Here is a 144179-nt window from a genome sequence, read left to right as displayed (position 1 = left end):
CACACATCTGATTAAAGAGGAAATGGAAATGTACCTCTCCCCATTCAGCAAAACAAACAACACATCTCAGTCTCACAAATAAAGAAGTTTCAAGTGACAGAAGAATAAAACTACATTGAAGGTCCTGAACTGACAACATGATATAGACTTTAGGTACCTACTTTTGCCAGGCACTGGAAGAAAGGCAAGATGTAGACGTAGTTCTTGAGTGATGTGGAGTTAGTTGTCCAGTGATATGAATTTCAGGCATTTGAGCTTCTCTGGACAAGATGAATGGAGTAGCAAAAGCATGAAAGACTCTCTCTACATGGAGTTTTCAAGAAAAGCAGCATGCCCGTGCACATAGAAATGTGCACAAGGAAATCACAAACCACAAGGAGCTGCCACAAAGGCCATGGAAGGGTAGAGCATGGAATAAATAAATGCAGAGAAATGTTGGGAACAAGCTTCACATAATATGAGAATACCCCAGGAAAATGTAGAAAAGAAACAAATGCAATACTGTACAGCACATACTACCGGCAAGAAACAAAACAACAGCAACAACAACAACCCTGCTAGTAAGGAGTGTGACCAACCCCATGCCCAGAGGAGATTCTGGGACTTCAGCAGCTGCCTGCAAGTTGTACAGAGAGCTCCTCAACTTTTATCAGTCACTTTAATTTGGGTGGTCCTTTTGGTGACAGGACTGTTTTGAGTCATACCTGCTCCTGTAAGAAACCCTTGTTTGTAATCACAATGAAAACTGTGGGGTTTACAAAGTTGACTCTGGGGCAAATATTACTCTGGTTTATTGTGTTTTCTCCCTATGAAGTGAATAGAGATACAGTTCAGCCATAGAGGAAGATGGAAATAATGGAATTCACAACAATATAACAGAAGTGTCAGTCATTATATGAAGTGGGACAAAAAACAAAAAAAGGCACAGAAAGACAACTATGAAGCCACTGATGTATGGGATGAAATTACCCGATTTCATGTGTGTTTAGAGTAGAATGGAGGTTTCCCAGAATTTGGAAAAGGCAAAAGAAATAAAAGTGGGGGAGAGTTGATCAATTGGTAATACTTTGAAATTAGAAAGAACTAAGAAATTCTGGTGTGGCACTGAACCCTACTTTGATGAGGCATTACAAGCGAGCATAATGTATCTCAGAAAGGAAGAAGAGGCGTACACATGGTTCTGTCACAATGATAAAGATTTGAGGCAGATATAGATAACCTGGGTTTAAAGTATATGTGTGCATCAAACCTTTGTGTGATCAGTATACACATGAATCAAACCTTTGTGTGATCAGTGGACACATGAATCAAACCTTTGTGTGATCAGTGTATGTGTGCACCAAACCTTTGTATGATCTTAATATTTGTAGTCATTATGCTTTGTTGCATGGGTTACATTTAACTTGGCCTTTCTGGAAAATCATAACCCAACATAATTCAGTGAGAATGGGCAAAGGATGATAGACATCCACACCTGGATCCCTAGCCCTGGGAAGTAGAGACAGGTAAACCGAAACTCAGAGGCAGGCTCGGATACTTGGTGAGTTTCAGGTCACCTATGCTATAGGTGACGGTTTGGTCTTAGAAAACAGAAATCTAAAAGTGAAAAGATAAGAACAGAGAGAAAAAAAACAGGAAAGGACAAAGTGTATAAAAAGGTCAGTGTTAATTAAAAAGTTGTCTTAACTGTCAAAACACCAACTTTTCACTTAGGGTTTACATTGCTAATTATAATCACAAGATCATATTTTACCCTTCAATTAAGAAAAATTAAAAATTTTGATTATTCCCTCTATTGGTGTAAATAAATAAAAAGGATAATTCCAGCCTATTATTGTAGAAGTATTGTTTGATGTGAACCAGTGGAAAGCAAAGGAATAATTGCTATAAAAGTTAAAAATACCTTTGCTATTGACTTGCCAAGTTCACATCTTAGAATAATTTTTTTTGGACAAAACATACTTTGAAGAAAATTGTAATTATAGCCACAACATCTTTTCAGTAACTGTTCAAGACTGAAAGAAACACTTCTTTAATTGGGAAGTTGGTTTTTACAAATTATAGAAAATCTACATAATAAACTACTGTGCAGTTAGTAAGTAAAAAGTGAATGGCAAAGAAGTGGATGTGCTAGCGAGGAATGACTAAAAAGTTACACAAACACAAGAGAGATGAAGAGTACCACAGAGTTTTAAATAGTTAGAGACATGGTGATGAGTAGATATTGGTCAGAAAGTTCGGACTATCCATGATAAAATTCATTGACCATATGAAGCTCAAGAAGAAGGAAGACCAAAGTATGGGTGCTTCAGTTGTTCTTAGAAAGGAGAACAAAATACTCTGAAGGTAGAGGGTGGGAGGGATTTGGGATGAAGAAAGGAGTGGGAGGAAAAGGGGGGTAGGGTCAGCTATGGGGTAAGACAGGGATGATATACAGAGCGTCAGGAAATTGAACAGAGTGAGCAGCAATGAGGGTGGGGAACTGGAGATAGCCAACAGAAATTTTCAGATGCCAGGAAAGCAAGAGGCACCCAGGACCCAATGAGGATGAGATTAGATAATATGCCCAACAAAGAGGAGAGAGAACCTGTAGAGATCATATCTATTGGTTAGTCAAGGCCCTCATTTGGGCAATTGGGACACCCACTCATCTCCAAATTTATAACCCAGAATTGTTCCCATCTAAAGGAAATACAGGGACAAAGGGTGGATCAGAGACTAAAGGAAAGACCATCCAGAAACTGCCCCAACTGGAGATTCATCTCATATACAGACACCAAATCCAGATACTATTGTGGATGCCAAGAATAACTTGCTCACAGGAGCTTTATATAGCTGTTTCCTGAAAGACTCTGCTAGAGCCTGACAAATACAGATGGGGATGCTCTTAGCCAATCATTGGCCTGGGTATGGGAACCCCAATAGAGGAGTAAAATTTACATGTTAACTAATTCACTGAAAATTGTGCATAAATATTTTATTTTATGAAGACTTCAAATCTATCCTCTTTCAGAGCAAGCCAATTATCAGTGTGATCCAAGAATATAATTCAACAATGAGGAAGGCTATTACTAGATTGTGAAAATATGTAGCAATTTCTCTGGAAGAAGATTTTTGAACATAATAGTATATTATAAATGATGAACTTAAAAAAGTTAGACACTATTGATTACAGCTGAATAGTTCAGTTTATGTAATATAAGAGTTTTTATTAATAGCCTGCTAGGTTTGCATCAAACACATGACCTTGGCTTACTTCCCAGAACTCCATATTTTGGAAAAATTTTAATTGATAAATGTGTTCTGAACAATCAATATTTTAAGTAAACAGTAAATACTTAAATAGTAATCATCTTTATAAATTAATTAGGCTAGCCGTTCTTTAAAAATACCTATATAAATCAATAGTTTAAAATAACTTTTAATTGAACTTTACACAAGTCTGGATATTTGTGCATTTAAACAGGTTTTTTGTATAGTTTCAGTTAATTCATTAAGTTATATTAGCTTATGCATATCTTGTAAGGACAACGTTATCAAATATACTCTAATGAATGTAAATAAGAACTCATTTCAAACAAAAATCTTTGATTTTTTTATAAATTTAGGATCTCTTTCAAGATGCTCCCTGGACACGTTGACATTTATGGCATCGACAGATGTGTCACTGTTGTTTAATGCTGTCTTCTGTCTCACCTTCCTTTGGAGGAGAATCTCACCACACCCTCTGTTCTGTTTAAGGTTTCCAACCAGAATCTTCTGAAACTTATAATTTTATATAGAAATTAATTTTTAAAACTCTGTTATTTTCTTTCATTAAACAATGACAGGTTTAGCACATTGTTACTTTTTCTGCCTAACTACCCATCAGCCTTTGCTCTGTTGTTCTTTCCTTTCTGAACTCCTTATAACCTTTTAATATGCAAGTCAGTCAGCATGCCCTGTGACTCTCAGATGCCACTGCATTTTTTTTTTCAGTATAAAGATTCAAATCAATTTTTATTTAGGAAAATACTGCTGAAAGAATACAACTTTAAAAAATTCTCAAATGTTCTCTTATTTCCTTTTTTCTTAGAATCTCAGGTTGATGATAAGTTTTTTCTTCTTTGGGGAAGATGATAATTACCACTCTGTCTGTAAGGTGCATAATGACTTCTTCATCTCTGGCATGTCCGTCCTGCTGACTCTGTTCAGTCCTTTATGTCCACCTGACTTCCTTATGTCCCTTCAGATAATTCATTCCTCTTTTCATGTGCCCTCTTTCCTTTTCAAACTTAATTCCACACACTCATTTCCATTATCACATTTCTAAGACACATGTCATATGCTACACTTTTCCTAGGAAGAAAGCAAACACACACACACACACACACACACACACACACACACACACACACACAGGAACATACACACAGATACAGACACACATATACACACTCCTACACACATACATCCATATATACATACATATATATTCATATATGCATACACGTACACATACACAGATACACACATCACACATACATACACACATGCACTCATACACATACAGAGAGAGACATACACATACATATACATCACACACACATATACACACACATACACACAAATACCACACAAACACACACACACACACAAACACACACACACACACAGGCATGCATGTACCTATACATGCATACATATTAACATTACCTAGGTGTTAGAAAGATTGTTCAGTGGTTGAGAGGACTTGCTATGTTCCTAAAGGATTTTGGGTTGATTGACAGCAACCACGTGGTGCCTAATAAGTGACAGATATAATCCCATGCAGTCTTCGGCTCTCTGCATGTGGGCAGACATGTGTGCAGACAAAATGCCTCCATCTATAAAATAAGTAATCTGTTTTAAAGAAAATTAATGAATTCTTTCTGATGGAAATTGAAAATGATTATTTAGATTGCTACTTAAACAATCGTTCTTTTCTCATTCGATCTTCTGCAGATACAATCTCAAAATTCTTAGTTTTATTGCACAATGAATTATGTATTTATTCACTTGTTGGCATGGTACATATTGTTTTGATTGGAACTTTCACAGAGTAAAATCTTCCAGGAATATTCCCTGTCATCATATTTTTTTCACAAAGAGATTTTTTAGTGTTATTTGTTTTTCCTGTGACATTTCAGTCAGCTTCACCCCTCATAAATAAAAACAGGCTTGTTTGCATTTTCATGTGACTCATTAAATTTATTCATAAACTAAAGGATAATTTCTTTCTTTCTGATATTGATTACTAATTACATCCTTTTATAGTTCTTTATAAATGTAGTCCTTAAATGTTTCTTGTTAATATATTTGTATAGTAATGCAAGTTTGTATTTAAATTTTTATTTTTAACAATTACCTATGAGACTATTATATTAAATTATCAATTTGTTCTTATCAAGCACAAAATCACATAACTTAAATGTAATAATAATTTACCTCCTTCCACTAAATTTTCACCTTGAAATTAAATTGGAATCTTTAATGATTTTCTTTTCAAATATCAAATGTTAATCTTACTGCTCAAGACAAAGACTACTACTATAGGTTAAAACCAAATTTGAGTCAAGCTTCAAATTAATACTGACTGAGCTAATGGACTCTCATCTCTGGGTTTTCAGAAAACGGCTCTTGTCACATTTTTCAGGGGCTTACAAAGGCAAAACCTATAATTCACTGCTTTTTTTTCTCACAAAGTCCAATCAGGAGCAAGCACACATCCTGGCACACTTCCTGTCTGCTTACCCCCACCCCACATGTGATAAATTACATCTGGTGCAGATAGGTTAAACAGATATAAACCAAACAGAACCTTATTCTTCACTGCAAACAGAATTCTTAACCTGCAAGGTACATTTTTCCTGTTGGTACTTAGAGTACCAACTTGAATTGTATTCTGACTCAAATCCTTGACTCTGCATTGTGTGCCTGTTTATGTTCAGATCCAATAACTATCAGTTTTATGGTACCGGGAAAAAAGGCATCATCTTGTCAAGTCATTGATGCAAGAGCCGAGAGTAATAAAAGAAACAGATGAACCAAGTATTCTGGGATGACTGATAACGTAGTAACTATCTAGGAGGATCCTGGGAATGAGACTAGGGATCAGTTATTTCATTTCATATTTTTTTTCCCTTTTGAAAACAGCCAGATTATCTCTAATCACCTCTAATGGTTTATATAGAAACAATGTTCTCTTAAAGCTATATAATGACTTCTCTGCTTTACATTGAGCATATCTGAAGCGCCTTTACGTCTATGCTTAGAAGATAAAGCAAGGGATTTGAGCTTATGACTGATAATAGCCATTTGTGCTTGACCAGCATATCAGAACTCCACTGATCATAAAGCTCTGAACTAAATCTTAGTGTAACAGTAGCATAAAAGAAGAATTCTGATACATCTGCCATTGTCACATGACTTAAATGACTTTTTTATAACTTTACAACATATATATATATATATATATATATATATATATATATATATATATACACATTTGTAAACAAACACACACATCTTAGTTTTCTGTGACTCAAAACTTTTCTTCAGTTTTTATATCCTCAGTGCTTTATAGACCTTAGGACACTTTCTCAGACCCACAGAACTTAGAGACTTTCAGATCCCAGGACATTTTTCTTACATCCTCAGAACTTGCAGAGTTCAACCACTTTTTTTCCCATCTAAGTATTTACCAGAGTCACAAATAGTTATTTCTGAGAACAGTCATTGTAGATTGTGTTCTGTTAGAGGAAACTTAATTCTGAAACCTGTTACCTTTTTAATATGAAGCCTGTTAGAAAGGCAAACCTGCCTATCTCTTCCAGCATAAGACATAGGAGCTCTAGAAATAGCAAGGCCTATTTTACATATAAAATGAGCAAACATGGTGACTGCTGCCTTGGGAAAGACCCCATTTGTCTGCTGCCACCAAGCTGACAAAACCCTCACTACGAGAAAACTGAGGTGGAAAAATTATAGCAGAAAGTGTAATTCAAGTTGCCTATGTATTAATCATAGATCAATTATGAGAGAGCCACCTAGAAGGTCATTCCAAGCTTCTGTGGGATTCATGCCACTGTGGGAGAGATATCAGAAAAGCCATACACAGATATCTTTGGGTGCCATACACAGATAAGAGCTTTCCTATTGAGGAGAAATGGGGCAGGGTGGTAGGGGGTACCTCACTTTATCTAGGCAAAGGCATCTGCTTTTTTTTTTTTTTTTTTTTTTTTTTTTTTTTTTTTTTTGAGACTTCAGCATCACTGCCAGGAGCTGTGAGTCTCACAGTAGCTTTTTTCATTAGACATTTCAAATGCCATATTCATCAGATCTCTGACAAATTGAGGATTATTATCTATCAAGTATATCTGAGCTAAACAAACTTTTCTTGTTCTTAGTTACTTTTAAGTTTAATATTAAAAATACAGGGAGAGGCTAAATAATTTTTTTCTGGAATTAATTAAACTAGTACTTAGCAGAACTAAAAGTATAGTTCTAACACATTAAACAACTTGATCATTTATAAGAAAACTGACCTGTTAAATGCCATGTCTTAATTATCTCTAATTGTTTACACTAAGTTAATAGTTTATAGGAGTAGGAATTTATAGATTTATCCCTGTAAGTATGGGCTTTAAAAAATAACAGTTTCTGAATTGATTCTCTTTTAGTATCAAAATAAAACTTTAACTCATAAATACAGCCCACAAAGAGACCGCGAACTTTCCCTGATATTTTTATAGCTACCATTACAGAATATAACAGTTTCTTATATGACTCACTTTATCAAAGTAGTTTAAGTGTAACAAAGTTAGTAAAGACAAGCAGTCTAGACATACATACTTAACTGTGAATAGACTTACATGGGGAGAGACATTCTGTAAGCCAGGGCTTCTCACTCTTCCTAATGCTTCAACCCTTCAAATCAGTTCCTCGTGTTGTAGTGACACCCAGCCATAAACCACCCTCATGTCTATTTCACACCTGCAGTTTTGTCAGTATTGTGAATTACAAAGCAAACATCCGGCATGCAGATGGTCCTAGGCTACTCTGCTAAAAAGGTCTTTCAGCCCCTAGAGGATTTTGACCCATAGGTTGACAAGCTGCTTCAAGCTGTTTGCCAGACTGCTTAGGTCATTGTCTTCCTACATCATAAGACAGCAGCATTCCAATTTCAAGTGTAGTAGTTCATGCTCATAGCCCTGGCCCTAACTTTTAACCCTATTTATTTTTAGAAAATGTATTAATAAAACATTTTATAAATGTCAATGTCCAATAAAGGAGTTAGGGAAAGGACTGGAGGAACTGAAGGAATTTGCAACCCTATAGGAAGAGCAACAGTATCAGCTAAGCAGACCTCCTAGAGCTCCCAGGAACTGTACCATCAACCAGAGAATACACATGCAGGAACCCATGATCCCGGGTGCATATGTAGCAGAGGATGGCCTTATATGGCATCGATGGGAGGGAAGGTCCTTGATCCTGTGAAGGCTCAATGCCCCAGTGTAGGGGAATGCCTGGGCAGTAAGGTGGGAGTGGGTGGGTGGAGGAGCACCCTCATGGAAACAGGAGGAGGGGGATGAAATAGGGTGTTTTCAGAAGGAAAACTGGGAAAGAGGATAACATTTAAAAATACAAATAATAAAATATCCAACAGAAAAGAATAAAAATCAGAACCTTAAGTGTCATGTGGACATTATGAACATTTCATGTAACTACATGAATGACATCAAACAAGAAAAGAGGAAAAATAAATATAATGCAATTATTTTCATAAATGAAAAAGTCAATACCAATGAGTACATGGCTATTAGTCAGAAATAATTAAGAACCGTCTGAAAGATAGACATAGAACACTTAAAAGGCATCACATAATCAGAGACAATTCTGTTAATGATTATAGAATCTATTGGGTAAACAAAAACAAAAAAGAAAAAAATGTATGTCTCTGTCTAACTAAAAGAATCATTACCTCTGCAAACATTTATAGCATAGCTAAGAATTTGCTACTTAATCTATATGATGTTCACATTTACCTCAGCCCCACATCAAACATTTTATTAAAGAAAAAGTTTCAATAAAAGGTTGTTTTAAAAATTTTCTAGAATTAATTATTATTAGAGTAATAGATTACATGATAGTTTTGCAGAATATTAAGGAAAATATAGAGGAGATAAATTTTATTGATTCATGAAGAAATAGGTAAAGTTTCAGGCAAAAGCATGAGCTTGGAGTTACCTTCATTTTGAAAATAATTATTTATGAAGTAGAATTATTTCTTTTACAGATACATATGAAGATAGTTTATGCCCTTATGCATATAATGATACCAAATTTACCACTTGGCATTTTCTTGAAAAAAACTGACTCTGAGACATAGTGCTGGAAAATATAGTAATGTAGTTCTTCATTTAATTTTTAATAGAATTGAAACAAAACTTAGAAGCAACATTTCAATCTTATTTAGCAAGCCTTCTTTCACTTTTGTATGGTACTAAAGAGCAGAGTACTTGTCATCTCTGTACATAGAATAATATTAAAAATTGAAGAGAATAAGCTATGATGGGTTCTGTTTATGTTTAACAGGAGCATGAAAGACCTACATAGAATCAGAGGAGAAATGGTAAGTTGCCTTGAGTATACACAACGGCATGTTCATAACAGAAATATGAACAAAGGACTATACCAAGGGGGAATATGTTATTTTTTACAGATAATCTCAGAGCTGTTCTAAACTACAATCAAAAAGAGATAAATCATAGAACTACACACCAGAACCTTTGGGATACATTGAAAATTGGCCTAAGATGAAAGACTATAGCTGTAAGTGTTCAGATCAAAGAATCAGAGAGATGGCTCATAAATAACCTAGCAATGCATCTCAAAACTATAGGAAAACAAGGCAGAAATTAAACTTAAATGCAGCTGGTGGCAAAAAAATAATATAACTATTGGGACAGCAATTAATGAAATCAAGACTAAAAGAACAATAAATAGAATTATTAATCTAATATCTGATTATTTTGAAAAAAACCTATAAGGCTATTAAACTCTTAGACAAACAAAACAAATGAAGAAAAATGGCTATTTAGTAAAATCAGTGATGACAGAGACGATGCCTCTCTCTTTAGACTTACTCATCTTATTGCGCAGGCTTAGCCTGAGCAATAAAATAAAATGTATGAAAGACAAAGGTTGAAACAAAAAAAGTTAAACCATGTCTACTTGTTGGGAACATGATTCTACACTTAAACGACACAGGGACCTATTAGAAAACATTTGAACCTCATAAGCACATTTAGAGAGGTAGAGGATATAGAATGAGCGTACTAAATCCATAGTGTCTACATGTCAATCATGAACTTGCTGATGAGGAAGTTAATAAAAAGATGTTATTCACAACAGGTTTGGAAATCTCTGGGAATAAAGCAAACGCAAGGTATTAAAGACTTGTACAAGGAAAGCATTAAGACACTGAAATGGAAATTCCACAAGGAAGTGGCAGATAGAACATTTACTTGGTATCACAAAATAGCTACACTCGCAAAAGTAATCTACCACTTCAATGTGAATTACAGAGAAGTTTTCACAGAACTAGAAAGCATCCGAATATTCATCTGAAAATATTTGAGCATGGATAGCCAAAGCAATCCTAAGAAGAAAAATCATGGCAAGGTGCATCACATTACCTGACTTCAGACATTATTATCCCCCCATAGTAACAAGGATAGCATACTACTGGCACAAAAAAAAAAATAGACTTGTAGACCAATGAAATAAAATAGATGGTTGAGAAATATACCCACACATGGACACATAGAGTTCAACAAGGAAATTTAAAAACACACTGAAAAATATGAGACCTTAATAAATGGTGTTGGCAAAATTGGATTCCCACTTGCAAAAGAAGGAAATTAGATTTATGTAGCTCAGGCTGCATACAACTCAATTCAAAAATGGATCAAATACTTTAATTTAAAACCCCAGACATTGAAATATCTGGCGAAAGGCAGAGAAAATGTTCCAGGGTTTACTATAGACAAGACATTTCTGAATAAATCCTAATGGTACAGCAAGTATCTGAAATGATTTACAGGAAGACCACATCAAATTCAAAGATTTTGTACATTAAAGTAAACTTTCCACCAAGTGGGCAGCCTACAGAATAAGAGAAATCTTTGCCAGCTGTGCTTCAGAAAAAAACTTACAACCTAGCATATATTTTTAACTTGCAAAATATAATGAACATCCACAGAAATCTGCTAACAAATAATTGGACTAGTGATCCAAACAGGCAGATCTTAAAGAAAACAATCCAAATGACCAATTAGTATTCGTAATTATCTAGGAAATGCAAATTAAAACTGCTTTGAAATTTCATATCACTCAATTCAAAGAGCCTATCTTCAAGTAAACAAATGGTTTCATAATGTTGGTCAGAATGTAGGGAAGAGAAACACTCATGTAGAATTGTTGGGAGTTTAAACTAGTAAAGTCACTGTTAAAGTCTATCTGGAAGGTCATCACACAACTATAAATAGAATTATTATATAATACAGAAATATCACTCCTGGGCGTTTCTCCAAAGGACTCTATACTGTAACATAGAGATGTAGACATGTCTGCTTGTTATTTTACTTATAATAGAAAAAATATCAAGTCACTCCATTTGTCCATTTAAAGATGAACAGAAAATGAAAATGTGATATCTACACTCAGTGGAATATTATTAAACATAAAAAATAAAATTTTGAAATATTTAAGAACTGATAGTATCATATGTGCGGTAGTCATGTTCTAAAAGACACATGCTGAATGTTCTCTCTCATAAGCACACTCTTCTAACTCTTGTGTATTAGAGGGAATGGGGATAAGGAGATTAGAAGAGGGACCATGAGAGGAGAGAAAGGAGGCTTGAAGGGGGAAAGGATGTTTGCTGGTAAGTTTTAAAGTTTTCCCACAAGACTCTAGCTTGGATTACCACACATATTATGATACCAAAAGGTACCTAATAGACCAGTCCTCAACCTAAACTTATAGAGGCATTGTCTTATTTGAGGTTCCCTCCTCTCAGATGAATGGAGCTTGTGTCAAATTGGTATAAAATGTTCCAGCACAGGAGGCTTGTGAAAGGACTTTGGAACTTAGGGGTAGAAAAACCAACACTGTGTAGAAACTTTGTGAGTTATAATAACTTCTAAGAGCTAAGCAGGAGAAAGAGGCCTAGCTTATGATATTTCAGAGGAATGTAAAGATGCTTACATGGCTGTTTATGTGATATTTTAAGGGAAGGGTTTGTGGTTGTTCATCTGGCATTGAAGAAGCAGCCTTAATTAACAAGGGGTCAGCCTCACTGAAGAGAAAGCTTTGCTTCGCTGGGCAATTGATGGTGGTTGGCGAGATATGAGTGCTGGTTGGGAAAACACCAGCATCATTGTCTGACCTCTTTCCTCTCTCATATCCTCTTTAGTCAGCTATTTTATGTCAAGATGGAGAGACCTGGCTGTGAGGCAGGACATGCCTATAATTCTAACACTGAGAGGTTGACACAGGGTGATTATGACCAGCTTCAGTTACAAAACATAGCAAATTTGAGGACAGACATGATACTTTTTCAGATGTAAAAAAATAAAAACAAAAAAGGGGCAAATGATGACATTTGAATTAGTAAATTTGAGTGAGTAGTTTGACTCGTATATCTTAAAGCTTTTACAAGTGGACAAAGAACTATTTAAAGGGTTTTAGAGATTTAAAAAAACAAAATATAATTAGTTAAAATATATTTATATTCCAAGTATATAACACAGAACCTTGCAAAGTCTATTGATTAGAATTTAAAAAAAGAATTGCAGTCTAGAGAAATCATGGCATATACTCTAAAAATCAACATACATAAAGCCAAAGAAATTACTATTATAATAGCAATTAATTACTAAAACAACACACTGACCAGTAATTCCTTAAAATTGACTTGAAGAATAACAATTAAAATATAATCTCACATATTTTGAGTGGTCATTCAAGAATTTTTTTCCCATGAAAAATTAAAAACTAAACAAGGACTGGCTTTCTTCCAAGGCCAGGGTTAAAGGACTTGGAGCAAATTAAAGATGTTTGAAGGAAGTCAGTAAATCCTACACTGACAAAAAGCACCACAGCTGTTGAGGGTGCTTCTGCGGCATAACCATGTGTAGTAGAAAAATCTTCAGAGTGTTGAAATGTGAAGGTAGGATTGACTAAGTGAAAACAAAATTTCTGGACTAACTGCTGTATAAATACTGAACAGCAGGGGGCGAAGTTACATTTATCATGTCTTTGCAGGATGCTTGGCTTGATACAGAATCCCGAATCAAAGAAGTTCTACCTACTGGTTGGACTGCTATATATGCTTTTTTTTTTTTTTTTACCAAGATTACACTAGACTTTTATTTTATTTTATTTTTTTAAACGACTTTATTTTACAAAACAAAGATATTTTAAACATTTTTTGCTTAAAATTATACATTTTTGTCAGTACTGTTTTTTCAGACATTAAAATAATTTTTACATAAAACCATGTGAATATATTTTTTAGTCAGTACTTGATTTTTTTCAAGGGCTTGAAAGTATGCATTGAAAACCTAATAGTTACAAAAAGCGTAAAGTACATGCAAAACAAAACGCAACATGGAAATAGTCAAAGTCTTCTTGTTTTGTAAATATATGTATATTTTTTGTTTTCTTTATTTCTTGGACTTCATACAGTCTGTGAGTTGTTTCTGGGGCAGTGCAAGCCTCTGGGGTTAGCATCCCACTATCAGTGACTGCATATTATGTCTGTTCTTTTGTGACTGGGTTATCTCACTCAGGATGATATTCTCTAGATGCAGCCATTTTCTTAAGAATTTGGTTAAGTCATTGTTTCTGGTGGCTGAGTAGTATTCCATTTAAAACCATAATTACATCTGGAAATGTAAAAAAATAAAATAAAAAACTGTGGCCCTCATGATGGCACAAAAAGCACCCTAAACCACTGTGCCACTATGTCAGCCCTATCGCTGGTCTCTTTAAGGAGGCACTAATGTCAGGACCTCAAACCAAAAATTGGACAAAATAATACAAGCATCCAACTTACTAAATTAAGACTCTTTGCACCCTTTATCTTCCTTCGCACCAAACCTCCCTGAAACTAAGCAAGCAACCATTGGCTTCTGTAGCCTATTATAAAAACTCAGTTGCACTTAAAATAAAGTCCAAAATATGATAAAGTCAGATCCCAAACATTATAAAGAATAAACATCATGAAAAATTACATTCATAATGCCTTTTAACTTTACATGAGAATAAATGCAGAGTTTAGGTTTTGGGATTTTCATAACTTCTTCTTACATGTTTTCCCCATCAGAACTTAAAGCTAAATGCAATTTACAATTTTTTTACTGCTTTTTAAACTTTTAAAATATATTGATTTGAAAAAACAGTGGTGTAGTCTTAGAAAAACAAAACAAAAACAAGAGAAAATCATGATGTGGTACATTATACTTGTTTATTCCTAAAAAGAAATAAAATTTGTAAAAGCAGTTGGAAATATGTGAAAATGTCTGTCAGTTCAAATTTTTTGTAGCTGAAATGCAAGTATATTTATATACATACATATATGTATACATACATACATACATACATACATAATCCACACAGGTATAAATCAAGTTTCATGGAGTCAGAATCTTCATAAAGGCTGTTTTGTTTGAAGAGTAATCAGAAATATATTCACTGAAAAAATTATGTGTTCTTATATTTGTAGAAATGGTGTGCAGCTTGACCTAATATTTACATACAAAGTTTGTTGCAAGCCCCACATCTTTAACCCAGGCCCTGAACCAGGACTACAGTTCTGGAGACTACTGCAGAAGCCTGGACCAGGCTACTGCAGCCTCACAGACCTTGATCCCCAAGTTTTTCAGATACTTTACTCACCAGAGAACTAATACTTATTCTTCTTTCTGAGGAAAATACATTTTCATTCTTGAATTATTCATGAAATTCATGAAAGCTTCTATCTCTCTGGGAGCATAGATCCAAAAGGCTGGCACCCTTCACAACTCCTCTGCTATCCTCTTCTTTGAATTATGACCATCTGCGGGCTGGTCATTTGGGTAGATTTCCAGAAGGCCTTGTAAAGTCCAGCCCTTAACTTCTTTCATTCTATCCCAAGGATCCAATTTTGTGATCATCTTAACACATAATATTTTTTGCCAAAATTGGCAATTGATCCAAAGCTTCAAAACAGAGATCTGGAAAATCCAGTATCCTTTACCTGTCTGACTGTTTCCATTTATTCTCAGCTCATCTAATCTATAAAGACCATTCTTGCTTTCCCACAATACCCAAGTTCTGTTCCCATCTTATAGTCATGGATAAAGATTTTCCTCTTCTTGCAAATCCAAAGAACTTTATCCACACTTGTATTCTTTTAAGGTTTTAGTCCTCAGGATGGGTTTTTAATGAAGGCCTTCCCAAAACTATACACACTAAAGTTCCCACAAAATGTGTGCCCATAAGCCTCTTTTATAATATGTGTTGATTTCTAACATACCTGAAATTGGTTTATATTATGTGCATAGTGTGTTCTGAGGCATAAACACAAGCTTGCTGGCTATAAGCTAGATTGCTTATTTGTTGGTACATTAGGTATGACTTACATTTTGCTTACTATACAGTAGATGTACAAAAATATTTTTAATGTGGACAACATTTATTCAAATGCATAAGTTAACATTCTCATGGGTTGTTCAGTGAATATGACTTCTATTTATAAAAAAAAATTGTAGATAGTTATATCATTATTTTTGGTTGTTCTAAGACTTAGTAATGTGTCATCAGCAATAGTGTTTCTTGCAGGATCCCCCAACTATTTTATATACATACAATCCAATTTGTATCAACAAATGCAAATCACCTCAGAATATATAGAACTCTGTGTTCTGGCATGTAAAGAAAATGTTCTTGGATAACATTTGAGCAGGCTATGGTAGCTACATATATCATGTTCATTTTGACTACAGTGTGAAAGCAGAATTTTGCTTTGCTAAAGCAACAGGTAGAATAAGGAGAAACATAGAATAAAAGAACATGATTTCTTTACATTAGACAATGCATCACAGCATAAACAGGAATTTAGGCACAGAAAGAGGTCAGTTTCATTTAGAAGAATAAGGATGAACAACGGTTGAAACAGTAAATCCCACAATTAATAAATAATGAAATACAAATTAAACAACCAGAGAAGGATCAAAGAATGTCTAAATCCAGTCATAATCATATTGGCAAAGAAGTGAAAGTGTGGTTGTGTGACAGAAACAGACTCGGGTTTGAGATTCTGAAGACAAAGAAGACTCTTCTTGTGAAGATTAAAGAAGTTGTTGGAGCTTACAGATGTTGGTTCTGCCCCTAAGAAGCCTTGGTATCAGACTTGATATGGCAAGGCGTTGAGGTCTTCATCAGTCTCTTCTTTCTGAAGTTATTCACCTCCTCACCATTGTGCTCAACCCAATTTCAGCTGTTCAACACTTCTCTGCAAAGCACTTTGATGACTTAGTGCTGAGCTCAACTCATCTCCTGCCTCTCCTTTGCCCCTCCATGTATAAATAGAGAAAATTTGCTTTGGTCTACCACATGTTCAATTACCTCTTCAAGTCTCAGTATGTAAAAAAATTATTCAAATGTGGCCAATGAGATAACAATATGATAACCACTTTCATACACACATATCTCCTGAATTGATTAAATTTTAATGAAAATTATTGTTTACTGAAGTTTTAGATTATTATGCTGCTCTTCTTAAGAGCTGAGTCAATATATTGGAGTAAAACTTTATTTGTAAAAAGTCTTTGAATTTCTTTTTCCGATGTACTTTTTAAAGTATCTCATTATCTTGAAATATTGCTTTGTAATCCTTTGTAATATTATTTATGTGCTGAGTACAAGAACAGAAAAAAGACATCTCAGCCTGGGACTTTAGAAAGTACTCAAATTTTGGGCATCAGTGTTAAACCAAACTCATGAAGGATTTATGTAGATAGCTTTCACAGATATATTTGATCTTTTTTAGAAGCATATGGAAATGCATATTTAATTTGTCAGCATTTTGCAAATCACACCCCTTCAGAATAATTTGCAGAGTATAAATGCCTCCATATGCTAACTTGGGTTTGTCTATTATGGCAGGAATAAAGAAAGAAAGAGCCACACGTTATTTTGGTGGCAGGAGGGCACTTTGAACTATGGAGGAGCGTTTATGAGTGCAATACCCCTTACTCAAATAGCTCAGGATTAAGAAGTCTCAATTTACAATCTGTTTTTCAATCACATTGAATGGACTCTGGTGAAATCTTACTAGGACTACAAACCCCTCATTGTGAAAAAAAGAAAAATGTGTCACATGCTTTTTTTTTCCTGCTTAAATTGCTGTTTTAAGTCTTTTGACACACCAACCAAAGCTGATAAAAGCAGAAAATTATATGTAAACCAAACTATTTCTTTATAGTCTTAATAGTGGCAGGTAAAAGTGTAGTTTCCACCCAAGCAAATTATTTCTTCTGACAAAACAAACAGGCAAAATGAAACTAGACCCTGTGGGTCAGCCGTTTGCTTCCAGAACTATATTCAGTGGGTGTTGAACATACCAGAATGTGCTGGTCCTGTGAGTGATGAGGCAATTTCCCAAGCTGCCCCCAGCACAGCAGACTTCTACCCTAGATCTTCTGGCAATCGTACAGAGCTGGGGAATACATGTGACTTCCCAATAATGCTGTCTAAATTTTTAAGAAAAATAACCCTGAAGATTTCAAAGGTCACTTTCTCTACAGAGCTTGACATAATTAACACAGGAGCTGAAGATCTTTGACAAGTTTTACTTTTTAAGTCTGAAAGGTTCATTGACCTGTGTGGTGCCTTCTGAGACCCTAGATTTGCAGATGTAGAGGATAAAATAAAATCTGAAGCTTCAAAGGACTTCATCATTCCCAAATTAATGATTATGTCATCATTACCAGTGAAGACTAATGTGTTAGCAAGAAGGGCCATAAGGATCGTACAATGTCAATAATTACTATTTGGCTTCCTTTAACAGCTGGCATTATTTATTTCTTGAGTAGAAAGAAATCAAGATGATTAACCAAATTTATTTTTAATTGTGATCACACCTCAGTACAAATAAGTTATTTTTATGGTAACACCTTAAATTTACCATATGGGAAAGTTTTTTGAAAATTTCACACAATAAAACCTGATGGGGCTGTGGAGAAGGATAAGTGAGTAAACTTGCTGCACAAGAATACTAAACTAAGTTCAGAACGTGAACACACACATAAAAATCTGATAGGTTGGTAAGTAGAAGACAATGGCTAGTACTGGAGACCTAGCTCGCTAGTGCTGGTGAAGTCATGGTTATTGCAGGAGAATCTGCAACTACAACTTCACTAAACTCACAGAATCTCTCACAGAAATCTGTCATCACAGCCATATATCAGTGTAGGTCTCACTCCTCTTCAAGGAAACCTCCTTTTGCAACAGGTGGAGACCAGGACAGAAAAATACAACTGTTCAAAATGAAATATTATGGACCTCAATCACAATGGACACATCTATAGAAACTGATCCTAGAACTAAATCTTAGAGGAAACATTGTGGGAAATGGAATGGAAATATTATAAGAGCCAGAAGATCGGTGGGGTTGCTGAGAGTATTACCACAAGCTACAGCTACAAAATCTCATCAGGATCCTTATCCAAAGATGACCTGAATGAAGACAACACCAGTGGACTTGACAAAGTGGATTGGGGAAAGCCCACAGGTCTTAACCTTACAAAAATCACTATAGGCAACCGAATAATAACTCATGGGAGAAGTGGTCTTCTTCTCACTTGCACACTAGTTGGTTGTCCAGTGTCAAATATTCAGCACTAAAACATGTATACAAATAACATTGTATGAACTGAACAGGCTATATTTAAGAATGTATATGTATATGTATATGTATGTGTATGTGTATGTGTACATATACACATACATATTCATACATACATGCATATATATGAAAAACAGTCATCAAATAAAAATGCTATTTGAAGGAAATTGGGAAGGAGTATATGGGAGGGTTTTTTTTTGTCAGTACTTTTTTCAGATTTTAAAATAATTTTTACATAAAACTGTATGAATATATTTTTTAGTCAGTACTTGATTTTTTAAAGGTTTGATAGTATGCATTGAAAACTTAATAGTTACAATGAGCATAAAGTACATGTAAAACAAAATGTAACATGGAAATAGTCAAAGTTTTCTTGTTGTATAGAGATTTTTTTGTTTTGTTTTGTTTTCTTTTCTTTATTTCTTGGACTTCATACAGTCTGTGAGTTGTTGGGAGGGTTTTGAGAGAGGAAAAGGAAAGAAGAATTCTATAATTTTATTATTTCAGTAATAATAACAATAACAAAAATGAAGGTGACAAATCCCAGATCATGAACAACTATGCATGTAAACATTAAAAAAGAAGTCTGATATAGCCATGGGCCTGTAACCCGAGTCTTGATGGAAGAAGACAGGTAGATATCACTGGAGTCTCACTGGCCAACTAGTGTAGCCAAATCAGTGAACTCTAGGCTGAATAATAAATAGTCTTTACACAGCCCGATAGTAATGTCCTATCACTGAAGATCCACTTTTATCATCGAATACAGAGAACTCAAGCTTATGCCCAACTTATAAACTTCATCCTTACTGTCCAGTATTCATAGTGTTGGAGGATGCTCTGTTTGCTCCCAGAGAAGAAAATAAAACTCTGTCTCAGCTACAAGTGTTACGACCTACCAAAGTGACCCGTCTAGAAAACATACTTGTCTGATAGTGGCACAAATGCTCTGGTGGTAACCAATCACTTCTGATTGCCTATAAAGCCCAATCTATAAGTTATAATTTGTGTCTGATACTGTTAAATGGTCAAGAACCTGAGAGAAGGTGGGTCATGGTCCCTATTAGTAAACCTGATGCCATTATTCTGATAAAGGAACACATCAATGAGGTGGTTCCTAATGACACTGCTGTACCTACAGATCAGAGCATCACTGAACGCTCCTCAGAAGCTCCTTGCAATGGGTGAAAACTGGTGCAGATGAGCACACATGGACAATGTGCAGAGGATGAGGGACTAGAACACTCAGCCTTACTTGGGACGGCATTATCAAATCCTTCCCTGAACAATCAGGGATCTGTGTGGGAGAGGAGCGTGAAAGACTGTAAAGTTCAGAGTTGGTGGACAATGCCAAGGGAGCAGTGTCATCCAGACACAATAGAACTGATGAAATGTAAACTCACAAAGACAGTTGCAGATTGCACAAATTTGCACAGAGTAAAAAATCACACACAAATTTCAGCAGCAACTGAGAAGGGGAAGTAGACACACACTGCTATACCTAACCAAGAATCTATTTACCATTGATACATTCGGAGAAAGGGAAAATCAGTTTTCTTCACTGGAGTGTCACTGGGTATATGAGCCACACACCCATGCAAGCCAGATGCTCAGAAATAGTCAACAGAAAATGAAATCTATTTTATTTTTTGTGATTTTATTTTTTGGTCTTATTGGTTTTGTGGTTTTATTTATGCATTTTTTCTGTGTATGTGAGAGAGAGGGGGGGGGGGAGGGAGGAAGGGAGGTGGGGACACAAAGGGATGGGTAGATAATAAGGTTGGAAGCAACTTGGAGGAGTTGGAGAAGGGAAAGAAATAAAAAAATAAGGTGAAGAATGACAGCAGATACTGACTAATCTCTGCTTCTTTGGGGAGATCTCAGTCATCCCCTCTCTCCTGTCCCCCCCCCATCACACAGATACAAAGGGACACACGTACTTACATGGGACACACACAAACACCTTGCCAATTGATAAGAATACTAATTTTGCAAGGTTTAATCTTAAACCTTAGTAATTAATAAATGAAAACAGAGCTGTATATCATGATTGCATAAATGGATATCCTGAAAGAGACTTGTTTGCTTTCAGACTCCATATACTTACAACTTTAGGCCCAAGTCTGAATACAGATGTAACTAACTAGCTCAGTGTGGCTTCAAGGCTGAGAGCTTATAATAATCCCGATTTTACTATTGATAATAATTTAGAAAATCTTACAGAATGGGGATAAAGGACAATCTGATGATACTGAGGCAGGTTTAAAATGTTCAGCCAATAACATTTCCATGAAATTACCAGGGAAAGGAATAAAAAAGGTTTCCTTGAAATAACCTTAAGAAATGTCATTTAAGCAATTCCTTCTTCCTTTTATACCTCCTATGGATGGAATTTGTGGAGTGAATTTCTCTTACAGACAACAATTTCAGGTTTCAAAGTAAAAGAATAAAGGTAATCACTTAGTTAATATTGCATTCTATTTGACAGAGAAATCGCAGCTGTAAGTTCTTCTCCTGACGTGAGCTTACACCAAAAAACCCTGAGCATTTTCCCTTCCATGATAAAATCAGTCGGTAATTACAAATTGTCTTGGGATACAGATTATACCTTACTATTGTCTGTCATTTACATCAATTATTGCTTAAGTGGCACTTTCCCAAATGAACTGCAACACTTTATAAGTTTACATTAGAATTTTTATTTTCTTGAGGTCCCTTCACAGTAGTGCAGACCTAGATCACAGTAGAATCACAAGGTCAGCACCAGCCTAGACCATAGAAAAAGGACATTTTCTATTTATAAAGAAGGTTTTTTTTGTTTTTATTGTTTTTGCTTTTTTTTTGTTTGTTTGTTTGTTTTTGTTTTGCAGCAGTTTCTTGATCAATACAATTCCCATTAAAAATCCAACAAAATTCTTCATATATCTTGAAAGGACAATTTTCAGCTTCATAAGGAAACACACACACACACAACAAACCTAGCATAGATAAAAATAAAAAATCCCAACTAATGAAAGAACCACAAGAGGTATCACCACCCCTGATTTCAAGTTGTGCAACAAATATTTAACAATAAAAGAAGCATTGGATTAGCATAAAAACAGACACATCAATCAATGTAATTGAAGATTCAGGTATGCAGACACTTGATTTTGTTTTTAATAAAGAAGCTAGAAATGCACACTGGGAAAGAAAGACAGCATCTTCAGTACCTGGAACCGGTCAGACTGGATAGCTGCATGCAAAAGAATCCGATTGGATATGTACTTATCTCCTTGTTCAAAACTCGACTACAAATGGCTTTAACTCTCTGGCTGGAGCCAGATACACTGAACTCATGAGAAGAGAAAGTAGGAGAATATCTTTGAAGTCACTGGCACACCAGATGCTTTTCTGAAGAAAACATTGTTAGGACTGTCACTGAGATCAACAACTAATAAAGGGGACCTCATCAATCTTCAATATTTCTTGTTTTAGATAAAGGTGCAGCCTGCAGAATGGAGAAAGATTTTCACCAACTATACATCCAATAGTGATAGTGAGTTAATATCCAAAATAAATGAAGAACTTACAAACTAGATATAAAAAAAAACAACCAAACAAACAATCCAATTAAAGATTGGTGTACAGACCTAAATAGAGAATTCTCAATACAGGAAGCATAAATGGCTGGGAACCACTTAAAGAAAATTTTAATATCTTTAGTCTTCAGAGAAATGCAACTCAAAAATACTTTGAGACTTCATCTTACACCCGTCAGAATGGCTAAGATCAATAAACAAGTGACAGCTTATGCTTGCAATGATGTGGGAAAAAAGAAAGCACTCAAGCTATCCTAGGTAGATCAAGGGAAGGAACTGGGTGGGGTGAGGAAGGGGAGGGGAGTCAGATGCGGATCAAGTATTCCTACTTTGGTATCAATCCTCTCATCCTTCATTGCTAGCTTTTCTCCATCTCCTCCTACTAGAAGAGCAGGATAGAGAGAACAGAAATGGGTCAGTGGTAATCTTTGGGAAGTGCCAGAGACCTTGGATGGGGGCCAGCCTGAGGGTGTTTTGGGGGGCCACTCTAGCTGAGACTCTTAGCAGTGCAGTATATGAATCCTGATGTGATCATTTTCTGTAGAAAGACAGGTCTTTCATTGGAAGATGGGGTTAGCAGCTACCCACAAAAATGCCCTGCCTACAAGATATGCAGAAAAAAAGTTAAAGCAGAGAAAAACAGAGGGAATATCCATCCAGTGACTTGTCCCATGGGTAAGACCCAATCCCTGAACTATAAATGATACTCTGTTATGCTTGAAGACAGAAGGCAAACATAAATATCCTCTGAGAGTCTCCACCCAGCAACCAATGGAAAGAGAAGCAGAGACTCACAGCCAACATTAGATGAAACTTGGGGGTCATGGGAAAGAATTTGGGGAAGGAGTAAGAAACCCTAAAAGGAACGAGACTCCACAGGAAGATCAACAGAGTCAACTAACCTTGGGGACTCCCAGAGACTGAACCACCAACCAAAGAGTGAGCACAGGCTGGACCTAGGCCTCGTAACACATATTTAGTAGATGTGCAACTTGGTTTTCATCCAGGTTTCCCAACTGGAGTGGGGCCTGCCTTCCTGAGGATACTGTTCCCCTAATGGGCCACCTTGTCTGGCCTCAGTGGGAGAGGATTCACTTAGTTCTGCAGTGACTCTATGTGTCAGTGTGGGGAGAGGAATACTTGGGGGAAAGGGGAAAGGTAGAGATGAAGATGAGTGATATTAGAGGGAGAGTCTTCCTTCTCAAAAGAGAAGGGAGAAAAATAATGGGGGTAGAATCTGCATGAGGGTGTACTGGAATGAGAGGGGGGCTGATATTGGGATATAAAGTTAATAAACAAATACTTTATTAAAAAGAAAAGAAAAAAAAGCACTTATCCATTGTGGGTGGGAAAGCACAGTGACTTTTGAAATCAGTGTGATAGTTGTTCTGGAAGATGAGAGTCTATACACCTCAAAATTCACCTATACTACTCTTTGGCATATCTCCCCCAAAATGCTATATACCACCACAAAGACACTTGTTCGACCATGTTAATTGTAGCTTTATTCACAAAAGTCAAAAAAAAAAAAAAAAAAAAAAAAAAAAGAAGAAGGAAACAACCCAGATGTCCCTCAGTAGAAAAATAGATAAAGAAAATGTAGTATACATACACAATGAGATAGTATTCAGCTGGAAAAATAAATGAAATTATTAAACGCACAGGTAAATGGATGATGAAATTTGGTTCTTCTCCTTCTGTGTGTTTTTTTTTTTTTTTTTTTGCACCATTCTACTGTATTCATTTTTGTTTTATCTTGTTGTATTTTATTTAATTATAATTTGATTTATTTTGTTGGTATTCCTTAGAAAACTATTTGTTTTCTAATTAGTCATAGAAAAGGGTTAGATCCAGACTGGAGTGGAAACAGAAAGGGAGTTGGGAGGGAGCAGACTGAGAAGAAATGAAAATCAGGATATATTCTATGGGAAAAATCTATTTTTAATGAGGAAAAAAGGCTTTGTGCATAAAAATATTTATGAGTTATATTTATGTATCAGTTTGACACACTAACTATTACTCAGCTCACATGACAAGGCATGGAGAACTCAGGTGGCTATTCAGTAGTAGAATATTTATAGGGAGGCTTGCCATATCTAATCATTAATTTAGAAATATGAATTTACACATAACCTATATACTCACAACATATATATTTATGTAAGGATACCTAGAATTCCTCATCATTCAAAAACAGAGAAATGCCCTCTGAAATAAACTTTATTTATAATGGAGAAAGTAGCTTACTGAAGCATTACATTAAAACATTAAGTCTAAAGAGTAGAAACATGGCTCAGCAGTTAAGGGCACTGGCTGCTCTTGCAGAGGACTGATCTTCAGTTCCCAGCACCCATAAGGTAGCTCACAACCATCTATAGTTCCAGTTCCAAACGGCCTGACACTCTTTCCTTGCCTCCACAGAGTACCGGGTACTCTATGCTGCAAAGGCAAACACTCATACACATAAAGAAAATTAAAGATTCCCAAAGTGATTTAATGACAAAAATGATAGGCTGAAAAAATAAAAGATTTACATTTATAATCTGCTAAGTTAAATTAAATGATAACGCTTGAAATTATTGGTTTGCTGCTTATTTTTATGTGTAATGGTGGTTTTCAAGCATGTGTGTGTGTGTGTGTGTGTGTGTGTGTGTGTGTGTCATATGTATCCCTGGTGACATCAGGCCAGAATACACAGACAAATTGCAGTATAGACAAATGTGGAGCCCTGTGTGTGTTTTAGGATTCTAATCCTGATCCTCTGAACCAGTAGCCAGTTCACTTTCACTGAAAAGTTATTTCTCCAGCCATAAAACACATTTTTTTTTAAAAGAACAAATAATGCATCTATTGGTTATTTTGGATTTTTATTTGTTATTTTGGCAAAATACAATCCTATTCATTTAAGGGGCAACTTTTCCACAAAATCTTAGAGATCTTTTTAACAGTTTATTTTTTCTCTAAAATTTTTCACATTTCAGCTACTTGATTTAAAATTATTGTCAGATTTCTTCAACTATCTATGCTAATATTTCTAACTATGGGATATCCTTGCCCTTCATTATGAATCAACAGGTTTCCAACTTTACTTCCACTGTGAACTCTCTGGAAATATCTTACTTTATAATAAGTGCTCTTTATGCTCCTGCTATATCAACTGTTACTTATGAGACTACACAAAGTGATTTATAGAATGTAATACCAACTTAGTTGATGAAGGAGTTTGAAGTAGGAACTAATTTTATAAGTGGATGATTGACCCATAAATATTTTTTCTGGTAGGAAAATTTTTGTAATTTAGATAATGTGAAACTCTCACAATTTGAAACTTGATGAAAATAATGACTATCAATGAATTTTTCTGGCAAAAATTTTTGATTAAAATTATTACCATAGTTTAACTCTTTCTAGACAAGCACCTTTTTTTTTGTAATCTGTAGAATTCCTATTCTAAAATTATTTATATGGAGGAGAGATGAGATCATTAAGAAACTAAAACAAAGTGTACATTGTAGATACAGCTTGGGACATACCTCTAGATGTATGTGGATACAGGAAAAATTTGCATAAACCTATCTCCACAGATATCAATTGTTTACCTGGATGAAACATGATATAAGCTTCTAATCCTTAATGTCTTTTGATAGGACATTTTTGTGCACATGTTTAGTCTGTATTAGACTTCCATGAGAATTCTTTATGTACATAATAGGGGGCAAAACATCAATAGCCTGTGAAATTGGTTTTAACAGCTCACTAGAGTTAGCCAGAATCTTTTTAACTTGCACACTACTAGTAACAATAAATAGGACAAAAGCCCTTGACAAGTTTTTTTTTTAAATGCCCTCTTTATTTTAAATTTTCAATCAAATGACTCTAAGTAGTTACAAAAAAATGTGTTTGCACAAATTAGAATTAGAAAACTTTTATCAAAATTATCAATAAGCATCATTCTTGGCCACTTAAATGTCCACAAACTATCACCAATCAAAGTAAAAATTTATACAGTGGGGCACTTGAACCTGTTGCTAATAGGAGGCAACAACACTGATTACCGTGATCTCGCTGAATAACGTTAAAATTGTGAACAGAAGTCACCTTTCTGCACATCTAATCCACTGCGCTTTTCAAAGAAGGATATCCAGTTTTATTAAAGCAGGTTGGGGCTGAATACTGAATTACAGCCTGAGAAGTCCTGCAGGAAAAAACCTCACACACTGAAGTTTTTAAATCAAAGGGGCAAACAGGATACTGGGCCACACATGAAGTATAATGACTGACATTTTTAAAGCTAATACAAAGTCAAGGTCATTTGAGTGCTGTTTGTCACATGTGATGTCTCAGCATTTGTAATTTAAAGTACTACTTTCTTATTATATTATATTTGTGTAGAAAGATGTAGTATATATATAAACATTATATATAAATATATATAAAGACACATATGCATGTATATGTATGTGTATGTATGAATGCATGCATGCATGTATGTATGTATGTATGCATTGTATGTATAAAGTTATAACACTTAGAGTTACAATGCTTCCCCTTTAGAACCAGTTAGACCAAGGCTTTGATCAGGGGAATTCAAGAGACCTTCCTAACAATTTAGGCTATAGCTACTGTCCTAAGTTGCCTTCCAGAACTTGAAGGTAAGACCTATTGCTGAAGAAACCACTTCAGACACAGTACCTAAAGGACAGAAGCAGAAATGGACCTAGAAACCTCCTACCCAAGGACTATCTGTCACAGTGGCTAAAAGTGCTATGTACCAAGACCAGGAAGTAACTAGTAGTCCCAGCCACCTGTAAAGCCTATGAACTACAACAATGCCCAGAATAGCAAAGGAACCCAAAAGGCATAATACTGATACTTATGACTTTGGGTGTGACCAGCACCTGTCTCGAGAGGTTTAAGGTCCACTCACTGGCAGGGAGATCCTAATGGGTGCTGTAAGCCTAGCCAACTACTGGCCACTAGTCAGGTCCTGAATCTTAGAGCATAATGAGCAACTGGCACTGCTCTAAACCAATATGATTCCCAATGGCATTTTAGGTATTTATCCTCCTCATACCTCCAGAAAAGAGTAAATCTTCACTTCTCGTGAAAGAAGCATCTCTTCGTGGTAGACCTAGATCATTAAAAATGGAAAGACTAACAAAGACTGGGGAGCCCAACCCCAATTTGACCATCTGAGCAAAGTGTGCACAATGGTAACCCCAGTGACATGCCCATGTCGGTGGTGGAGGGAGATCTCACAAGGTCTCATGTGATAAGGTGCTATAGATAATTAATGGCTGCCGAGAGAGGGAGAATCAGTCTTCTCTTGGGATAAATGCACTGATAGGTTATTCAGTCCTGAGTGGTCAGCCCTAAACAATATGTATAAGCAACCCTAAATGGACCAAGCAAGTTATGTTTATATAAACGTACTCATATATATGTGACAATTACAACTGAAGGTCATGAGGTTGAAAAGAAAAAGAAAGGCCTGGGAAGAGATGGGGGGGTTAAAAGAAAGGGTGACAGTGATGTAAATGTAATATTTACATCTGAAATTCTCAAAAATTTAAATTAAAATATAGTCTCATATTTAAGGGCAGTTGTCAACTTTGGAATTGAGCTGCAGCCCATCATAAGTATCTGCTGAGGGGTTCTCAATATGTAATTTATTCCTAGCTAGTCATAATATATCATAATTCTTAAGTGTGGGTGAGGTTAAAATGTGACATTGCAGCGAGAAACGCTTTTGATGAGCTAGGAAGGTGACATTGCTCCAGTTCTGATCTTTGCAGAGAAGACTGCCCCAGCCCTCTAACAGTCTCCTTATCCACAAAAAACTTAGATATACCTTATGTAATTATCTATAGATAATGTCCAATAAGTGCCTTGTAACAACAGCAACACTGAGTAAAATTCTTGGTATAGATCTGATGAGTCAAATTACACACACACACACACACACACACACACACACACACAAATCCAAAATTATGTAGCAAATACTAACTTTCTAGAATGCACTTCACTTCCTGGGATTCATTGCACACCAGATGGACCACCTATTTCTGCATGGCTGTTCTTCCCACATCAATAATGAACATCTAAAATTTCTCTAAATTTTACCATACACCTGAAATTACCCTACCTTTACTCTCACCCACACTCTGTTCTTTATCTCTTTGAAATCATTTATTATCACACTGTTGCAGCAAGTACCTCTTACTATGGTTGAAAGAGGAATACACACACACACACACACACACACACACACACACACACACACACACACACATGCGTGGACAATTTATCTGAAATAACATCTTTTGACCACTAGATGTCAGCCTTTTCAAGCAACTAAGCTGACTTTGCTAATTGTGTCAGGATAGCCTTTAAATTCTTGCATTTGAATTGACGTTTTTAATATGATAATGAATATTTTAACAAAAAATGACAAAAGCCAACTCTTGCTGCACTTCTATGATTCTGGGGGAAGGTATGGCAATTAGAAGTCTTACTAAACATAATTAAACAACTGAAACCTCAGAACAAATTAATAATACAATTATTAATTGGTAATAAAATTAGCATAGATACTTTGAAATTCAATTTGTATGTGATATCTGCATGATAATTGTATTCACAGAAACAGCATCCTTTCATTTCAATATAGCTTTACTGAGCATTGTGGAACCAGTCTAATTGAGTGTTGTGTTTTGACATTCTCAATCCTCCTCTAACATTTTCCCAGGGATGCTCTTTGATATGCAGAAGCACAAAGAAGAAGAATAAACTGCAAAGCACAACGTGAAACTTCGGCAAAGCACTATATTCCCATCACAAACAAGAACAGGGCGCCGGGCTCTCACCAAGTCTGCAACATCCCTTGCCTATAGAGCTCTAAGTCTCTAACACAAATTAGCACATGATCCAGGGCTTGGAGCAGGGAATTACACCTGGAAGCCGGAAGCCCTGGAGTTAGTCATCCTGACATCACTTTAAGAACAGGAAGAAATGAACAACAAACAGACAAGCCAAAGCCAGTCTTCTGTGAATGCAGCTTGGCTGGTTAAGCCTCATATAAGCCCATCCATATTCCAGGCTGACTAGCTAAAAAGCAGTACATCAGAATATAATCTTTCAGAAACACCAAGCCACAGCCTATACAAATACAAAATAAGCATCAAAACAGGAACTTCCTTTTCAGTATGGTTGACACACATGTCATGAGTGAGGTTCTCAGGAGGCTGAGGTAGAATATTCTGATTTCCAAACATAGTCTGCCTTGAAAATCTAAAAGAGGAAGGAACCAAGGAAGGGGAGGGAGAAAGGGAAGAGGAAGAAGAAAGAGAGAAGTAAAGAGTAGGCGATAAGGTCAGTGAGAGAGAATTTAGGGAATAGTAATTCTGTCAGTCCTTCAGATGTCCATTGAAACTGGTGAGAATGATCTGATGTCCAAGAAGGTCAGAAACCATAAACTCCGGGGTTACCATTTGTGCTTGAGAAAAGATGCCGTCACTTGGGAAAAATGTTACATATTCACTGGGAGTCGCTCCGTACCCATCCAGTAAGGATGAGAGAATGTCTTAATGCCAGTTTTAGAAATGTCACCCACTGTTACTCTTCCTACAGTCTTGAAAATATTTGTGTAACTGTATATGAATTGGCGACATATAATAAAATTAAGTGGCAACATGTAGTGCCTTGGGGTACAATAGATTCTTTTTTTCCTCGGAAAGCTTGTGCCTTTAATAGAGGCTGACATTATTCCTTTAGGGGATGTACATGAAAATGTGGAAATATTGTTGACGTTGCACACCAGAAAGACACTGGGATTTAGGAATTCCACAGAGCAAAGTACAGATGAGCATCCTCAGCCCTTTCTGTTCCTCGTGTGCTGAAAGAGAAATCAAGGGCAACACACCTCTGCTGATAGCTCAGAGTTTAACTCCTAGCATGGCCTATAAATTACTTTCTCCTCTGACCATCTGTCACCAGTTTGCCCTTCAACTTGATATCACACATCAGGTCTTCTAACCCAATTTAAATAACAAGGCATATGAAATGGCTGAGATAGTTATTTGTAACACACAAGTTTAAAAAAAATTAATGTAGAAAACAAGTTAGATGAAATGATAGCAACATCTGTTGTGTTGTATATATGGATGTGTGTAATGTATGTGTGTGTGTTGTATGTGCCTGTATGTTTCAATCACGTGTTTGGTATATGCCATTGTACACATGTAGGGAGTTCAGAGGACAACCTTGGATATCTATCTCCATGTTTGCTTTCTTGCTCACTGTGACATATGCCAGGAGTGCTGGCTGGCCTCTGAACTTCTTTGCACCTACAACTATGCCACAGGCAGGTTGGTGCTACAATGAATTTGAAACCACATCTGGATTTTTATGCATGCTGGGAATACCACTGTTGGTCTTCATGCTTGCACAAGGGCTTTGGCCTCTGAGCCATCTTCCTGGCCTATAAGCATAAGGACCTGTGTTCAGATCTCTAGCATGTATGTGAAAAGATGGTGGGGAGAATGCACAGTGCCATTCCTAGACTTGAAAGGCAGAGACAAGAGTATCATGGGAACTTGTTCTTCATCTAGCCTTGCGGGTCAGTGATCTCCAGGCTCACTGAGAGACCCAGTCTCAAAATATAAGGTGGAAAGCAACAGAGACAGAGACCCAAAATCAACATCTGGTCTTAACACTTAGGGAAATATATATGCATGCAAGCACCAACACACAACACATAACACACACATTCCAACACACACCAAAATAATGACTTAAATATGTTCAGTATTCTCTTAATATGCACTATAAATTCTTCTCTAAAGATTTGGGATATCAAGAACTCTTTAATGCACTGACAGCAATATATTCAAGGGAAAAAGATGCCCGGCTAAATACTTGTCCAAAGAAAAAGCACCTTTTAATTTTAGAAGCTTGAAATCTTGAAGAGACTTCAGACATGATTAAGTAACATACAGAAAATGATCTTACATTTCTAGGATTAATCTGCAGAGAACTGCAGAAATGGGAGGTGATCCAAGGTCTAGTAATTGAGATGTAATTTCTTTAAAGGTTAAATCACTGAGCCAGTGGCTAAGGGATACAGGAAAGTAGCCAATGGTACTGCATCACAGAGCTGCATTCTCTGTGACCTCGTTGAACACACCCCAGAACAAACACGAATAAGATGCAGAATGATAATGTTTCATCTCCATACCAGAAGAAAATAAGACACACAATGAGTTCTCTCATCTAATAAAAGTGCACAAATGTGTTTGTGTATTCCATTTGTATTGACACTTATTCTAATGTAGGAAGAGATGCATGGACCTGCTGGTATTACTTTTACATAACCAACCATTGTTCAGTGTTCAGGTTTATTCAGGTTTCATGTAAAACTGAGTCTTGCAGGACAGAAGATGTTCCTGACAAGCCAGCTTGTGACACCGGCAGCTTTAAAGGCAGATGAAATTTGAGTAACAAGACACAGAGGCCTTTATTAGGCACAGTCTGTTTGTTTTTCATTGATATTAATGAGGAAGGAGAAATGTTCTAATGTATAGCTTTTTCCAATAATATTTTCCTCCTTCCCAACGATAATTGAAGACAGTTCTGGTATGCAAATGAAGATGTGATGAAGTCTCAGACTTCAAAGGGAGTGGAAGGAGAAAGGGAAAGGAGTCGGAAAACAGGGAACTAGAAAAAGAACTGCTCCCTCTTCTCACCCCCAAGGAAGGTTGAGAGTAGGACCACGGGGCTACCCACTCTTAGTTTACCTACCTCAAATAACTTAAAAAAAAAAACCTCAAAACAGGCCCGGTAGGTGTAAACATAGCAGCTATAGCGTCCCTTGTCCCAGGCCTTTACCCTCTCACACCCACACACTTGCCCTATCCCCATCATTCTGAAGAGACTCTACATCCAAGAGGTCTAATAGGCCTGAGGAATTTGAGCGTTCATCTTATTTTGTTCATGCTCCTCTTTCAGTGAATGTCCCTGCATCCCTCTTCCCTACACAGCAAGATCTCCCATGGACAGATGTGAAGTAGTGGAGGGTAAAGTAGATAGGGTAGTGGAGGGGTCCAGCCCTACAGAGCTTTTCTGCCTCATCCATCCCTTAACCTAGCTGAGCCAAAATCACTAGTGTAGAAGATGGAGGTGATGATGAAGAGCTAAATCTGGGGCTGGGATTGCCGAGACACTGCCACTTGCTCTACAATGACTTTGCTTCTCACCCAGTCTCTTGAGAGAATTTTTCATGAAGTTGACCTTTCCACTGACAACTTGTAACTGCTACTGTAGTTCCCACTTCTACGAAGCCAGCTCCTCCTTTGTAGTGAAGGTCCAAAGCCAGCGTGACCTAGAGTAGCAACTTCGCCACCCCTCCTGCCTCCTTTCTCAGGTTTCTTGCAAGAAAGGCCAAGGTACCTGAGACCCCTCTCCATCTCCAACAACCCCAACATGGCCTTGATATTTCTGTACCTTCTGGTTCTTCTGCTTTTCATTCATTTTCCTCCTCAGTTTGGGTTTAGCTATTGTGCCCTGGAATTGGGCAGCCAGTTGTTCGTGTATGCCCTGAAGGGACTCATTGAGTTTTGCCAGACAATGATCTCTCCCCTTCCTCCTCCTACTCTTTCTCCTCTTTCTTTCCTCCTCCTTCCCAGAGGAGGGGCTCCAACTCTACTGCCCTTACTCTAAAGATGAGCTGGACAACTCAGAGGGCAAAGCAATAGGAACTTGATAAAAGTCCAAGGTTTCAATGGTTCATCTGGCACCTTGGAACTGGGAAAGGTAAATACAACCTGTGACTTCTGAACCATGGCCACAGCATTGTGATTTCGGTCAGGAGACAGATTGTACTCACAGCAATTGGCACGTAAGTCTAAGCAGCACACTTAAAAATGTAAATTTCCAGAGGACTTTTGCATTATACCATGGGCTCTCCATGGTTGCAGGAACTCATTTTGCATTGAAGGTTTCTTTTGTTTTTTTCTTTTTCCTTTTTTTTTTTTTTTGGATTACACTTCCTATTCAGCCTATTGAAGTCTTTGGAAAGCAATTTATTTCTGAGAAAGCACAGCGCTATTAATGGAGTGATAAAATAATTATAATTTAATGCAGATCCTGTTCATGAGTAGTTTTAGGAATGTTTAACATCCTAAGAGTACAGATCAATTCATTCAGAAGAGAATAAAAACATGGAGACACTACTCACGCAGGCTTGATGGTATGAGCATGTTTCTCATGGATGAAGGCGCCAGCCAGACCTCCAGCTCCTGAATTTAAATACTGGAAAAGAAGTTACATTTCATGGGTTTACCTGAATACATGAGGAAGACAGTAACACTATTCGTATTTCACTTGTTTTAAATGAACCCATAACTTTTGACCAGTTCAAAATTTGTGATTATTTGAGTTTCTGTAGAAAAACAGAATATTATGGTGGTTGGGAGAGGGAGCACCTTCATGGAAGCAATGGGAGAAGGAGGTGGGATGGACTTTGGGGAAAGAGGATAATATGTGAAATGTAAATACAGAGAATATCTAATAAAAAAGAAAAAATGAAACTGATAAAGAAATTTCAGTTTCAGTGGAATTTGAATTGTAGGACTTGGTAATAGGTTTATTGTTTCAGTGGAATTTGAATTGTAGGACTTGGTAATAGGTTTATTGTTCATAAAATCTCTTTACCTTTTTTTTCTGTGTTTAATAAATATTACATAAAATGTGAAATAATTTAAAGTTAAGGAAAACAGAATATTGTGCCTTACTGTTAAAGAAAAACACATGAAAAACATTACTAAGTTGAAGATATGAGGCTATGTTATTTTCACCAAATTTTACTTAGATAGTTGAGGTAGGAGAGTGGGGCAGAGCGAGGCTCTGCAGAACACTGCACATATCAAAACCTTAGCTGGCCTAACTCCCTCTTGTTGGACCACTAACTCTACCACCACTGCAGGTCCAGACAAGATGCAAGAGTCTGTCATCTAAGTGACCAGTGACTCCTAAAGTGCTAGCACACAGCCATCAAGGGAGATGTAAATGCTCAAAACACATATGTGCAATACTTAAAATTGTATATAGAATTACATTCAACAGACAGATTATGCATGGAATGCTCAAAACAAAAAAAAGACCTTGTAGAGTAGAGCCATTCAACATAGTTTTTTTTTTTTTTTTTTTTTTTTTTTTGCTCTTCAACACTTCTTTCTTTAGAAAATGACCTTTTTTTAAAAAAAAACACAGCTGTTTTGGCTGCTCTTCATGTATCTGTGTTTTCCCACATTGTGTCATGCCCTGTATCACTCCTGTGTAGCAGCTAAACTAAGTTTTAACAGATTTCAAAGCATTTATTCAAATGCTCTATGTCAAATAATTACTGATTGATAAATGTAGAAATAGTGTAACTTAGTTTTCATATCCACAAAAACTAAAGGCATCAATCAATAAGAGTTAAGCTCTAAGTATGGAGTCTTTCTCTATATTTAATTTATTTTTGTAGTAGCCTAGACATTTTAATGAATAAATTTTCTACAGTTGTAGGAATAATAGAAATATGTTATTTTTTATGTTCCTCTATCATATAACCTCGCTAGTTCCTAAAGAAGAAAGTAGGGCATCAACAGAAATAGAATGTAAGTTGTGGACCAAGAGTTTTCTTTAGATTAAAACCAATGTGAAATAGAAGATGTCAGGCATTAATGCCTACCTTGTAGGAGCACCAGCAGGCAAAGTCAACACCCCAGTCATGTAAGTGGAGTTCAACATTTCCAACTGCATGAGCTAGGTCAAAGCCAACAAAACAGCCCTTGGGAAGAACATACAAGGTTTCAATTTGTTTATTGACTAGGAACAGTAAGTACAAATGTCTCAAGCCTTATTGCAACATGTTGAACAGAAGCATGTCCCTCTCTGATGCCCCAGCTCACAGCATTTGACCCATAACTTTCTCAACCCTGTGGGCAGCCCTCTAGACAAAAGCCATCTTCATAAAACCATTTCTTCCACTGCACTGACATTTTCACATGCCATGCAAAATGAGGATCGGGGTTACATTTCAGGTCCAGCAGGAGAAATTAAGTCAGCACTGCCCAACTGGACTCCCTTGAGTACACTTACTTCAGAGTTCATATGTGAGAAATAGGAAGGGTTTGCTTAAACTCTACCTGTGAATATTATAAGAGTAGTAGCAGCATGTCCCTGTCCCCAGCAGATTCAGAGATTAGTTTACAAGGACACCCAGGCTTCAGAGCCAAAGACCCCTTCCTACCCTCCGCAATAGAGCAGCAGGTAGTGACTAGAAACAGAATGCTCTAAGATCTATACCTTTCGACTCAGTATATCTTTCCTCACCGTCACCCTGTAAGCCTTCCTTTTCTCAGACATCCTTCCCTAGTCCCCTTCCACTTATGCGCACACGTTTCCTGCTTGTCTTGCTTTTGTTCTTCTGTTGTTCAGCTGCTTTGGGGGGTGTTGTTTTATTTTGTTCCATCCAGTTTACTCTATTGTAATCTAATGTCACTTATTCTAGTCTAGTCTGGACTACTCTATTCTTTTATGATGCTCCATTTCATACACTCTTCATTGCACCTATGACTTTTTTTCATGTTCTCGTTCTCAGCATCCATTTCTTTTCATTCTTAATTATAACATTCCATAAATGTAATAATCTCTAAATTCTGCAGATCCTATTTTTCAACTAGGATCTTTCCCACCTAGCTACTTTGCCTGTCTTAATTTCCTTCCTTCCAAGTCAATCTAATACTAAATCTTCTACTTATTTACTGGACTCTGCTCCCCTTTTCAACCATTTTAACTAAAATCTGAGTATACTTTAGTCTATACATAATTGTTTTTTCTGCAGTAGTCCTTCAGGCCTATGTTAGTATGAAAATTACATAATGGTAATGTCAAACATGTCCTCTCATTCTCCCAGTTAATGTCCTGCTGAAGGAATTATACAGAGTTTTTGTCAGTAATCTGGAGCTCCAAATGTTAAAAAATTATTTTCTGAATTAAACAATCTATATACTTCCTTATTGAAATCCACATGAACAGTATAAATCCTCCAACCAAAAGAATATAGTTGACTAAAATTAAGCCAAGTGAAGAAGTCTCCCCAAATGTATCTTTCTCAATGCATTAATAAAAAGAAACATTAACAAACAAGACAACGTAACTCCTTCAAAAATAGTAACTCCTGCAGAAATGGCACCTAGTGTGATTAAGTTAGATGAACTCCTAGACAGACAACTTAAAATTATAATCATAAACTTGTTCAAAGACACAAATAGCCAAACACCATAAGGAAGGGGCTAGATGATATGAAAGAAGAATTCAAAAAAAGAGAAACATTGAAGAAAAACCAATATGATATAAAAGTAAAATAAGATCACAAGTAACTAAATTGAACTTTAACAATGTCTCAGCAATAGAATGGAACAGTAAAAAAATAAAACACTGAGCTTACAAACAAGAAGGAAGGACTAGAGGAATCCAACAAGGAAAACGAGCAAATGATATTAGTGAGAATCCCAAGATGTATGGGCCCCCTCTAAGAAGTCCAGATTACAGGCTGTAGTTATAAGAGAAGAAACTTATCTTAAAAGTATAGGAAACAATTTCTAAAGAGTCAGGATAGGAAAATTGTCAGAGTTCAGAAAAGAGATGCATGTCCAGAATGATAAGGCCTAAAAGAACTTGCGCCAATCATATTCTCATTGGAACATTATATAAATGGGGAAAAGAAAGCAGCCTAAAAGTTGCAAGGGAGAAACACCAAGTCACATCTTAAGGCCATCAGAATACCAGTAGATTCTTCATCTGGAAGTCTAAAGGTTGGAAGGTATTGGAGTGATATATTTTCAGTTCTGAAAGAAAATAACTGCCAATCCAGGGTACTATATACAGCGAAGATAATGGCCATAATTTAAAGAAAAATATTTTTAAAAAATTGTGATTAAAAACAGTCTAAATAAATTTATGGTCACTAAGCCAGCTTTATAGAAAATACTTAAAGACAGCCTACAGATGTAAGAGAAACATAAATCCCTCCACAAGGCTACTGAAAGGAATAAGCCATACTAAGCAATGGAGGGAAGCAAGAAGAAAAAAACCCTACAAAATCGGCAGAATGGCAGCAATCAATACACAGCTTTCAATAGTCCTGAATGTTAATGGCCTCAATTCCCTATTTTGCAAACACAGCCTAATAGATTAGATCAAAAAGTGTGTGTCATATATTTGTTGACTCCAAAACAAATACACTGTGTCACCAAATTACTACCTTAGGATGAAAGAATAGAAATCTATCCGAAGCAAATTGCCCTACAGACACCGTGCTGTTATAATGTCTGGTCTGAAAAATATAATTTAAACCAAACCTACTGAAAAAAAGTTAAAGACAACAACTCCATACTTATTAATGGAGCAATCAACCAGGGGGACACTGCTTGGTTGCAGTATATATGCCCTAAAAACTGGTATACCCAATTTAATAAGATAGGTACTATCAAAGATAAAGCCACAGATTAACACCATCACAATAGTAAATGTGACTTCAATACCCTACTCTCCCTAACTGATAGACCATTTCCCACAAAATTAATTAAATAATAAATAAATAAGGGAATATTTTAATGAAATAAAATCATAGATCAAATGAACTTAACAGACATCTCCATAACATGCTATTTAAACACTGCATTATATACATTATACATCAGGATAAAAATCAAGTTTAATAAATAGAAAGATTTTTAAATAATTCCTTGTATTCCATCTGACTACAATGCAATAGGACTACAGCAGCATGAAAAACTCTAGACCCCACACAAACTTAAGGAAATTAAATAATACACTATTTTACATTGAGTGAGTCCTTTTAGAAATCAAGGGAAAAATAAAACCATTACTAGAATTAAATAAAAATGAGAACACAATGTATCTAAAGTGATGGTAATGAAGTTTGTAGCTCTATGTGCTTAAATAAAGAAATCAAGTGATTTGTAGTTGTTGTTTGCTTTTTTGAAATATTATTTCTTAAAAAGAGAAAGAACATGAAGTTGGGTTGATGGAGGAAATCTGGAAGAGTCTGTGGGAGGGAAATGTGATTAAATATATTTAAAAATAAAAAAGTAAAAATGTAAGTGAAATGAAATAAAGACAAAAGAAAGAAAGGAAGAGAAAATGAAGGAAGAAAGAAAAAAATAAATAAAAGAAATCTCAAATTAGTAAATTAATAGACACGCTAAAAGTTCTGGAAAAATAAAAAGCACCATGTAACGGGGAATAGGAGGAATAGAAGTCATTACAATCAGGGCAGAATTTATGAAGTGAAAAACAAAATAAATAATACAAAGAATTAATAACATGAAGAGGAAGTCCTTTGAAAAGATGAACAGGACTAGCAAGGCCTTAGTCCAAATCAACCAAACAGGAGAAAGTAAAGAACCACGTCAATAAGATTAGCAAGGAAGGAGCCCTTACAGCATTTACCAAGGAAAGTCAAAGCTTACCAGGCTTTATCTTGAAAGACATTGCAGTGAATCAGAAAAATCTAAAGAATTTGGCAACTTTCTGGATGAAAATGAATTTCCAAAAGTAAACCAAGAAGAAATAAAATTTTAAACAGACCGGAAACAAACAACAAGGAGAAAAGAAGAAAGCCCCAAACAAAGAAAAACATCAACCCAGAAACATCAAAAGTTCTCAGTAAGCCAAGTTGTCTTCAGTTGTTCACTTTTTCTAAAGTTGAACACATAAAAACATCAAACACAAAATGAGGAAGAACACCAAATAATGGTTTCTTTCCAAATATTTCCTCTTTCGTTCAATCTGTTTCCCATTTTTCTCCTGAACATTACAAGCTCCTCTCTGCTGGCTAGAGACCTGTGCTTTGGATGAAAACTGCATAGTAATTTTGGCAGACACTCCCTCAGTATCTCTCATCCTGTCCTTTTCTTCCACTGTATCTACGACTTGCCCTGGATATTTAAATGTTGGTTATGTATATGTAATGTGTGGACACTCAAGACACTGGGCAATCAGTGCTAGGCTTGTTTTCTAACTTAGCCAATATAATCCCTTCCATCCCAAGAATAGTTTATCTTTCTGGGCTTCCCTCCCAATTGGTTGTATGTCATGGAGTTTCTGACAGACAGGCCACAGTAAAACATAAAAGTATGTATCAGAGAGAAAAGGCCACATTCTAAAACCAGAAACAAACCAAATGCCTGTAACTGAATCTTCCAGAAAGAAACTGAATGGTTAACCCTGAACCAAATGCTTCAATACAAGTAGAATCCAAATTGAACTGTATCTCAACTATCATCTCAAAACAAACCCGTCAATCACCCATGGATGCAGGGAAAGTCCAGCCTCTGGAAAGAACTCCTGCATCCATCCAATTGGATAACAATGGCAGGAGAGACTCATGATAGTACCTGACATAGGTGCCTGTTACTCCTGCAGTGACTGACAGAACAAAAGAAAGTCACAAATCATGTCACTTTCTCAAGTACTGTCATGGAAATATCAGGTTGTGAGAAAACAGCGAAATCTCTGTTATATGTCCCAGATGCCATCTAATTACATTCTAAGTCTCTGGGCTGGTGAAGCTATTGCTTTTGTTAGAGCATTCCCAAATATTCCACCTGATAGTCACAAGGATGGCAGGTCCCACACAGATGTGAACAATGAATCATTTATTAAAGAGACTAAAGATGGCCTAAGATGTTGTGCCCCAAAACTGCCACATCCAAGCTCTCCACGATCTCTGACGTTCTTCTCAGTTGTATTTGGCTTTGTAAAATTCTTAACACAGTTGTGGCTTTTATTCTTGGAAATTTAGTTCACAAAACAGTGTTTATTATAATCACAACCACACCTATCATTTCAGAAAAGAACGCCTTATCTATAATATGCACCATATTTTGTTGTTTGCTTTCATTTGGAAAGGTGAATCTGTTCCATTTTTTTACCCCAAATTGAAGAACATATATCATATAAGCAAGGAGTTTTCTATAGTAATACACCCTGTGAAATTGAGTGGAAGTTAATACAAATAATCCACAGCAAGAAGACTTAGAGATCATCAGAATCTGGGCTGGCAGACTCATGATTAGGCTTAATAGACGCTTGTTACCAGGCATTGCATAAAACTGAAATTCTATGTGGAAAAAAACTTGTAAAACCTAAATTATTTCTCTAATTATTTTCTAATAATTTTCTAATTCACTCACATTTCTAATTAGAGAAATAATTTTTAACAAGAGAATTTTTCAAACTCACCTTTTTATGCATTTTTAAGAGTTTAACTTTCTTAGAACAACTAAAGGAAAGTCTGTACGTTATTTAATTATAAATTATTCATAAAATATTTACAATGAAGGAGGCACGGAGTTCACGTACCGGATCCTGTTATTAATGCCCTATGGTCACAGCTGAGGCATAATCTCAGAAAAACCACTCCAGGCTCTCATAGTACATTTTATTGCATGCACATTTTTTTATGGATGGCAGAAAACATAAATTATTAAAATGGGGACTGTAACAAGATACAAACTTGTGGTGGTCATAGTGTAATTTTACAGAAAATTCGCTAGATGGCAGAATATTAAAAGAAAGCATAAATGTGAACTCTCACTTATTTCCACTATTTCAAAATGGAATAGATGGCTTGAGAGTCCAAGAAAAGAAAGAAGATGGGAAGGAGGAGGAGGAGGAGGAAGACCCCAAAGCTTTGTTTCCTAGTTCATAATTTTTTTTAATGTCACAATTTTTTAACTTGATTTTGTACCAAAATTTCCCACTGATGGGTGTTGCATAGCATTTTGACACAATTGCATGGAATACAGTTACGCTCGGCCAACACAATACCTTACTTTCTAGCCATCCTTGAATAATTCTAGTCATTTATTTCTCAACTGCAAATCCTTCCAATCTGCCTTTTTCCAGCGAACTTTCTAAACCAGAGATTCAAAGAACGCCCTGCTTTCCTTCTGAAAATCTCTAGTTAAGATCAGAACACATGCTGTAGTGGTTTCTGCTGTGGCTCTTGGGCTTCTGTAAACTGTTTTTTTTTTTTTTTTTTTTTTTTTTTAACCTAGTTGTCCTGGTTCTGAGACCCTGCTACCTCTTTCCTTTAGTTTATACATTCTCCTTGACACACTTTCCCTCAAAGCTCAAGGGCTGCAACCTTTACCCTAAGATTCATGTATAAATGACATTTGAAGGTGGGGGGCTTTGGACAGTAGTTAATATTAGCTGAAAAATTAATGTGCCATGCAGTGGCATTACTGAACCACAAGTTAAATAGAACAGCATTCCTTTATGAATGAATTTTGAATAGACTATACTATTCACTTGTAGCAATAGGAAACAAATGGGCCTGGATGGCTCAGATTATGTTCCAAAGATTGACACCATTCCCAATACATTCCCTCATTGATCTATTCTTATGCAAATCTCCAATCTTGTTGTTCTATACAATGATGAAATATGTAAAAATGTTGGATAAGTAAAGCAAGAGAATAAAATCATACAATGGCAGGTAGATATTATGTCATCTGATGGTGGATTTTCTTTATAAAATTTTTCTTATTCACACTCATAAACTTAACACTGCAATTTTGCTAGACTGGAGACCCCAAAAGAAACTTTACGGAGAGCACAAAATCTTGAGTTGTTATAAGCAAATGGAAAGTGGGAGGCTCTTGTGTGCTACCCAAGGAATGTCTTAGTAGTTCAGATACATGCAAGTCCCAAGTATCAAAGCACAGTCCAATGAGCATCTTCTTGCCAGCTTTGCCACTTCTGGACTCAAAGAACTAACTGGCTTCCACAATGCTTATACTATCTGTCCTTTTTCCAAAGATTTCAGGCTTGTCACCCAAGCAAGTACCCAAGCACTCAGTCTTGGTAGTGAGATCAAAATCTAGGTACCATTTGGGTTTGGTTTAGTATTTGCTATGAGCAAGGTCCCAGCATATGTATATTTTAAGGTGCAGTCCTCAACCTAAAATTATGGACTTGCATCCAGTGTCACTGTGTAATATGATGACATCAACTTGGCACATGAATCCTGAAGCAAGCGTGTGAAGGATAAAAAACGAACCATTATAAAGAATTACTTTTGCCCAGGGCTCAGAGGAGCAATGTTTTGTGTTGTCTTTGGAGCTTGGGCTTCAAACAACTCAAAGCAACATGGAGCAAAAGCTCTCTGTCCATCCCCAAAATGTCACTGAACATGGCCGACCATGTCTTAAAGCAAGTGGCTAAAGGAATAGAGGCCTCTAAAAAGCTCAATGTTGAATTATAATGATTCATTAAGGTTTATTCTGGATACAGTTTTATTATATGTTATTTGAGGGAATCTTTTAAAATGCCATATTTTAGGTAAAAATAGCAGTTCAAAATGCTCTGGATTACTCTCAGGTAAGTAAGAAATACCACATGAGTTTGGTTTTGTAATCCTCTTTAACACAGCACCAAAAATTGTCCTCATCGATGGGGAGGAATGCAGAATAGGGTTAATGCTAACATCTCCATCTCTTCAGGTTTTATAAACAATAGAGAGAATGGATAACTGAAGGGGGTTAAGAATATTCTCAGTTTTGATAATTTTGGAAGTTTGACAATATGTTAAAGTTTTACTATTATTTGGCATTTTTCCTTCTTCACTCAAGAAAGCTCTTAGGCAAAACACAAAACAGGTGTTTACATCCATACTTGGGACTGGTATTTACCAGGTGTGTTTTGTATGCTCATAAGGATTGTAAATTCACAAACGATGTGGACAAATAACCATTGTGCTAAGCCAGCTGAATTCCAACTTAGAGATGTAGCCATCTGGTCTTTGTCAGCACACATAAGGGTAACTCTATCCATGGGTAAAACCAGCCTCTGAATGTTCATTCAAAGGTGCTAGACCAAACACCACTGAATGAGGCAGGTCTATATTCAGTGCCACTAACACTGTAGTAGGCATGTCCCTAGTCTCCTCAGTTCCTTCAAGACTAATTGTGGGCTTGAATTATTATAAGACAGCTTCCAGAATAATGAAGTCTTTGAGATTCCTAAATAGCCTTCTTAACTTGGCTCAAAATTCAGAGAATACTGGGTACTTAATCAGAAAAATATTCTTATACAAAGAAAAACATGTGATGGAAAATTATGTTTTAAAATAAGTAACAAAGCTTCTGTGTTCATTTATATGTATATGAATGCCTGTAAACATGAGACTTGACTTTATAGAGCAATCTAGACATGGAATAGATTAGCAATAACAGATTTCATTGGTGAGTCCGATGTTGGGTTTTGCAGTGTGTTTTACAATTAAAAGCCTGCTAAATTACTAGAGAGGTCAGAGTGGAATAGAGGATACAAGCTAATAAAGTTTATTCTCTCAGAATTAATTTCCAAATTCACTCCCTTGTTGACACAGTCATGAACAGATACCATGTTAAAAACAAAACCAAAAATCAAGATCTGGCTGGGTGAGGTGGCACACGCCATTAATCCAGTGTACTCTGAACACTCTGTAAACTGGAAGTTAGTCTGGCACATATAATGGTTTCTGACAAGAAGTGCTATGCAGTGAAACCCTGTAAATCTCAAAAATAAATAAATAGATAAATAAACAAGTAAACAAATGCAAGCAAGCAGTCTTAAAAGAGGGCCTATCATCCTGCCTTCTCTGTCAATCCTCAGTCAATAATTCATGAAGTCTTTCCTTTTATCCATAACAACGTTACAAAGACTGCCATATGACCTTGCCCTTGTCATTATTTTCTTTCAGCTATCTAGTATGAGCAGATATTTGTATTCCTTTCTATAATAAGCCTCTTTTATATCAAAAGTCAGTAATTCTGTGGGTCACAATTCTTTCCAATCAGTACCTAGGGTCCTCTTCTCTTTTGTAGTATAGGGTGTAACTCTTTCATTTATACAAACAGCTTCATGGGAACAGCAGCTCTTCTGTATTAAAACAGAAGTGAAAACAATTATTCTTAAGGGAAGGGATAAAGTCTTTCTCATGCAACTACAGAAGTTTGGTTTTAGAAGTCAAGTTGCATCACAAAATAACTCAGCGTGCAAGTTCTTCTTTTTTTAGAGAACTCTGCTAGTCAAGGTTGTATTAGACCTTAGGCTTTTGTGTGTGATGCAGAAGATGAAAAGTACAACTAATGTGCATTATAAAAAATAAATCCTCAAATCTTTTATCCCAGCACAGAGCTGCCTGATGATGAATTCTAAATTCTCACACTGAAGGTCAGTAGCCAACTGAAATCGAATGAAGGAATCTGGGATTATATCTCAAATAGTTACCCTGAGATTGAAGTCCGATGATTTAAGAAGAAATATTTTAATGCATAAGTGCATAGTTACTGGGTAACACTTACTCTGCTTGCTAAATTGATTCCACAGTTCCCGTTGTCCCAGATGTATCGATTGATGGTACTTAAGCAATGTATTTGCAGAGAAGACAACAGTTCCTGATAAAGTGAACATTGCTCTGTGACTTGCCAGTCCCAGAGAGCTTAATTTTAAAGATAAGGAATCCAGTAAGAAAGTGTTTTGAATTTAAAAAGAAGAGAGAGAGAGCTTTGGTCTGGAGAAGGGACTTACTGCACTAGAAGCAGCATGTCAGCGGGTATGATGGTGGATGATTAGATTGCTGACACTTGGGAGACTGAAGCAGGGGATGGGAAGTCTGAACCCAACCTAGCAGTGTCCCAGCTCAAAGACTTGTTTTGTTTTTGGTTTGAAATTTAAATGAGATCGGAATGGATGCTTTAACCATTTTATTTTTATACTCTTATTCATGTTGAAGGGTAAGTCTAAAAGTGAAAGTTAAAAATCTTCATAAAGTAGTTAACCTGTGCAAATTAAAGCAACACAGTATGGGTATTTCATTAGAATCAAGCTGCTTTCACACACACACACACACACACACACACACACACATATATATGTATAGTATTATTCTTTCTAACATCAGTACCATGATGTAAAATGACCTGTGGAAAATGTCAAGTTGGCCACCCAGATTAGGTGGAATGATGCTTAGAAAGAGATAGACACAAACCAACCAAATGTTTGGTTTTGGCTGAAATCCCTAGAACACCAAATGTGTATAAGGAAACTTTTCTGAGATGCAGCAGTGGATGAGCTATTATAACTTTGGGGGACTTTCTATATGCTATCTCTTTCATAGGAAGATCACTTCTACATTTTGATATGCACATCTATGTAATCTAAATTACCCTCTAAGATTCACTTTATAGAAGTGGGATTAACATAGTCAGAGACGGCTCGATAGTAAACTGGTAAAGAATAATTAGTACCATGGTTCTGTCCTTAAACAAACAAGAGCTTTAGAATTGAGAATGGAGTCCCTCATCTATGATACTGGCCATGTTTTAAACAAACTAAAATACATTTTTGTCCTCTTCATTTGGGTTTATATTGTGAGACACATAAAATGTGTATTTGTTTATTAGTGTATTTGTTTTTTCTCTGTCAGTATTTAGTAGTCACTGCTTTTATGTCTACACAAACTGCCTAAATGGGTGCTCTAAAGAGAGTAGAGTTCTCCCAGTCAGTCTTCTCCCTAGGTTCTCCTTTAAAACCAATCTTCCCAGAAGTGAAAGGCCAATATACAGATGAAAGAACCAAGTCTCTTGAATGTGTTATGCAACCCAGATCGTGAGAAGTGTTTCAGGACTTCCTGCTGCAAATCTGCAGAGGGCTTTGTAAATCTCATCCACTCCTCTAAAGGCTTGCACAGTTTTAATGAGAAGGAACTCTTTCAGATGCCACACAAAGCACTAAAGAAATGCAAGTGCGTGAATTTCACAAACTGCCACGCAGAGCTGTTGTTAGTGGGGCAGCTGTAGAGATGCAAACAGGACCATATGGAAGTACCATATGTTAAGACCTTCCTACATGAGTTGGAGAATGTATTTCTGAGGGTCTGAGAAGTCATTTCTGAATGCTGGCATTGATGAGAGAATGTTCTTATCTAGACCATTCACTATTTCCTCTCCGTGAAAATTGGAAATAATCTAATACTCCAGGAAAGAGAGGATAAGAAACGATAATTATTTATTTTTATTTTGCCTTTCATACCTGCTGAGATTTCTTTGCCACTGCATGATTAATTTGAATGAATAAAAAGAGATGGTCTGGTAGAAAGAGATATTCCATGCCAGTCATTGAAAACATAGCTCTGGTATCCTCTGTAAGTAGACTCCAAAACCAATCTTCATTATGTGCTCAGGTGGGCAGGGCAAGTGGTTTTACAGAATCAGTTTTTTCATCTGAGACCTGATGACAGGTCACTAGTGATTTTCTGAGAAAATGTACTGAATAGCAAGCACCCAAATTGTAGAATATTACCGGAAGTAGTAGCTGTTACTCTGCTCTCATTTGTAAGGTGCATAATTTCAGAGGCAGTCATTCGTAAAAGTCATCCTTAGGGCAGGGGAGTTCTATAAACTCTTATTCAAATAACTGCTGGACAGTTTTACACCTACTTGAAACTGTATGAGCTCCTGAAGAAAGACACAGAGACCTAGCATTTTTATTACCAAGCTTCAGTCACTGGCTGGGCAGGTTCTGAGCTATTTTAACCTGACTAGGCAATAATACTCAGGCAAATGACCTGTGACTCATCAAATGCTCTTGCTCTGGCTCATTTTGGTCCATGTGAGTCCTCATGGCTTATCTCTCATCAAAATCTCATGGCAAATCCTCTTGGTACCCCCATGTGGTCTCCTACACCTTGTTCTCCTCCTGGTTCTTCTCTCTCCCCTCTCATCTCACTGGGACCATCTGACTGATATTGGAAGTCACACCCCATTTTCTTCTGTCTAGTTAACTGATTGATTCAGTTTTATATTAACCAATCAGAAAGTGATGGAGAAAAATGTTTGCAAGACACTGAGACTGGTGTTGTTTCATAAATGAAACAAAGTCCAGCCTGTACTCAACTCTCTTCTGGAGCAGAAATCAGCAATTGGTTAACACAGAGACAACCTTTACTCAGTGCACAAAAACTATCTTTTAACAGTCGTCTCTTTAGTCTTATTTTTAAAAAGGCTAACACCAAGTTTTTGTGATATCTCAGAAAAAAAAAAAAAAAAAAAAAAAAAAAACCCTTTAGGTAGCATGAGACCCTGGATTCAATTCCCTGCATATGATGTGCTCCACAGCCTAGAAGTGAAAATGAGTGGAAACGAGAGAAGGGGCATCTTTCTAGTAAATTCAGTGACATCTAGTGTGTCTACTTTGAAGGAATAAGGCAAATAGACGTTACTTGAAGAGTAAGACCAATGGACTCAGGAGACGGGAAAAGCAAATTAATTCAGAGCCTCTGCAGCATGCTATAATTTTCAGGTGGAAAATTCTGTCTCACAATTTATATCACTTATACTCCCTAATTACTTATCTCCTCAAACTTTTTCAAGGGTGAGCACTGAATTTTAGTACATATGCACTCAAGACTAGAACTCTACCACTGCCTACACTTTAGTGAGCTCCTTTATTTATGTATTCTCATACATACAAAGCAATCAGTGGCACTATCTTCTTGCACAATTTTAGGCCTGCCTGACATAGATCCTATGCACAAAAAATGAACTTGAGCATTTTAATTTATTTATTTCAGTTGGCTTAAGTGAGAAAATAGCTTAAGGTAATTTTTCATGTTTAATTCAGTTCATTCAATTTTTAATGACCTAACAGAATACCCTGATTTTGAAAGCGATCTCAAAGTTAATGAAAGTATATAGATCAGAATTTTAGGGTAGCTAGACACTATTTGCAGTTTTCCTAAAAAATGATTTATACTTAAAATTCTCTTCCTCATGCAAGACTGTGATCCATCCACTTGCCTGACCAACACTTTTGTTGATTGCACATACATATCTATTCACAGACCTACCGTGAGCATAAAATAAATCACTTCATGGGCAGCACAGTCTGCAGCCTGTGAATTTTGTGGAGTTAGTCATTGATACTCTACTGATGTAAGCCTCCTGCACTTGAGAGTTAAAATAGATGTAGAAATAATTGTAAAGCAGAACAAAAGGAAGCCAGTGATATATTTCTCATACATTCTTCCAGACACAGAGCTACAAAAATTTTCAAGATGAAGGTCAAAAATTTCACACACACAGAATCTCTAAAGCAGTGATTCTTAATCTTTAACACAGTTCTTCATGTTGTTTTGACCCAGAAGTATCAAATTATTGTTACTGCTACTTTGTAACAGCAAGCTTGCTGCTGACATGAATCATAATGTAAATAACTACGTTTTTTTTTTTGATAGTCTCAGGCAATCACTGTGAATCTGTTGTTAGATCCTCAAGGGCAGTCACAACCTACAGATGCCTTAAGGTCAGGGAAGTAACATATGAGTTGGGCCTGTGAGAAGTATTTCATTTTCCCCTTAAGAGTGCCATAGGGTAAGCATGAATATTATGATTGGCAGTGATTCAGCTTCAGCACCAAGAACAGCACAGAGCGAGATATTGAGTGATTCTAAGGTTAGAGCTGTTTCAATGCACAAATGATGATCCAAACTTCTGGTTTCTTCCTGAGATATTTGCAAATAGTAGTTTTATTTGCCATATCATGGCTTGTAGTTGTTGATATGTAACTAAAATTCTAAGACCCACTATGTTTACTAATAGAGAAACTGTAGAGCAGGCTTCTGCCTGTTGATCAGGTAGGGATCGAACTAGGAAATAATAACAAAGAACATTTAACTAAAAAGATTCTGTCACAGGTGCAAAAAAAAAAAACTTTTAATTTTTTTCTTTACTTAATAATGACATCTCTATCTGCAGACATCTCCAGCTTGATGGGAAATCTAGAAACTTTCTCCCAGAAGATAAGTTTTGGGTGATGTCTATACCAATCTTAGTAATGAAATCCCCAACCCACTTTTATTTTTTCTGTTTTTAATTATATACTAAATATGATGATATTGTATTAAAATCTATACAATAATCTTTAAAGAGACCTCTTCTACGTTTCTTTCATCACAGCCGATGATGTTTTAAGCTGCCTCTGGTGGAATGCTTTCATTTCCAAGACTCCTGCTGAGGCAGGAAGGTGACCAATTTTAGGTCATATGACTTCTAACTAAGGCCCTGTCTTAAATACCAAAGCATGTTCTGGGGAGATGGTTAGTGGTTCAGAGTACTTGTTGCTCTTGCAGAGAACAGTGTTTGGTTACATCCACCCATATACTAGCCCCATAAACTCCTGAAAGAACAGCTCCAGAAGATCCAAAGTTTGCCTCTGACCTGTATAGATACTAGACACATATCTGGTTTACATACCTATGTGTAGAAAAGATGCACTCACACATTAAACAAAAAAGCCTCAAATGAAACTAAAGGAATGAAGAAAAATTTATTATAGATAATTTATGGGTCTTTTCCTTTCTTTCTTTCTTCTTTTTTTTTTTCTTTCTTTCTTTCTTTCTTTCTTTTTTTTTTTTTTTTTTTTTTTTTTTGTCACCACCTTCCACCTTCTCTTATGTAGACTACTTATGTATGGGTGAATGAACATTATCCATCTCAACTAACTTTTAACATGACAGTCCTAAACTTGTATATTTTAATAACTCACCTGGAAAATAACTGGAAAGAGAAAACTACATGGGTGACTTTTGTATTTTTTTGGTGTGGTTTGTGTGTGTGTGTGTGTGTGTGTGTGTGTGTGTGTGTGTGTGTGTGTGTGTGTGTGTGCCAGATACAGAATTCCAGGTTTTCATTATTGCAATAGTTAATGAGTTAATATAGATGGGTACGAACATTTTATGTTGGAATTTAAAAAAAAAAATGTTATAACAAAAACAAATCAGTCTTTCCTGATTAGTAACGAGCAAGAAAAATATATTAGGGGAACAAGTCTAAGTCCTAGACAGCTAATTATATAATTTGCATCATCTAAAAAGTAAAAGGAAAAAACAAAACCATAAACAAAATCATCTGACTATAAAATCTCCTTCAGATGGTCCTGGAGTTAGCAGGTAATGAGGTTTAATATCAGAAAAAGTACTTCTCCCTCATGCCTATAATAAGGATGAATGCAACATCACAAATTTTGATTGACAACCAAGGGGCTTGCTTTTCCCAGGTCTATAATCCTAAAAAAAAAAAAAAAAATCTGGTGTCTAGAATATTCTTCCACTGGGAATTAATTACTTTTATCTTATATGTTCCAGTTAATCAAGTCTTCAATAATACAACCAACAAAGATTTCACAGAAACAGCTCTATAACTTTAAATTCCTGGGCACTGATCCTCACCAATTTATTTTGACTTAATAATTTCTAGATCTTAGATGGGCAGAATTATGAGTATAGATAATTTTCTTCATGTAGCACAACAATCTTCCATGCTAAAGGCCAGAGTTAATAGGATTGTCTGTTTAAATTTTTACTTTTATTTCAGTTTTCTCCTTATAAAAGAGAAGACTGATGTTCTTCTAGCAATGATTTTATGTTTAGCTGAAGCATTTTAATTATTTTAAGCATGCATAAACACAGCCACATGTATGTATATGTATATAAATACGCAGTTTCAATGTGCTTTTTCTCGAATTCCCATGATACATTCATGTCTAGAACATACTTCAGGAATTCAGTGTAAAAAACAATCTTCAGTGATTATTTTAAAACCATTTTTATAACAACAGGAAAGAAGATGAGAATGATTACTCAAGAGATCAAAAAATACTCTGAAGTGCCTCACAATGGTGGTCTTCATGTTTTGCGAAGATAATGATGTACTATTTCAGTGTGCCGACTTGTATTCCATTCCAGTCCATTTTCACCCTGGCAGGTTGGGAATATATTTCAAAAATTAAAATAGATCTGCCTCCTTAAATAGCCAAAGCCTTGTAATGGCCTCCGTAGGTCTCCACGGAGTTTGCATGGCTTGTAAGAGGCTGCCTCTGACTCTGCCTCTCCCATGCACTGTCTCATTCTTTCTTTCCTAAAGTTCTAAAATTAAATTATACTGAAACATTTCCTTCTTGCAAATCTATTAATACTTTACACTGCTGAGAATAGTCCTTACTCTATATCCAGCCCTGACAGAAAAGGTCATAGCTAGAACATATCTGCTGTTGTGAGAACCCGCTTCAACTCATCTCCTCAAAGGTCACCCCAGCCCACCGTGCTGTATTAAGTGTTTCTTGTTTGAATTTTATTATTGTAATACCTCATTAAAATATTTACTGATAGACAGAATATATATACCTATGACAGTTTAGTACAGAGATTACAATGGTGAAATTCTAAGATCCTCTCAAGTGAATTATAGCTTAAACTTTCTAGTAAAGGTGGCTAATAATAATTAGTAATGAAATCATAATCTTGAATGTTTGTATAACAGGATAATTCTTTCATATATGCATTCTTTTCGTCATCAGTCAAGTGGGCACATATCTCGCCTGCGGCAGGAGGATCATTAGCATCATCAGACGGGGCTACAAAAACCAGTTCACATACATCTTTCCAATTTGTTATTAATATGTATATACGTGTAACATAATATTAAAATGTGTGTTTGATTATTTAGAAATAACCAGGTCATTTAATGAACATCACAACTCCTCAAGGCAATGCATTATGATAAAATTAAAGAAAATGCAGCTTAAAATGGCACTGCATTGATGGCAATGCAGTATTATAAAAGTGCATCTTATATTCCAAGAGTCAGGAGCTTCTGTCGTACCTCAGAGCCAGAGTAGATGATAAACTTTGAGGTCACTTAAGAGTTAAGACTGCTATCCTACTGTAAATTTTCTCTATCTGTTTAACCAACCTTTAAGAAAAACTTAAATAACAATCCTCATTTGCCTTGGATTTACATTTACAACCTTAACTAATAAACTAGGTGTAATAACAAGTTATGTGCTCTTCCATGCTCCGTACTCAAGATTAATGCGTATATGCTTATATGTGCGTTATGATAACCATTTGCTGAAATTAGAAAATGAAGGATAAAAGCATCATTATACAATTAATATTCACAAAAATTAATGTTGTAAGCTAAGCAGTGTACACATATTGTTTTAAAAACAATATTTGCAATGCTGTGCATTATCTGGGCTGGTTGGGATGAGCTGGAATAGGTGACTTTATCCTTTGTAAAATTCTGCTAAAGATTTCTTCAAAGTATCGCATTTCGTCCTTTTGACAGCAATGCATTATTGGAGATAGTTTATTATTAATGCGTTCACACTGATGTAAGTCTTGATGCTCCACATAAGTGTTATTGGTACAATACTGTAACTGTTCCTAGGAGTTAATGCCAACCATTGTACCCCAGGTTGGTTTGGTAGAATGCCCAACCAGTCATTTATTGGTGTCCTCACAGAAGGTAAAACTTTTCAAAGAAAAATTTGATTTAATGCTGAAGGTAATAGTTCTGGTGACCATTCACATGTGGATGTTGCTTTGGTATAACTGAATTTTTACAAATTGATTTTATGATGTTTCTCTATTTTTCCTTATCATTCAGAATTCAGAATTACGTGTGTGGGGGGTGTATGTGTTACACATGTCTATGTGCATATACAGTAGTCAGAGGGACATGTCATGTGTCCTTTTCTATTTCCTCCACCTTATTTCTAGGAGATAGTGTTGCTCACTGAACCTGTACATGTCATTTTTTTCATATTAAGATGGCTGAAGAGCAAGCCCCAGAAATCCATCTGTCTCTTTCTCCTTATAGTAACTAGGTGGTAGTAGTATCTGTGGCTGTGCCTAGCTTTTTAACACTGGTGCTGGGTATTTGAACTCCGATCCTCAGCTTACTCAGTAAGTGTTGTTATGCAGTGAGCCATCACTACCGACTCCCCTTTCTCTTCTTTTTCCCCGATGTATCTTTCTTGCCCACCCCCATCCACGAGACTTTGTGTTGGTTTGAAGAAATGGGGCCTTATGATGTTGCCTAGGATGGTCCTAAGTTGCTGGCCTCAAATGATTCTTCTATTTCAGCCTCTCAAATGGTAAGTATCACCAGTAGTGATTTTCATGGCTGAGAATTAATTTAAATTTATTAACCCTGATTGGACAATAATTGATATTAAAAGTTAATATTTGAAAGAGCTTATGGTTGGGCCTGACACATAATTCACATGCTAAAATAAAAGAAACTGTTACATAAAAAATAGGTGGTTTGTAGAAATTTTTAAATCCACTACCATCTGCATTTACAACTCAAATATGTGAACATCCACATATGTGTGCTACTGCAAAGTGTAAAAGAGATGAGAGACTAAAGCAAGTCATTTAGTTGTCTACCTGTTAGATAGGGAATGATTTGGTACTATTTTCCAGGAGCCCTGTGTAAGACATTTGATGGGGGACAGAAAGCACCAGAAGTTCACACTGAAACTTTTGAGAAATAAGGAACATTCATCTGTAGTTTAACTCTTTAACCTTCAGTCTTACTTTTCCCCTATTTTTTTATTGAAAGATCATTTACTTAATGTATATGAGCACTATCACAATCTTCAGACACACCAGAGGAGGGCATCAGATTGCGTTACAGATGGTTGTGAGCCACCATGTGGTTGCTGGGAGTCGAACTCAGGACCTCTGGAAGAGCAGTCAGTGCTCTTAATCACTTAACCATCTCTCCAGACCACTCTTCCACTCATAACAAGCTGCCCATATTATTCTGCTTTCATGTGCATGAAAAAGACCTCGCACTGCACATAGAAGGAACACATGAGACAGATAAACGGGACATATCCTCCATTCTTTCTTCTTGTTGCCTTGAATAGCAGTATGTCTAGGGCAACCATGTTATAGTTATGATATAGAAAGTCAGAGAACTGCAGGTCTGTCACTCAGAAGTACTCCATACAGCTCAGCAGTCTCGGGTCACTACTGTTCTTTGGTTAGTAAAGTAAAGTGATGTTTCTGAGGGTTATTTTTCAGTGGTTTTCTGTTCATTACACTTGAAAACCTTAATAGCTGGTTGAGGAAATGCAGACAGATAGAGAGTAGAATGTGAAAGTGTTTGGTTAAAATTTTAATAAGGCCATGTGGCACCATGTGACTGAATTTTAGCACTCAGGAGGAAAAGATTCAAGTCCCTGAGATTCTTTTCTAGCATCAGGATGAAAGAAAAAAAAAAGTAAGGAAGGGGTCTAGAGCTGAGCCCTAAGTCTGGAAGGATGATGTATCACATGATCTTGAGAGGCATGCTTGGTGTCAACACGTTGTGGGCTGATTAGCAATAATTATTGACTTTTCATGGTGTTGCAAGCCAGGACTTTCAGTGATCAGCAATGGCCGAGTTGAGGGGCAGCACTAAAATCACTGGATTTGGTGGAGGTTAAGGCTATGCATCTTATATTGTTACTAATAGAAAATAAGTGTCCACAGAAACAAGTAGCGGAGTATGAAAATCAAAGAAACATGGAAATCGGAGTTCTAAGAAAACGGGTTGTGGGGCAGTGGGCACTGAAAAGTATTCAGGTTCATGTTTGAGCTAAGCCTCGAAACCCTGTTGACCCTCAAGGGATGGTAGGCATTTTGCCTGTTCTTGGACACCAGGCCCCTCCATATAGCTACAGCCCCCACATCCCCCCGTAGAGAGGTTTGTGGCCATCAGTCATCAAGCACCTTAAGCCCTCCCACATGTAGATAATGTATCCCCCAAGCTCTCAGACCAAACCAATAGGAAGTACCTACTGTCAGACCCTGAGCCACCCCAAAACTGTGTATAAGGATCCTATCCACAAGGAATAAAGGTGTGAGAATTACTCTGTTTGAGAGTTTCTGTCATAAGAGCTGTAACACTGCCACTTGGGAAGAGATCTGCGCCAGAAGCTCCCGTGCACCCCTCACTGGCTAGTCAGCCTTCCACTGCATTGGGAGCTTGAGGTGGAAGCAGGTACAGAAATGGGAGGTGGAGTTGGACGAGGCAGTTCCCCATCCCTGCTCCAGTTCTCACTGCTTGGACTGAACCCTTGCACCTGGCTGGGCCAGAGATCTCTGGGGAAAGTCTCCAGTACATAGGCCCACAATGAGTTTGTTCACTAATATAAAACAATTGTCTAGCTTTAAGAATAGATGAAACTCTATCTGTAAACTGATGCTTTCTGAATGTTCATGTCCTTACCTGTGATTTCTTAGCTTCTTGCCTCCCAAGTTTTTTTGTTGTTGTTGTTTTGCCCTTACAAAGCACTTCTGCATCTTATACTCACCAAACAAATGAAAATTTGTTATTATCAGTTGTTCTGATCTGAATGTGAGTTCCTCTTTGATACCTACTGAAAACTTAAGATTCTTCTCTCCTTAAAAATTAATTATACACCCCCTACCACCTAATAGAAATTAGTCGATAATAATAGAAAATGGGAGGAAACCTTTATAAAAAAGAATTTCCCAAAAGATAATACCCAAGGAATATAGCATGTGTTTAAAAGCAAGTATCTGGAAGATTCAGAATTCATGAGTAATCAGGTCACTGAATAGCTGATACCAAATTTGGCAACAGCACTTGTTTTTGGGTGCACAGAGAAACAGATGCTCTCAAACATACTGCTTGGAGTGCACACCAAATTTACATAAGTCCATAGAAAAGTGGATACTGCTGATTATGACTGAGTTCACACACAACTTATGATCCAGGGAGCCTAAGAAACAGATGTACTAGAAAAGTAATGGAGGCTCACCCTAAGTAATTTGTATTAACAGCCTAAGTAACATGCATAGTAACAGGCTTCAAATTTAAAGAAAAGGGGGGGGGGTGGGTATCTACTCTCCTTCAAATATAAAGATTGTGCTGTGTTTCCGGTTAATATTGTATGGGAATGGAAATATAATCAAGCAAGACCTGCTGAATACAGCACAGACAAATGAGTCTTAGAATCTGATAATAAGCCAAATACCAAATGTCTATCTATATGCAAGCTTTGTACTTCCATAGAGTGGCAAAGAGGTCAAAGTGACTTACATTGGTAAGTTAGGAGAATCTTAGAACTGAAGTTCTAACTTCTAAATATTGGTATATTTTGCAAATTTACAAGTTATTAAATAATACTAATTAAGGCCGAATTAAGAATGGGGGCACTGGGTAAGCAATTAAAGCACAAAAGTTCCTCCCTTAAGAATTGGGATTAGTGTGCATATGTGTACGCATGCGCACACATTGACACACATCTAAATATACAAACATAGCATGCTCAGTTTTTATGTATATGATTTTAGGTTTGACCCTTTGGTAAGATGAAGTAGAGAACTCATCCCTGAGGGAGAATATTTCTCCTGCTCTCAGCACTTTTTGGTTGTCTGTAGCCCTTTGTCTATAGTTAGATCCCCTTGAGATTCTCTCCCTCCGAGTTTGCACATCGATTGGAAAGCATGGAGGAAGGGAACACGTGGTGCCCAGCCCCAAGTGATACAAGACAACTCTAACACCCAAGGTGCAGGGCGCTCTGTATGAAAGGGCAAATGACGGTAAGAGCCAGAGCTCTCGGAAATCTGCTGTGAGAAACTGACCAGGAAGATACACCCATAATACCTCAGCAATGGGGGTGCCTAACAAGGCCTGGAGAACTAAACACTCAGGATGAAACTAACTACTAGGTACTGCATAACTCTTTAAGCCATCTCCTTATGGTTTGTGCTGTTGCTGGCATACAAGCAGTTTTCAACTGCCTTTCAAGCTCTGTATCTGCTTTCCTACCACATGACCTTGAAACTTTTTCGTCAGTGTTTTGCAACTGAACTTCGTAATCCAGTCACTGACTCTCCTTGCTCCATTCCCTGTCATGTTCAGCTGCTGCTGTACTTAACTTCTGGAAACCTCCCTCTCTTTCGCTTCACATACTCAGTCCTAACAGTGATTGTTTAAGTCAACCCTCCCTTAGAATTGCCAATTTCTTTCTTGATTGACACCTTTAATTTTCTCCTTGTTTCTTCCTTCAGCTTTGAATTTTCACTGGCCACCCAGGAGAGTTCCATAAGTCTAATTTTAAATTAGCCTAATTTTTCAACTTCAGTTGAGAAGGAGAGCAATTGTACAGCAAGAGTGTAAACATTTGTTCAAGTAAAACTGATGATGGGTAAGTCTAAGTCAACCACATCTCCAGTTCACTCCCGTGACATCCATCCATTTACATTGGAAATGCTCATGAATGTGGCAGGAGAATTCGACTCTACAGACATGTTAAACGAATGACAGCCTGAGGCACACTCAGAGACTGGCTTCAGCTACTTAATCCCTTACCAAGAATTAAACATAGGACTCAGTGAACACATTTATTTTTCTAAGATTTTTACATTCTATTTATATTTTGAATATCTAAGTATTTTCCCTGTGTCTATGTGTCTTAGCTTGGGTTTTACTGCTGTGAACAGACACCACAACCAGGCTAATCCTTATGAGGACAACATTTAGTTGGGGCTGGCTTGCAGGTTTAGAGTTTCAGTCCATTATCACTGATGTGAGAACATGGCAGCATCCAGGCAGGCATGGTGCAGGAGGAGCTGAGAGTTCTACATCTTCATTTGAAGGCTGCTAACAGAGTACTAATTTCAGGCAGCTAGAGGGCAGTCTTAAGCCCACACCCACATCAACACACCTATGTCAACAAGGCCACACCTCCTAATAATGCCACTCCCTGAGCCAAGCATATACAAATTATAACAGTATGTATATGTATTTTATGTATGCCTGGTGCCTCAAAGGCCAAAAGAAGACGTTGGATCCTTGGAATTGGAGTCACAGATGATTGTGAGCTCCCAGCTTGGAAACCAAGCAATAGCATGAAGTGCTCCTAAACATGGGTCCACCTCTCCATCTCCCTTATTTAAACTTGCAGTGGGAAATGAAGTCTGTATCTGAGACATTTCCCATAACTTTCTATTCACTGAGAAGTGGGGAGAGATGGCTGCTTCACAGGAGAATGAGTGGCAGCCAGGACATACATCACATTCTTCACCCCGAGTGCATGAAGGAGATGCTCTTATGATGAACTAGCACTGCTGAGAGAGAAGCTCAGAGAAGTCAAATAACATGCAAAGGACCATATACACAGCAATGATGGAGCCAGTGTGAGAATCTCATGCTTTATGATTGCCAGGCTACTGGTCCTTTTTCTCTACCTTCTGACTCATTTCTATGAAGGTTAATGAGACATGCTTGCCTACTCAGGGAACATGGTTGCTGATTACTTGCAGAACATTTTAAAACACAAGTTTTATTAGCCACCCTTTATGTTGGTGCTTAAGATTTAATATCTAAATTAAGAAGACATTATCTTTATATCTTTTGTAATGCACTGCTTTCATAGTTATCCATCAAATCAGCTGGAAGTCCTCACTGGAAATTCCTAGAGACCACTGAAGACTGTGCAAAATTCCTTTTCATTAGTTCCATTCATTAGCTTCAATAACTGCATATATTAGCTAGATCTCACATATATCGTAATCCTATAACTTATTAATGTTCAGAGTAAAACTCGATTGTCACCTTTTTTAATATAAGCCTTGATTGAATAATCAAACAGAACTGCTACTTAGGATTTTAGATATAACTTATGGCTATTGAACTTTTTTCCCAATTGATTTCTTTTTTATAAGCCAAATTTTTTTAAAAAATTTCTATCAGTCATTTATATACTGATATGAAGAGATATGATATCTTAAATCATTTATATAGAGAGAGATATAATATACAGGTAAAGTAACTTAATGTTGAATTAATAATATGCATGGGGATAAACACTATTGTTATAGGCAGGGTTATAAAGCTAGAAGGTTGTTAGGAATTAAATGCATCCTTAACGTCAGTTAGGTAAAAGTCATCCCACTGGTAATGCTACATAAGTTACTAATAGAGTTTATATTTCCTGTCTAGAAACATCTAGCTTTAAGTGAGAGCTGGTTTACATGTAGAATGAATTACAATATAAGATGTACTGAAGTAGGTTAGAAGTCCTTGCATGTCTTGAAGATCCTTAGTATTTTATCTTCTTTCTGCTCTCTGAGAACCACATCACATGTACAAAACTTGCTTATTCTGGACTGTAGAAATCCACATGAAGATGACATTTTTAGGAATGCGGTTGCATCATTGATGTTATGTAAACATGGGATGAACTATAACAATCATAACAACAGTGACAATCTCTTAAAACTTGAAGACTTGGCCATGTGGTGGCACACACCTTTAAACTCAGCAATTGGAAGGCAGAAGTCGGCAGATGTTTAAGGGAAGAGACCAGCCTGGTCTGGAGAAAAAGCTCCAGGATAGCCAGGGATAGTATACAGATAAGCCCTTTCTTGAAAAACAAACAAACAAGTAAATAGGTTTTGTTATTTTTAAAGAAAGATCCTATGATCATTTAAAGCACACATAAAATGATGCAGGTGGACCACGCTTGGACAGAGTGCTTTCTGGGAATGCACCAAGGAGAGAACAGTGGTCTACCTTTGCATGTCCGGCTTTTGTAATGGCAGGAATGTTGAACAGCTGTCCAGTGTAAAAGTGCACCCCACTGAACAGGATCACTGCAATTGAGTCTCCTTCCTTTTCAATGACTTCCAGTATGTCTTCCATCCTTAAGGTCTCTTCCCCCTAAATCAAATTCAGTACAAGTTACACAGTACAACAGTAATAAGCACTTTACTATACTTCCACAAACACCTTTCCTATATAATGCAATGAGAGGTAATCATGTTCCCCATACTGGAAAATATGGCTGAAGATCAGCACTGGAAAACATTTGGTTATTAAGAAATAAGAAGGAAAACAACAAAGAAATTTCATTTAAGAGCTAGTTCGCACAATTCTACTTGCTTCTTTCTAATTCAGTATTCAATTAATCCTTACTATTTAGAAACTTTTCAACGATTTTCCTATTATCTTTAGCCAAGCAAAAAGAACAAGAAATGACATCACCCAGCAGAGCTGGAAATGCATATTGCACCTATCAAGCTAGTGGTGCTCTTTTCAATGAGAACTCACTTAGGTGCCTTTCAACTGGGTTTTGCCAAGGTGATATTTCAATTAGTTTAAATTTTAATCTTTTCCAAGCTGATGTAAAGGTAGAGAAAAACATGAAGAAAAATGGTCAAAATAAAGTATTAAAACAAAGTCCGACCTCCCTACCAGAACTAGCAATTGAAAATGGTCAATGAAGTGAAAATTGGTCTTGGAAAACTAACCAGTTGTAAGAGATCTATCAACTGGGGCACACCTGCTTATGGGAGCACAGGTGCAATGTTCTTACAACTGTCTACAATCTTCTCTCCTCTCCTAGTAAATAGGACATAGGTTTTGGACCAGTACATGCTTAATTGCCTTAATATAATTTAGAAACCTCTTTAAAACAATCTTATTTAAGTTTTCAAATTCTGTTCTATTGATCAAGATTTTATGTTAGAGGACGTGTGTGTGTATGTGTGTGTGTGTGTGTGTGTGTGTGTGTGTGTGTGTGTGTGTGTGTGAAGCTTCTATTAGAAAAGTCTTGGGACTTATTTACCAAATAGGAAACATTGATATTGAAATATGTTTCATTAGAAATACACTTTTTATACATATAAGGGAAATAACAGTAATTATAAGAAAAATTTTATGTCGGGTCTTGCAATTTAAACCTCATTTAAAATTCTAATGTAGTTTGACAGCTACAACTTAAAAATCAGACTAAAGATAGTATCACAGAAACTAACCATAATTCATTTATCTAAAGAACCATCAATCCGTGAAGATATAAGTTTTCAGGAAGATAAAGCTCTCCTCATGTCGACCTGAAGCTGTTTAGTGATGAGAAAGGCTGTGTAGAATGGACCCAGAGGATAGATTGCTGGACATCTGTAACACTGAACCTTGGGAACTAGTCATTTATATAGCACATGTGAAAACAGTACCTCTTATAGATGTAGAATCTTTTATCATATATTCTGCATGTTGCTTACTAAATGCACTGAATCCCAGATTCTCCAACTTATTGACTTTAGAAAACCTGCTGTATTTTAAGAGCAAGAAATTATTTGATACTTTGCAAAAGAACATGAAAAAGACAATGTCTATACAATTTCACCATGTCCTTAATTTGATTTTAATGGGAGCCATCAGCTCCTACACTGGAAATGTAAAGTGGTACACTCCATTTGCGCTTGTTTTCCACCTGGTTGACCACTCTGGACTCCATTGCTGTAAAAAGAAAAGTTCCTCACCATGCGCTTGTTAAGTGCTTGAAGGTTAAAATAAATGTACTTCCCATTCCTTCTTCACGTAAATCAAAGGATCTAACAGTAACAAATGCATGACTCTCCTATGCTTCCTTGAAAGTCACATCGGAGCCATGACGATAAGAAACTCTTGGGGTAATGAAATGGACAGAAAATAGAAACAGTGAGCATTGCTTTCTTTCTGAGATACCTCTCTTGGCTTTAGCATCCGCATACTTTTCTCCACATCAAGTCCACGAAGTTGAATCTGTGACTCAATAGCATACTGCAAAAGAAAGAAAATCTATTCACTAAATGAATCCCAAAGCAGGACAGTGCATTAAAGAATTTCCTCTGGAAACAAATACAAAATAACAGTGAAACCATGGGACTGTATTAAACCACATCAGAGGTAAGATGAACCTTCGAGAGGTCCTTCTCAATGTGACTGACCAGGAACCAGGCTACTTGTTGAAGAGGCACATATTAAAGGTGACCAGAAGTGGACAAGAGCTTTTAGAACTAAGGTCAGTTTAACAACAAAATTCACCGAAGTTAGGCACAACTGGGCCTTGTAAAGTAAACAAAGAGAGGTGTGTGAGATGCTAAGTTTAAAACCAGCTCACGAAAGGAAAAGTTAGGCAGCAAAGACAGGCAATGTTGAAAACTCTGTGCAGAAGATTAGGTATACATTCAATCAAATAACTAGAAGGAGCTAAAATTTTCTTCAAGATAGTAAGAGTTTAATCTTATTTTTAGCAAAATAAACATTAGTTGGCTTAAGAGAATTACATGCTTTAAAATTACAAGTTGTAGTATAGAATAACCAAAAAGGAAAGGGTCAAGTTTTTTTAAAACTTAAAAAAAAGTGTTATCTGTTTATGGATCTGGGGGAATTATTATTATTATTATTTGAGTGAACCACAAGAAATCTTTTACTCTTTACTGTGTGTAGGGGTTTATATATGGGCATATTTTCTTGTGTGTGTGTTCAAATGCTTATACAGAAACCATTGGTCAATGTCAATGTACTTTTCCTGATCATTCTATGCATAATTTTTGAGTCAAAATCTCCCCTTGAAACTGGACCTTACTGTCAAGATAGACAGACTGTCCTATAACTTACTGGACAAGCATCCCCCTGTCTTTCTTGTCTCCTATGCTGGGAAAAGTATCTTTCTTTGTGAGTGGTAAGTATTACAATATAGGACTGTATGCCTATGAATCAAGCTACTTAGTGACTGGATCTTCTCTCTGCATGTCCATTTTATAATATTTAATGTTTTTCCATAAAAAGAAATCAATAAGCATTTCTAGCATACTATGACAAAGAGCTACAGATACAAGTTCATATGACAATTTAATGTTGCTAAAGGGTTAAGAAGTGGAGATTGTATTGATTTGATTTCAAAAAAAAAAAAAAAAAAACAGCAACAGGAATTAATAAAACATTTATAGCCACTCTTGATTTAAGTAACAATTTGCTCAATATCTTTAAAAAGACTAATAAATCAATGTCCCCATTCAGCCCTTTTCTCATGAACACATGTTTTACTTGAACAAAAGAAATAAATCTACTATCTAGAAAAGAAACACTTCAATCAAAAGCACTCGACAGATCTTTTTTAGTCAGTTTGCTTGGCAATGTCTAGCGAATAAACATTCAAGTCAGGGAAAGGATATATCCCTCTAGGAAGAGTAGAAAGAACATAAATATAATTTGAAGAAATCCTTACATGATCAGAAGGGAAGGCTTTGGCTTCTAGAAGAATTTTGTGCCGCTTTGGTGTAGGCTTAAAGAATGATAGCTACAAGGAAACAGAGTTGTTGAGAAGTATTAGTGCACAATTCACACACTTGCTTCTGTATGGCAGTCTTTCAGGTTACAAACTCCAGTGTTTGAAGACATTCATTAATTAACCATCTTAGATATGGGACAGGGCTACCATTTCAATTAGCCTAGTTTCCAATGAATTATGAAGAGGGCAGAGATATTGGCTCATTACGTTTATCAATGGAAAACAAACTCAGAGGAAACTGTGGAGCAGATAAAACCAAATTCCAAAGCTTTATCTAAATGGTAATTGGAAATGTATGGTCTTAAGCATGTAAAGTTAATTTATCTAGAGTGGGACTGAAGTAGCTTGTTCTCTCCATGTTTTGTTTACACATCTTACATTGCCAATTTGGACCCTCATTGCCTGTTCCTCATCTGGTTGTTTGCTTTATGGCATTTTGGTTCAGGTCCAGATAAATGCTCATTGGCCCTGCCATGAACCCCTATCCACTTTAGAGGCACCAGCTAGAAGTAGGCTACTTATGCACTGGTCATTTGATTTCTCTGTGTAGTCCCTGGACAATAAGCTTGGCTCTGATTCTAATACAGATGACAACACCTGTCAACAGGGTGCTCATTACTGGCCATGGTGATAAATTAATTTTCACATATTCCTTTATTGAGTTCTGTACACCTATAACAAAGATACTGTTGTCCTCATTTTTACAAAGGGAAAAACTAATTCTCAGAGACACTAAATAACTTAGTTGGGAGTTGAAACTAAGGATACATGAACTTTTAGGCCTGATTAAAAAACATACTCTTGAGTGTTTTCATCAGACTATTACATTTACTTCGTCTTTTTTCCCCCACGTATGAGTAAAGCTCAAAGGTATTTAACCTGTGCTATTTTTCCATGGAAGAGACAACTCTTCATGTTTAAAAAGGAGCCAGGAGATCATGGTATAGCATTTCTAGGTGAAAATCAATAATCTCACATGTGTTCTTTGAATAAGTAACCCAACAGAGCCTTATAAATTTGAGGAAGAAACATACAGATTATGCTAATGAGAGAACTCAAAACACAGATGGGAAAGTAACCTTACCAGCAGGAGATGTAAATTAACAGTCAAAGCATTCATTAGAGCTATTTCTTTCTCATGGGCTCCTGTAAAATAATAACCAAAAAATATGTCATACTTGAGGTTTTTCTTGGAGGTTGGAATGTAGTTGGAACATGAGGATGGAGCTCAGCTCTACTCAATCATATCAATGGTTTTAGAGATAAGGGCATATTGATGTCATTATGAAGAAAGGAGGTGTCCCTACCTGACTGATTTACCAAATTATACCTGGACTTACATACATGTAGGCAAAGATAAAGAATTTTATTCTACTTTTTATGTTATGAATAACAAAACTAAAATAATATTCATTTGCATGACCTGCAAACTGAGAATAATTTATCCTATTATCAGTTTGCAAAATTCTCAAAGAGTACTTTTTATGTGTATGTATTTTTTAAATGAAATTAGGATTGATCATATCTTTAAAGTTTGTTGTTTCCAAAGTCAAGTTAAAGTTTATCTGTAGTAACAGAAGTTGGCTCTGTCAAACATATTTCACTGTTATCAGTGAGACTGGTCATAGTTGTCAGGACAAAAGAGCTGAGCGACAAAATACCAGAGCTTAAATAGCTTTATGATTTATTCATATGCAGGAAGAAAAAAACAATACAAATGTGTACCATCTGATAAAAACACATGCAGAATTCACCATTGGACCTGATGGCTAAGGTTTGAGAACAGAAGCTAGGTGGGGAGGTAGAGCCTACCCTTGTGACTTGAGAACTTATAGAAGCTCTCACAACTTTTGTGGCTCAACTTTCCAGATGTTTCTTTAAAAAACAAACAAACAAACCTAGAAGTATTTCCCACCCCCACACTGAGAAAAATCTCTATTATAAATCTGTTAAAGAAATACATAACGTTAAGGAAATATAGTGGTCTTACATTGTTTACTCAAAAGCCTACCTGTGAGTTTTTTTTAGAAACATAGAAGTCAATAAAATATAAGTTTGATAAATTTCAGGGTAAGTTTGTTTGGAGTGAGGTCATCGGAAATGAGTGATTTATTGATGAATTCATATATTAACATAGCCATACAAGGAGAAGCCTGTTTTTTCTTTTGGTCAAAAGCTACTTGTTTTGCTAAAGAGATGTCATTATTTGTGCACAATTTGTGAAGAAGTGGTGGGTGTTAAAAGACATTCATGGTCTCTTTAAAGAGGAGCAGGTCTGAAATCAAGGGGCCAGGAAAACAATTTCCTTCTACATCTCTAGACATAGTAAATGAACACAATAGGCTTACATACATCACATGCAATGAATGACATATGCCTTTTCCTACACAAAAGTACCTTTGACTATGGTATTAAAATGAGTGTTATCAATATTATTCTAGCTTTTTCTTCCTTTTTTTAAATTTTATGAGTATACGGTTACTATCTTCAGATACACCGGAAGAGGGCATCGGATTCCATTATAGATAGTGGTGAGCCACCATGTGGTTGCTGGGAATTGAACTCAAGACCTCTGGAAGAACAGTTGGTGTTCTTAACCTCTGAACCATCTCTCCAGCCCCCTAGCTTTTTCTTTATACTGCAGTGTGAGTTTTTACTGATCCCTCTGAAATAAAACTCTGTCCTATATTGTTAGTGTTGATTATGTAATTGATTCATTGTGATGTACCAATATTTATTGTGAAACCACTTATTAAGATATTTTGATGCAGAAAATAAAAGGAGAAACAGAGAGAATGAAAATGGTATGATAAGAAAGTAGAATTAATGAAGGGCAACATTTAAAAACAAAATATGGCTTTTGCTTGGACATTACATACTTATTAAAAGTACCACATTCTGGGAAGTTATGGTATGTCACATGATATCCAATTCATTTTAGAGGACCTTAAATGTTTCTGGCATGGGCAAGTTTTAATGCTACAGGCACGTGCTGCCCAGATACACTGGTCTGCGTTAATCTCAGGCCATTTCTCCCTCACTTTCGAGGCCATATTCATTCTTGAACCAATTCTTTGTCAGTAGTCTCTCACTAGTTTGAGTGATTATCTATCCTCACACCATTACCCCTACTTTGACTACTGCAAATGAAATTTACCAGAGCACTTCACTGAATGCCATAGTAATGTAGCCCAGTCCAAAGGTAGGGTCCATTTATTTAAGATGCATAGATAAATGCATACCCAGACATGTGCAGAAGGGATGCTAGTAGAATGTTTTAAAACACTAACAGAAATGTTTACTGTGAGTGTAACCAAAGGCACTTAAGAGCACATTAACATCAGAGCCATGCAAACTGAACTGATTTTTCATTTGTTTTCATAGGAAAGTATACCTAATTGACCTCATGGGTTCAAGTTGTACCTCCAGAAACAAAATTGTTCAACAATAGTTCAGTATTATGTAAGAGGTAAATTATTTAAGTTAAATGAAACTCTTTCAAGTAGCCTCTCCTTGTTCCCTTTCTTGTCCTAAGAGCCTTCTTTGAATTAATGAGGAAGCATCATGACCTAAAATTATTCAGAGCACAGCTTTTTTTGAAGTTTCCTGAAAGCTTAAGAACTTGGAAAGCTCTTGCCCTTCAGGGACCGCCTGTGAGTTCCTTTGATAAATGCTATAGCTGGAGTTGCTTCATCTGAGGTGGGTGTTTTCTGCTTGTTTACTCCTTGCATCTAAATACAGGCACTTCATTCTTGTATTGAAGCCTGGCAAGGTAACATTTATGGAACCATTGCCATGAGGCAATACTTTTTAATTTCATAAATGCTTAAATGGTCACACCTGGAAGTCCACAGGGAGCAGAACCAGACTCTGGTGAGGAAGTGCACCGACACCTTGAAATCTGCAACTTGTACTATTTCATACAACATTTTGAGCAAACAGAATCTGTTGTGGGTTTCCTTCATTATATCAGCATAGAAACTGATACTGAACTAGCACTGACCCAAAGTCTCATAAAAAAGAACTTTTGCTCAGAATTACATTCCAAAGCACTGTTTATAAGACAATCTCCATGAGTCAAGTGTGGGAGAGCCAGATTCCTAACGGATTTCCTGCTTTGTCTCTCTCATCCCAATATCATGTCGAAGTTTTGTGAGCTGAGAAGAGCAAGTCCCCAAGGTGTTTACCGTCTGGTAAGAGAGTCTTCTTGGACTGTCTTATCATCTTTTTTTCTACTTCATTAAGCAGATGCAAATGCTACTGTGCATTTGATGTCAGGACTGTAATTAGGCAAATACCCAAGGAATTTCTATAGTTGCAAATTTCTATGGCCCCTAGCGATGGTCAGTGCATGAAGAAGGTTCTGGTATAGTTGAAGCAGATCACCTGGGGATCATTGCCCATCTTATGGCCAACCACAAATACGTCCATATTCCATTTTTATAAGCTCAAACACATGCATCTAGCCCTTGGTGATTTTTATGTATTCAAGGGAAGTAGACTTAATAATAATCCTAATAATATTCTCAAGCACATCTATTTCTAGCATCTTGATAATATGACATTAATTATAAGGGGAAGTTACTCCATGTTCCATGTGTTTTGGAATTGTTGGCTCTGTATAAAATGTTTTATTAATAGTTTTTCTGAATAAATATGCATGTTCACTGTCTCTTTCCCTTCCTGTTGATTCTAGGGGTATCAGTGTGTATGCATAACTGTCAGTGCCCCATTGTAATTCTTTTAAAAGACTCTTGTGCTAAACTAAAGACTATGCTTTCAAGTAACTAGAAGATCCAACAATGACAACAATAAAATATGTCTGTCTTCTCAAGACATATGTAAATAGCTTAACTATTAACGAAAAGTAACTCTCTATACTTCACATTTACTTTATTATTTCATGACATTTAAGTCATATCATCTAGAGCCAATTTATGTTTCTTATGATACAGTGTAAGGAATAGTAATAAAAGCTGTAATAGAGCTGGAAGCATGGAACAGTGAGAGATTGTTTATATATTTATTCAAGGCCCTAGCTTCCATCTGAGGACACACACTCACACACACACACACACACACACACACACGGGGGGGGGGAGGAGAATATGATAATGAGCACCAGAAAAAATAATCTGAAGTTGTTCACAATTTTTGTTCCTTTAAATGTGTGCAATTTTTTTTTTCTTTTTAAGAACCTCTGTAACAAAGGTAAAAAGAAATGCTGTAACTTTTTTGACAAGAATGTGAACAAAACTGAAATAAAAAGTCATTGCTTTGGACAAAACTCCCACACTAAGTTTCCAATAAAGCAGGCCTGAAAACATATTTGTGTTTCAAATTATCTCAGTGAAACCAATTTCTTATCTATCCCTAGAAACCAGGATCTGAGAGATAGCCAGATTTCCAAATAGGTCATGTTTAATTGGCACAGTAATATATCCTCAGATAAATGTCACCTATCTCCTTTTTCTATCCTCTTTTTTATTTTTATTGTTGTTGTCTTGTTGTTTTTTTTTTAATTATTTTTACTTTCTGTTCTTTTCTGTGAATGAAATCAACTTTATGTAGTTAATTCATCAGAATACTTACTCTGCTCCTATAGTAGCAACTTATCTTCTTTGTCTAGTGCTAGTGACTGAATCCAGAGGCTTGACCTTGATAGATATGTACTCTTGTCATTGAGCTAAGTTCCCAAGACCCTGTTGCAGTTTCCTTTGAAGTCAAGCATTCTATCCTCAAGGGAAGCTTCTTCAAACTTAGGAAGTTCTGAAGTCAAGTTTGTTAAGATTCAGTGAGCCAACTCATGAGTCTCAGAAAGACCCTAAAACTTACAAGATTCATAAAGCCTTTCTTCTCCAAAAGCTAATAGGCAGTGAGAATTAATAAGAAGGGCATATTTTCCAACCTGTTGAGCTACCTGCAAATTGTGCAAATACCTCCAACATTTGAGCTCTAAGGTTTGTGAGTCATTGCCTCTGCTGTAGTGAGCTACACATAACAGTTTGTGTCCATCACACTACCATAAGTTATCCCAATAAACTCATTAGATCATCAAATTGTACTTTGATGGTATTATTACTTTTATCTTTTGTATATTCCCTTATTGAGTGCTAGTAGACATTTGCTAATGTCATACAACATCTACTTTAGAATAATGTTACCTAATTGTAAAGTAAAAATAAAACCAATCAAGACTTACAAAGTTACTTTTGTGCTTTCACACAAAATTTTAAAAAAGATAAACAAAACTTATTCTAATACTATAAGCATTAAATTGGTATTTTAAATTTTATATTGAGAAATAAATATTTTCTATTATATACAGTTTTAGAAGTAATTTAGGGTATAGTACTTCTTTAAATCATAAAAATTAATCTTTTAGAATATTGTTTTTAATTAACTTTTATAAAAATTATATTTATAGTTTGTAAACAAAATATTAGCAATATTTCACTGGGCAAACTATGAGTTACAACACAAACCCATGTATTTAAGATGACAATCTTGTTTTAATATATGATTTGAAACTTTGGAAAATTATTTATATGTTTTATTGAGTTTTATGTATACAAAATAAATTCTGAATATTTCAAGGATAATTATCTTATTATGCATTTTTACATTAGGACCCGAGACATTTCTAAATTAATTAATACAAAATTCCAATAAAAAGGTACAAAGAAAGGAAGAAATGCCCCCTATACTTGGCTCTTTACTCTGAGCTTTTTTTGGTACAGAGCTCCTAAAACTCATTGCTAATCCTAATGATAAGGAGATCTCCTGTCATCCCTTACATGGGGTGACTTAGTTGAACTCAGAAGAGAGACCATGTGACCAGATGGGTAGAACTTATCATCTGACCTACCTACTGTTTAGGCAGGTGCAAGACTTTGAGCCTTAGAGAACTCAGCTGCACAGGTTCTGAGTTGGAAAGCAGACCTGAGGGGCTAAGGAGATACATGGCAAAGGCCTATGGGACCTTTCGTGAGCCTGTGCTTCCTGACTGCTGTGTTGGGTTTTGTTCTTTAAAATGAGCTGGGTAGAGCATGGAAAGTGTGTCTATCTCTGGAAAGTGGGTGTCAGAATTTAATCAAATGATGGTTAACGTAGCTCAGTATCAGAACTGGTGTCCAGTGTTAGAAACCCATCAGAATGTGAATCACAAGACACTGAGTAGTATTTGCAAACTAGATAACATTTAACAAAGCAAAGGTCAATTAATGCAGCTTCTTCAAATTTAAAAATATTCAGGCATTTTTTTCTTTTCTAAACAAATTGACTACCTACAGTCCTTTTTTATTCTCCTCATTAATAGCTATGGAAGGTGACTGCCTTGAAATTTTTGCTACCTTTATGTGACATGCTCGTATTTATTGAGCAACAAGACACTTGTACATTTAATGAGTTGCAATAGCCCTATAAACTTTTAAATAGTCAAAGTAAAATTATGTAGAGTTTATTGGCTTTATAAGTAAATCTCACTAAATGATATCATATTACAGTTTCCTTGGCCTGTACATAAATATACTAACTCCCCTTTGAGGATAATAAATATTAAACACAGAATAACAGAGCTAGAATTCAGTTGTTATCTGAAAAAAAATTTAGTAAACACAGACACACACCCATGCACAAAAACACTCTGCAACTAAAGAAACATACACTTTCATGTTGCATTAATATAAATATGCATTCCCAGGTTTTCATTTATTATTTCTTAGTAATGTAAATAAATACAAATAGTATTCAAAAACTGAAACTTCGTGGCTGTTCTATAAAACAAACACACAGTCCAGTGCCACCTACAATGCATATCATCTCCTTTAGTTCCCTGTTTTATCATGTCCGGGTATTTCTGACAGCTGCGTCAAGGGTGCTGCTCATAGAGCAGGGGGATGCTGTGCTTCTAGCCTTCTTGAGTTCCGATGCACTTTGGTTCCCTGTTACTGCGTTCCAGACCCCAGGTAGCACACACATCCTCCAGCTTCTTATGAAGGCTCTTAAAGCAGATCCCACTCTCTGCGCCATTTTGTGTGCTGCCCTAGGTGCTGCACATTCCTCAACTCTTTCACAGTAGCTACTCTTTTGTTCTGTGGAGACGCATTTACTGATATTGCTCCTGTGATCTTTCTGAAGAGATAGCGTTTTCGATATGCACTAAATATTCAGATCCCATAATATGGCCTCATTAAGCCAATAGAAATCTGCACATAGGAACTCAATAAAATCACAAATTAATGTTACCTTTGCTTGCGTGGTTTTTGCTGTTGTTGTTGGCTGTTTCAGAGTTTTGTAATAGATAACATAGTAATGTAGTTTACAGTGTAAAAGATGATCATTAAGCGCTCAATATTGTTGACAGTATGATCCCAGGAAGTTGTTTGGTAAGGAGGGAATAGTGGATTTATAGCACAGAGAAGGTACACAGACTCCAGGTGAGTGCTAACTGCCACTAAAAGCATGCTTACATTTACATGTTTTGCATTAAGTGAGTCTTCCCAAGGCCATATGCTGAAATCCTCTTCCCCTGTGTTAATTAATGACTGCAGTCATAGGGGTGAGGTCTTAATCCCACTGGGTAAAAACGTAGAATTGGTTTTTGAAAGCCATGAAGAGAGCCTGGTATCATTTAGATCATGAGCTGTTGGCCTTCGAGAGAAAATACAGGTTTTTTAAAAGCTGCCCAGTCTTTGTCATGGCAGCCTGGGCTGACTGGCATGCATACTGTTTCTCTTCCTGGGCCAGGTTTCCCCTGCTTCCAACCCTTCAGTGTCCCCTGGCACTCTGATGTCAGAGGAGCCTGGAGGAGGCTCTTCACATTCAGGGGTAAGAAGAACTGGTCATTTAGATACTATGTATAGATTCTTTCACTAGATCTCTCTTTTATTTCTATCTTCATACATACTCCCTTATACAACTGACTTGGTAATTTTCACTCCTTTGAAAGATAATCACCAGAGTAACACAAGGGTTGCCATTTGTCTATTTTTCCATTATTAGGTTAAAATTTGTTTGACATCATATTTGTTTTCATTTATTTCTACAAAAGCAATTAGCAAGTGTCTTCCTCTACTTAACTCCTTCATTTATTTTGGCTTTCTATCTTATCCATTGAGAAGTTGCATGTTCTTTGTAATGCCTTAAATGATTTCTGAGAGTTCAGATAACATATATTTCCATGCATATGGCTTGTACTCAGACAACTATAAACTTAGCTTAGTTACTGTGGTAACACAAGTGACAGTGACCAGTTGTGGCGTTTCTTGTGTTTCAGTGGTTATGTGGATATTAATTTTTGTTTTGTAATCAGGAAATCTTTTTTGACTCTACTTATTCCTCAGAACAGTCTTGGGATTTTCCTCAAATTATTGGAACTTATTTTTGAACAAACAGTCCATTCCTTACATTTTAACAGTTTGCCACAGCATTTCTAAGTATTGCTTCTCCATTCTAATGCTCCTTGCAGTCCATGTAGATGAAATCATTTAGTGGTTTGCCCAGAACCAAATGAGACAAATATAAAGAGCTTTATACTTTCTGACAAGGGGGTGAGATTTTTTTTTAAAAAAACATTTGGAAACCAGGAATTTCCTACTAAAATACTTCAAATATTTTCATACAACGTACAAAAATTGAAAATAATATAATGTACTTTAAATTTCACATAAAATTTCAGTCACTGTTGAATGCTCAGGCCAATGAGATAATTTATTATCTAAAAGATCATTAATCTACTAATAGGATACAAATTTTAATTTAGGAACATAAGTATGCCACAAACTAACACCAGTCTTATTACAGTTAAAGAAATGAATGTTTGTGCCATACTGCTATTACAAAGTATCTAAGATGCATTCCCAGCACCTATATTGGATGGCTTGCAACTGCCTAGATCTCCAATTTTAAGGGATTCAAAGGCCTTTTCTGGCCTCGGTAGGCATCTTTACTTATTTACACATATACACACACACATACACACACACACACACACACACACACACACACATAAAACAATAAAACATTGTTCATTTATTATTTTTTTTATTTTGTCAAGTTTAGGATGGGGTCTCACTACATAGCCTTTTTGGCCCATAAACTCAGCATTCTTATGCCTCACCCTTGGTCCCTTTGCCTGGCTCACTCTTAATTTAAATAAAACAACAACTTAAATTGAAACTCAGTACCTTATGCTAAACATATTAATGAAAATTAATGCTTATCATGTAATAGTATTACAGTATTCATTTATATTTTTTAAAAAGTTGATTAAAATGAATAAAATGTGCTTTTCCTCATAGAAGGTGATGAGTGGGGATTTGCAAGTATATAAGAAATTGAACGCGCCTATAATCCCCAAATCTAGGAGACCAAAGCAAGTATTCTGAGTAGCCTGGGTTATAGAGGAAGATTTTGTTAAAAACAAGAAGTTACCTAGCAGGCCTTGGTGCAACTTAGTGGAGAACACCAGCCTATTTAGAGTGAGGGACAGGGGCTCATTCTCAGTACCAAAAATAGAGAATTAAGTAAACAAACAAATAATTGAAACATCTAAAAAGAACATATATTTATTTTTATATCATGTATATTTATATTCTATTCCATATAAAAATCTTTTGATAACAACAATATATTATTAATAATATGTATATATTATTAATATATAAGCCATTATTATGGGTTAACTTAGAAATCAGAATGTTAGTCAATAAAATCTATTACTTTCATAGATAAATTTTATTTTCAGAGTTCTTTTGAAAAACCATTCGCTGTGTGTACTGGCTGGCTTTGTGTCAATTTGACATAAGCTGGAGTTATCACAGAGAAAGGAGCCTCAGATGAGGAAATACTTCCATGAGATCCGGCTGTAAGGCATTTTCTCAACTAGTGATCAAGGGCAGAGGGCCCAGCCCATTGTGGGTGGTGCTATTCCTGTGCTGGTTGACTTGGGTTCTATAAGAAAGCAAGCTGAAAATTCTTAAGAAAATGAGTGCATCTAGAGAATATCATCCTGAGTGAGATAAACCAGTCACAAAAGAACAGACATAATATGCAGTCACTGATAATTGGATACTAACCCCAGAAGGCTCTGAACACTCAGAAACAACTCACAGACTATATGAAGTTAAAGGAAAAACAAATGCCAAAAAAAAAAAAAAAAAAAAAGAAATTAAGAAAAGAAAATGAAAAACCATTGTGGTTAATCTTTACACACCAAGAAAACTTTGACTATTTCCAGGTTACATCTTGTTTTACAGGTACTTTATGCTCATAGTAACCAGTAAGATTTTAATGCACACTATCTAATCTTTAAAAAAATCAAGTACCGACAAAAATGTATTCATATACTTTTATGCAAAAATGCTTAAAATCTGTACATGCATCTTTGTTTTTTTAATAAAGTTGTTCAATTATATATATATATATATATATATATATATATATATATATATATATATATATATATATATATGGAAGCAAGTTTAGCAAGGTTGGGGAAGCAAGACAGTAAGTAACATCCCTCCATGGCCTCTGCATCAGCTCCTGCTTCCTGACCTGCTTGAATTCCAGGCCTATTTTGGTGATAAACAGCAGTTTGGAAGTGTGGGCTGAATAGATGCTTTCCTCCCCAGCTTGCTTGTTGGTCATGATGTTTGTGCAGGGATAGAAACCCGGACTAAGACACTGTGCTTTGTACTTACCTACAATGTCCTTCATTAGACTTACAATGCTCTCATCCCCTGTAATCCATGGGCGCTTCCCTACATCATGACCATAGGCTCCCCTGAAATGAAAAAGACACATAATGATTTCTTAGTTGTATAGTAGTGATGGTGGTAGTGGTGGTGGTGGTGGTGGTGGTGGTGGTGGGTGTGTGTGTGTGTGTGTGTGTGTTTGAGTGTGTGTAGGGGGGGTGAATGTTTTTCTGAAGACTAACAGGTAAAATATTTCTGTGTATACCAACTAGGTCTAGAGGTTAACATGTCCTCCTCAGGTTTCTCTACTGGAATATGTGTTCATAAGTTGGTGGCTTTCTTTTGGGAGGTAAAGGTTCTTTAAAAGGTGGAGCCTAGCTGAAGGAAGTGGGTTACAAAGGGGGAGGGGTTGTAAACATTAGTTTTGTAGACCAGTCCTATGTCTTTGTTTCCTAAGCTCCTGAAATATGAGCACACATTCCTGTCCTGTCCCTGGAGCAGAGAGCTACAGTCTCACACATTCCACACATTCCCTTCCCTGGTAGACTATACCCTCAAACCATAAGTCAAAATAAATCTTTCTGTCTTTAAGCTGATACTTTGCAAGCGTTGGTCCCACTGACAAGACAAGTAACCAATACACATACCTTTGTAATGCTGCCTTAGTAATATTAATATATAACATTTTAAAATCAAGCAATACCTGGTTATTATGTTTAAGATTCATCATTTTTTATTACTTACATTTGTCTTACTGTTGTTGATGGGAGATTACCCATGTACTATTTTCCAGTCTGAGCTACTATATATTTGTTTATTTTGAAGTTTTCAAGGCTTTTGGAACACTTTACTTTGTGCTCGTAGCCTGCAAGTAGTATCTATACAAAATTACATATATTATTTTGTTTTGGGAAGGCAAAATTTATTAATGTGATAAAATATATACAGTGACTACACTTGCAAGAATATCTGATGAAAATAGTAAAATGTTTTTACGATCATAATCAACATTATATTTTTACCTATTTTCTAATGATTGACCTATTGTAGAATACCTCCATTTTATTACTGCAGTAAATTTTCTAGCAGGTTTTAGGAAGGGGGCAGAAAATACAAAAGAATACTTCAGTACAAGGAAATTTCTGTCCTATGAGTAAGATTAATACACATGAAAGTGCAGAGGTAATTGAATCAAAGTGTTTAGAGGAGCATTTAGAATGCTGTTGCCTGTTCATGTCTTCCATAAATTTGAAATGGATTGGTCTTGTGAGTCTGATACCTTGTAGACTAGGAAATAAGGCTTGTGCACATGCTTTTTATCTATGAGAAGTCAAGGTTTATCTCCACCAACTGAAATTCTCATCTGCCTGTAGTGTGCTGGGACGCCTGCACATTTGATGCCATGCTACCAGAAAAGCATTGTGAATGTTTGACCGTTGGCTTTTATCGTAATGTATGAGTCAACTTCAGGTCTCTAATGAAGGGAGACCACACCTACTGGAAGCTTACAGGGGCTAGTTTTCCACATCAGTAAAAGTAGATAAATGAGTGACAATATGTTCCTTAAAAAGGGTTAGCAGGAAAAATAAATGAAATAACATATAAAAAAGATGGATGTACAATATTCCTTTGCTGACTCATCTCTTCTAATGGAAATCTAATGCTTAATTGCCTACACCAACATGTGGTACATAACAGGAATTTTTAAGCTAGTATTTCTATTACCATATAAACTGAGATGAAGAAGGACTTTCTGTGTGAATAAACATAGGCTGCTAAGAACTAGAAGGAAGAAAAGGGCAATTCAATTGCTAGTTATTATTATTCATATTATTATTAGATAGCCTGCAGCTTGCCTCTCTAGACTCTCAATATAAATGTTAAAGACAAAAATCATTATCATTAAATGGTAGTTAAAGGCAGATACTTGGATCCTTTTTTATTTTAATCACATAGAGCTCCCTGGCCTTTGCTGATAGCATAATATATCTTATTACATCTAGGTAGTAAAATTCTATGTTCTGCCTCAGAGAATTTATATCTCAGAATATTATGCCACCTACTTCTCACTCTGGTAGACACCATGGTAATAATCTTTAGGGATATGTTTCTCCCTGCAAGGCTTTTGGCATCTCCCCCTCTTTAAAATATTACACACTAAGTCTACTTCCTCATTTTGTCAGTCCAATAGCCTGGAGTAGTGAAATGTATTTAGAACAGTTTATCCAAATAAACCCAAAGTAAAGTGGCCTGTCATTAGAAAGAATTGATGTAGTTTAAAGTGCAGTTATAAACATATGTGTTAGAGTTAAGGAAGATACGAGATTGCTTTCATTCAAAGTTGCTTAAAATAGGCTTAGCACAGATGCAATCCTTTACAAATGTTGGGAAAAAAATGTGAAGAGTTAACCCAATAGCACAACATTAATCATTGCCAGGAGTGGGGTGTTTTGTGAGGTGGCTACAAGCAATATTTGCTCATGAAATTAGATTTCAGGGTACAACATCTAATTAGAAAGTTAATAGAAGCTAGGATTCTCTTTAGAATAGGACCATATTTTACCCATCCTACAAAATGAGAAGAGCCCTTATTTTGGAAAGCTCTGCCAGTAAGTAAATCAATAAATTTTCACAGCTTTTCTTAATTAAGCACAATTTTATCCATGACCTAATTGATGAATAGCTAACAATGTTTCTAAAAATCTGTATTTTTCATTCATGTGCCCTGTTTTATTTAAAAGAAAAAACTCATAGTTGAATAAAACTATTATGGTGGTCTTTAGATGAACATGTCTCGGGCCTACTTCAACATCACCACACTGGCCAAAACACCTGGCCATGTAAATCATTCCATGTCAGCTGGTTGGAATGTCCCTGAAGTATAAATCAACAGGACATTTTTTAAACTAATCCTACCTAAGCTTTTCAGTCTTTTACAAAAGTCCCATGTGAAGGCACAAACACAGCAGGCATTTCTCTAAGACAATATCAATCTAGCAGACTTGAAAATGCAGATGACTTGAACTTGAACGCCATGGTTCAAGGTACTGTCATTGGGATTTAATTGATGTTTCTTATTCTAAAATATGCTCTGATAATTGATGGATTTTTGCCGTTCCACTGAAGTTTATGATTATGATTATTATGTTACTTTGTTTTAAATAATGTAGACTGATAATAAATATTTAAAATAAACATTTCCTCAAATCTTGTATACTGATAGCCCATCTCACATGCCAAGGGGTTGAAGAATATTATTTATTATTATAGAACATTTCCCTTTTCATTTTTGAAACAATGTCTTGTTCTATATCTAGTGGTACCTTCAAACACACACTTCTGCTTCAACTTCCAGAGTGCTAGGATATTAGGTTTACTATACCATATTCAATATTACAACAAATTTGATAATTATTATATAGCAAATGAGTCTGTTTATGTTACAAATTTTCTTTTTTTTTCATTTTCGAAAACATTTTATTGATTCTTTTTGAGTCTCACATTATGTACTCAGTCTCCTACATGGACCCTTTGCCCTTGTAACTTCCCCTCACCAAATAAAAACAACACAGTAACAAAACATACAAAACCAATGGCAACAAGAACAGCAACAAAAGCCAAAAAGCCTTCTCATCATGGAAGCTGTAGTGTGTCAGTGTATCCCACAGTGTGCCCAGTGGTCACATGTTACAAATTTTCTATTTCAAATTGTTAAAATTATATAAATTATTTGACAGAACACATACATTAAATTAAAATATATTTTACCTATTAAGATCAACTTTAGAAATTCCATGAATGAAAATCAAATTACAAAATAACAGTAATAAGGATTTTAAACAAACACAGAGGTAAAAGTTAATAATAAATTTGGGAGGAGTTGCAATTTTTTCCTTAAGTAAGTAGAAATTGTAGAAGAAATGCTTTGTACAACCAGAGCCTAGATATATTTATTCAGAAGTATTAAATGAAAATGTAAGTCATCAGTGTGGCTGCATTTAAACCAATGGTTTGGAATCTCCATAATGCTGCAAACCTCTAATACAGTTCTTCATGTTGTGGTGACCTCCAACCTTAAAATGTTTGCTGCTACTTCATTTACTGTTATGAACTGTAGTGCAAAGATCTGTGTTTTCCTGAGAGGGCTGTTTTCCTTTTTTAAAGGGAAAAAAATTATGTCCCTTGTAGGTTTCCTTGACTGAGAATTTTCTATCAATCAAATGAGAGAGGGATAGACCTTGCTTGAGTATTAGCCTTGGAGCAAAAGTGGCTTTGGAGGACACACAGAGAGTAATTTTGAATCTGTTAACGCTTACCACAATACTAAAAGTCCCAGATCTAGGGTCAAAGGCACAAGGGGAGATTAATATGGAAACCAAAACAATAGTCAGAAATGGAACAGAAAGGACAGACAGCCTACCACAGTGCCAGTTTAAATGAAATCATGTTTTAACAACTTAAACATGATTTAAAAGTGTGCATAGAGTCAGTTTAAAAGAAGAAACAGTCTAAACTTGGCTTAAGGGCTCTTTGAGGTACGTATGGCTGCCACAGACCCAAATTCAGGACAAAGTCGGCTTTCCACTGTTCTTACTGGAAGTTTCCAGCCAAGGATACTGCTCAGTAACTGTAACACAGTTGTAAAAGATTCCACACTCCCGTGTTTCCCTTGGGAATCACTAAAGTTATCCCTCATGGCCTGCTCTTTAGGTAGCCACTCCATGAAGAAAACGTTTTTGTTTGTTTGTTTTGTTGCTTGTTTTGTTTTGTTTTGTTTTGTTTTTCTGTCTGCTCCTATAACCTGCTTTCAACAATCTCTCTGCTGTCAAAAAGTTTTCAGGCCCTCTCTTTATTCGGAGCTAAGCTGATAAGAAAAGAAATCTTTCCAACAGAGTCGCACAGAAAAAAAAAAAAAAAAAAAAAAAAAAAAAAAAAAAAAAAAAAAAAAAAAAAAAAAAAAAAAAAAAAACACTATGAGTGGAGTTTCAAATTAAATATATTTTTTGGGGAAAAAAGAGACAAATAAAAACTGTCTTTGGATCAAAGATGTGCAGGTAAGGTGGGGCAGGGGTGAGAGGATGAGAACCTTGGGAAATGTAACTGTAACTGCACATCTGAAACCCTGATGCTATTTAGGAACAAGGAGGGCCACAAGGTTCACTACTTTTCCAGGGCTGAGAGGAAGGGGAAGTACAGGGATCAAAGCCGGAAGGGGTGGAGCTCCTTTGCTCAGAAAAGACCTTTAATTCAGTTTTCATTGCTTTCAGCGTCATAGCACCCTCCGGTGTGAATCATTTGTCTAATGAGCACTAGGCGGACTTAACTAAGACTCTGGGCTTTGTCTCTGCTCACAAAGTAAAACTTGAAAGGGGAACGCAACAATAGCGGATGTCCAGGCAGAGAGGCGCTTTCCAGAAACCTAATTGTAACATCTCAACAATCATCAACCAGCCCCTTGGTGGTTTGAGGTGTGATGCGGAATGAATGGAGCAGCAGGGCAGCATCTTTTAAATACCTGCAGCATAAAAATGCAAGCCCGACTGCCTAGTATTCAAGTGGGGAAAGACAATTTCAAAAGTGCAAAATCATCCAATTTAACTCTGCTCTCAACGTTAAGGACTGAAATGAATATCAACCGTTTTTATTAACTGTGACCCTCATTTATTAAATACTAAAACCTGCTAGTCCAAAATGCTTACAAATGGGATGATGTGTATTTTGAAACATACACATAAAAGCCACGGAGATGAAATTACAACATGCTTAATAAATTATATAAGCTTTCACCGTTCTTGCATTAACGTGAGAGCTTTCATTCTTAACCACGGAAATTAAGAACTAAGCAGTGTTACCCAAGAGTCCTGGTGGCTGTCCTCGGGTAGGTAGTGTGAAGTAGGCATGCGGCTGTTGGCATGAAGGAGCAGAGGAAACGAGGTAAGGCCATGAAACGGGAGATTTTATGAGCACCAAATGGCCTGCTCCAGAGTTCGTATTTAATGTGGCTTCATCTTTCTGAAATGTTGTTTCCTGACCTTCAAATGGAACTCATTTCCATAATGATTTTTTTTTCTTATTTTCATATAATCAGAGGTGGGGCTCTATAAAAGAACTTGTGTTTACAATTCAGAAATAAGACAAGAGATCCAAACATTTAACAGATATATCTAACTTCAGTTTTACAAGAAATTATGGTAGAGAAGATACATAAAGCCAAATAATTTACTTAAAACCATGAAAGTAGATGATTCTAAGTTGTCTACACAAGGGGAAAGCATAGAGGGTTAAATATGGGTATCTGAACTCATAAAGAAATGGTAAATTCTAGTTTTTTTTTAACTGATGGAATCATAATTCACAGTGAGCTATTATGTTTGTTTTAAAACTAAAAGAAAATGCCTCAAAGGTTCAAAAATAATATTAATTCGATGGGAGCCTCGATTATCTTGAGATGATGCCACACAGTTACCTGGCAACAAGCCAGTTTTTCCTGACTCACTATAAAAGAAACTGCCTTCTCCCTCCTTGCTCTCTGGCTCTTGACTTCCTGCTCCAGCTCTGTCCTTTCTTTCCTTACCCCCCCATGGCTGTCCCCTATTTTCTCTACTTTTCTTCTCTCTCTCTCTCTCTCTCTCTCTCTCTCTCTCTCTCTCTCTCTCTCTCTCTCTCTCTCTCTCCCTCTCTCTCTCTCGATCTCCCTTTCTTTGCCTCTACTACTGACTTTCTTGACCACCTCTGCCCAGTCTCTGAATAAACTTTATTCTATACTATACCATCTTGTGTCTGGTCCCTGGTCCCTCAGGGAGAAGGAATGTCTCATCATGGACCTGCTGAGGTACCCCTTGCCCCATACCTGATTACATGTCCACAGAACATATTCCCCCTCTCTTTATCTTTTTATAAACACATCAATGGGTACAAATCATAAACATACATCAAGATATCATACTCATCAATATATGCAACTGTTATATGTTATCAAAAAGTTTTAAATGTTTAAAGAGACCTGTTCTTAGTATAGTTGTTAGCATTTTGGCTAAGCTCTGCCCCCACAGTTACCTGGCAACAGCCAGGTGTGCCTGATTCACTATAAAGGGGGATACTCTCACCTCTTCTGCTCTTTCTTGCCTTCTTGCTCCCACTCTGTCCTGTTGCCCCTTTCCCCTCTCTCCCCACTCCTCTTTCCCCTCTCTCTCCACATGCTCATGGTCAGTCTTTACTCCTCTATATTCTCTCTGTCTCTGTCTCTGTCTCTCTCTCTCTCTCTTCTTTGCTCTGTCTCTACTACCTTCTCAGCTCTCCTCCCCATGCCTGAATAAACTCTATTCTATACTATACCTTCTTGTGGAAGAAGGGATGCCTCAGCATGGACCAGAGAAGGCACCCCCTTTCTCCACACCTGACTAGACATCCACCAAACATATTCCTTCTCTCTCTCTCTCCTTTATCTATTTATAAACACAACCACAATGACATTAAGAGATAATGCATGGCAGAGAAGGTGAGCTTAAAGACAATGAAGGCTCAGGAAGAGTGGAAAGAAGTGTTGGCCATTAGAAGACTATATAGGTAAGCAGAGAGCACAGGAGAGAGAGGAGTGCTCAGGTAAGAATCCACATACAGCAAGCATGGAAATGGATGTCTTTAATCCATCTACTCCTCAGGAGGAAACCATGGGAGGTTAGCAATGCAAAAATAAGATGACACATCCGGCTCAGTTCCTCCATGGTCCTCACTGTCATCAGGCCTATTATTATCTTAACAAGCCTGTTTTCCACATTTCTTGAGGGCACCATTAGCTTAGTCATGAATTAAACACAAAACACTCAAAATTGTAAATTAACTTCTCTACTGGTCATTAGCCACATGAGATAAAATGGCTACATTGATTAGATGTGGGAAGGGGGATTTCATGTTTAAATATGTTGTTTTCCTCTCCTAATCTCACAAATTTGCCATTTGGACTTATTCTGACCCAAGATTATTTCATCAAACTTTTCTAATATTGATAATTACTGCAAATAAAGTTTTTGTTGGTCCTAATATGGTAGGGTAGAGCTTGCCAAAATCAGACACCTTTGTAATTTTGAAAATTCTTCTGTCAGATGTAGAGTTATGCCTTTAACATGGTACTTACATTTTGGCCCACTTATCTAGCTCTTCCTCCAGGTATGTTTTGACCATTTTTGGTTGAAGGCCAAGGGAATTTCCCAGGAAATAGATGGCATTATCATCTTCATTCACTAAAGATAGATCAACTGAAATACAAAAAAAGGGGGGGGGGGACATGTTAAACTGTTAAATTAATTAACAGTCTTCCAGTTGATATTGTTAATCCAGCCCAATTAACATAATTTACAAGACAAAGGGTAATAAATAGCTTGCAGTTTCTCCCATGGAAGCATCCGGCTCTGAACAGTAATTAACCTTTTGTACTTTACATGGAAACATAACTTAAACCCACAGAGGTGACATGGTGATCTCTCACAGTTATTGTGTTCCAGGAAGAAATATAAATTAGCTTTCTCCCAATCATAAATAGCCACGGGCTATAGGAAGACTTAAAATAGTTTTTGTAGGAAGTATGATAGCCTATCTAATTGTTTTAGTTTACCAGAATTCAGGCAGAGTACACTCTGAATCAATTGGTGTCATGGAGATATTTAGAATTTAAACACCATAATGCTATTGGAGTTACGTATCTCATGATGTGTTTTTATATACACATGTATAGTACAATAAAAGATGGTCTCTACATCTTTTCCTCTTTCAGATACATCAGAACATTGCTGTGTTCTCCATCTTAGCTCTTTGTCTTGACTTCAGCAAATAAACAATTTTCATGTGTAAAACCATGGAGAAAAGGACACATTATTAATAATAACTATAAAGTACTAAACTTTCTCTTGATTCTAAGAGAGAAAGGGCCAGAATTCTGACAATTTTTCCACTCACATCACTTTAGTCATTATGTCTCCTGCTAAGTTTTAGAGATGGCTTTGAGGCAACCCAAACACTTCATTGTGACCAACGACTGCACTTTCTTGGAGTATCTTTTGAACCTGACACAACAAAACAGCTGTTAATTTTATGTAGAGATTTAAGCTGAGACTTGTTGGTGGGTGAGTGGGGACAACTCAGAACTCTGGATGTAGCATGGATATTACTGGCTGCTTTTAATGAACATATAGTGAGCAATGTGAACACAAAGCAAAAAGAATGGAAATGTTAGAAAAGCTTAGAATGTTCCCAGAAAGGAGCAGATAAAAGATGGAGCCACAGGAAGTATTATAGAGATTAACATCATTACAAAGAAGGCAATACAATGGCCTGAAATAATAGGGAGATGCCTTGAAGATGCCAGAGGAATCAACAAACCACAGTGTGGCCAGAGGAGTGAGCACATAAACTCATTTGGAAGACTTTTCCTAGAGAGAACACTGCTCACATTGGGTAGCCTGGGGAATGTTTTCTCAGAAATAGCTATCCAGGTTCTCTAAAGTAATTCTAGTCATGGTTTAAATGAGGTGAGGGTGGGGGTAGGGTGAGGGTTTTTAGGAACTTACTGCTTCAGCTCAGGATGACTTGGTATCATCTAGGAGCTGCTGGTTTTGCAGGAATGGAAAATGTAAGAATTACAGTTAAGTAGGCTTCCATCAGAGTATAAAGGAAAACTAGGAGGCCAGGCAACATTTGAGAGAGTTGGGATCATGGTGGGAAGTCTTTGATAAGGCACCTTTTGAAGTTAAAAACACAATGGAGACCCCAGGGAAGTTAGAGATAACAGAAAAGTAGAATATTTGCTGAGAAAAGTCCCCCCACCCTCTACCTCCAATTCAGCTAGCTGAGAGAGACATTTAGTGGAGGGTAGCTTGTAGGTGGTGATGTTCATAGGAACAAGGCCACCCACACTCTTGGGTTTGCAATATGACACTCACTACATGTCCTAAACCCTGGATATGAAATTGCAAACCCATCCTGGAGGAGGGTTGTGAATATACACACACACACACACACACACACACACACACACACACACACACACACACACACACAGAGAGAGAGAGAGAGAGAGAGAGAGAGACAGACAGACAGACAGACAGACAAGAGGCTTAAGAGAAAGAGGAGGGGGTGAGCAGTCCCCTTTTATAGTGTCAGGTAACTGGGGTAGATCATACCTGGCTATTGCCAGGTAACTGTGGGGTGAAGTTTACAGAATCCCAACAAATATTGCAAGAACTGAGACTTTGCAGATGTCTAGAGGCAGACTAATTTCATCCTGCCTTATGAGATGGATGGGTACCTGCCTTGGAGGCCAGGGGTAGAATTTTAAGGTTTGTATAGGACATGTCCCTATGCTCATGTATTGAAGACATTGACCCCCTTCTAGTGGTGATAATTTGGGAAGTTGTAGGGACATTTAAAACTGGATCTTCCTTTAAGTGAGTAGCAACTGGGCCATGTTTGGAGGCTATACATTGTTCCAGTCTCTCCCTTTCTCGTCTGCTTCTGGCACCATTAGGTCAGCGCATTTATTTCTTCATGTTCTTTTCTCGTGAAGGTCTGCATTGTAGTCCAAAAAAGATCAAGTGGTTGACTGTGAACTGAAACCTTTTAAAATGTGACCCTAAAATGAATATTCCCTTCTTGAAGTTACCTTCCTCAGATGTTTTCTGATGTGATGAAAACTAAGTTGTACAACTTCAGGCATTACACCTCCCTATGTATCCAGGACAAGAGCAAACAGGAAAGACGGGTTTCTTACAGAATCTAGGAGTTCAGAGGGCTCTAAGAGACTTCTCAAAGTGTAGACCCACAGGAGGAGGGAAGGGAAATTCCTAGTGAAGGTGGCTAACTGGTTATCAAATCATGTGCTAGTCAATTTGCTCCTGCCTTGAAAATGAAATTATATTTGTTCCTGTAATTTGACCATAAGTATTCATATTTATAACTTTTGAATTATACAAGATGAAATAACCTTCTTTCGCAAATTGAACTAACTTCCATTCTTCTTTGTTTTTTTTTTCCTGAAAACTGAAGCCAAGGCATTCTAGGAGCTAGCGAATCACTTTACTACCAGCAGTTCTTGGAACATGAACTTCTATTCCTTAACTCTAATTTAGTTTGCAGTCACAAGGTACAGAAAAAAACCATAAATGAATTTCATTTTATTTTTATCACATTGCTGCCCTTTGAACAAATCTCATCAGTGGGTCATTTATTCACCTTGACGATATTTCCACCACGTTCCAGCCTCATACTATTATAGTGTTCTCTCTCTCTCTCTCTCTCTCTCTCTCTCTCTCTCTCTCTCCCTCTCTCTTTCTTTCACGCACAATCACACCCACAAACACACTTATTCTCTTTTCTTTTTCTTAATACTTCCAGAAAGATTTATTTCCATAGGGAAATGGAGCATCACGTCAGCCATTGTTTAGCATTTTATGAAGAATTGGGTGAAAGGAATTTAATATCTTCAAACCTAAAGCTCTGACAAGGAGGAACCGGTACACGCGTGTGCACATGTTAAAAATAAAATAAAACTTCAGCATCATATTGGACACGAAGTCTTACGATTGATGTATATTTTGTTGTTACTGATGTTGCTTCTCATTCCTCCACTGCAGGGGAAAATGACTATAGAAACAAAACCAAGCCCAGCCACAAAGTACAGAAACAAAAGCAAGCCTTACTGTGGCTAGGTGCATCTGAGCTAGCTCTTTCTCTTTTGAGGTGATTATTGTTAGTATTTCAGAAACTTTTCTCCACAGGGGACCACCAGAGCCTTAGAGTAATTACTGTTCCTTCAGCTGACATTTCACATCTGCAGCTACTGCTGCTCACCGTGGGTAGCAAAGGATATACCCAGCCCTTCTGCTGAGGTTATGGAATCCGACAGGTGGATTTCCCAAGTGGGATTCTTTCGAGTGACTTACGGTCTGCCAGGTTTCACTGGGTTGATTTAACTCAAAGGGAAATTCACCCCTTTAGTTGTTCTAGGCATACTGATGAAGCTATTTTATGTTGTAATCATTTTAATATTTGTAAGCAGAGCTTTATGTCTCCTGTATGTATGAATTTTCTATTATACTGCTTTCTACATATGCAAAATGTTTAAATCATATGTTTAGACCATTCACTTAGCAATATAATTTGTACACACAAGCTTTAATTGAAAATGTACTACATATTAGGTAAAGGTATGCTCTGATTGAAAGAGATAAACTACTGCTTTAGAAACATGTAAATATATTTGCATACTTGTCTATAGAATTATTTCTAGATAACTATATGGTTGCTTCTGTTTAAAGTGAATATGCCCCTTTCATGAAATAATGACTCAAAAACTGCTGTAGGTGATAAACAATTCTTCATGTGCTTCCTTTGGTTTACTTTCTAGTCAATCATTAAAAAAAAAAAAAAAAAAAAAAAAAACTGGAAAAAAAAACTGGCATAAAATACCAATATCTGGGCTAGAATCCTATAGAGTACCCCCCCCCACACACACTGTATTAAGCATTAAAAAAATTCACTTAACAAATTATCCAGGCTTAGTTTAGGAAGTCTTTTACTCAACTCAATTCACAAAAATTACAAAACAAAACAAATGAAACTCTTGAGATTCCTGGCGATTAATGGAATTACCAAGGTCACACAGGGGACTTTACTTTCTACTTAATATGACATATAATTATAGGACTATAAGACTTGTCAAACCATATTGAAAATGTTTTAATATTCAACAATAAAACACTTGAGATCAAAGTCTTTCCTCTCTTCACATGGTAAAGTGCATATTGTTCAGCATATAATAGTAAATCAAGTGGTTCACGTTAGGAGTCAGGCAAAAGGTTCTGCCCATCTGTTTCAAAATAAAGAAAACTACATTCCCAACACCTTTTAAATGAGCATAGACACAAACAGAACCAATAACCATCTCATTTTTGAGCATTCAGCAGAAGTTTAAAGTAGAAAACATGAATTATCCTTATCATTAACACTGTTATCCATATTTTAATTTATGTTCACTTTTATTCATGTGTCTGTCTGCCAAGTATGTGCAGACAGATGCCAAGCATCTGACCACAGACCAGAGAATTATTAGATCACATGGTGATTGAGTGATTAGTGGTGGAGGTGGTGAAGTGGGTGCTGGGGACCAAACTTAGGTCCTTTTGAAGAGCAGCAAGTGCTCTCAATCTGTAAGCCATCTGTCTAGCTGATCATCATCATCATCATCATCATCATCATCATCATCATCACCATCATCACCATCATCACCATCATCATTTTTGCAGCTTATGAAGACAACCCAGAAGTGACCCAGTAGGTTTTGCATAAAAGGTCTGAAGCTTTCTAAATGTGTACAGAAGAATATTTTTGAAATAAAATGATTCTGTAATGCATTCGTATGTTAGAGACTGAGTTTACTGGGAGCCTGGTATCAACATAGAATGTCTGAGCCACAGATTCCTAAAATCTATACTTCAGCACCTAGTGTGACTAGAGGCAATTGCTCTCAGTTTCAGAGGTAAAAAAGTAAAGTTTTCATGCAATTCATGTTTGTTATTAGACTAAATTAGGATAAAAGGCTAGCATTCTTTAATTATTTTGCAGAACATGTTCGTTTAAAACAATATTGTCCAGCTTTGACTTTCTTTTTTCCTGTGAATGAGAGAACACCACTTTGTGCTTCGAAGATGTCAAAGTACCGGATGACACATAAAAGCCAAGCTGTCAAGCTGAGGTCCTGACTTGGGGAACATTTCAGGTCCCAAAGCTACTTTGACAACATGGTCTCAGGACAGATTGCTGTGATCAGCTAGAAAAGCACTTTATGCTAATATTTCGGCCTGAAGGCATGTGGGGGGGGATGAAAGAAAATGAAATACCTCAGTAAGATTTAGCTCCAAAAAATACATTATTTTCTTTGAAGGAATTCATACGTGCGGTGTCCTTCCTCTTTTGCGTACGTGAAGATAGGTTTATAATTACATTCTCAATCCACAAATCCTTTATACCATATGATTACATCACATGGACAATGATACAAACTGCCCTTCTATATGAGATAAAAGACCTATAGAATCCCTTAAAATATTCCTATCTACCTATTGCCAATTATCGCCACCAGGATCCAGGTCTTCTTTCTCCTGCTCTGTCTAGATCTTTCAATTTCTCTTCCTCTTCCTCTTCCGTTTTCCTCCCTTTTCTCTGCCTACCTCTCCACTGTCCAATCATGATTCAACTTAACATAAATCTACACTCCATCACCAGCGGCTGGCTGAAATAGGTTAGCTGTTAAGAGCCCAGCAATTGTGCCATCTGTCTAATTTTAAAATAATAAAGCCGCCTAGTGTTTTTAATTCCACTGAGCTAAGGTGGGCAGAGAAAAGAGAGAAGACAGGGAGGTTGTTGGCGGTTTGGCAAAGCTAACTAGGAGGAACAGGCAGACTGGGAGTGATGCTGGCAGCAGATCTCAGAGCTAAACCAGGGGAGGTGGAGCATAGCTAAGCTCCGGGGAAAGGCGCTAAGTGGAAGTCACTGCCTGGCAGGAGCAGGCTCTCAGAACTAAGCCGAGACCGCTGCACCAAGCAAGGAAGTAGCGTGTTTTGAACCTTGTATGCAGCAGAGCTATCTAATCTTTCTCCCCTAAGGTAACTTTCCTTGCCAACAATAATAACACTCAATAGTGAAAGTGATAGAAACTACTCCCGAGGCTACAGTGACCTTTCTGTCCCAACAAAGCTTTGTATGGCAGACTGTGACATAAAGTTCCATGGTAATATCAATCAGATTATAAAGCCAGGCAGTTGGGTGAGTGATCACCGTGACAATCTTTATTTTTTTTTTTTAATTAGAGGTTTTATTTTTATTTACATTTCAAATGTTATTCCTTTTCTGGTTTCCCCTCCAGAAACCCACTATCCCTTTGCCCCTGCTTCTATAAAGGTGCTCCTCCATCCACTCATCCCCTCCCACCTTCTACCCTAACATCCCCCTACTCTGGGGCATCAAGCTTTGACAGAACCAAGGGCTTCTCCTCTCATTGATGCCCAACAAGACCATATACTACATATACTGCTGGAGCCACGGGTCAGTTCATGTGTACTCTTTGAATGGTGGATTCGTCCCTGGGAGCTCTGGTTGGATGATATTGTTGTTCTTCCCATGGGGTTGGAAACCCCTTCAGCTCCTTCAGACCTTTCTCTAACTCCTCCATTGGGGACCCCATTTCCAGTTCAGTGGTTGGCTGTGAGCATACACCTCACATGCTCTGGCAGAGCCTCACAGAAGACAGCTGTATCAGACTCCTGTCAGTCTGCATGTCATGGCATCCACAATAGTGTCTGGGTCTGGTGGCTGCATATACCATGTCAATCTTAAATCTCATCTTTGTTTCCCTTTCCTACAGAACAGTGCGACTGCTGTGAGCAAATGAAGATGAACTTTAGATAATTTTCCTCACTTCTGCCCAGTGTTTACTGGGTTGTTAATAAAGATCTTCTCATATGAACACAGCATCTTCCTTTGCACAGCATCTTAGTCTCCTGGATGCTGAGATGAGGCTCAGAGTGCCCTCTATCAGCTTCTTCAGAAGCTTAAGGAAGGAGTGTAGAAAGCAAGCTCTGCATTCAGGAGCTTAAATCTTGCCTAGTTTTGCCAATATCCCATAAGCCCCAGTTGCACTTCTGTGGAAGAGATTTTTTTTTTTTTAATGTTTTCTGGCTCCTACAGAGAGAGGCTTCCAGAAGCTGGTTTGGTAGAAAGCTACTTGACTTGTCCTCCTTGCCTTCCAGAGATTTCTGAACACTAGAGGACCAGGGAGTGGACAGCAAAACCACCACACAGTGTGAAGCTGGAGGCACTCCTCATTCAGAGCATCCTCAAACAGCTTTTAACTCTGCTCAGTAACAGGGTCATGTCTGGAAGACTCCATCACACATCCTGACACTACCATTTCAGATGACTATGGCTGTTCCCATGTCCACCTGCAAGTGTTTGCATGACTATAGTGCCAGGAACTTTTCTACTGAACTTGTTGATACCTTGCTTTTCTCCTTTCCCAACAACTGTCCAATAAACCTATACATATGGCTCTTTCCTGCTTCTATTCAGGCTAATTTCTGCCTCTCCTCTCCAGGACTAGAGCTGTGACACAATCTGCCAGGAATTCCAACCCAAAGTTTTGTCTTATTACTGGGACACAATAACTGTCTAAGAAAATGCATTTGTATTTATTTTTCATTTTTGTCTAAATTGAGGACTTCTTTCCACGTTTAAGGATGGGTAAAGAAGGAAGGAAGCAAATAAAAGATATTCTGTTCTTCAGAAACACACAATGTTTTTACAAGTTAGTGGCCGTAAAGAGGTTGCCGGTTGTGTTTCGATCACTAGTTGAGAACCCAGATGGCCCAGCTGTGCCTGTTTCTTTCTCGTTTTTGATTATTTGGAACCCCTTATTACCAGGTAGAGCCAGGCAGGCAATCTGAATTCATTGGATATGAACTGCCTAACTGTAAAATTGTTCCAGTCTTAATAATTGTGATACTAAAGCAATTGTCCTGTTATTACTGTTGGCAATATCTAACTGCATCTCAGTCGTCTGGAATAGCATCTAGCTGGGACTTAGGCTTATGTCTGTAAGCCCGAGATTCCAGTCTTCTAAAGAATCAGGTCAAAACGTTAGCTGAAAATTAATAACAAAGCAATTGGCTAACTGGGGAGGGAAGGTTTACTTTCCTTCCATTATCTAGTAGACTTAATTCGGTGGGTCACACTTCCTAAGGAGTAGATCTGTTCCTGGTCATAAGATAAAAGAGAAAGTGCTAACATATTCTGTCTTAAAACATTTTTTTAAGATAAAGCTCATTCTTTTATATTCAGTTCATTATGATGCGTATTTACTTTCCTTTGAGCTTTGGAACACTTGATTGTATGCTGTACTTAGGTAGCCATCAGACACACTTTGACAAGGTGAAGCCTGCCCGGCATGACATTGGAGTCTAAGGTGCTGTGTCTAGTGGCTACTGATGATTCTGGAGATGTGATGGCAGAGGCACGAGTCAGTTCACCTTCACAGGCATAAGAATCACTCACAGTTTTTCAACTTTCAAATACATTCACAACATAGGATGCTTTCAATTTGTGATGAGCTTATTGGGGTCTAACATCTTCTTTAAGGGGACATCTGTAGACTAGGATAAAATGTCAGAACTGGAAACATAACCAAACTGTAAAGGAGCCTCAAGGTTTCTTTCTATTCTCCAGGAATTCACTGAATTAGAAACCCTGGATCATGCATTTGATGGTCTGTCAGAACTCTGGGAGAATTCTACTCCTCCTTTTCCTTGTCTGAGCAGATCTCCTCTACAGAATGTGTGAGGAAGGGATGAGATATTGCCCATGTGATACATCCATTTTTCTCCAGGCTACGTGTTAATCCAGCTCAGGTTTTTTGGCTCACATCTCTGAGGAGAAAAGCAATACAGGCACTTGCGAACTTTGCTCCCAGTTTCATGCCCCTAGTACCAGCAGAAGAACACAAATCCAAGTCTCAATTTTCTAGCAGAAATATAGGAAGCTGTGCCCTTGGAAAGCTGTGGAGTGTGCAACCTACAGAAGAGAAGGTCCTTGCAGTAGCCTTGCATTCTCATCAAGAGAGAACGTAAAGCCAGAACTATCCTCTCTCAGTAGCATGCATTTGCAGAAGATCAGATGGAGATGAACTTCGGGAATTCATGCTGTGCACAAAGATCTGGTGCAAATTTGCAAAATGGAGCCGATGCATCTGACTATACAGATTTATTCACATCATAAACACCCACTAACCTGGCTTCTATATGTTACTGAATAAAAGCTGTATCTGTATCTAGTCTACAATTGCTCAGAATGAAATGGGTGAATAGCTTTTTGTATTTCTGAGTGGATTTGCACAAACATCACACACAATACAACCTTATTAAGCACAGCTAAATATTATTAGCTTTTTTAACATTATCTTTTGGAAATTGCCACAGTGTTTAATTATTCTTATATAATAAAATATTGCTTTTTATCGTTTATTTTATTTCTTTACATTTCGAGTGTTATTCCCCTTTTCAGTTCCCTCCCCAGAAGCCCCCTATTCCATTATTCTCCCCCCTGCTTCTATGAGGGTACACCCCTTTCTACCAATGCCTAGTATTCCCTTGGGGCACTGAGTCTTCATAGGGCCAAGGGCTTCCTCTCCCATTGATGTCCGATGAGGCAATCCTCTGCTGCATATGCAGCTGAAGCCATTGGTTCTTCCTTGTGTACTCTTTTGTTTTTATGAGGAGGCAAGGCTAGGCCTACCCGAAGCCCTTGGGACTTGACTGTGAAAGAGGAAGATTGGGAAAAATATGCTTCATTACCAGATTTACACTTACAACTGATACAATCTTGTGAATATTTTGAGTCTGTTAGTCTTTTATGTGGTTTGGAAGTTGTGGGATAGAGAGCTCCTGAATAAAGGCTGTATTTTGAGGTCTTAAAAAGGATTTCCTGATATTCTTGAAAACAAGTTCCTCTTAGGAAAAAGATATGTAACTGGTTTTTTGAATGGGAACTTCTGAATGGGAATGACTCCTATAGTCCCATGTATTTGAAAACTTGGTCCCAAGTTTGTGAAACTGTTCAGAAAGGATTAGGAGGTGTGGCTTTGTTGGAGGAAGTGTGTCACTGTGGGTGATCTTTGAGGTTTAAAAAGACTCATGACTTCCACTGTTTCTCTCTGTCTTACAGTTTCTGCATTGGCATGTGAGCTCTCAGCTGTTCATTTACTCCTCCATCACGAACTCTACTCTTCTGAAATCAGAAGCCAAAGTAAATGCTTTTTTTTCATAAGCTGCTTTCGTCATGGTGCTTTTTCACAGTAAAAGAAATGTAACTAGGACAATGCCCGGAGGAGAAAGTAGACCTTGTTGCCACACTTGGGTGAAACTCTGGTCTTTTGATAAATACATTTTTATGTTCAACTCTCTGTCACAATGAAGTGTAGGGCATGGATTGTGTTGTGAGGAAGATGTAATAGTTAGATGGACCCATAAAAGTTCTTCAAGAAATATCCATCTGAACTGTAGAGCTTGTTCACTATGCCCATTTCCTGAGAGTTGTAAAGACTGTCTTCAGCAGTTCACATTATCATAGGACTGAAGGCTCCATAAGAGGAAAATGTAAGGACAGAAAACAAAGCCACTCTAGCTTCTTCATAACTGAGAAATATATCTGTCTATCTCACATTCTCCCTACTCTTTTTTTTTTTTTTTTTTTTTTTTTGTAAAGCGCATCCATAATCAAAGACTTCTGTGGTTCCCTTTCTCTCCTTGTGATCACTGGTTTGGTTCTTGATTCTTGAGAAATCACTGTAAACTCCAGTTTCCAATCTCTCAATTACACCTGCAAAAATGTATCCCCACTGTCACTCCAGTGATTTGATTAAAGTTAAGCCTATGAAATAAAACCTTCCTATCTACAGGAATAAAAGGCTAGATTCAGGTGGCAGAAGCTGGTAAGCAATCTAAGTTCACTAAATGCCTCTCTACATGCATTTTACGTTTCTCATTTCATTTTTCCTAGTTCGTTAATAGTTTTGTTTTTTTATGCTCATGTTTAGAATTTCATTTACAGATACTTTTTTCCAGCACCATGTCTAGTCCTTAATGTTCAAGCCCATACTTTCAAATGTTACCTAAATGTTGATAATTCTCAAATTTGTATTTTCACTGTAAATCCAGCTGTTAGCTGCTCCCTAATTCTACTCTGATTTTCCTGTATAGTATTAGAACTGTTAGATTGCCATGTGAGGCCCGGGAGAGATGGCTTGGCAGTTGAGAGTGTTTACTGCCTTTGCAGAGAGCCTTGATTCTTAGCACCCATATCAGACAGCTCACAACAGCCTAGGATTTCTAGTGTTAGGTTATTTGATGCCTTTCTTCCTGCAAGGGCACTAAATCAGCCTCACACAAACATTTAAATAAATCCATTTTAAAATTAAGGAGGTGGGGGAGACATTTTATCAGCACACCTTTTTTTTTTTTTTTTTTTTTTTTTTTTTCCAGTTATGTGGGGACCTGTTAGGTAAAGGTCACACATAGAAAAGCTGAAAAGGCATTGTTTTTTAAGTGAGAGGCCACAGGAATCATGTCAATGCTATTTAACCTATCCCATAAAACTGGGATGCTGCAGTGTCTGCCAGCATCAAGTTTATTGTTTAATAAGTAGTTCAAGTTTGTCCTGAAGCTCAGCCTCTTCCACACCTCCATCACTTTTCCTTCTTTGGTTTCATTGCCTGCTTCTCAGACTCACGCTTTGTCTCCCTCCTTCTCTCTCTCTCTCTCTCTCTCTCTCTCTCTCTCTCTCCTCCCTTCTACCTTCTCTCTTTCTTCTATTTCTGACTATCACCTGCAGACCAATGTCAACCATTAAGAGCATCACCAGCTCAGCACAAACATTTTCATTATTTCCACAATAATATCTCAGAAAATGTTTATAAAGCCTATTTACTTTGAAAAGTTCTACTGGAAACCTATAAAAAACTTAGATCTAATTTAAAAAAAAATAGAAATCCATTGGTTGTGGTTGTAGGTTTTTTTTCTTGAAGGACTTTTAAAATTAATTTTTAGGTTGTCTTACAAAGTAATAGATTTCATGCCAATGTTTGGGCATTTTCTCACATAAATACCAGTGTTGTTTGTTCCTACTGGTTTCTACTTTGCTCTTCTCCTTGCTGTTTGCTTCTCTCTGACTACTTGTCTTTCTTCCCACACACTGTCCTGTAGATCAATTTTGTTTCCAAAACATGGCCACTCTGGATGAAATACATACACTCTCTTAGCTCACACCTTTCAGCCCTCTGGCTAGAGTTTAGTACACAGTTGAATCCCAAACACTGAAGAGAAAGTTAGCCGGTAGAAGGAAGCATCTATGCTTGAAAGTGATGTGAAATCGAGAGGCAGACAAAGTGATGAATTAGAGAAACATGTAACAGACTAGGATCTGCCCAGCTTTCAATACAACAGAGAAAAAAACCAAGGCTACTTAAGAGAGAACAGTGTTGAGAGAGAGGGCAGTTTTACCAGGACAGTTGCAAAGAGCCATGTTGAAGAGAGAATGGGATAGACACAGGTGAAGACAGAGCAAGCCAGAGAATGAGAAGAGCCTGAAGATTATGGCACATTACCAATGTTAGTTTGAGGCACAGCAGAGCAGTTTAGTCAAAAGCTAAAGGAAGCCACTTTGGATCAGTCAACATGAAGAGGAGTTTAGATCCAGAACATCTGAGCTGACCAAGCAGCCAGTATTCAGAAAGAGCTAGAAAGGATGAGCTCATTGAGCTGTAAATCTCGGAAGCTGAAAACATTATGAGTCCAGATAAGATTGTACAGAGGCTAGACGTTTTCAGGATGAGGCCTAGGTTAGCAGACTGAGGCAGTAAGCCTCGGAGATGACAATTATATCAGGTGAATAAAAAAATTTTTATGTAGTCCCTCTGCTTCTTTATGTATTCCATTGGCCTATTTCCTCTCCGTTAAAACCCCCTTCTCTCATTTTTTAGGATTGAGAAACCACACACAGACTTCTGAGTCCCCACAGAGAAAAGAACATGTGGTACCTACCTGTCCTCACATATTTAATTATCTTGCCTAATACAACAGGTTATTTCCTGGAAAAGGTACACTTTCATAGTTCTTTATGGCAGTGTGCCATTACATTACATGGAGCACATTTTCTTATCCATTCCTTTGCTAGTAGATATGAAATGCTGGCTCAGTTTCCTGGACATTGTGTATGGCACAATAGATAAACAAAAGCACATAAGAAAGAGTGACAGAGCAGAGAGGCATGGCAGTTCTGACTTTGACACTGGACACCCTCCACTCTCCTTCTCACAGTCCTTCCTCTGCTTACATCCTTAACAGTGGTCAATGAGAGTTTCTCTTTCCCATGCCAGTATTTGCTGTTGTTTGACTCCCCCACCTTTATTTGTTCCGTTCTTTCTTCTTCCCTCTCTTCCTTCCTTGCTTCCTTTTTCCTTCCTTTCTTTTTTCTGCTTTCGTGTTTGCTTTTATATTAACCATTCTTTCTGGAGTGATATGGAATGTCAAGAAATTTTTTATTCTCAATTTCATAATGACCAAAGATGTTGAACACTTTTCAAGTATCTGATATTCCTTCTTTCAAGAAATGTCTGTTCAGTTCATTAGCCCAGAATACATATATGATAAATGTTATATATCACATATCACACATCTCATATCATACATAATTTATCATATATTATCATTACATATTAAGAGTCATTATACACATTATACACACATGCATATATATACACATATACATATAACGATAACTATTGACTAAAAAAATCTGCTTAGTAAATACTTCTTGCCAATCTTTTCAGATTTGGAATATGTCATGAATACCATACGGAACACAAAAGATGCCAAATTATAAACAAACAAACAAACAAAAAAAAACCTCTTATAAACTCTTATAAAGAGCTGTTCTGGTGGAACTATAGAACCCAATGTCAAATTATATTACAGAGCAAAAGCAACAAAGCCAGCAAGGTACTGGAACATAAACAGACATGAAGACCAAAAGAGAAGAGGCCAGGAAAAAAATCCAACACCTAATTTTTGACAAGGGGTGTCATATATATGAGTTCATTTGATATATGTCAAATGTGTGTGTGTGCACGCGAGCATGTGTATTTATAAAACATACATAAGACATGGTTTGAGAAGAGATCTATAGGTACAGGAAGAGTTAGAATGTGAAAAGAGACGAAATGGTATAAAACAGTGGAATAATATATGAAATTCTCAATAAACAAAATCCATAATTAAGGAGAGATCGACTTTACTAAATAGGGCTGGACAAGTAGAATTTCTGTATGCTCTTTACATTTGTAGTCTCTAAAGCTGAATTCTTATCTCCCAACCTGCAGACTTATCTACACAAAGTGCATCCAAGTAGACCCAGACCCTCGAAGCTGTTTGGGGGAAAGCATCGGGAAAGTACTTCAAGGCAAGAACACAAGCACTGAGTGGAGACAAGATGAGAAAAAGCTTTGGTGGCTACACCTCAGATGGGGTTTTAATGTCTAGGGTCTCTATAAGATTGCAAAAGTTAAGCACCCAGACCACATATGACTAGGTCAGTAAGTGCGGTGTTTTCTTATGATTCTAAGGTACATACTATCAGAGCTGGGAATGGCAGCATAGTCCTGAAATCCCAGCACCCGTGAGGCTTGAGAGCAACTGCCATTTTGTAAGCTAGACGGGGCTACAGAGTAAGATCTTGTAGACAAAACAAAAAGGAAAAATTCTACCATTGGGCACCCTGCTGCCTTCTGTTTTCTAAGCCTTGTTGATCTGCCTTTGTTTTTCATTGCTCAGCACTTCAAGCTCGGTGTTTTATGTTAGTCATCCAGAGCTGCTTGCAATGCCATTGCACTGTGCTCTTGGAATATTGATTTGTCTTAAATGTACCTGTATTCTATAAATGTAACCCAAAAGAGGTGGCACCATCACTTCCTCCTGGGTTTGGTGCTGTTTTGTTTGAATACGATAAACCTGCTCCACGGTTTAGTTCCCCTGCATCTACACAGAGCATCTACCAGAGCAATATCTCAGAGCAGAGCATCTCCACGCTCTTCATGATTTTCTTAATTATAGGTCTCCTCATACTACATATACTTTCAAGCACACTATAAATTTCTACCTACTTCACTTGGTTATTCTGAGGAACGCGAGTCAGGTATAGAAAATGGTAAAGAAATGGTTGTTGAGTTGGTGAATCCTTGGAGAAAACCACACACATAATGAGAATTCAAGAATAAAGATGGAATAGATCTGTCTTCAGTGTACCACCCTGATTCATCCAGGATAAGTGACAGAGAGAGACCACAACCTAAGGCTGTGATTAATTAAATTTGGGATCAGAACCAAGAAACAGAATTTTTAGTAAAGACCCAGTTCATCCTCCTTCTGTTCTTGAGGAAACTATGCTTTGTCTTGACGAACTAAAATTGTTTACCACCTGAAAGTCTATTTATTATAACAATTTTATTGAACATATTTATTATCTGCCTTTTCATTTCCTTTAAGAGTTAGCAATGAGTTAACCAAGCAAGTCTGCTGGACTGAAATTGAAAGCAGATGTTATTCTTAAGCTATCGATGATACAATGATACAATGGTATCAACTCTCAAAGGATTGTATATGTGATGCTGGTTTTTAAAAGAAGCATTTATTTTAAAAATTAAACTATATAAAAATTATATGTACGTATGAATACAGGTGGCCACATAGGTCAGAGGTCCTGAATTCCCCTGGAGCTGGAATTATAGGGCAGTTGTGAATCGTCTGATATAGGTATAAGGAATTGAACTCTGGTCTTCTGAAAGAACAGTACGTGTTCTTAATCACTGAGCAAAAATCTTTTCAGTCCAGAAATTTCTACTTGTAACATATAGGAAAGCAAAATGCTAAGATGCACACAACAAAATTTAACATCTCATCTATTTTTAAGTGTACATTCTGAGGTAAGAATATTTATCCTGTGACACCCAGTTGGCAGGCCTCTTTTGTCTTTCCTGAATTTTGTCTGATGGTAGATATAGCAGTTACACACGGATGGATCTTCTAGGTGTCACATTTCACAGGGGGTTCATCCAGTGTAAGCCAAGTGTGGGTATGTGACCCAATCCTATCCTGAAATAACGTGAGCGGAGCTATCAGATTCTGAGTGTTTGAGACTGAAGGCAAAATTAGAGGAACTTGGACTGTATAAATCATGTGAAACTGACTCTGTAATTCACTCCAGCTATCCTTGTTGTCTTTGTATATATATGAACACACACACAGACACACACACACTCATACACACACACACACATATACAGACACACACATACAGAGACACACACACGCGCACACACACATATATGTGTGTGTGTGTATAAATATATAATTTGTTCCTGTGCTATCTATGTTTAAAAATAGTTTTCCACAAACAAACAGAAACGTTCAGGTCACTTTGTCATGGAGTGTGGATTCTCTGTATCTCTTACACTGAGGCCTTTCCTTATAGCATGTAAAGATAGCTATTCTTATAATATGCCCCCTAATACTCCCAGCCACAAGCACATTGGCTCCCAGACAAGCACCAGGCTATCATCAATGAGATGCCACATATATGAGATGTTCTAATATCGCTTTGAAAAGAACTGCTTTGAGCTTTAAGTGCCGAGAACAAGTAAACGCCTCCGCGTATACTTTTCAATCAGCTGCCTCATTGTTCAGAGAAGTGGGTGACAGCATAAACACCCCGTGAGCACTATATTCAGAGAAGGATAAGAAACATAAAGAACACGAGGCTCAGGTAGGCGGATGGGCTTATAGGGTAGCACTAGGGCCTGCTGTTTGCTCAGAAACAATTGTAGCAGCTCTATTATGTAATGGAACAATGGTAGTCAAAGAGTTATGACAGTTACATGCTTTAGCAGAAATTACTAAACTGATTTATAAAACCTTTCCCAGTATTCTTACTTGAAGGCAGGTCCCGCATTTTGGGGATATAAAAACAGTCCCTAAAATGCTTCAGTTTATCTTCCTCATCCAAGCGGAGAGCAACCCTCTCATCTGTTGGGTCACAATTGAGTTCAGCCGCGATGCGCCTCACTGCATCAACTGGTAGCTCAAGAGGCGAGGGCTCCATCAGAAATGGTTATCTACGAAGGAAGTAAAATGTTGAAATAATGTAGCTATCATCATTTCTTTTCTGTAGAATATCATCCTTTTACAGAGTGCACCATAACTATGATTCTCATTTTTTCTCTCTCTGAAACTCCAGAAGCAACAGAATTACAGCCACCCGTGGTGGTGCCCACCTGTAATTCAGGAAGTTAAAGGCTGAGGTCAGAAAATTTCTGAGAGGCAGGAACAAGCCTGGACTATACAGTGGGTGTCACATCAGGATAGGCTACATATTGAAACCCAGTCCCCCCAAATCAAACAAACAAAAAATGCCTGGAGATAGGGCACCAAGAGCAAAGGTCCGTACTGCAGAGCCTGAAATTCTAAATTCTAATCCTGTGACCCGTGCGATGGAAGAAAGAACATAATTATTTGCCTTAAACCTCATCCTGAGATTTTGTCATTCATAGAATGAAGAAAATAGTAGTAACTTAGAGATGTTCGAAAATCCTGTGCTCAATGTGCTGTCCCAATAAGGAAGCAGAGGCAAACCTCCGTGAGTTTGAGGTCTGTCTGGAGTAAGTAGAGATTTCCAGGTCAGCCAGGAATATATGGTGATGCCTTGACTACATAAACAAACAGTGCTAAGGTTCTTGTTGTTAGTATTGTTGCTTTTCTAGTGTGTGTGTGTGTGTGTGTGTGTGTGTGTGTGTGTTTGTTGTTTGGTTTTGGTGTGTGTGGTGTAAGTATTTTTGTATGCATGCATGCATGTGTTTCTGTGTGCATTTGGAGGAAAGTGTTCTCCCCGAACACGGAGCTTACTATAGCCCGGCATTCTTGCTAGTGAGCTCCACGGATCTTTTAGTATCCACCCTCTCTCCTACAGGGCTCACAAATGCCAAATTGCTGCACCTATATCTTTCTCTGGGTGCTGGCGTTCTAAAATCAGGTTCCGATGCTTTCATAGAAAATGGTTTCCTTCCTGAGCCATCTCCCCTACTTTCCTCATTCCATTATTTTTTAATACTAGAAATTATTTATTTTTATTGTGCACATATATATGATTGTCTGCCTGCATGTATGTGTTATGGATCAGATGTGTGCAGTATCCACAGAGGCCAGAAGAAGGCATCCCTGAACTTGAGTTACAGACCGCTGTTAGCCATATAGGTGCTAGGTACCAAAGCCATGTTCTTTGTAAGTAAACAAGTACTTCGTCTCTGTTCCATCTCTCTAGCCTTTATTCCATTCTTTTCTGAGAAAATAGACTGCAAATTAATTTTTTTATGATTTATTTACTTATTTTACTAAGTTGTGACAATGAAGATACTTTCTTTTAAAATTGCACCTACTTCTCCATGGAACATTTTAGAACTATGAATAACTTAGAATGTAACACTTAAAAACCTTAGTGTATATGCAAAGGATATTGATGCGGAGGCAAGTTCTCTCTGAATGTCATCACTCCCTCCATGACACCTGAGCAATTCAGCCACCTGATTCTTTTCACCACTTCACAGGAAGCATGATTCTCTGGTGTTTCTCCTGTTGCATAATCATCTAAAGCTCCCCTGTTTCAGGAAGTGTGCACAACCTTTCTGAGGAGCATTTGGAGGGTTGTTATTTATTTATATTTTAAATTTAACTTCCAGTGTGAACTCCAGAAGAAAACTGGTGGGAATCGGTTTGACCTTTGCACTGTGAGTATTGAACTGGGGTCATTAGGTGGTGCAGCAGGCAGGTTTACCAGCTGAACTATCACAATGGCCTGACGATGGAGGTTTAATCACTTTTTAACCCCATTCATTTCTTGTTTCACTCATTTATATTTTCACTCCATTTTATGTTTTGGAAATTAAGTTAGAGAGGTGTGCATGATAACCAGCCCTCCTTAGACTTTATTTGATTTACACTTGGCATTTCCGCAGTCTTCAACTGCATGTTCCTCTGCTTGAGCTGAGAAGACGTATGCCTGTCACGCTTCTTTGTGTGGCTTCTGACACTGGTGGGAGGGGACGGTATAAAGCTGTAAGTGTCAATTCTAGGACAGCTTACGTTTCATGGAATATCTGGAGAGTAAATACTATAGTAAGGTCATAGATTGTTTGAGAGACAAGAGAACAAAATAATGGGATGCAGCTGTGGTTTAGGTGACCAACCTCAGCCTCAGTGGGGCCACGTGCATTTGTCTTGGTGAAGATCTGAAATTTGAAGGAAGATGAAAGTAACTGAAAGGTCCAGGGCAGGAGAAGACCTTGACCAGGTCAACCGATACCCACTCAAACAGAGTGAGGTAGACAGGTGGGTGTTAGTCATGGAGGACTTCTGTGACTGAGGAGCGTAGAGATACTTGCTGAAGAGAATACGTACTTCTTTGGACACTGGAGGGTTTTGAGCAAAGCAATGATATAGACACTTACATATAATGAACACCATGATGTACTGTGAAGAATTATAAGAATGTAACAGGAAGATGAAGAATTGAATAAGCAAGTGGAACTGTTTGCTGTGTAAGTCTTTCAACCTGAGATTGATTCTCAGAACTCAAGTAAAAAACACATTTGTAGTCTCCGGAGTCTTGCAGTAAGATGGAAGGTGGAAACAGGAGAACTACCCAACATTCTCTGGGACAACTAGCCTAGACTATGAGCATGACAGAAAGAACAGGAAAGCCCATGCCTCAACAACTTGAAGGGAAAGAACCAACTCCCAAAAGTTTTCCTCAGACCTCAGACATGTACCATGGCATGCAAGTTCTGTCACTGACATAAATCTCTCTCTCTCTCTCTCTCTCTCTCTCTCACACACACACACACACATACACGCTCACACACACAGTCACACACACACACAGTCACACACACAGTCACATGCACATATACACACACATATTCACACACTATTACTAATACTTGGAACAAAGAAAATTTTAAAATATTAAGGGATTTAAGAAAGAGAACAATGTGAGTCCATGGTACATTTTGTAATGAAAGTATAAAAATGGATGCAACAGTTTTTCCTTAGTGTGAGAATTCAGAGTGCTACACAGAAAATATCCAGTGCCATAACTACTGGACATCTAGGGGATAATGCTGCTGCAGTCATTCGAGTCCGCAGTGTGGAGTGTGTGTGATGTTTGTTTTCACAGCGCCCTAAGCTGAATCTAGAATGGGTGCTATTCAAATCTGTCAGGGAAGAGGCTTTGAAGTTGCCCTTTATCTTCAGTCCTTCCTCTTCTATTCAACCACAATGAGAGAACACAGTGTTAGGTGACAACTGAGATCAGGATGCTCTCCGTATCTGATCTTCCTGCTACCTCGAGTCTTTCTCACAAGACTATCTCTGTGAATTTTCTGACTCTACAATCTTTCCCTAAACCACGCTGCTTTTATTCCAAAATGTTCAGATCTCAGGAACTGCTCATTGTCCTAAATCAAATGGTACATTTTCATTCAGGTCTGTAATGTTATCGCTGCTAAAAAGCAGTCTCTCTTCCTTTAAGCATCAGTAACCTTTACAGGCATACATCTTATAATAACAGATACATCCTGTCTGGTACTATGTTTATGTTGGTATATTTGTGGATGAAAAAGATAAGAGTATGCTTGCTGTGCCTGCAACTTGATTTAAATTGGTTGCTGTTGGGTATCTTCCTATGTAGGAAACAGAGATGGCTGTGTCTCTCCCTTGGCGTCATCAGTTGCCTTGTCACATTTGGTTAAACCTTGTCTGAACGTTTGACCATGCATTGCTGCCTATGAGTGATTTCTTTTTACAATTCTATCGAGGCAGTGGGTATAGTATTTAGCTGAGCATGACACCAAAAAATAAGAGCTTGCCTTTTATTTTGGGATGTTAGTTGGAGAGCTGACATTTTGCTATTTCTTTGGGGACAAGTACATTTTTGAGTGGGATTATTTCAATTCCTAGACAACCTCACTGTCATGTGAGAGGCAGCCCTCCATTTTCCTCAACAGGGAGCATTTGTTAACACTGCGCAGTCGGCTGTGGCCACATTTCAACTTAGCTATTATTCCTTCAGTGAAGGAAAGACTGGTACAGTACTCACAAATGGAACTAGGAGTGTTTGCTGCTGCCTATGATCTCAGTACTAGGGAGACTGAGGCAAAGAGCATTTCCTTGGCTACAACATCACCCTGGTTTATGCAGTGAGCTCCAGGCCAGGTTGAACCACATAATATGGCTCTGTCTTAAAGAACAGCAGCAGCAACAACCATCTAAAAAGGGTCTTCCTGGTTATTTAAACTTATTTTAGTATACAGCAAAGCAATATGAGAAAGCCACGGGTAATGGTTTATGTGAACAAACGCAGAGACCTCTATTCTGAATGTGAAAAAAAAAAAGGTATTCCATCCCTAATTCAACAAATGTTTCTGAGCATCTACTATGACTCAGGCATATAGCTCTGAAAATGTAAAATAATGCTTCTGACTTCATGGCAAAGCATGTGAACAATATACATGTTGGGCACGGTGGCAAATTTCTATTATTCCAGCAATTGTACTGGGGAAGAGACTGAAGGATTATGAGACCTGACTACATATCAAGACCTTATCCCAAAACAAACAAACAAACAGGGAAAGTGTTAGTACGTTTGTATCAACAGCTAGTTCATCCTCGTAATAATACTAAGGCGTTAGGGTTACTTACCTTGGAGGCCAATGACTGTATAACAAATACATTCAAAAGTGGGCTCTGGGCTGAAGAAATAAATGTTCATAGTCAAGTGTGTCTGAGAGCCCAGAGCAAACTGGGCCTTTTTCGCTAAGGCATGTAGTCAGACCCCCAGCTCAGAGGAAGAAAAGCCTCAGCTCAGAGGGAGAAAACCCCTGCTCACAACAGCCTCTTGTTTCCTTGTATTCTGTTTCTTGAGTTTTAAGATCAGTGGCTTTTGCTTATTCCCCTTTCCTCTGTTTTCTCTTTTCAATTCCACATAAACTCTATATAGCAGTACTGCCTTTAGGGGAATTTATTTCCTTTTAAAAACAATACTTTGGGACAGAGCATCATGAGGCAGTCCTGACTTATCTGCAGTCCATGAATCTCCTGCTTCCTAATTCCTAGGGTTAAGGGCATAGGCCTTTAGGCCTTTACAGGAAAGTCCAATCCCTTCAGTCTCAAGTGTAGCTCTTTACAGTTCTGGCCTTGTTATAATGGAGATAGAATACAGGGGTGTCTTTTCTGAAATGGTGTTTTCTTCTGGGGTACCCCTCTGTGCACAGTTCTAGCAGGCTGCAATGCTCCTTCAAGGACTTTGTCCCAAGAGAGAACTGATTAGCTCCTTCTAATTGCTGCCTAATTCTGCATTCATACCACCAGCTAAGACAATTAGTGCTTCAAAACATCATTTTACGCCTTGTTTAGGCTTATCATTTGCAAGTAAATTGGCATGATTTGTTTGAAAATATAGACATTAACTCCTAACTTATAATAACTGTCAAATTTCATATTTCATGTATCTAGCATGGTTTAATTTTACAAGGGTAAACAAACATGTCGTGTGCTGACGTGCAAGTCATCTGAACACTATTTGGTCATTGTTATATAAAATAAAGTTCATTTTAACCTTTTAAAAGAAACAATGGATTTGTGAGGTATTTCCCTAAAAGTTTTAAATATCAATGTCTTTTGATGGAAATTGATTTTGTCCTTAAATTATACAGTTAAAGTTTTGAAACATTATGTCTTTGTGGTTTCATTTACGGAACTACATTTTCACCTGTGAAAGGTTGTACAAACTCAAAAGCTGTTCTTTGTAAAGAAAGAATTACAAATTAGAGATCTCCTGACCCTGCTGGTCTAAGGTCAACCAGCTCAATACGTCACCCAATGCTCAACAGTTAATCTTTTACACAGCAAAGGTTCACTCACACCCTAAAGTGAGGAAACTGGATACCCAGTTCAAAGTTTAGAAGCCAGTCAAGATACATCCATAAAATGTCATATTTCATTGGGAGAAGTCAAGTTTATATATATGTGCACAAAGCATGCTTCTGTCAGACTGTCATTGAGAATTATGTGACATCAGAGTGCAAACAGCTTAACGGATCGGTAGAAGATCCTGGAGTTTGTTCCCACATTCCAAAAGTAGCAAACACTGGGAACAAAAAACTGCTTACAGGAAAAAACAATTCTATTCTTAGGCAAAAAAATGCTCTAGAAAACAAAAGGGGAAGAAAATCCCCCGAGAAAATACACTTTCACTTCTCTAAATGTTAACATGCCGAGCAGCAGCACAGGACAAGCAGGTAGAACCAGAAATAAGAAAACCCCTTAAACATGGATCTTCTTTACCTAGGGTGGTTCTACCTGACCGATTAAAGCTGCAGTGAGTGGGCTAACCTGCCCGGTCTGCAACCACATCCGTTTTCTCTATACCAGATTTAGAGATGAGGGCTTTAAGGGAGGTCATTGACTGTTTTGCTTATGAAGACAATTTATACAGAAAGAGGAAGCCAGGAAAAGAAGTCTCCCAAGTTCCATTTGGAAAAGAACAAGAGAAGTGAGTGTCAGTTTGTGTGCAGAGCCCTACCGTGGCCTCTCCCGCTTACCTGCTCTGATCCAGACAGGGCTCTCAGTTTCCAGTACTTTCTCAGGGGATTCCGGATAGATATTTCCTTGTCCCTAGCTAGCCAGACTCTAACAACTGATAAGACTCCACCCTATGGAGAAAATTTGCATGTTAACTTTAGCTCCTCCCACCCCATTGAATCAGGTTGCAGATTTCAAACCAATGACAAAAACTAAGCAAAATGCTGCACCTCCCCCAACCCCACCCCAGGTTGCCAAACCACTGGCTCTGCTGATAGCCTCTTCCTGCTCTTACTTATGGGTTCCAGACCCCTGCAGCGACTTCCGTGCTCCGTGTAGCTCTGCTGTGTCAGAGAGCTGAACTCCAAAATCTGCATGTATTTTCAATCTGTGCTCCAAAATACCCTACACCCAGAGAAATGTTCTCGAAATCTGGACGCATTGCTCCTGGATTTTGAGACAATGAACCACTGATCAATTTAGACTGCAGGGTTTTTGACTTATAATGGATACAGTTTTTAGACAAAGGGTTTAGAATAAACTAGGTGTGGTGGTTCCTACTCAAGTGCTTGGTCCTAACTATGGAGGTCCTTGCTGCAAAAGAAAAGTTAACATAGTCTCTTAATTCCTCAAAAAAGTTTGTTGCCCAATAAATAGAATTATTGAAACTATTTGAGGCCGTAAATCTTGGAAGTAGGATAACCACAGAAAAATGAGTTAGGGCTTGCAAAGCCAAGTGGACAGAAGCCTGGGATGTTAATACTAATTGTTTCTGTGAACTCTGCTCCCCCAGCTGCACTTAGCTTACACGACCTCTCCTGGCCTAACCTGAACTTGGGTCTTTTGAGAAATAGAAATACCGTATTAGGCTAAGACCCAAGGTTTTCAGAATAATGACTACAGAAGAGACTGCCTGGGTCACAGTGTGTTTGCTGCTGTGGCTTTCCTAAGCCCACAGCACATTGCTCTTTGTGAGACCTTCTCTTCCGAGTCTTCACTGTAATCCTGGACAAGTTGCTGAACCGTAGCCCAGGTTCAGGCTCCCGTCTACCCGATAAACAGAAAACACATCTTCCTTACAAGATTATTGAGATAGAAAAACAACGCAAGGGGAAAACCCACTGTACTGTGACACATAAATCCATTCGACAAATTCTTTGTTTTTCCTCAAATTACCCAGACAAAGTGTACTGTCCCCAGCCACTAAGAGAGGGCAATCGAGGCCATGAGGTTACTTTGAGATAATTTACTGACCACTGTTAAAACCATGAACTCCAAAATCCTCACTTGATTCAATAGGAATTATAGAACTTTGAATCGAATCAAGAAATCTGAAGCTTGTAATATATTTATTCATTTTCTACCATCTAGTATTTTGAGTCATTAGACTATTGGAAAATTTGTTCTGCTCTGCAGGAGAGAATGCCACATTCCCTTGTTGTCTAGGTTTGAAGAGAAAGAGAAAGATGGACAGGTCAAAGTCTTGCTGTCACGTGTTTGGGAAGTCCTTGAGCAATGACTGCAGTGCACACGAATCCTGCTGCTGAGGCCTGGCTCAATTCATCACTCCTATCGTTCTTCCTCTTACAGACTTTAGATTCTTGACTTCTATCTTTCCGCCCTACTGCACTAGTTATATTTCATAATTTAAATTATTTTTCAATTCCCTTAAATGTTCGATATTAGGAAGTTATTGTATTTCATTTAAAAAATCATTTTATGATATGTGCATGCCACTTTGGTCTAGACAGTTAGAGCAGAAAAAAATCCTATTGCCCTGACAGGTAGTCTTGAATTCCATCCGATTCTTCAGAATCAAGGAGATGTAGTTTGCTCAGAGTAGTAAAGCTATAGCTAGCTGCTCCGGGTTGTGGTAATCTTGCATGTCTAGGTGACAGTAAGCAAGTCACAGTGTTGGGATTCTGTAAACCCCATGCTTCAGTTACCTAGCAACAGCCAGGTATACCCCAACCCTCAGTTACCTGGCAATAGCCAGGTATGCTTCACCCCAGTGACCTGACACTATAAAAGAGGCTGCTTGTCCCCTCCTCTCTCTCTTGCTCTTGTTCTCTCTTGTTTTCTCTCTCTCTCTGGCTCCCCCCTCCGACCCTCATTTCCCCTCCCCCCCACCTGTTCATTGGCAGCCTCTACTCTTCTACTCCTCTATTCTCTTTTCTCTCTCTCTGCCTCTGTTATTCTCTTAACTCCTCCATGACTCGAATAAACTCTATTCCATACTATACCATCATGTGACTGGTCCCTCAGGATGAAGGGATTCCCAACATGGGCCCCTAGAGTCATCTCCCTAGCCTCCAGGCCTCACTGCACCACCATGGGCCACATCTACCCCAATCTCTTCATCCTTTTCACAACATTGGTGCTGAAATCCGGGACATCATCTTTTAACAACATTGGTGCCCCATGGGAGGAGATTAGATTTCCTCAAGACCAGATATCTCTTTTTCCTTTTATTGGTGCCGTGACTTGGGTCGAGAAACTACAGGTTCAAATCCTGAAGCTCATTAGCCGGAGCTTCAGAGACCTGGTAAGCTTCCTCCCCACATTGGTCAGAGTAAGCATCCACACAGTCCCATGGAAGAGTTCCTGAGCTTGGAGCCACTCTTGAGGACAGATGTTTGTACTGACTCTCATTCTAGGACTTTTGCCCTTGGGACTTCCCCGCCCCCCTCATTTTACTGATGCTAGGCTGGGCCTGGATAAGCAGCTCTCTCATTCTGGAGCACCGGCTCCACAGAGCGCAGTCTCTGAGTATAGCCCCATTGCCTATAGGGGCAGTTATCCCCACTCTCACCCATGGGCCTGTCTTCGCCACTGTTTGTCACTATTTTCTGGGATCCTTTGGTTTAATTTACAGTAGACAGAAAGCAATAAACTGCACTCCCTTGCTAGCGATCTGAAGTATAGGCTCCCTGTTCCTCTGCCTGTTGCCTACTAGTCTGCTGTGTGGAGAATGAATCTAGTCCTGCCTCTGAGTTCCACTAGCGTGCTCTGTTTGCAAGGCTCATTCTTCCACATCTGTAGCCCAATTCTAGCTCATGCTATCTGCTGATTTGTCCTGTAGTCCCCGTTTGCCGGGAAAAGCTGGTTTTGCCCTACGCCTAGCCTCCGCTTGGGACTCTGTTTGCTAGACCTGACTGTTCCCATCCTACATGTGCTTTCATCATCCCGGACTCTGCCCCAGACTCTTTCTGTCTGCTGCGAGCTGGTGGCCAGGCATCTGGTCCCGCAGGAGGTACAGCTCTGGTTGTTTGGGCCCCACATAGTTCTGGATATATCTTGTTATCCTAAATGGCATAAGTCTGTACTTAGAAATGTTTTTCTCCAGTTTGTACATTTAGGTAAAACAATCTTTTTTTCTTTTTTTAAAGATTTATTCATTTATTATATATAAACACACTGCAGCTGTCTTCATAAACACCAGAAGAGGGCATCAGATCTCATTACAGAAGGTTGTGAGCACCATATCGTTGCTGGGATTTGAAGTCAGGACCCCTAAAAGAACAGTTGGTGCTCTTAACCACTGAGCCATCTCTCCAGCCCAAAACAATCTTCGTTTATGAAATTTGAATCCTCATTTCATTAAGGGTCATTCCCTGTGCTCATTCCTATGACAGGCATATGTATAATCTCTTGGCTTTATGGATACTGCGGCTTTCGGTTGGCTTTGAACTCAAGATCTCCTATATTTGAGATCTTACCCTGAAATGCAAGACTGCTTGTTTTCCTGATGCATATACAATAGTCTAAACTCTATCTGTAATTTATCTGCTTATCGTTAGTTTGTCTTTCTATAGTCTGTCTTCTAACTCCAGATATCTTTAGTATTATACAAAGGATATGTTTTCGAGTTCCAGTCTGTTCTGTGACTTACAACTTAACTGCATTATTTTACAACATTCCTTTCTTTTCTATCCATTCCTATGTTTCTGTTGTTTGATTATCAATTTTTAACTTGAAGTCTTATTATGGTTTTGTACCTACTAGGTAGGCACTTTCCATTTCTGTCTCATGAATCCCTTTTTGTCTTCTTCCTGCCTGTTGCATTCCCCTTAGGAAAATGACACCTTTACTGAGGTTTTCATTCACTTTCTTTCCCTTGTGTTTCTGCTTATTCACAGAAAAGAAATTTGAAAATCTTTCCTGTCCTTCTTGAGTTACATTCCTTTAAAACTTGGCTAAATAGCTTAGTGTTTATCAGACTTTCCAGCAAGAGATCCCTGGGCTTTAAGGGACTGTGTCTAGGGTTACAAACGACCACATGTAGGGTAACGAGAGACAGGATACATAGTTACTTGAGTCTGTCATTGTCATCTATCTTCTCACCATACAGAGATGGCTTTTCTTAGAGAGACTTTTTGCTCTCTACCTTACTCTATGTAGTGTCTTTTCTGACTCACTATTTATTTCAGTTATTTCTCAAACTGTTTAGCAGAGTTGCATGGAGTATTTTAGGATTAGAGCAAATGCTTAGCATGCTTGAGCACATGCAGTCAATCCATGACTCTCAAATTATTTCTCATAGATCATGCTCATAAAAAACACATCAACTAACTCTGTCCATGGTCTGCGATATATTTTTGTTGTCCCAATGACTAATTGTTATCACATATCATTCCGGGATAATATTATTGGCATTAATTTGTAGGTGACATTCCAGTTTCCTTCAGGTCAATGTTAAAATAAGAATTCAGGACTGACTTTGTTGATTTTGCCTACAGGTTTATTCTATTGAAGTTCATGTTACAGTTCATGAGTATGTGAAGAATAGGCCTATATTCAAATATTGTCATTATCTGCCCTGCTTGTAAATAAGTGAACACTTTTATTCAGATGATTTGGAATTCCTTTGGGAGTGACTGAGAGCTTAATGGTATTGTATTTCCTACATATACTACTGAACTCAACATTATGATTCTGATGGAAAAGTTGATACAAGTCATGGCATTTGATGATTACGTGTAACAAAACTTAGAATCAAATGGGAGAGTGTCACTAAGGCATTATGTACATTGGGTTGATCTGTGGGCATGTCTGTGGAGTATTGGCTTTTGTTAATTGTTACAGGGAGACTCAGACCACTGTGAATGTAACCATTCCCTAAGCACGGTTGCTGAACTTTATATAAGGGTAGAGAAATTGAACTGAGTGTAAGCAAGCAAGGCACAATTCATGACTTTAGTTCTCTTTTCTCTTGACTGAAAATATAAGGAAACTAGTTTTTTTCTAGTTCCCGTCTTCGCTTCCACCTTTGGGAATTGCATTCTGAAATGATGACTCTAATAAACTAGCTAGGTTGCTTTTGGTCAAGGTATTTTATCAGAAATGAAACTAAAAGAAGATCATCTCAAAATCTTTGGACCCTAATAATGTTTCATTTTAGTGTCCTCTTAACATCTCAGACCAATGACACTTGCTTATAAAGCATAGCAGATCTTCAAAGAGCTTGCCTTATTGTGGCAAAAATGCCTTATTGTCTAGTGCCAAACCTTGAGTGACTTAAGGATCTTGAAGAAAAATGAAACAGAGGTCAAGAGAGTTTTTAAAAAGTACCTCTGAGAACAAAAGACAGTGTCAGAAAACATAAGGTGTTTGAATAAATAACCCAGTAGCAGAGGTAAGCTATCTTTCTGTGAATTAAGAAAAGAGTCTCACAACACTCCCACACCAAAAAGGCTGCGGCTACTGTTATTGATTACAAGCTGGAGCCAGGTGATAACACTGTACTGCTGAAGACACCATGTGATTCTACTGTGTGACATGGAGAAATAAGATAGAGCTTCAAGCTGCCTGGCATTTATCTTGTTAGAAGCACTGTAATTCCTTACAAGCATTGTATTGCTTGTTTGTGGACATGGTGTGCATGCAACACTAACAACATGCCAAGCAAGATATACCCACTGGTGCAATAAAAGCAGGACTCTCATGAGTGCCACCAATTGCTATCACTTGGATTTTTCCAGAGAAGGAACTCACACTCTCTATGGTACACCGGAACAAATATCTATGTCTAAAGATGTCATATATGGATGAAACTGCTAATGTTCTGTTAGAGGGTTGTGACATGTCTTAATGACACCCTTTTATTCTCAGCATCTGTTATGGAGGGAAACTTCATATGTAGAAGTATTGGTGACAAAAGCTTCTATATCTTGGTTGTTTATTCCAAAGATGCACAACTAATCAAACTTTTAATGTATTATAACCTTGTGATTGATTATTGGGACTCATCTACCAGATCTGAAAGAGACTTATTGAAAGTATATACTATCTTCTACCAGTGACTAGTTTTCTACTTTAAAAGCTTGGTGGATGCTGACATTGAAATTGGCCAGCATCAAAAATCTTTCATTGATTGATATATACTGATTCCCTTTAAGAGACTCCTAAATGAGAGGGCAAGTCTGCCCTGTGAATCTGAAGTCTCAGCAACTTCCCTGACCTTGACTATTTTCCTTTTCCTTCCTCCATGTATATGCATATACATTTACATGCATACATGTCCAAAAATCACATCTTATTTCATGAAATATCTACATTTGTAAGAAAACATGCTATAAATGATTCAGTCTGACCTTAGTATATCCCCTCAGATAAATCAGGAAACTCACACTTTGTGAGACAAAAAGGATTTCAAGAGGTTTTCATAAACTTCTATCTTCCTAGGCTCCAGAAAACTGAGGGACAGTCAAATTAACAACACAAATTTAGTCCCAAGCTACTCATTCTGTAAACTGGCATTGCTAAGTTGAGTTCAGTCAGGTAGAGCAATGTTTTATATCATTTATAAATGAAAGTAATGCTCAAACTTATGCACATAAAACATGATGGGCAAAGAGGTAATAAAAGAGAGAGCTAAACAAGTCTGTCCTATTACCTGCTTTTCTGTTGGTGTGATAAAAGAATGTACCAAAATAGACTTAGAGAAAAAAAGCCTATTTTGACATATGGTTTATGTGAGATAAATTCTACAATTGTAGGGAAGTCTTGGGATTGTAGCAGGAGTAGGAAGCAGACTGGTAACATTTTCATGCATACAAAGTAAACACGCACCCCCCCACACACACACACACAGAGAGAGAGAGAGAGAGAGAGAGAGAGAGAGAGATACAGAGAGAGACAGAGACAGAGAGACACAGAGACACAGAGACACAGAGACAGAGACAGAGAGACAGAGAGCAGAAACCGGAGCAGTACTACCAACCCTTTCCCCGGTGTTCTATTTCTGCCTGCAATGCTACATAACCTAAAGTTCCCATAAACATTCCAGTGTGATGAACTGGAGACCAAATACATGAACCCATGTGGAACTTCTTTTATTCATACCTCCAGAGCTGGTGATCTTTAATATTAGTAGCCTATAATGTAGACTGATTTCTATGTCGAATTTAAGTTAAAAGAACTATGCCCATGTAACAATTTTCAAGGATAACACAATAGCATTAACATTCAACACAGTTTGATCCAATGGAGGGAAAGAAAGTCTTTGATAATGACAGTCTCCATGATGAAATAAAATTGTGAACATTGGAACTCATGCATGTAGAGAGGTTGAATATTTTTACATATGTATTTATACACCTTGGTGTTCATGAGCCTGAGAAGAGACCTTGAAAATGGAAGGTTCAGTAGCAAGTGCACTCACAGTGCATTGTTCTTGGCTCCATAAGTTTTGCCTTAGAGAAATCTCTTTCTCCTGTGCTGCAAACTGCACCATGTAAAGGCAACAAAAACATGAATTTCACTTGTGATGAGCTTCGATTCAAAATGGTTTTGTTTTCTGTCTCTGTGTCTATCTCTGTATTGATCTGTTTCTTTCTTATCATTTGTGGATTTTTTAAGACAATGTCTTGTTATGTTGCCCAAGCTGGGATCCAAATTGAAATCTTCCTGCCTCAGACTAGAAGTCATCACTGTGTGCTAGCACATCCAGTACAAAGCATGAGTTTTTAGTTGAGAAGCCGTGAGAAAGAGCTCTCAAATATCAAGTGTTTCAAAAATTATACAGATTTCTGCTGATTACTTTTTCTTGCTAGAGACAGGCATCAACAAACTTTTCACTCACCTTTATTGCCCTTACTGATCACTCAATACTCTTGTGCTGACTTTTTTTTTTTTTGCCATTCTTTTGTGTAGACATCATTTCAATACATATAATTCCTTTTTTTTTGTCATTTCTTGTGTTGAAGATCAAATTCATTGCCTTGAATGTGATAGGAAATCATATAGTTATTAGTGAGCCGTAGTCTAGGTTCCGTCTCTCATTTTCTCTGGCCCTTGAGTGCTTCTTCATAACCGATTCACTACTCCTCTTCATTCAGTATCAGACACTTGACGTACACACTTATCATGTCTATCCCAAGATCAGAAGAAGAGCTCAAATGCAGGCAGGTCTTCACACATCCCTAGACCAGTATAGGAAGAGACTTTAGGTCTGGATACTTGCTGTGTCATGTAAACAGAACAGTCATCAACAAGCTCCTTTAATGTCCTGTGTTTGTGACGTTTGCTTCTAACAAGGCATTTTACGTATCTTATTCTTTATTTCTTGCAAATTACACTTATTCATCATGTTTATCTGCCAAAATATTTGTGATTAGTCCTTTTATGTGAGATCTCTAAGAATGAACCTTTGGATTTATTGTTCTGAGATGCAATCATTGGTCAATGTTTTCCTTTTACTAATAAGTAGCAAGGCATGGCACAGTCAATACTGAATTAATGAAATACATAAACACAAAACAGAAATGTCATGAGGAAATTTATTCAGGAGGATTCATTTCTGGACTCTTATCTGTCATTCTTGACAAAGATCACAGAATCAGCACCCCATAGTTCTTTATGGCAAATGTGGAGCTTTCCTGGTGCTATGAGCTTTTTCACTCCTGGCATGGAATATTATAAACAATCACAAAAGCAAAGATCTACTTGTTTCATGTTTTCAATGCATTGTGACTTAGTCACATCATTTTGAGCCCGTGAGATGGTAGAGCATCATGGTGGTGGAACACATATCAAAGGAAGGGAATGATAGGATGCATGACTTGTGAGAGGGAAACCAGGGAGCAGGGTCCCAATAGACACACATTCCTAGACCTAGTCCCTCCGTTTATGTTCGACTTTAGAAAATTTCCACCTTCTGGTACCATCCAGTGATACACTGTCTTGGGTCACAGTTAGGATCTAGACAACAAACTTGATTTGAACTCATGCTGTGCATTTATTCCTATTTTGTTTCTACCTGCTTTTGTATTTCATTTTCCTTAGACAATAACCCAGCTTAATTCCTGACATCTGTAATTTCCCCAACAACATAAGTCTCTGTGATCCATATATTAACGTTTTTATTATTTTTATTTACATTTTAAATGTAAATGCCTTTTTGGTACCCTTCCATGAGCCTTTCTCCTTTCCCTCTCCTTAACCACTAAGATGGAGCTCCTCCACCCTCCACTTCCACCTCACCACTCTAGCACCCCCCTTCTCTGGGACATCAACCCTCCAAGGACCAAGAGCATCCCTTCCCACTTAGACCAGACAAGACAGTCCTCTGTTACTTAGGTAGCAGGGGCAATGGACCAGCTCATGTGTGCTCTTTGGTTGGTGGCTTAGTCTTTGGGAACTCTTAGGGGTTTGGTTAGTTAGTGCTCTTCTTCTTCCTATGGGATTGCAATATCCTTCAGCTCCTTCAGTCTTTTCCCTAACTCTTCCACAGGGTTCCCTGAATTTAGTCCAATGGTTTTCTGTAAGTATCTGCATCTGTCTCAGTCACATGCTGGTAAAAGCTCTCAGAGGACAGTCATGTCAGGCTTCTGTATGCAAGTATGACATGGCATCAGTAATAGTGTCAGGATTTGGTGCCTACACTGAAATAGATCCCAAGTTGATGTGGTCTCTAGATGAACTTTTCTTTAGCCTCTGCTCCATTTTTATACCTGTATTTCTTTTCAACAGGAACAGTTCTGGGTCAAAATACTGAAAAAGATGGGTGGCTTCATCCCTCAACTAGGGGCCATGTCTATTTCCTGCAGGTAGTAACATGCGATTCCATTTCTCCATTGTTGGGCATTTTGGCTAAGGTCATTGCCACTGGGTTCCAGAATATTCTCACAGCACTGGTGTCTGGGACTTTCTGGGGGTTTCCCCCTTTCCTCCCACCCCACACCACTGTATATTTCTATTCATTTTCCTGGCTCTCTGAGCTTCACTCTTGTCTCTTGCCATACCTGATCTTGTCCCCCTTTTTCCTTTACCCCCTCTCCTCTCCAACCTTCCTTTTGTTTGCCTCCTGTGATTATTCTATTCTCTTTCTAAGTGGGATTAAATCATCCACACTTGGCCTTTCTTCTTATTAAGCTTTGTGTGGTCTGTGGGTTGTATCATGGGTACTTTGAACTTTTTGGCTAATATCTACTTATCAGTGAGATCATACTGTGTATGTCCTTTTGGGTCTTGGTTATCTCACTTAGAAGGAGAAAATGATCCTTCGTGCAGTAGTATTTGAAAAAGATGAGAAGTTCTTGACAAGACCTGCAGGGCTCTTAGAATCTGACCTGTGCTGAGCTCTGGGTCCCATGTTGTATGTTTCTCCCTGTGGGTAAGATGAGCTCCATTAGATTGTCTATGAGAATTTGACTTTCAAACACTCTGTCAGCCCGCTCTGCCTCTTCTTACATGTGGATTACTTTCTCCTGTCAGTGCTATTTTCTCTCTCCTTACTCTTGAAAAAGAAGATGAAGGAAAAAAGGGGGGGGGGGAGGAAACCCTTCAGTCTCAATTTTAACTCTGAGGTCTTCCCTTGTCAATGTGTTTTTTTCTCTATATATAATTCTTTTCACAATGTTTTATTTAACTGTCTTGTTTTGTTCTGAGAGAGGTTAGATATCCAGGAGCCATGAAAAGATTTATCTTCCCAGTATGGCCCAATCCTTTTTGTTATTGTTAAAGCAGAAAATCAATAAGGTTCAAGATTATCACCAGGTGACCCTGTTTTTTTTTTTTTTCCTGTTGTGCAATGACTTAGCTAACTTGGATCACTGTGTATAAAGCAAATTGTTGCTGCATTTACTCCATGGCCACAATGCCTTCAATTTCCTAAGATAATATGTGATCTATGTAGTTTCTTCTTCAGTCTTATGTCTTCCTTTAGTATTCTGAGAGGAGTTAGAGCTTATTTTTTTCTTTTTCTGTTTTTTTATGTATATTTTTGTTTGCAGGCATATAAGTATGTGAATAGTCCTATATGAGTGAGGTACATTCACACAGAGGACCAGTGGAGGCCCAATTCATGTTCTGAATCTTCTTAGATCACACTTTCATTTCATTCTTTGAGATTTGATCTCTCAGTCAAACCTAGAGTTTTCTGGTATGGATTGCCATAGCTAGCTATCTCAAAGGTCCTCTGTATACCTTCCCAGACTGGAAACTTAAGCACATTACCACACCCACACAACAGTTAAAGGGGGTTCTTACTGAGTCTGGCATGGCTGCCTAAGGGGGGGGGGACTAAAATAGTTCCTGCCCCTGGAGCTTCACCAGGCTATGGTCCCCATGGTCCCCCTGTGTGATGATGACTGTTGTTGGCCTGAAACTGATCTGCTATCTCTCCTACTCTACTTCCAATCTCTCTTTCTTTGGAATATACTTCCCCCATTACTCAGAGCTAATCAAGCTGTGATAAATGAAACAAATCCCGTTCTCAGGAATGAGAGACTGAGGTGGTCGTGAGCCTGGGGAGGACAAGGAACCGACCTTTAGGGTCATGGAAAAGGGTCTAGACAACATAACCACAGAGGCCATAGAAGGCTACCTGGTCCTTTATAAAAATAATCCACTGCCAGACTTGGTCTTGAATTTGGAATTATGAGGAGATACACATACCCTGTAATCCAATGCTTGATGCATTAATTAGCCAGGGTGAACTTGGGGACATCAAAGACCATCACAGAAGTCTCAAGAAGAAAAGGCATGGATATGCAAAAGAAGAAAGCTATAAAATACAAGCAAATGATAGACGGGTTTATCTTTTAGGAGAAAAGCTTGCATATGATCTAGAAATAAATGGTATAAGAAAAAGAGTATAAGAACATGAGGCCATGGAATTGCTAGGACAAGAAAGCAAAAATCAGAGAATTAAAAGATGATGTAGAATCATATAAAATGTTAGTAGTCCATTCTCCTAGCTGAAGGATTGAAAGTAACAAAGCCTACTTGCATAAATTTTATAACTTTGTAAGAAATCATTTTAACCTTAGTAGTCTATCACCTTTCTCTCCTTGCATGAAAGTAGTTACTAAAGACTGCTGTCTGCTGTGCCCAGCTACCCGTGAAGAGCCGGCTGTGTAAAGATCCTAAGGAAATGTGCTTTTTCTCTGTATTGAGTTTAAGGATGTAGGGGGTTGGGATAAATGATGCAAGACTCATAGGATTTATGTGAATTTAAGAAATTCTAAAAAATTATTAGCAATGATTAAAATCTTGATAATATAGCTCTCATAAATAAAAGACTGGTTTCAAGCTTTCTGGTTGGGAGAAGGCAAAAGAATTAAAAGGGAGAAGGGTAAAGTATAAGAAGGGAGATGGCAAAAGAATACAAAGGGAGAAGCCAGAAAGAATGAAGAGGGAGAAGGCAAACAATGAAAAGGGAGTGGAGAACATTTGAACTGATAACTTGCATCCACTATGGACTCTGACTCAGAGTCGTTATTCAATCGTCTTCGCCCCGGCATTCCCTCCTCTTTTGAGACCCTCCTCATGCTAAGAGTGGACTTCGGTAGGGTTGGGATCTGATCTTGGATACTCTTGCTTGCACAAAAAATGCTTCAGAGTTGAGCCATCTGTTTCATCACAGAATGGAGTTTATAGATCGTTCCCCAGCTTGTTCAGTTATTTAGAAACTCCTGCTGAGTTGGGCTGCAATGGATTGCCAAGGACCACATCACCTGTCTTGGGAGAGCTCCTCCATTCACAGCAATTAGCAGTGACCTCTCCACATCCAGGCTTTTGCCATCTGTGCCTTTCTCCATCTGTGTTTTTGCAAAGCTCAGATCAATCTATATTCTAAACCTGCTTTACTTCCTTTCTTCCCTTAGAGGTACCAATGTAAAACATAAATCTCAGTTGTATATTTGGATTACTTTTTTGTTGTTCTTCATGGAGCAGTCTTCTCCCCTTCCATCTCTTCCTCTTCTTCCTTCTTCTCCTCCGCCTCGTTCTATTTTAAAATTTATTTATTTATTTTAAATATTCATGTAGAAGAAAGCATCTGATCGTATTACAGATGGTTGTGAGCCATGTGGTTACTGGGAATTGAACTCAGGACCTCTAAAAGAACAGCCAGTGCTCTTAACCACTGAGCCATCTGTCCAGCCCCTCTCCTCTTCTTTTTAATGTTATTTATGTTTACAATAGTTTTACCATATGAATTTATCCAAAGTATGTACCTTAAAACTTAACCTTTAGGATGATGGTATTGAGTTAGCTTCTAACGGTGGCATACACATTTTCTAAGGCTTCGTTTTATGGCTCAGATGAATGCTTGTATGAAGGGAGTTTCAGAGAGCAGTTTCTTCATCCATGCTGACCTGTTAGGACACAGCACTCTCCTCTTCCATCCCAGAGGTTGTAGACAGGCAAGGGTAAATCCTTACCATACATCAATTTGTCAGCATTTTACGATTGATAATCTTAGAGCTTGGAGAATGATTCCTGGTGTTGTTTCCATATTGTCTGTGGCAGACTGGACTGGAATGTCTGATATATGTGAACTGAATAGGTTCTATATATTTGAATGCAAAAAGAGACCATGGATTTGAGAAAAAAGCAAAGGGGATGGACATATTGGAAATATTGGAGGGAGGGAAAAGTGAAGGGAAAGATGATTTAAATATATTTTAGGTTCAAAAATAAAAAATAACATATTTTGACATGCCCCAAAATGTACAGTCAGCTCTGTGATAGGCAACATTAGAAGCCAGACCCTACCAGGCTATTCTGTTAAGAACTCAGAAAAAGATAAAAACTGTGGAGGGAGAACCTACTGAAGCCTACTAACCAGGAGTTTCTGGGAAACTATACAAGCTCAGGAGCATATTGCATGAGCTATTATAATCATATTATTGAAGGAACACACACAGGGAAAGAGAATTCTCAGATCTTAGATACAAATAACAAATACAGCACTGAAAACTGGCCAAGAGGCCATTTTTTTTTTTTTTTTTTTTTTTTTTTTTTGTTATAAAGTGGCACAAAATGTGGCCAAACTGTGTCTGTGTCCTAGATCTGTGTGGAAACTACAAGGGAACTTGAATTTTGGACAGAATAAATGTCTAAAAAGTTTGAAGGGCTATTTATGACTTCCCTTGGCTGCTTACTAGAAACCATGGGAAGAAAGACATGAATTAAAGATGTAATTTATAGGCAAAAGGGATGCAGAACCAAAAGATTTAGAAAATGGTCAGGCTCGTCAGCTGATAAATAATAAAAAGGAGTGTTCATGACGGAGGAACAAGGGCATCAAATAAATATTTGATAAAGATATTGATACAGCTATAAGGGAGGTAGAAGCTATTTATCAAGACAATTGAAGAATAATCTCCAAAGCATATTGCCCTGTTGGATAGCATCACTAAATAGAGGCCAAGAAAACTAGGACCTTTGGGGAGAACAAGATGATCTTAATAAGAAGTTTAGGGAAGTTGTAAGAATCTGGGTTTCCTTACCTAGCTTAAACCTTTATATATTGTATTTCAATGCAGGTCCTGGTGCCTGTCATAATTATTTTTTTCATGTTCAAGAACAATTCATTTGAAATATTGAAGGCAAAGATATGGGTCACATATATGAGAGGCATACTCAGTATTTATAAAAATAAAAGAAGGCGCGAACTCTGGGGACATACTACTTCTACTTAATTTCATAGGCCACACCTAGGAGTTTCAAAACCAGTCAGTGAACTGCTACATAGGCAAACTATTACTGAGAGTCCACATAACTTCAATTTATTGTGGAGACAAGGAAGCAGGGGACACCTGCAGTGCCATTCTGGGAGAGCTGAAGCAGTTAAATTCCAAAGAGGAAGAATTTCAAGGAGAAAATACAGGGTCAGCTTCCACTTGGTTCATTTACAATACCTGTGCTAGTGAATACACAGAAGCTAGAAGCCCAGATTAGTCTTAAACCCCGAGTCTTAATTTTGTAATTAATTGGTTGATTTTAATTAGTATACAAAGTATTCATTTTCATTATGAAATTCTCAAATAAGATTTCTTGTGGTTGACTATCTTGCGTCCCATCTGTGTCACCTGTTTTTTAGTCTTTCTTCAACCTTCAGGCTGATGGTGATTTGAATGAGACAGGTCTCCTTATAGTTTTACCCACTTGAACAGTTGGTATCTGCTTGTTGGTGGTGATTCTGGAAAAGGTGGAGCCTTGCTGAAGGCTGGTTTAGGATTTGGTAGTTTATAGCCTTATTCCACTTCCAGTTTACTTTCTCTGCCTAGTGTTTGAGCTGATGTATGTCACGTTTAAGCCAGGCTCCTACTTAATATCCTGTGCCCCACTTATGGAATCTTCCGCTAGAATGCTAAGCACAGATAAACACTTTTTTTCATGAATTGATTTTGGCCATGGCATTTTATCTCTTTATCGGAACAACAAAAACATACTTATATTACAGGTCAATCATGCATAGATGAATATATATCATATATATATATATATATATATATATATATATATATATATATATATATATACACATATATTTTTTAGACCTCTGCTATCCTTATTTCTCCTCATTACAGTCTTCTTTGTACTTTCAAATCTTCTAACAGAAGCACACACAAACACACACACACACACACACACACACACACACACATACACACAAAGAGACAGACAGACAGACAGACAGAGACAGACAGAGACAGACAGACGGAGAAACAGAGACAGAGAGACAGAGACAGAGGCAGAGAGACAGAGATAGATTATATTAAAAGTGAGGATCTTCATATGAGAGAAATTACATATTTTTTAAAAATCTTTTTTAGCCTCAGTTAACTCACTTAGTAAATAAGATTCAGATATACCTTTTACTATAATTTCATAAATTTTTATAGGAAAATTTCAATATATGTGTGTATGTGTGTGTATAAATCATTTTCATGATCCATTTAACTCTCAATATACATCTAGCCAAGATTCCATAAGAATGATATTGTGCATTGAGAAGCAGTACACACGAATATTAAAGCGTCTGCAGTAGAATATTGAAACCTTTGGGTCCATGCACAGGAGTGGTATAGCTGGGTAAGATGACAGTTAGAGTGATTTTCAAGTTTTGGTAAAACTCCATAGTGATTTTCTTAGTGGCTGTGCTAGATTACACTCCTAGCAGTAGTGAAAAACAATTGTTTTTCACATCTTATCTGCATTTACTGTCATAAGCTTTCTTTATGATTGGTATTTTGACTGGGATAAGATGGAATTTCAAAGCACTTTTAATTTATATTTTCATGATAGCTAAGAATGTTGAAACTTTTGAAAAATGTTTACAGATCATTTGACATTCTTCTTTATTACTGATTTTTAAAAGTTTTACACAGCTATACATATTTTGCTCAAATGTATATTTTACTACCTCCCTCAATCTCCTTCTAGTTCTCCCTATCCTGTTTTCTTTCCCACTTCCTATCTTCTTTTCTATTGTACTAACAATTCTGAGTCTGGCTCATGCTGTCTCTATGTTCATGGTTATGTGCTCACACACAAGAGTTTGGAGATCCATCAGCATCACTTTCCAAAGTAGAGTGACTTACACTCAGTATCCACCAAATGCCAATAGTTTTTACACCATGGGTGAGGCCTTAGAAAGTCTCCAAAGTCTATGGAAGAGTTTTAGTTGAATTAATCTTGTGCTGCTAATCACAAGTGCTGTGATTTATGTGTCTAATAACTATTATGTCCTGAAGTCAGGATTTCATTTATCCCCCCATGTCTCTTACATTATTTTTCTGCTTCTTTCATGAATTCTTATGAAGTTTTCCAAGCCTTCTAGGTGTGGAGGTGGTCCATGTGTGTGTGTGTGTGTTTGTTTGTGTGTGTGTGTGTGTGTGTGTGTGTGTGTGTGTGCATACTGCTGGATTTCAAGATAACCTCTTCATATATCCTAAGTTTGGCCAGCTATAATCTAACCTCTACTCCACTCCCCCAATCCTCCATATTCCACTTTAAGCTCTATTCCTAGAAAGTTTTGCAAGATACACATATAACAGAATTAATATCCAGTGTTTACAAAAACAAAAAAATTCTAACATGATAAAAACTAAAACAAGCTTCAAAGCATGCAGCACAAAAGCTGGTAAAGACTTTTAAAAGTTTGCAGCATCCTTAATGATGATGGAAGCATTCATTAAACCTACTTTGGGATTTCATCTCACCCTAGGCAGAATGACCAAGATCAGAAACACAAATAACAGTAAATGATGATGTGATTTTAGGAAAAGCAGACCCCTTAGGCCTGCTGGTGGAATGGTAATCTAATTAAAACACTGTAGATAAAACGTCTGGTGGCTTCTAAAAAAAAATCCTAGGATTACCATGTGATCTAACTATTTCCCTCTCCTAAGCATATATCTAAAGGATTTTTAATATCCTACTAACCTGACCTTCTGGACAGTCAATGGGAACCCGGGATCACCTAAGAGAAAATGGGGAACCAGAGGCACAAAGAAGACCAGCAAGTCAAGTGGTCTGATCAAGCTGACAAATTTTCATTTTTTCACATGCTAGTTTTATACAGGTAGAAGAAGAAAATAAAGCATGAGAAAGTAAGGCATAGAATTAAGGAAACTTTCCGGTTAAAGGATTTCTCACAATAACCTTTGTGAAGAATTACTTGAGGAGGGGGACAACCCAGGTGCAGGGGAGAATGTTCTGCCAAGCAGGATCTCCTGCCTGGGTGACCTTACCAAAGATAGATCAACTATTTTCTGGGAAAAGGAATTACTGTGATAAAGAGAAACCTAGGCTAAGATCTATGTAAAATGGCGATACTCAGGTTAAGGAAGTTACTTAATTCTGTCAGCTCCCAGCATCCTACTACAAGGATACCTGCATACTATTCTCACTGTTCAATTCAAAATAACTAGGAACTGGAATCCACCAAGCTGTCCTTCACCAGATGAATGGATAAGGAAATGTGATGCATGAAAATAATAGATTACTACTTACCTGTAAAGGAAAAGGAAAGAATAAAATTTGCAAGGCAGTGGATGAAAATGGAAAAATGTATGTTTACTAAATGCAGTTACCTTAGCATAGCAACACAAATGCTGCCTGCTTGCGGTCTTTCATATTTAGATTTGAGCTTAAAATCTTTTGTTTTTGTATGTTTAACCTGGAGTAGTGGTAGAAGCCACAGCACAGTAACTTTGATCTTAGATAACTCAGACATGAGCAGTGTGGAAAATAAACTTACATTATTTATAAATATTCAACCCCATTTTGTCATAGCTCCCTGAACTGACTAGGGCAGTTGTCATCTTTTCTAGATTATTTTTCACTTGTACAGGTGATTTTACCTCTCTATATTGACCTTTAAATAGAAGGAAATCAAATATTTTATGATTTGGTTTACATTTGTAAAATTATCCTTATTGTTTTTGAATTACATTCATTCATAAAAATTCATTATTAATTCGTTATATTTATTTAAATGTATTAGGGTATCACAAGGTAAAGCTAAAATGTATGGTAACAAAATAGGAAGGAGACAGGCTAGATACTGTCATGTACTTCTAACCACAAATGCTGGGATACCTGAAACAGAAAAATCACTTAAGATCAGAAATTCAAAGTTAGCCTGACTGCATAGCAAGGCTTCTCAAACATACAAACAGGTATCCAATCAAGCAGGCTATGTGTCTCTGTATTTTATTGACTTGACATGGAAAATGAACTTGTCTTTTCATAAAAAGTGACTAGGAGTAAGTGAATTATGTAAATAGTTGTACGAATAAAATAAATATATTCTTAAAATGCTGCTTTTGAAAATTATTTTCAGGTTTGATGCTTTTCATGTTTTTTTTAACAACTTTATTTTACAGAACCAAGATAAATGTACAGATTTCAAGCATTTTTTTTGCGTAAAATTATACAATACATTTTTTTACATCCTGATTTACTTTTTATTATTTTTTGAACAAATTTATTTATTTATTTATTTTTAAAAACAACTTTATTTTACAAAACAAAGATAAATGTACAGATTTTAAACATTTTTTGCTTAAAATTATACATTTTTGTCAGTACTTTTTTTTCCAGATTTTAACAAAATTTTTACATAAAACTATATGAATATATTTTTTAGTCAGTACTTGATTTTTTTTCAATGTTTGATTGTATGCCTTGAAAACTTAATAGTTACAATGAGCTAAAGTAAAAAAAAATTATAACATGGATATAGTTAAAGTTTTCTTGTTTTGTAAATATTTTTTTTTTGTTTTGTTTTGTTTTCTTTATTTCTTGGACTTCATACAGTCTGTGAGTTGTTTCTGGGGGAGTGCAAGCCTCTGGGGTTAGCATCCCACTATCAGTGACTACATATTATGTCTGTTCTTTTGTGACCGAGTTATCTCACTCAGGATGATATTCTCTAGATGCAGCCATTTTCTTAAAATGTGGTTAAGTCATTGTTTCTGGTGGCTGAGTAGTATTCCATTGTGTAAATGTACCACAATTTTTGTATCCATTCATCTTCTGAATGACATCTGGGTTCTTTCTAGCTTCTGGCTATTATAAATAGAGCCGTTATGAACATTGTGGTGCATATATCTTTGTTGTGTATTAAAGTGTCTCTGGGGTATATGCCCAGAAGTGGAATAGCTGGGTCTTCAGGTAGTACTATATCCAATTTTCTGAGGTATCGCCAGACTGATTTCCAGAGTGGTTGTATTAGCTTGCAACCCCACCAACAGTGGAGAAGTGTTCTTCTTTCTCCGCAGCCTTGCCAGCATCAGCTGTCATCTGAGTTTTGGATCTTGGCCAATCTGACTGGTGTGAGGTGGAATCTCAGAGTGGTTTTGATTTGCATGTCCCTGATGGCTAAGGATGTTGAGCACTTCCTCAGATGTTTCTCGGCCATTCGGTGTTCCTCAACTGAAAACGTTTTGTTTAGCTCTGTACCCCATTTTTTAATAGGGTTATTTGATTCTCTGGTGTCTAGCTTTTTGAGTTCCTTGTATACCTTGGATATTAGGCCTCTATCTGATGTGGTGTTGGTAAAGATCTTTTCCCATTCTGTTGGTTGCCGTTTTGTTTTCTTGATGATGTCCTTAGCCTTACAGAAACTTTGCAATCTCATTAAGTCCCATTTGTTAATCTTTGACCTCAGAGCTTGAGCCATTGGTGTTTTGTTCAGGAAATTTTCTCCTGTGCCTATGTGTTTTAAGGTTTTCCCTACTTTCTCATCTAATAGTTTCAGTGTATCTGGTTTAATGTGGAGATCTTTGATCCACATACACTTGAGCTTTGTACAAGGAGATAAGAAAGGGTCTATTTCCATTCTTTTGCATGCTGAGTGCCAGTTGGACCAGCACCATTTGTTGAATAGGCTGTCCTTTTTCCATTGAATGTTTACTGCTCCTTTGTCAAAAATCAGGTGACCATATACATGAGGGCTCATTTCTGGATCTTCTATTTTATTCCATTGATCCACCTGTCTATTTCTGTACCAGTACCATGCAGTTTTCAGCACAATTGCCTTGTAATATAGCTTGAGGTCAGGGATAGTGATTCCCGCAGATGTTTTTTGTTGTTGTTGAGGATGGATTTTGGTATTCTAGGTCTTTTGTTATTCCATATGAAATTGCACATTGATATTTCCAATTCCATGAAGAACTGGGTTGGAATTTTGATGGGGATTGCATTGAATCTGTAGATTGCTTTTGGTAAGATGGCCATTTTTAAGATGTTGATTTTTCCAATCGATGAGCATGGGAGATCTTTCCATTTTCTGAGGTCCTCCTTAATTTCTTTCTTTAGAGGTTTGAAGTTCTTGTCAAACAGGTCCTTCACTTGCTTAGTTAGAGTCACACCAAGGTATTTCATAGTTTTTGTGACGATTGTGAAGGGTACCTTTTCCCTAATTTCTTTCTCCACATGTTTGTCCTTTGAGTATAGGAAGGCTACTGATTTGTTTGAGTTAATTTTGTATCCAGCCACTTTGCTGAACTTGTTTATCAGCTGTAGGAGTTCTCTGTTGGAATTTTTGGGGTCACTTAAGTACACTATCATGTCATCTGCAAAGAGTGATGTTTTTATCTCTTCCTTTCCGATTTGTATCCCCTTGATCTCCTTTTCTGTCTAATTGCTCCAGCCAGGACTTCCAGTACTATGTTGAATAGGTAGGGGGGAGTGGGCAGCCTTGTTGAGTCCCTGATTTTAGTGGGATTGCTTCAAGTTTCTCGCCATTCAGTTTGATGTTGGCTGTTGGTTTGCTGTATATTGCTTTTATTATGTTTAAGTATGGGCCTTGGATTCCTGTTCTTTCCAGGACTTTTAACAGGAAGGGGTGTTGGATTTTGACTAATGCTTTCTCAGCGTCTAGTGAGATGACCATGTGATTTTGATCTTTGAGTTTGTTTATATGGTGGATTACGTTGATGGATTTTCTTATGTTAAACCATCCCTGCATCCCAGGGATGAAGCCTACTTGGTCATGAAGAATGATCGTTTTGATGTTTTCTTGGATTCGGTTTGCAAGGATTTTGTTGAGTATTTTTGCATCAATGTTCCTAAGTGAGATTGGTCTGAAGTTCTCTTTCCTTGTAGGGTCTTTGTGTGGTTTAGGTACGAGGGTTATTGTAGCCTCAAAAAATGAGTTGGGTAATATTCCATCTGATTCTATCTTTTGGAATAGTTTGGCGAGTATTGGTGTTATATCCCCAATAAATGTCTGATAAAATTCTGCACTGAACCCGTCTGGACCTGGGCTTTTTGTGGTTGGGAGGCTTTTGATGACTTCTTCTATTTCTTTAGGTGTTATAGGGTTATTTAGATGGTTTACTTGGTCCTGGTTCAACTTTGGGACCTTTTATCTGTCTAGGAATTCGTCCATTTCCTCCAGATTTTCCAATTTTGTGGAGTATAAGTTTTTGTAGTAGGATCTGATGATTTCTTGAATTTCCTCAGTTTCAGTTGTTATGTTGCCACTTTCCTTTCTGATTTTGTTAATTTGGATACTCTCTCTTTGCCCTATAGTTAGTCTGGCTAGGGGTTTATCAATCTTGTTGATTTTCTCAAAGAACCAACTCTTTGTTTTGTTGATTTTTTCAGTGGTTCTTTTTGTTTCTATTTGGTCTATTTCTGCCCTAATTTTGATTATTTCTTGCCGTCTACTCTTTTTGGGTACATCTGCTTCCTTTTGTTCTAGGGCTTTTAGCTGTTCTGTCAGGTTGCTGATGTGAGCTCTCTCCAGTTTCTTTTTGGAAGCACTTAGGGCTATGAGTTTTCCTCTCAATACTGCTTTCATTGCATCCCATAGGTTTGGGTATGTTGTGTTTTCGTTTTCGTTGAATTATAGAAAATCCTTAATTTCTTTCTTTATTTCTTCTTTGACCCTGCTATCCTTTAAGAGAGCGTTGTTTAGTTTCCATGTGTATGTGGGCTTTTTGTTTTCTTTGTTGTTGTTAAAGACCAGCCGTAGATCATGGGGACATGAGAGGATGCATGGGAGTATTTCAATCTTCTTATATTGATGGAGGCTCATTCTGTGTCCAATTATGTGGTCAATTTTCGAGAAGGTGTCATGGGGTGGTAAGAAGAAGGTGTATTCTTTTACTTTAGGATAGTATGTTCTGTATATATCTATTAATTCTAGTTGGTTCAAAGTCTCTGCTAGTTTTGCAGTGTCCTTGTTCTGTTTCTGTTTCCCTGATCTGTCCATTGGTGAGAGTGAGGTATTAAAGTTTCTCACTATTATTGTGTGTGGTGAAATGTATTTTTTGAGCTTTAGTAGGGTTTCTTTTATGAATGTGGGTGATTTTTTTATTTGGAGCATATATATCAAGGATTGAGAGTCCCTCCTGACAGATTTCCCAGGTAATGAGTAAAAAGTGTTTTTCCTTATCTTTTTTGATAACTTTTTTTTGGAAATTTACTTTATTCGATATTAGAATAGCCACTCCAGCTTGCTTCTTGGAGCTGTTTTCTTGGAAGTTTTTTTTCCACCCTTTTACTCTGAGATAGTGTCTGTCTCTGTCTCTGAGATGAGTTTCCTGTATGCAGCAAAAGGCTGGATTTTGTTTATGTATCTAGTCTGATAGTCTATGTCTCTTTATTGGGCTTTGAGACCATTTATGTTAATAGATATCAAGGAATAGTTGTTTCTGTTTCCTGCCATTATTCCTTTTTTGGGTTAAGTTGTGTCTGTGGTTTTTTTTTTTTTTTTTGTTGTTGTTGTTGTTGTTGTTTGTGGGGCGCCGCCCGCACATTCTCCATTACAAGATGGCGCTGATATCCGGCTGGAGTTAGCAGTAAACAAGCCAAGTGCGCACGTGCTGGGTAACTTTCCACTTCTTGAGCTCTGCCTCTTCCGTGGCGTCATAGGGCCTGATGAGTTTCAACCAATCAGGGGGCTCCGCGTCCAAGGCAAGGACTGATCCTTTTATAAGGGCACGGGCTAATTAGTTCCCCTCTCTCGTTGGTTTCGTTCTTCTCGTGGATCTCGTTCGTCTTGTTCGTCCTGTTCGTCTTCTTGGATTTCTTGGTCTTCTTCGTCTTTTTCGTCACGTGTAACAAGTGCTGGTTCTCGAGGATAATAAAGTTTACCGCAGAAGGATTCTATTTCGTGTGCCGCGTCGTTCTTGCAGGCGAGACGGTTGCTCGGGACATCTGGTGCCTCAAAACCGGGAATTCGACCACTCCATCGTCTGCACCACAGAAGACCCTTTGTCTTTGGGCAGAGAGGATCCAGAACTGCGGGGAGATTAGTTCGGCAAGGTATGTCTGATCCTGGATCTTTCTTTAATGTGGTTTAAATCTTCCACGGCCGTGTGAAGGGTCCGTAGAGGCTCTGGTATTCGTCAGTGCAGTTTTTATTCTCTTCCTCTTAATTTCCTCTTGTGTCCAACGGGGCTGGTGTTAATTTTGTGCTTAATTTGGACGTAGATAAGCCTAGGCACCCCTGCTTTCCATAAGTCTTTGTAGATAAAAAAAGCGGGAACGCGCTGAGGCTTGCCTTTCTGTTTCACTTTGTGCCGCCACGCAAATAAGCCGCGGGCATTACTTCGCTGTGATGGGCTCTTCACACTTGACCATTACAGCCCTGCAGTCAATTCTTAAGCAGAGAGATTTAGAATTGCCCACCCGCATTTTGCAGCGTTTCGTAAAAGAGGTTGAGCGTACTGCCCCTTTGTTTGCGGTCTCTGGGTCTCTCTCACCAGCCTCATGGAAAAAATTGGGTAGAGAATTAGACTGTGCGCAGAATGCCGGAGACCTCGGGCCTGGAACCATGGCCATTTGGATGATGGTACAAAATTGTTTAAGAGATGAGAGTTGTAGGCCTGCCATCGCTGCGGGGCAAGAGGTATTGAGTGAAGTCCAGGATAGACTATCAGAAGCCGAACAGAGTGAGAGGATGGGCGCGCGCAGGAAAAGATATCCCCCCCTAAGGAAAAAGGACCTCCAGGTACGCTGTACAGCGGGAGAGTAGTTACCCACAAACCCTCAGATTTTCATTCCCTTATGCCCTCTAATGTTAAGAAAAGGGGAGTCAGCTTGTACCCTGTAGAAGACTTTGAGGCTCTTAACATTGATAGCCCCGAGACTTCAGATGATGATTATGAGCGAGAAGGCTTAGACCCAGAAGAAGAAGAAGCGGAGGTAGATGAAGAAGCAGCTAGTTATGAGGAAAAAAGATATTATCCTGACGAGCAGTACAGGCCCATGCGCTTGTCCCCAGTAGTCCCGACAGCGCCTCCTTTACCCGTGGCTCCCCCTCCTTATGCAGCACGCACGCCTGTAAAATCCTTTTTGTTCCTCCCGGAAAGGGTGAGAAGGCAGATGTGTCTTGCTTTCCCTGTGTTTGAGACAGCTGAGGGTGGCCGCGTTCATGCCCCCGTAGAATATAATCAAATAAAAGAATTGGCAGAGTCAGTCAGAAAATACGGGGTAACCGCCAACTTTACCATTGCTCAGCTTGATAGATTGGCTATCTCTGCCTTAACTCCCTCTGATTGGCAGACAATTGCCAAGGCTGCTCTACCGAGCATGGGACAGTATATGGAGTGGAAGGCTGTTTGGTATGAGGCTGCCCAAACCCAAGCAAGAGCCAATGCTACAGCGTTGACTCCTGAACAACAAGAATGGACATTTGATCTGCTGACGGGCCAAGGTCGCTATGCAGCAGATCAGACAGCTTATCATTGGGGTGCCTATGCCCAAGTGTCAAGCACAGCCATTAAGGCCTGGAAGGCACTTTCAAAAAAGGGAGGGGCCGATAATCAGCTTACAAAAATCATTCAGGGACCCCAAGAGCCTTTTTCAGATTTTGTAGCCCGCATGACCGAGGCGGCAGGTCGGATCTTCGGGGATCCCGAGCAGGCTGCCCCTCTTATAGAACAGCTTATTTTTGAACAGGCCACCCAAGAATGCCGAGCCGCTATCGCCCCTAGAAAGGGCAAAAGTCTTCAAGATTGGCTTCGAGTCTATAGAGAACTGGGAGGGCCACTTACTAATGCAGGTCTCACGGCAGCCATTTTGCAGTCCCAGAGGGGCTCTCCACAAGCCCCTGATAGACGGGTTTGTTTTAGATGTGGAAGATCTGGACACTTAAAAAAAGATTGTCGGATGGTCACTAGGGACCCTCCGCCCCTTTGCACAAGATGTGGCAAGGGGTACCATAAAGCTGAACATTGCCGCTCTGTTAGAGACCTCAAAGGCCGGCTCCTTCCCCCGCTAGAGAGTCAGACTGCCCAGACCAATGAGATGCCAAAAAACGGGTCACTGGGCCCCCGTTCCCAGGGCCCTCAAAGATATGGGAGCAAATTTTCCAAACCCCTAGGGGAGAGCAAAGTGAGCACACAGACAGGCCAACAAGAATGGACCTGCGTGCCTCCTCCTCAGTGGTATTAATGCCTCAGATGGGCATTCAGCCCATCCCTGTAGGAGCGGTCACCTTGCCTCCAGGAACCCTAGGGCTGATCCTCGGACGAGGATCCCTTACAGCACAGGGACTGATAGTCCACCCAGGCATAGTAGACAATGACCACTCCTCTGAAATACAGGTACTGTGCTCCAGCCCAACGGGCATATTCTCTGTAACTCAGGGTGACAGGATTGCACAGTTATTGCTCCTCCCTGATAGCTCTAATAAAAAGACTAAGGAAAAAGCAGAAAGACAGATGGGTTCCTCTGGGACCGACTTAGCTTATTTAGCAGTATCTTTGAATACCAGGCCAAGGCTTAACTTGTGGGTTAATGAGAAGAGATTTGAGGGCATCCTTGATACAGGGGCTGATAAGAGTATTATATCCACTCATTGGTGGCCCAAAAATTGGCCTGTTGTAGAGTCATCACACTCCTTACAAGGATTGGGTTATAAGTCCTGCCCTACCATTAGTGCAGCCTCACTCACCTGGAAAACCCCTGAAGGCCAATGTGGGCAATTTGTCCCCTATGTACTCCCTCTTTCAGTTAACTTATGGGGGAGAGATATAATGCAGCAAATGGGGCTAATTCTGTCCAATAAATATTCTGCACAGGCTTATGATATTATGAATAAGATGGGATATAAAGAGGGAAAAGGCTTGGGACGCTATGAACAAGATCCCCTAGAGCCTGTCTCGCCTAACCCTAACAAAGAAAGGCAGGGTCTGGGTTTTTCCTAAGCGCCATTGAGGCAGCGCGGCCCATACCATGGAAAACGGAGGATCTGGTATGGGTTCCTCAATGGCCCCTTACCTCCGAAAAGTTAGAAGCTGTTACCCAATTAGTTAGAGAACAACTACAATTGGGTCATGTAGAACCCTCTACTTCCCCTTGGAATACCCCCATTTTTGTGATTAAAAAGAAATCAGGAAAATGGCGATTGTTGCATGACTTGAGAGCCATCAGTAAACAAATGCATTTGCTTGGCCCTATACAACGTGGCCTACCGGTTCTCACGGCGCTCCCAAAACATTGGCCTTTAATGATAATAGATATTAAAGATTGTTTCTTTTCCATACCTTTACATTCTCAAGATAGGCCCAGGTTCGCCTTTACCCTTCCTTCTATTAATCATGCGGAACCTGACAAGAGGTTCCAATGGAAGGTCCTGCCTCAGGGCGTGGCTAATAGCCCGACTATATGTCAGTTATATGTTCACCAAGCCCTTATTCCTGTTAAAAGGCATTTTCCATCATTAATTATGGCGCATTATACAGATGACGTCTTATTATGTGACAAAGACTTGTCAATCTTAACAGAGGCTTTTCCCCTATTGCAGCAAGCTTTAGAAAAAATGGGCCTACATATTGCCACAGAAAAGGTCCAGATTTCTGATACTAGTCAATTCCTAGGGTCTGTGGTATTCCCTGATAAGATTGTCCCTCAAAAGCTCGAGATAAGAAGAGATCACCTCCACACTCTTAATGATTTTCAAAAATTACTGGGAGACATCAATTGGCTTAGACCTTTTCTTAAGATTCCTTCTGCTGAACTTAAACCCTTATTTGATACTCTAGAAGGAGATCCTCATGTCTCCTCACCTAGAAGTTTGACCCCGCAAGCAGAAAGAGCGTTACAGTTGGTAGAAGAAGCTATACAGGATGCACAATTGGTTCGCATAGATTATGATAAACCTTTTTCTTTATGTGTTTTTAAAACGAACAGGCTCCCTACTGCTGTGCTTTGGCAACAAGGACCATTATTGTGGGTACATCCTAATGCCTCGCCAGCTAAAATAATTGACTGGTATCCAGATGCTGTGGCACAATTGGCGCTGAGGGGACTAAAATCTGCCATCACACATTTTGGCACTGAACTACAGCTGCTAATTGTGCCCTATAATGCCATGCAGGTTTCCACTCTTGCTGCCACTTTGAATGATTGGGCTATCTTAGTCACTTCCTTTTCGGGAAAAATAGATAATCATTACCCAAAACATTCAATTTTACAGTTTGCTTTAACTCAACCTGTAGTTTTTCCCAAAGTAACGTCCTGTAGTCCCCTAAAAGAAGGATTAGTTATTTATACTGACGGTTCCAAGACCGGGCTGGGGGCTTTTGTGGTTAATGGGCAGGTCTATTCGAGGCAGTATACAGAAGCCTCTCCACAAGTGGTAGAATGTCTAGTGGTTCTTGAGGTCTTACAACGTTTCTCAGAACCTATAAATATAGTGTCTGATTCATCTTATGTTGTTAATGCTGTCAATTTGCTTGAGGCGGCTGGCATTATTAAACCGTCTAGCAGAGTTGCCTCAATTTTTGCGCAAATTCAAAACTGCCTTCTAGCCAGAAGATCACCCTTTTATATTACTCACATTAGAGCTCATTCTGGATTGCCAGGACCTATGACTCAAGGTAATGATTTGGCAGACAGGGCTACAAAAATGATTGCTATAGCCATGTCTTCGCCTCTAGAGGCTGCTAAAAGTTTTCACAAAAACTTTCATGTAACTTCTGAAACTCTGCGGCGCCGCTTTTCCATTTCCCGAAAACAGGCTCGCGATATTGTTGTCAATTGCCAAAATTGCAGTCAGTTTCTGCCTGCGCCCCACTCGGGGGTTAATCCTCGGGGCATCCAGCCTCTTCAAATATGGCAAATGGATGTTACCCATGTGTCCTCCTTTGGTAAGCTGCAATATGTACATGTATCCATTGATACCTGTTTGGAAATAATTTCAGCCACTCCCTTATCCGGAGAGAAGGCCTCACATGCCATCCAACATTGCTTGGAGGCTTGGAGTGCCTGGGGTAAGCCAAAGTTCTTAAAGACAGGTAATGGTCCTGCTTTTACCTCACAAAAATTTCAACAATTTTGTAGCCAGATGGCTGTGACTCATCTTACAGGTTTGCCGTATAATCCACAAGGACTAGGTATTGTGGAACGTGCTCACCGCACCCTTAAATCATATCTAATAAAACAGAAAAGGGGAATTATGCAGGCTTTGCCCCCTGTGCCTAGGACTGCAGTATCCATGGCACTATTCACCTTAAATTTTTTAAATCTTGATGACCACGGCCATATGGCGGCTGAAAGGCATTGCCTACCCATGGACAAACCAAGAGAGATGGTAAAATGGAAAGATGTCATAACTAATAAATGGAAAGGACCGGATCTTGTGTTGATAAGATCCAGGGGAGCTGTTTGTGTTTTCCCTCAGGATGAAAATAATCCCTTCTGGGTTCTCGAGAGGCTCACGCGAAAAATGGCGGTGACTCCTGATGACAGCCCTGCTCCTGATGCTGTGGAACCAGAGAGTCAGAGGAGAGGCGAGATGGGCGATTCTGTCGGCATTCCTGAAACCAATTCCAGCGGAACATGATGCTACAGTCTTCCCTAAGCTTTTCACCCCCGATATTAACTTGGGTGGGGGTGGGACTCTTGGGAGCAATCCTTTGCTGCTGACTTGCGTTGCTTCTCTGGCTGGTTTGTAAGTTCAAGGCCCAAACAAAAAGAGAGACAAGGTGGTTATTGCCCAAGCGCTTGTCGCTCTAGAACATAGAGCATCAGCCGATATCTGGTTGTCTATGCTTAAGCAGTAGGCCGCCGGCCAGACAGCTCTTGCATTCCTAGAACTTCGGTTCATTGCACAGGATTAGAGTGTCTGGTTTGAGCAGTCCATGAGGGATGCCGAGCAAAGCATCGCACGGAGAACCCCTTGTCGCGGGGCATCTCTGGAAGGTACGTCATTTTGTGTGAGGGTTGCCTGCCCCAGTGTCCCTCCCTCAGAAAAACGGCAGAGTGACAGGTCAAGAGTACTACGGGCTACAAAAAGCCTAGCGGTTACTCCTGTACATGGTCTTTATACACCTTAATGAGGATTTGACCTCTATCTCCGCCCTCCTAATATGGGTGTCCTACTTTGCTCAAAGAATAAAAGATAGGGGGAGATGTGGGGCGCCGCCCGCACATTCTCCATTACAAGATGGCGCTGATATCCGGCTGGAGTTAGCAGTAAACAAGCCATGTGCGCACGTGCTGGGTAACTTTCCACTTCTTGAGCTCTGCCTCTTCCGTGGCGTTATAGGGCCTGATGAGTTTCAACCAATCAGGGGGCTCCGCATCCAAGGCAAGGACTGATCCCTTTATAAGGGGACGGGCTAATTAGTTCCCCTCTCTCGTTGGTTTCGTTGGTCTCATGGATCTCGTTCGTCTTGTTCGTCCTGTTCGTCTTCTTGTATTTCCTGGTCTTCTTCGTCTTTTTCGTCACGTGTAACAAGTGCTGGTTCTCGAGGATAATAAAGTTTACCGCAGAAGGATTCTATTTCGTGTGCCGCGTCGTTCTTGCAGGCGAGACGGTTGCGCGGGACAGTTGTTCTTTTAGTTTTCTTGTTTAGGAGTTTTCTTGTTTTTACTAGGCTGTATTTTCCCTCATTGTATTGGGTTTTCCACCTATAATTCGTTGAAGTGCTGGGTTTGTGGTTATATATTGTGTAAATTTTGATTTGTCTTGAAATATCTTCATCTCTCCATCGATGGTGATTGATAGTTTTGCTGGGTATAGCAGCTTGTGCTGGCACTTGTGCTCTCTTAAGGAGTGCATGATGTCTGTCCAGGCTCTTCTAGCTTTCATAGTCTCTATTGAGAAATTGGGTGTTAGTCTGATTGGTCTGCCTTTATATGTTACCTGACCTTTTTCCCTTACTGCTTTTAGTATTCTTTCTTTACTTTGGGTACTTGATGTTTTTACTATTATGTGTCGGGAGGTATTTCTTTTCTGGTCCAACCTATTTGGAGTTCTGAAGGCTTCTTTTATGCTTGTGGTCATCTCATTCTTGAGGGTAGGGAAGTTTTCTTCTATGATTTTGTTGAAGATATTTACTGTGCCTCTTAGTTGATACTCTTCTCCCTCTTCTATTCCTATTATCCTTAGGCTCGGTCTTCTCATTGTGTCTTGGATTTCCTGGACATTTTGGGTTAGGAGCTTTTTGGTTTTTGCATCTTCTCTGGCTGTTTTGTCTATGTTTGCAATGTTGTCTTCTGCCCCCGAGATTCTCTCTTCGATATCTTGTAATCTATTGGAAATGCTTGCTTCTGTGACTCCTGATTTTTTTTTTTGGTGTTCTGACTCTAGGGTTATCTCTTTTAGCATTTTCTTTTTTGTGTCAATTTCTGTTTTAATTTCCCTCTTCTATTCCTTTATTTCTTTGGTTCTGTTTTCCTCTAGTTCTTTGAGTTCTTTGAGTGTTTTTCTTGTTTCTTCTTTAAAAGCTTCTGAATCTTTTTGCTTTTCCTCCCTTTCTTGTTTAAGTATCTCTAGCAGTGTCTTGAGGTATGATTTCAGGTCTGTGTCTTCTTTTTCTGGAGTGTTTGGAATTCCGATGTTTTTTGTTATGGGAGAGCTGGGTTCTGGTGTTGCTAGATTGTCTTGGTTTCCTTGGGATATACTCTTTCTCTTTCCTCTTGCCATTTTGTTGTCAGTGATATGATCTTGCCTTTCCCTTGTCTCTGGTCTGTGTCCCTGGTTCTCCACTAGTCCAGGTGTCAGATGGGCCAAGCCCTGTTTTATGCCTCAGAGTCGTCGGGTGTGATCAGAAGTTCCAACGTTCTGTTTCTGGTTGCTGGATCAGGCACGGCAGGGCAGGGCAAGGTAGGGGGTGCACTTTCCGTGTGCACTCCGCTGAGATCTCTCAGCTCCCTGGCAGCCCAGGTCTTCCACCCACCAGTTGCTCAGCCTCTATGAGCCGCCGTTCCAGGTGGCAGATGGGCCAGGCTCCGCTCTGCGTCCTGAAGTCACCTCCGGGTGGAAACAGAAGTTCTAATTTTCTGTTCCCAATGGCTGGATCGGGCAAGGCAGGGCAGGGCAAGTTAGGGTGTGCACTTTCCGTGTTTACTCCACAGACATCTCTCTGCTCCCCGGCAGCCCAGGTCTCCCCCCCACCAGTTGCTCAGCCTCTATCTATACAATACATTTTTGTCAGTAGTTTTTTTTTCAGATTTTAAACTAATTTTTACATAAAACTATATGAATATATTTTTTCATCAGTACGTGATCTTTTTAAATGTTTGACAGTATGCATCGAAAACCCAATAGTTGCAATGAGCACAAAGTACATGCAAAACAAAATGTAACATGGAAATAGTCAAAGTTTTCTTGTTGTGTAAAGATTTTTTTGTATTGTTTTGTTTTGTTTTCTTTATTTCTTGGATTTCATACAGTCTGTGAGTTGTTTCTGGGGCAGTGAGAGCCTCTGGGGTTAGCATCCCATTATCAGTGACTGCATATTATGTCTGTTCTTTTGTGACTGGTTATCTCACTCAGGATGATATTCTCTAGATGCAGCCATTTTCTTAAAAATTTGGTCAAGCCATTGTTTCTGGTGGCTGTGTAGTATTCCATTGTGTAAACGTACCACAATTTTTGTATCCATTCATATTCTGAAGGGCATCTGGGTTCTTTCCAGCTTCTGGCAATTATAAATAGAGCTGCTATGAACATTGTGGTGCATATATCTTTGTTGTGTACTAAGGTGTCTCTGGGGTATAAGCCCAGAAGTGGAATAGCTTTTGAAATTTTTAATAGCCAAGGATTTGAATAAATAAGTCAGAGTAGAAAATCATATGAGAATATAATCATTAGTCTCAAAAGTTTATTTCATCATAAATTTTCACAATGAACTTTTTAATAAAAAGCATGACAAGGTGTCTTAGTTTGGATTTTACTGCTGTTAATAGACACTGTGACCAAAGCAACGTTTATAAGGACAACACTTAATTGGGACTGGCTTTTCAGAGGTATAGTCCATTACTTTCCAGGTAGGAACATGGTGACATCCAGGTAGGCATGGTGCAGCAGAAGCTGAGAGTTCTACATCTTCATCTGAAAGCTGTTAGCAGAATACTTGCTCCTAGGAAGCTAGGATGAGGGTCTTATAACCACACCCACAGTGACATACCTACTCCAACAGGGCCACACCTTCTAATCATGCCACTCTCTGGGCCAAACATTAATAAACCATCACACAAAGAGAATCTTATTTGGACAGAAATAAAAGAAAGCTCCAGTAAGAACACACAGTCTTGAGGAGAGCATCATATTTACAAAAATGCTGGACAAGACAACATTCAAGCTGCAGAGTCATTTCAGAGACTATGATTGACTTGTACCTTTAGTTCATTCTCTTATACAGTTCATACCTCCACAGCCATACCTGCTCTTATTACAAACACTTTCTGCACTAAGGAACCACGTGAACTTACACACCTAGACGGAAACCCAACCTGTTCCACCTCACGCTCACAGACTGCTTGCGTTTTCAACCGAAGAGGCTTTGTTAAAGGCTTATTTTCTTTCACTCTGCCTCATAGCCTAAGAGTTGAACAAAGTCTTTGTCTATTAAATAACTCTCACTTTTGAATCATGGAACAGATCCTAGTATATTTATTTCTGCTACCTCATGTGCTCTGAATCTTGATTATAGTATAATACAGAACAAAGGAATGACAGTAACACTTTTCATTCTCTTTGAGAGATTTGAACCTATTGACATATGATTTATAGAACAGTGAAACATCTACTGTTATACTCTCTTCATAATTCGCAAACCATATGAGCATACATGTAATACTCATTTGATTAGATCAAAGGCCTGGCTCCATTTGGAAAGTCCTAATTATTCATAGCTCCTAAGTACATAATTCCTAGTAAAATACTGATTAATGAATTGAAATTATTGATTAATGGTATGAATGTCCAGAATGAATCTTCAAGCTTCCCGGAAAAGTACTTTATATTTATCTTTGATCTATTAGAACTCTAGACTACATGATTAGAATGGCGTCATTTATAGTATTCTGAATTACATTGCCACAGAATTGCAATGAGGCAATGATTACTCTTTTTGAGGAAGTGAGAATGTTCCAGAAAAGTGGGAATGATAAATTTTATGTTCTTCTGTTCTTACTTGTGAATGGCAACCACTACAACTTGAACACACCATGTTTTGTTCTCTACTCAGCAGTGTACATAGACACTGATATTTTTTTCTCATATTTTTAAAATTAGATATTCTGTATTTACTTTTGAGATGTTATCCCTTTTACCCGTCCCTCTCCCATCTCTCCTCCCCCTCCATTTGCCTTCACAAAGGTGTACTCCCTCTTAATTACCCTCTCCACCCATTGCTTTGGTATTCTCCTACAACATGTTCTCTCTGGGCCAAAAGCCTCTTCTCACATTGATGCCAGACAATGGTATCTTCACCTACATATGCAACCGAATCAATAGGTCTCTCAGTGTGTGCACAAAGATTGGTACAGACACTGATTTTAAGGGTTGAACTGGTATTAAATCTGCTATGATTGAGTGTACTCAGTGCGGAGCAGCAGGAATATTAAATTAACCTGAATAAATGAGTGAACATAAAATGCTTCCCAGGACTCCTTTCTAGTGACAAATTTGACTCCAGAATTTGAGAACAGACACTGAAATGGATATTTATAAAACAGTACATATTCATTTTAATCATCAAGTCTTGGAACTTCTGAACTACCATCAAGTCATTTAGTAACACAAACAACACTTTCTGCTAAGAGAAAATGCTATGTATACAAACCTTTAAATGGCCTTGTTTCCACACTTACCTCTGTTGTTTGACATGGGTAGTAAAATTTTGAGGAAAACGTTTGCTTTATGAATGTATGAATGACTGGATTTACTATCATGACATCTGTAGGACCCTCTCTCTCCTCCCTTGTAGCTTTTTCTTCAGAGAGAAAATCAGATACAAGGTAGACTTTGTGTTTTGTCAAATTCATTTTAATATATTTTTGAAGTGTTGGGCAATAAATGCTATAGGAGACGCAAGAGTGATCAACATGAAAGTTGCAATGTTTTTAAAATGTGATACTGTAGATTCAATAGAAACAATCATAGATCTATCCATCACAATCCTGTCAGATGAGCAGTGCAGAAATGTGGGTCACCTGTAAAAGAGAGTCTCTATCCCACATAGATGAGCAGCTTAATGTGACCTTAAGGCTCCTCAATCTCCAGAAGTATACCATCTTCCATCAGTTCTGAGACTATTATCAGGGAGAAAATAGTACAACAAACGTCTTAGAGCAGATTAGCAAATGACAAGCGTGAATGCTTCCTCACTCCATGGCAGATGCGGTATCAGCAGCCTATATGTATTTTCTCATCAAATATTTAGTGAAAATGAACATCGCAAAATTATTTCTACTTTTCAAAAGACAGAAAGTAGATTATAATTATTACACATCTTTTTAACACAAAAGACAGGTTCACCACAATATCTGAAATTTTAAGAAAGGCATTATTATTGTTATTATTATTATTATTATTATTATTGCTATTATTATTATTATTATTAAAGACAGCATATGGTCTAGAGTGGATGAGTCCAACACTCCTAAGGATGAGGTCAGGGAATTTGTCATGGGGAGGGAGACTGACAGGAAGGGAAAGAGAAAGAACTAAGGCATGGGTGTGGAGAAAGGAAGAAAAGAAAGGGGAAGAAAAAGAGTCCAAAATGTCTGGATTATATATGAAAGAGCTCTTTGGGGAAGGGCATCCCTGCCCCTCTGCTTGGAAGATTAGGGGCATGTATGCCAAGTATGTATATATGTATGTATGTATGTTTGTATGTATATATGTATGTATGTATGTATGTATGTATGTATGTATGTATGTTTCTATTCACGTATGTATGTCTTATACAAACACACTTCTGAATTAACTACAACAGACACATTAAAAACATAGCAAGCTAAACTACGTCCAAATGTACCAAGCTTGGATTTCTTTTGTTGAATAACTGCTCATTTAAATGCTCACATACAGACTTCTCAGCTATGTTCATGTTGCCTATTTCAAGGACAATCTTTTGAACATTTTATGAGTATGATATCCACACCTCAGAAACTGTGAATGTAAACTCAGAATGCTCTAGAAAACCCATCACTAGTTCACAACTGAAAAGGACTCATACATTTGCATTACAGACTGAAGACTTACCAGATAACTTTATGTATCATTTAAAACTTACTGTCTAAGACTTTTTCATCTTGGCAACTCAACCTCGTTCACTTTCAAATTTTTACTCTTTCAAAGCACATTTAAATGTACCTATAGATAAAATAATAATAAGCCCGCACAAAGAAGAAAACTGCATAGAGATAGAGAGAAATCACTAGTTTATGTAAATCTGCTGCTTTAAAAGCCAGACTTGTTACAAATACTGTAATATTTTATAAATCTCTCATTACTTGTCGAAAATGAGTTTTACAACAGAAGAAAATGAAACACAAATGTAAAACCCTTTGCATCTATATTCAATATAATATTTTTTTCTAAAAGAAACAATTTACATTTAAAATGTATAAGCACTGATTACACATCCAGAGCTGTAATGGC

At 37.8% G+C, this 144179-nt stretch overlaps 1 protein-coding gene across 1 annotated transcript; it reads right to left on the bottom strand.

The window, feature by feature from the left end:
- Nucleotides 1-33789: 33789 nt before the first annotated feature.
- KYNU (kynureninase) lies at nt 33790-101048 on the bottom strand (the record flags this gene model as incomplete). Its single annotated transcript, XM_080928090.1, has 9 exons — nt 33790-33867; nt 35291-35389; nt 60063-60209; nt 62019-62093; nt 63544-63615; nt 64691-64752; nt 75309-75391; nt 83437-83557; nt 100880-101048. The coding sequence occupies 9 exons, from the start codon at nt 101046-101048 to the stop codon at nt 33790-33792; spliced, it is 906 nt and encodes a 301-aa protein (XP_080784216.1).
- Between the last annotated feature and the right edge of the window lie 43131 nt (nt 101049-144179).

This window comes from Micromys minutus (genome assembly GCF_963924665.1).
Source record: "Micromys minutus genome assembly, chromosome: 13".
Classification (NCBI taxonomy): Eukaryota; Metazoa; Chordata; class Mammalia; order Rodentia; family Muridae; genus Micromys; species Micromys minutus.
Note: the sequence above shows the minus strand (reverse complement) of the source record. Positions and strands in the feature narration are given on the sequence as shown.